This window comes from Erithacus rubecula, assembly GCF_903797595.1.
Source record: "Erithacus rubecula genome assembly, chromosome: 13".
Lineage (NCBI taxonomy): Eukaryota > Metazoa > Chordata > Aves > Passeriformes > Muscicapidae > Erithacus > Erithacus rubecula.
In genome coordinates, this window is record NC_136665.1 from 14,206,530 (window position 1) to 14,345,476 (window position 138,947).

At 43.6% G+C, this 138,947-nt stretch overlaps 1 protein-coding gene and 2 long non-coding RNA genes across 3 annotated transcripts; 2 read left to right on the forward strand and 1 right to left on the reverse strand.

Annotated features, from left to right (window-relative positions):
- Positions 1-277: 277 nt before the first annotated feature.
- Positions 278-78,133, reverse strand: ADAMTS9 (ADAM metallopeptidase with thrombospondin type 1 motif 9). Its single transcript, XM_079316642.1, is given in 41 exon segments — positions 278-2,842; positions 3,139-3,233; positions 5,180-5,284; positions 6,741-6,832; positions 8,331-8,464; positions 8,559-8,653; positions 8,794-8,888; positions 9,134-9,266; positions 11,061-11,255; positions 12,723-12,893; positions 17,836-18,000; positions 21,957-22,124; positions 34,471-34,647; positions 35,229-35,390; positions 36,026-36,310; positions 36,487-36,654; positions 36,798-36,902; positions 38,444-38,563; positions 39,431-39,595; positions 40,704-40,868; positions 41,595-41,805; positions 43,441-43,567; positions 44,144-44,273; positions 44,383-44,549; positions 46,898-46,993; positions 47,238-47,355; positions 48,400-48,536; positions 48,635-48,816; positions 53,502-53,647; positions 58,009-58,113; positions 58,329-58,470; positions 59,329-59,475; positions 61,333-61,438; positions 61,556-61,596; positions 61,936-62,057; positions 62,156-62,239; positions 63,201-63,487; positions 75,817-75,979; positions 77,179-77,634; positions 77,637-77,665; positions 77,668-78,133. Coding segments are annotated over 40 exon segments (5,886 nt in total). The 5' UTR covers positions 77,768-78,133; the 3' UTR covers positions 278-2,842; positions 3,139-3,143.
- On the forward strand, positions 17,935-23,822 carry LOC306807270. The gene is made up of 3 exons (XR_013775681.1): positions 17,935-18,019; positions 22,641-22,748; positions 23,101-23,822. It is a non-coding gene; the product is annotated as an uncharacterized lncRNA (long non-coding RNA).
- Positions 78,134-78,216: 83 nt separating the features above from the next.
- Positions 78,217-78,719, forward strand: LOC306807688. Its single transcript, XR_013775785.1, has 2 exons — positions 78,217-78,351; positions 78,447-78,719. It is a non-coding gene; the product is annotated as an uncharacterized lncRNA (long non-coding RNA).
- The last annotated feature ends 60,228 nt before the right edge of the window (positions 78,720-138,947 follow it).

Sequence of the window (138,947 nt, forward strand, 5' to 3'; positions counted from 1 at the left end):
TCTGAACAATGCATGGGACACCTCTGATTTGTGCTTGTGTTTATTATGCACCTTGGAGCAGTCCTGTCTGGACAGAAATTTGGGAGCATCAGTCTCTCCAACCACGAGGACATGAGTGGGTGGTCATGGCCATTCTCCAAGGTGGTCTCTGGTCCACAGACTCCAACACAGCTTTGGGGCAGGGCTCCCTATCAACAGCATTCTTCCCATGCCTCATTCCTTTTGCATGGGACAATCAAACCCAAACCTTGGAAATAAACACCAGCACGGAAAGGAATGTTTACCATTCAATGTATTATTCCCTTGTGTACAAAGTATTTTGCCTCTATAGTAGCACACAGGTATTGAGATACGATGGCAAATGCAGCAAGACCATACAGACATGTCATACAGGTATTCTCACTTCCTTTTGAGTATAAGCAGAAAGAAAAGAAACATTGTACAGGAAAGTGCTTGCAAAAAAAAATACCCCAGTTTGTAGAAAAATAATGGCATCGATACACAAAACCCAGAGTTCTTTCCTGAACAAGAAATTATCTCTGATCCTCAAAATCTGCTCTATCTAATGATGACTGTTAAGGAATGTCAGGATCAGTGCTCTGTAATTTTTTCCCTTATAGTTTATTTCATATTTATTTAGGTTCTGCTAGCTCTGTTAATAGCTGCTCTGAAACTATATGGTAGAAATGAATGTGTACAGGTCAAAATAATATTTCTTTTTATAAATAGCCATTCACTTCATTTACAGTGGTAAAGCATCACTATTTCTTTCTAAAGTCCATAGTGCAATTTTCCCTTTTCCCCTACAGAATTGATCCATAAGCAATTATCATTAGAAAATCACTATTCCATTATTACTCCTTTCCCCTTTCCCTTTTTTCTCTTTCTCTTTCCCTTTTTCTTCTTTCCTTCACCAGTTCTACAGCCCTGCTAGCCTGTGAGATGTCTCCCAGCTGACAGGAATGTGTCAATCCCTGATTGTCAGGCTGACAAGTTTCACTCCAAAGGCTGAAACAGCCCAGCACACACAGGTTATGAAACCAGGGATCAGATCGTTTATCACCATTGATCCAACTGTTTTGTAACACACTGATTACACATCCTTTGGGGAGCTCTGTAAAAGACTCACACAAGATCCCAAGGTTGTGTTTGGTAACTGCTTGCATCCAAAATGGAAAGAGTTATCTGGAGTAGCAGATAAGCCTCTTTGGTTTTCCAAACTGCTGGTAATTTTGTGCTGAAAAGCTTCCTTTCCTTGTACTTTGTGCTCCTGGCTGCCTTGACACATAAGGTGAAAGGGCAGCATCTTCCTATCACTAAGTAAAGTTGTGGAGAAGGAGATAAGGGACATAGTCATAGACTACAACAATAGCCTGGTCACATCACCCCTGTTCCATGTGCTACAAAGCTCTGTGAAAGCGTGGCATGCCACAGGCACAGGGCTATGTACAGGCAGGAGCCACCACACCTAAGGGACATGGCTCCTCAGCTTGATTAAAAAAAAGCCAACAGCAAATGTCTGGCTGTACATGGGAATGAGGAGAGGCAAGGAGCACAGATGCCTTAGCAGGAAGATCCAAGCAACACAGGAGTAGGCGTAAAGCAGCTTGCTTTTGAAGGGGGGGCAGAATCATCTGTAGGTACAGAGTGATCTTGTTGAAAGGAGGCAGTGAAGCCTCCCTTTGCAGATGGTCTGGGAGTGAGTAGGAAGCTGGGGAAATGCTGCAAGTGCCTGCAGGGGAGTACCCTGGCCAAGAGAAGGGGTGGCTTGGCTGGGTGTGCTGTCCCCATCCCGGGGTGTGCTGTCCCCATCCCAGGGTGTGCTGTCCCCACAGCCTCACCAGCCCCATGGGGAGGGAACATCACAGGGATGCTTTCAGCTTCACGCTAGGATTTTGTAACAAAGTCTGTAAGAAACTACATCTCTTCTGAGCACACAGCCCAGGGAAACATATGGCCTGATCAGCCTGTCTGGGATGAGTTAATACCCTGCTTCCAGATGGAGCCAGGAAGCACAGTGGCACATGCAATTAGGAGACAAAGATATGTTTTTTTTAAAAAGTGAGTTCACTTCAGAACCCTAAAAAAAGGGGGCTTGAGTTGAAGATCCATCTGCAGGAATTTTCCTAAACCCGGGGTAGATCTTGATTGATTTGAATTGCCTGACAATTTTTCTGCTTTATCCCCTCCTTCAATGATAAAGGCACTGGATTAACTAAAACTACAGAGCATTAATAAATATCATGTTAGCACCAAACCAGTGCTTTCAGCACTGGCCACAGAGGTCATGTGAAATTCAAAACACACCTAAAAGATAAAGATTGCTGATGCAACTAGCACAGTATTCAATGTCATGTTTTCCTTGAGTGCTGTCAGCCTAATCCCTTAAAATAAAAATTTAAGCACATCTTGTCTAATTTCCTTGCATAAAGACAGATTGAAATGCCAAAAATACCCCTATGCAGATTGTGTAGCACCGTGGAGGGCCAAAGCAGCCCATAACTGAAGGAAAATTACTGACTGAAAGTAAACAACTGAACACAGTGACAATAAAGTATCACTTGTCATAATGCTACATATAATGTAGAGTATGCAAAATGCAGTGGTTTGACTGCAGGATTTAACAATAAAAAATAAAAATAGTAAAAGCAGCCTTAATAGAATGATTTTACGTACAAAAATATTAAATCAAAATAAATAAACCCAAACATAAATATTATACTGTACATTAGGAATATGCAATCTATATACACATATACACAGATAAAAAAAGTGGAAGGCAGAGGTATTGCATCACTATCCTTCATCCATCTCTCATCTCCCTTGGCTGCTCCCAGAGAACCTGGAAAACAGAGGAAAGATGCACATTTAAAGTTATCCTGCCTCTGAAACACATCACTGAGAAACTGGCACAAGAGCAGAGCAAAAGTGGGTGCCAGCAAGGTGGGGAGGCATTTCCAGGTGGCAGTGCTGTATCCACAGGGGTTACTGGGGGAGCAGGGGAACCCACAGGGATGCTGTGAGGGGTGGGTGGCTGTCACCAATGCACTCAATGTTTTTTTCCAACCATGTCCTGATCTGCTCTTTCAGGGCATTTTGGGAAGGTTTTCCTTCATGCAGAAGCAGCTGAGAACTCACCACTGCTATAACACCTGAACGTCCAGGCCTGTTCCAGATGATGGAGTGCACTTCCCACAGTAACCACCACATCTTCCTACTACTTTGGTACCATCCTGCAGGCAAAATCAGAAATAACAGCTCAGTAAGAGCTCGGGAATTCCATGCTGTAGAAAGGCTAGATCTGGGTTACTCAAGCCACATTTTTAGAGTGTATAAGAAAACAAATGATGCCAAAATAAATCTATGAAATGACCACTGTATTCAAACATACAAAAATGTAATTTTCTTTAGTGCTAGCAGGTCAGATGGTGGACACAAATAGGAGAGGGTAGTTTTGATTTATTAAATTGAAAGCTGCCCAGGGAGAAGGCCATTTGGAGGGTATCTCAAGGGTATCTGCTTTCTCCAGTTTGCCCCACAGTGAATAATAGTAATGAGTAGAAAACTTGGCTCATGCAAGAGCAAAGCCACACAAAAACTCAACTGCTCAGCTCTGCCTGAGCATGGGAAGGGCATGGAAAGGGTATTTGCAGTTAAATCAGGAAACATCCACTGGGAAGAGAAAGTCCTGGAGTGGCTCCAGAGACAAGAGAGGAGGGAAAGTGATGGGGTAAGGTGATGTCACTTGCTAAGGTGCCAACCCTCCTCTCCTTCCCACAGCCAGAAGGGGTAAGTGTAGAGTAGTCCTGAGGTTAACCTGGTCTCCAGGTGAGCCCAGCAAACAGGGTGCAACTCTGGGCTTGAGTCAGGAGATTAATACCTCCATCTGGCCTTCCTTATCTCACCTCTGCAGAGTCTTTCTCCTCTTGGTCATCACAATGGACAGACAGTCCTTGAGGGGAATTCAACCCTCAATTACCAGAAAATTGGACTTAAGCACACAACAAGCTTGCACAAAGCATTTATTTTTAAACAAGCTCCACCCTGCCCTTGACATTATTGATCTGTGACTGCAGCAGGCTGCTATCATCTCTTCTCACTACACCTTCTTTCTTTTGCTCCTGCAGGCAATTACACCCTTGGAACAGCATTTGACAGATGCCACCAGGTGATGGAGGATTTTTCAGCACCCCTGTTCCTTAAAGTTTGTTTTAATTCTGTCAGCCATGATGTTTTCTGCAAACTCAAAGTTGACTTCTCTCCTTTTGGAAGAGGAGAAAAGCTCCTGCTGGAACTGATATGAAGGGCCTGTAGTGGTCCTCTTCCACCTGTGGTGTGTTCAGACTTGTAGCATTAATTCTCCCTAAGAGAACCAGCACAGAGGAGACTCATGATCCCCAGAGCCAGGGGAGAGACTGAAAGCAGTACAGGAAAGGATATTTTGCAAATTGCTGTTTATTACATGATGGTGACCTCCTTTGGAGAGTTTGAACGGGGGCAATTCGGATGATTCACATGAAGTAACAGCCAAAAAAGCAATCCTGGATTTCTACCATTTTAGAGTATGACACAGAAGCAACAGAGTGAAGGCACACAGTGACTGCAGGAGGTGTTAACAGTCAGGCAAATTAAGCAGTACAAGTACAAATTTGGCTGTGAGTGATTGTGAAGGGCTGCCTGAGGCTCCAGCCAGCAAAGCCACAGGCAGTGACAGGAGATGGTGCCTCTGCAACACTCTGTGACTCGAGACTTTGCCAAGGAGATAAACCAAGACCAGACAGGAGGAAGGTCCACATCCTCCATGCTTCATCAGAGATTTGTTGGGAACAATTCCTACTCAGGGCATATGCCTGGCAGCAGACCCAACTCTGCTCTGCAGCCCTGACCCTGTCCTGCTGCCCTGCCCTGTGATGCACACTCCATGCTGGACATCTCAGACAACTGATGAAGGATATGTTTGCCCACAGCTTCACAGTTAATCAGGCTCACTAATTAATTGCAATAACTCTGATCAAGTTAAACCCACAAGGGCCTCGCCCCACTACAGTTACATGCAGCACTTTAATGTCAGACATTCTTTTTTTGTTAGCCTCTATTGGAAGAAGTTGCCATGAATGAAAATGTGGTGATTAAAAACTTCTGATGAGCAGGTATAGCCATAATTCAAGTTACAACTTACTGGGGATTTCTGAATTTCTGACACGGCGTAATTCCCCTGTGAGAGCCACTTGGCTGTTCCCACCAGGGACAGCCCTGTCCCGTACAGGTCTATGCTGAAGCGACCCTAAAAAAAAACAAGAGCATGGTTAACTTAAAATGTTGTGATCCAGACTCCTGCCATGCCATGGTGTTGCTTTTCTAACAGGATCTTGACAGCAATGTTTTCCCTGTTCTCTATTGCTCTGACCGTGACCACTGTACAAATCACAGCATGGCTCACATTAGGAATTTCTTCTCCTTGGTGGCTGCAGAGAAGGAAGGGTTTCAGATTGCTTTTGAACTGCCTTTTCCCCCCAGGTTTTCACTGCTTTACCCCGGTTTTGCACTGTTTTTTCCTGGTTTTGCACTGCTTCTTCTCTGCCGGCTGAGGGCATTGTTGGCTTTCCCATGGCAAACTGCAGAGCCCGACGTGCTCCAGCAGCTGAACCTCAGGGATGTGCTGCAGCCTGTCACTGCTCCCTGCTCAACTGGAGAGGGCACACTTGCCCTTGTTTTCCAGGTTTTTTTTGTTTTTTTTTTTCCCCAGACTAGTGAAATAGAAACTCTTCCATTTGCTTATTTCTTTAAAACACTTAATTCCAACTTTTTCAAAATGAAAAATATGGATGGAAAATGAAGGGCTATGCCAACAGCCAATGCTGAGCCCCCCAGCCCTCCCCTCACCCCCATGGCAGACTCCAGTCCTGCTGATTTCTGGACCCCTGGAGGGATCCTTTGGACACATCCCCGGGCTGACCCACAGCCCAGCACAGCCGGGCAGTACCAGATGGCTGTTAGCTTTGCTCCTTGCACTTGCTGCCTTGGGAATGCTGATTTTCTGTGAGGAGCAAACTGTCTGGTCAGGTGGATGGATATTAACATTTATGAGCATTCCAAGGAGTCAATCCCAGAGCTGCTGAGCTGTGCAGGAAAGTGTCAGCTCTGAAAGCAGGGAGGGAAGGAGATGGAGAGGTTTGCCCTCTGCTGCTGCAACTGCCCGTTAATGCCCTTTGCCAATAATGCTCACCCAATACCTTGGACTATCCAAAGAGATCACTTATCATCCCCAGCCCCATAAAAAGTAGGTGTGCTGGGAACATGCAGCAAGCCATCCCTAAGACAGTGTTATTTGTCTCCTAAAGTCTTTTGAAAAGCATATACTCCCTGCTGCTCTCTCTGCCCAGCATTTCCACCAAGTCCTGTCATGGACTGATCCCCCTGTCTTCAACTATGCAGGTAAAATCCAGTTCTCCCCCATAGCCTCTTTCTTCTTCCTTTTCTCCTTTACTGGGAATGCCCTAGGGAATGTCTCTCAACCAGCCATCGGCCTGATAACATGGAAAATAGAAACTACTTTCTTCACATTCACAAAGGAAACTTTCCTCATCACTTTCTCCATTTCCACAAAGGGAAAAGTTTCAGACCCTTGAGATAAGAATGTGCCACTCACTGAAGTTGAGCTGCTGCGATCAGCAGTAATTAATAGAGGGCCTGAACATAACAAATGGCACCAATTCCTGTTAAATGCTCTTGTCAAATACCTGCGGGCATTTGGCAGCACTGTAGCAGTCCCCAGCAGTGGCATAAGGAACAGGTCGTCCATCATGTGTCTGTGCAAACTGTAAATCAGTTGCTGTGGAGAAGAGTTGGTGAATAACATGGAAAGAAAGATGAAAGGAGAGAGACAAAATAAATGCAAACATGCTCTTCACTAATGTTTAAATTCATCAAAGCTGGCTTCCCACATTAGTGTATGAAGTCAAGACTACTATATTTCTATGAAATCAAGATCACTATATATTTTAATATTAGATCTCCTGATTCATCCCACATGTGATTCCAAATACATGAGCATTGAATTTAACAGGACACTTACACTCAGTATTTACAGCTCAGTTTAAATCTATTGGTGATTTAGGAACAAGATATAAATAACAACAAAACTCAAACCCTTAACTTGGGGTTTATTTCACTATAAAAACTTCCCCACTTTCAAGAAGGCCACAGCACCTTCTAAATCTCTCTTTTAAACAAAAGCAAACAACATCCCTGCTCTCCTGGCTGCCCCAGCCCAGGGGTCGGGTTTTCAAAGGGAATTGGAGTATTTTGCTCTAGAGGGATCTGAAGTAACTGAGACTCATTTAGATGGGGATGTGAGATAGCTCCTGCCTGACAGAGGTAGGTGCCCAGCTCCTTTTGAAATTCAAAGGGAGCTGGTATCAAATTCCCAGAGGGTGGTTCCTTTGAGATCTTTACCTAGGAGCTTTTACAGATTATTAGTTGCTTTTTACAGATTGATAGACTGGGAGGTCTTGAAAATTAAGTGATAAAACCCACTTATCAGATAAAGAGTCGTTTTACAGGGACGGAGTTTGATTTGCTAAAAAACCACTTAGCTATTTACTGAATGAACTCCCAACAATATGCTGTATTTTTAAAACATTTGCTGCAAACTGATAGCAGTGGAGTCAGGGGGACTGAAACCATAACCCCATGGAATGCTACAGGGTCTCTGGTGGTGGGATGGGCTCCCAACTCACAGGAATGACAAAAGAGACAATGTGTTACTCATATTGCACAGCCATACTCTCTTTCTCCACTGCAAATCCATGTCCCCAGTCCTCAACACAAGTTATTTCACCATGGTCTAGCTCTGCAAAGAGACTTTTCTGCCCTGGCACCTGGGATCCCCATTCTGGTGGAAACCCCTGCACTGGGATCTCCTGACACTCTCTGAGTTAAAGGGAGGGGGGTGAGGGGCTGGGGCAGCTCCTTCCTGGTTAGGCTTTGTGTCTGAGTCCAGTCTGAAAAGAGGGGACCAAATGAAATAAATTAAAATCCTTCACAAAATACACTGAGCTGCTGGGAGCATACAAATACTCATTCTCCAGAGCAGACACAGCAGCAATTTCCTTAGTATTTTCCTGCTTTGCAGAGAAATAACACCGATGTACTCAAGTTGCAGTCTCCAAGTGTAAAGCAGCATAGAGGTGACCAAACTAAAAGCAGCTTTTAACAGGAATTCTCAAGAATATCACTCAGTAGAGTGCTACTGCTTGCTTGTAGTTACAGCTATATTTGTGTAAAATAAACATTTTTTTTTTTAATGGCAAGGCCCTGTTTTTACTCACTTATTATTTGCATAGTGTTCAGGTCCAGCCTTACTTTGCTGAAGGTGGAAAACCCAGCTGCTGTGTAATCTTTCCTACACTGGCAGTCTTCTCGTCTGCTCCCGTTATACGGACACTCGGTCGGGTTATGCAATCTAAATCAAAAGAAAAACCCTTCTACTCATGACCAGGAAATATTGCCATGGAAAACAAAAACACTGTGAGCTTCATGATTACAGGATTTCTTACCTGTATCCATACACCTCTGAAAAATTCTCTGCATCCCCGTTTACAAGGGTCACATACTCCTTTGGGCTGTCAGTCTGCATCCCAGAGCAATACACCTGAGAGAGAAGCCAGAATTGTGTCATGTGCAAAGACACCAAAGGCAGAAAATCCAAGAGTGGAAGTGAAGACCACATGCAGGGTCCTCTTGAACCTTTAGAAAATCTATTAACTATCACATTCTGTTACTGAAATGCACCTTTAATGTCTTTCCTTTGACTTGCAGGAAATATTCACCATCTTCAGTGACACCTTCAAGATTTTTAACATCTTTGCAACTCCTTGGTAATTCACCTGAAACAAAACAGAAATACTTGTAGTCACTGAACAACTATGCATCAAAATTTATTTTGGAACACTCTGAGGCTTCCAAAGCATCAAAACATCTTTTTTATTTTTAACAGGTTTCCCTGAAGTGTCTTAGTGCTTACTTGGATGGCTCCCAATGCTTGGAAATACTGCAGATCTCTAGGAGTTTGATGGGAAAAGATGCTGAAGCCATGAGAAAGGCAAAAGAAGGTGTAAAGCTGCAGACTTACAGTCATGGACATTGTGGCATGTCCTCCTCTCTTCAGGTTTCAGGTCCACATGGCACAAGCTGCTGACCTGGTCGTCGTTGGTCAAACACTGCACTGAGCGGTGCATGACCCCAACTCCACAGGTGACAGAGCACTGTGGGACACAAGACAGAGATTCCTGCTTTATCTCAAGGGGTTATGGGCTCCAGAAGAAAGAACAGAGACAGATGGTTTCCCTTGTACCAAGAGACAGCAGCAAAGACTCCAGTCCTGTGAAGTGTTCAAGCACAGGCTTCATTTTAATCAAATGAGTAGTCCCTTTGGCAATAAATCCCTTCCTTATTATCATTGATTACTTCAAGACTACCATATTTTGCTCAGTGTCTGCACACTTTGCTGGATGAGGCAGTGGGTTAAAGCGAACCATGTGCTCAAGTGAAATTGCTTATTTTTCACATTAGGAAGATTTTTGTTTTCTATGCAAATTTCACAAAAAAACAAAAACAAAAAAAAATGAGCCTCGAAATCTTCTCTCCCCTCACCTGCTGGGAAAATAGCAACATCTGTGCAAACATTGGGTCATCCTCAAATCACCCAGACCAAGGGCAATCCTAAGGCTGAAATTGGACAAGTTACTGGAGCTACCAAGCAGCAGAGCATCCAGCTACTGAGTGTGGGCTATAGGAGTTGGGAGCATCGTACTCCACATCCACAACTTGTTCTTTCAAGTACTGAAAATAAGCTCTTTCTACAGTTACCAGAAAATGAACTTGCTCATCCATTTGGAAATGATTATTCTAAAGGAATACACCATGAAGAATATGGTCTTCAATGGCTCATGATATTCACAGCTTGGGCATTTACTCTTTATCAAGTTCAGTTCCATAAAACTTAGCTAAAGTGCTGAGTAGGACTCTGTCTACCAAAGGTGATGGCATTTTACACTAAATCCCTTTCAAAAACACAGCTGACAAGGGTCATGGCACTTGGTGGTCACTGGGACATTCAGCAGCCCAAAGTGAGGAGAAAGGTCTTGCTCTCTGAAATGAATGCTCTTTGCAGTGAAGTTGGATTAATGACTTGGGTATTTTGCACTTAAATTCTGAGGGAAGATACCAATTAATTGAGGCTGAGCTCTTTGCTGTGCTGACTCACAGGGAGGATCTGAAGCTTCCTATGGGGCAGGAGGAACTCAGGTTTAAATGGCTTTGCCAGTTACCTTGACAACTTCTACTACGTTTTACTTGGCTTGACACTCATCACCTTGTAAAGGTTTGACAAATTCCTACAAATGCCTGAGCTGGGTTAATAAATCAAGTTTATGGGTGAAACATCACATTTCAAAGAATGTCAGAAGCCCTAAGAAGTGAAATGTTATCACCTTAACTAAAATTTGATCTTGTAGTTCAGGTCCCAGAAGAAGCTCAACACAAATAACTTTAGCAGAAAGGCCAAGTTCTTTCCCCTGACCTGTCCCAGCATTTGTGAGAAGGAGGGGGAGAACAAAAGAAGAAAAAAAATCCTTTTAAGGCTCAAATGACCAGTGTTTCAGCTTAATGCTGTCTCCCAAGTTTTCTCATACACGTGGCCAAGAGGGCTCAACTGCAGCTGCCAGTGACCCACCAATCCTTCTAGCACAAAGCTTTCAAACCCTTGTTTTCTGCAATGACCCCACTCTCTGACTAAGCATTCAGTATGGCCATCAACATGGCCACAAATATTGGCTACATCCCAATTTTCATGGCTGACTCTACTCGTAGCTGCTGGGGCTCCCCCATATGAAGGGGATCAGTCTGAAGTATGGAGCCCTACACACACCTGCTGCTGCACCAGAGAATTCACTGCATTAATTTAAGCAGCTCTAAAACATTCTTCTGCCAAACCTTTGGTCTGAAAAACTCCAGGCTGTTCCAGTCTTTTTGGCCAAAAAAGAAGTTGCCCAACTTACACTTCCCCAGTTGCCGACGCGCCAGGAGGCCGAGATGGGGCACTCTCCGAGGTAGCAGGGCTGGATGTTGGGGGGCTGTGTGCCAGGACAGTTGACCATGTTCTGGTAGCCATATTCATAGTGGTCCTTCCCAGTGTAAATCTCACTGCAGGACACGAGGCGCTGCCTGTAGCCCTTGCCACATGTGACCGAGCACTGCGGGCAGAGGAAACACTGGTGAGCACCACTGCCACTTCAGGAAGGATGCCCAAAATGGGAGGGGAGGAAACCAGGCCTGTCCCTGTCAGCTTTTAACACAGGAACTGCTTCAAGGGATTACTGCTATCTATTTAAGCCAGTCATGAATATTGTAAGTGGCTACTACAAGTGAGCTGGTGCCTGACATTATCTTTAAGCACTCAGCTCCTCTCTGGCTGGATCTATAGGTGCTCCATGACTCCCCTGGCTGGCTCCCAGGCATGTGTTATTTCTTCCCAAGCACAAAGAAAGGAACAGAAGATCCTTGGAAATTTGGAAATTTCTCTATTAGTTGGTTTGGTGTTTTTTTTTTTTTTTGCCATGGGATACACAGAGATAGAAAATGGTTAAGGTTGACCCTGTACTGCAGGTAGCAACTAAAAGAATGAAAAATTTTTCATTGTAATTAGAGGATAAATAGCATTTCTGCCTTCCTCCTCCAAAGGGCTGAGTGGGACCTGGGGAGAGACAAACTGTCACTGTAAGACCTCTTCAGCTCTCTGTCTTCACAGGCCTGAGTGCTCCCAGGTGGCCTCCCAGCCACTGGGAGTGGGCAGAGGGTGCCTGGACAAGGAGCAGACAGAGCTCCAGCCTGACAGGCACCTCAGTATTTCCCTTAAGAAACCACTCAAGAGACCAAGCTGCTCTGAGATACTCTCACGTCTCCACAGTTCTCCTTCCTTGCGCTATCTCAGGTGGCTTGTCTCTCCTCCCCCTCCTTTCTGGCATGTTTTCTTTTTTCCCTTTTCTTGCTCCTTCTTTTTAATCAGTGCTGTGTCAGCAGCTGCCTTGTCATTTCCCTTTGCTGTTTCTCCAACTGGAAAGTAATCCTTCACGGGCAGCAGAAGGAAACAGGCTGAGATTAGCCTGGGCCCTCCCGCATGCGGCGCTCGCCGCAAGGAAAACTCATCTATTTTCCTCACCTCCCAGCTGTGAGGGTGAGTGTCCTGCCTTCCCTCACTCTGGGTCCTGGCCCCTGCAAAGACTGCACTGAGGAAGGATGTGCCCCATGGTCACCTCTAGGCTTGCCTCTCCCCCATGATGCACACCTGGACCCTTACACAGGGGGCCCAGAGCCCCCAAGGAGTGGATGGGAACAAAATCAATTAATTAAATAAATGAAATAAACAGAAAACCAAAGAGGGTGACTGCTGAATGCAATGTGCTTTGAAAGAAAATTGCCTCCAGATAATATTAGCTAGGACCCTGAGAATGCTGCTTTTAGTCTTTAATATCCTGGTTATCCCCCACAGCACTGCTCCTTTCTATCCAACAGCGAGACTGCACACCGAAATAAACCAAAAAATAGTAATTAAAGTGCACAGTGCTGCCTTGCCACTGTCGATTTGGGGTGCAATAGCTCAGCAAGGGCAGTGGTGAGAGGAGGAGAGCACAGGCTGGTGCAGGGCAGGGATGGGGACTCACCTCTGACCACTCTCCCGTGATCCAGATGTACTCGCAGGGGGGCAGCCCGCAGCTCTCCTGCTCGGGGGGGCGCCTGCCGGGGTCACAGTAGCTGCTGCTCTGCAGCTGCTCCTTCTCATCCACACAGAACACCTTGCGGAACCGGGACCCCTCCCCGCACGTCTTGGTGCACTGTGGGCAAGGAACAACAGCTCAGGCAAGCCCCGAGAGACTCCAGTGAATGAATCCACATCCAGAGACAGCCCTCCTCCCAGCAGCCCCTGAAAGCTGTCACTGGAATCACCCGGGGGAAAATCTTCCACCAGGACCCTGCTGAGCCACATGCTGCTGTGACAAACTGCTCCCGACCTCTGGAGCTACTGACCCAAACCCACAGGAGAGAGGAGAAACCATGGCTGCAGGTATTGGGATGGGGAAGATGTGGGGTCCAGCAGTGATAGAATCAAGAGATGCAGGATTGGGCATGCTGGGCCAGGAGATAGGGCAAGGGGAAGAGAAAGGGGCCAACCCCCAGTATTTCAGCCCCTTGTAAACACAGCTGTTTGGAGAATGACAACTCAACTATCCCCCTTGCAAAAATCACAGTGCTGCACCTTTGGCTGTGACTGCTATGGGGGAAGCCCCTTGCCCAGCCTTGGCATGGGAGGACATAGAATCATCATAGAATAGTTTGGGTGAAAAAGACCTTAGAGATCATCTCATTCCAATCCCTTGCCATGGGAAGACACTTTTCCACTAGACCAGGCTGCTCAGAGCTTCACCCAGCCTAGCCTTGAACACAACTCTGCAAGCACTGCAGTGGGGACAGCCCTGCAGGTTTTTTCTTTTTTAAACACTGCCCTGCCTGATATTAAGAGCAACCAAGGCTAGCCAAGTACAAGTGCTCTCCAGGTCCTTCTGGAGACTTCAAGGACTCAGTTCTTTCTCTGCTTGTCTTGGAAAAACGAGTCTGACTGTGAGGCTGTGTTCCTGGGAGTGAGGCTGTCCTTGGAGAGCATCTTAGAAAAACACATACAACAAAATAAATCAGTGTAAGAGCAGCTGTCTAGATAAAACCCTATTTTCCTTTAGTTATTGCCTGTAATGGACTTCTAACACTTTCAACTAACTGGATTAACAAGGAGAAAAATGCATGAAAATAATCATTTTATAGAACATATAGGAAATGTCTTCCCCTTAAGGAAAAGGATAAAACATCCAATCAGACCATCCCAATCTGCACAGAAACACTGTTTGAAGTCACCTAGGCTTGGAACACTGTGCCAGTTTAACCTAGTTAGAGTCTTACCCTCCAAACATCATTTCCAGCCTCCCTGAAGCAGCTCCTGCCCTCCTGGACAGCCAGCAATTAGGAAGATCTTAATGGGTTCAGCTAATTGCAAAATGCAGGCATTGTCATGGCCCTGTTTCTGTAATTAGCTGTCAGAACCAGGATTGTAAATTAAGTGAGAATATTGAAAAATCAGATCAGTCTGTGGCAGCAGCAGCAAACCAGGAGAGCAACAGGGAGCACAACATCATGTTTGGTGTAAATATTTAAAACTGGGGCAAAGTGGAAAGGGATGGGGAAGGAGAGGCAGCTCCACAAAGCAACATTTATTCCAAAGGAATAACTTAGGAGCTCTTAGGCAACAGTCAACATTGCAAAATCTGCAGTCTGCCAGAAGACCCCAAGGGCTTTGTGTGCTTTCAACCTTATTTACTCTCTTGCTTTGAGTCCTTGGAGTGGAAGCTCCTTCTAGGTCTGTGCTGAAACATGGCAATCCTGCAGGGGCTGGAGGAATTTGCTGGAGTGTGATTTCCCCAGAAAGCAAACAAAGTGGCTATATTTACCCATCTCTGATTATCTCCCTATTACATAAGTAAAAACTGAAAGGGGTCATTGTGTATGAATATGGCACCACTCTCCAGCCACCTTTTGGGGCAGCCTGAACCCTGACCTTGCTGCTTCTCTCTAAGGAGGGGCTTCCCAGCACAGTGGGAGTGGGGTCACAGGATGCTCATAGCTTCCCTCCTCTCTGGTTTGGCATTTTCTGGCCCAACAAGAGGTCAGCAATACAGGGTGGATTGTTTCATGGTCCCTCACAGCCAAAAACACACCTTGAAAGGAGTGGGAAGAACCAAGCCTGATTTTGTCTCATCTCCTTAATGTATATTTCAGACTAAATTTGCAAAGTACATTGGATCATGCTTCACTTTAAGATGGTGAACCATCTATATGCCATCAAGGCATCTTCTAACATTGGCAGTGAAGAGCTGTCACATCAAAAGCCCATCCTTGTTTAAAATCATTACTTGCTGAGAGACTGACACACCCAAGCACAGGCCAGCCTGATTTGGGTTTGTCTGCAAATAACAGTTGTGTGGCCAAATAAACCTGAGCCAGCTCTGTGCATTTTATCATCATCAGAAATTCAAAGTTTGTATTTCTAAGGGTAAGATGCAATTAAAATAATCCCACTGAAATATTAATTGAGGCTCAAAGACAGTGAGACCATCATAAACTAAAGAGAAACACTGCGAGGTTCCAATCATCTACCCCAAAGTTATAAAACATCATTCATGTAGAAAGCAGACAACTCAGCTAGCATGGAAAGTGAGAGATTTTGCATGAAATCTCACATTCAAGACTGATTTAAATCTCACACAAAACAGTGGGGCCAGGCTATAACTACTATTGATAGCAAAGTCTGAAAAACAAGTCAGGCATTTGACAATATTTGTCTCTTTTGCCTCATTTCCCAAGTTCTGAACTGTTTTCCTGGCAGCTCAAATTAAGGATCATTTCAAGCACTTCTGAAACTGTTCTAGAAGAGCAATAACAATAATTAAAATAACCCCAAAGGCATTGCTTTGCAAAAGCATTGATTGTTTTCTTCTTTTTAAAAAATAACAATCTGACACAGATGAAATGTACCCCCTATGCCATGAATGCTGAAACATTCCTTGGGTAACTCTGCAATTCAAATCAGGCAAGGATGGCACAATTTCCCCCCAAAAGGCAAATGTCAAAGATTCAGGAGTTACATGGCAACTTCCAGAGCTGTATATTGTCCTTCCACAGAGGCTCATATTAAAGAAAAACCCCTTCTTTCTCCCAATTTTCCCTTTTTCTCTGTGACTCCAGTCTGAGTTTTATTTTGACATTAGCAAGGCTCTTTCTATTGACTTTCTTCTCCCTGGTGAGGGCACTGAGAACAGGTGATTAATGGTGACACACCAACAGAGCAGTGAATGGTTTCCAGTAAGTTCCATATTCCTTCTCATTGTCAAGACCAACACTTTTTTCCTAAACAACAACAAAGAGGAACAATTAAAAAAGCCCAAACCCTCTTGACAGATTCCCTTTAAAGATAACAATTCAAGAACAAGACAGCACTGAGATTTTACTTATATCCTGCCTTCCATGTCAATTAGGGTTCATTGCTGCTCCCTGCCCAGAGAATACCAATGCAATCTGTGCCTCCTCATGGACAGTGCCTATGGCTGGATGGGAGCTGCTATTCCTTTTGTTTTTTCACTGTTTATACTAGAACAAAATAGGAAGTGGATGGAAAAAATGCTTGGAAATAGCCAAAGGGGAAAGCTCACATTGGGCAGCTCCCGCATTTTCCTGTTCATGGTTACTTATGAGTACTTATGAGGGTGAGGGAACTTCCAGTCCATCCTGCTAGTAAAACTCCCCTGGAGAAAAAAAAATCTCCATAATACATTCAAAAATTCCCCAGAGCAATGGGGAGTCCTGGAAAACTTCAGAAAATACCAGTATTTGTATCCCATCAAGGGCTCAGAAGGGTGGAGGCAGGCACCTCTCAAAACTGTTTTGAGAAGTTGCAAAAATAAGGGAGAGACAGCAAAATTTGGTTGAAAGTTGGACTTCATGATTTTGGAGGCCTTTTCCAACTTAATGATTCTGAGATTCTACAAAAGGATAGGGCAGGAGCTGTTTCTTTTCAGGGCTGATTACACCACTAGTTAAGGACTGGCACTACATGCTGTTTGGTGACCTCTTTGCTGCCTTTAAATTTATTAGCTGAAGAAATTAATGGGCTCTGTAAAACTAAAAGTTTGTTGCAAGGAAGTGGCTGGAGCCCCCTCAGCCATTCCTACATTTCCTTTTCTGGCTGGGATGTTTCCACTGGGTACCACTGTGTGACCAGCCTGGCTTTACCTCCTGCTGCTTCCCATCACACTTCCCTGTGTACTGGGAAGGAGCTGAGAAAGGGCACAGCCCCTCTGGCCTCCTGCAGTCCTGGCCGGGTTACACAGGATTATAAACCAAATTTCCCAGCACTGCTGAGATTGGGGAAATAAAGATTAACTTGTGTGTCCTGTTCCAGTCAGGCTGAGGTACCACATGCAGGGGCTAAAAATGGAAAAAAGCAGAATGAAAAGAAACATTTTGGTATCTGGTCTGAACTGCCTCTGCCAAAACCTGCCGTGTATTTGAGGTTGACACAGCATCCTCTTGGCAGTGCATGGAGGGCTCCTCCAGATCAGAATCTCTTCATCCTCTACCACCCACCAGCCTTGAGACCACTCACTGCCCACACTTCAGGAGAGTTGGAGTCACTCCCTAAACCACTGGAGCAGCAACTTTATCCCCAGTTCCAGTCCCAGGAGCAGTTTTTGATGGGAACTGATCCTGGTCACACAGAAAAGCATCATCTCCCAGAGAAGACTTGCTCTCAGCACTTGATAAAAGAGCAAAGACTGGGAGTTCAGTGAAAGGATAGTGGGGTAATGGGGCAGGAAAGAGGGAATTACCACTGCTCCCTAATTCCTCCAGGCACAAGGCTCAGGCTGGAGCAGCGCAGCAGGGCTCTGTCTTCTGGAAGAGACCCAAATCCCTACCCAAAACCTGCTCAGTATTTGCATAGGTCCCAGCCAAACACAGGGCAGCACGAAGCAATAAATTAACCCTACAGAGGCATTTCTCCGCTCTCTCTTTCCGCCAGCATCACGCACGAGCCTCCCCTCTGCCTCTTTTTTCTTTTTTTTTTGGCAACCCCAGGTCGCAAGCCGCGCTCCCCAGGCTCGGCATGCAGCATCCCCCAGGGCTGAGAGCACATGAGCGCGACCCCGGGGCGGGGGCAGGGGGGTCCCCGCTTACCGGCTGCCATTCGGCGGCTGCCCAGCGGCCGGCGGGGCACGGGGGGAGGTGGCAGTGTCGCTGCGGGGCCGGCCGGCTGGCCGGGTCACACTGGGGCTCCTGGGCGCTGCCGCTGTGGCACTGCACGGAGCGGCGCTGCACGCCGCGGCCGCAGGACACGGAGCACTGCGGGAAGGGACACCAGGTGAGTGCGGCTCCCCGGCACACCCACCGCGCTGGGGGCTTCGGGCTCTGCTCTGGGCTCCACACAGCGATGCTTTAGCCAACTCCCAAGTGAGGCTTTTCAAAACTGGCAGTCTGAAGCCAGTGGGAATATCTGCCCTTGGCTTCAGTGGGGTCAGGGCTTCCTGGACAGGATTTTTATTGAAAATTCTGTTTTTATTGCAAGATAGCGGCGCTGCTAAACCGCCCAGACCTGCCAGAGGCGGCCAGGCTCTGAGTATTGCTCTGAGTATTGCTTCCCAGGCGCTGGTTCAAAAAAGTAATAGTTCAAAATACATCAGGTGCCACAAACAGAGTGGGCTTTAATGAAAAGCAAACTTGGATTTATAGAAGAAAGTGTGTAGCTGCAGAGAGGGAAAGGTATGATACAGCTGGGATTTCTTTCAGCATGCATCTGCACACGCACATGCACCAAGCCAGGGAACATAGTTTTTGAAAACAAATTAACATTTCCTTCATTACACTGTGGGCACATTTCTTCCAGCTTCAAGGCACAGCAACAAATGCCTGAATTTTTCTGTTTCTCAGACATCTTTAAATTATTATCTATACTGCAATAATATTAACAGCTTATTTTTTCTTTCACGCAACATTTCTTAGTGTTGTGACTGCACACTAATATGTTTGGCAATACTTAATATTCCTCTGGAACACATTCTTCCTGGCTAGACCTTAATGTGCACTATAGAGATTTGGAGTAAAGAGAATTTGCATTTAAAGAAGAAAGTGCATAAAAATTAAAAGGTATGTATTAAAAACACAGCTGAATTAACAACCAACATTACTTATTAATAACAACTAATATTACTTGTTAATGTATCAGGAACTAAGAAAGTAAGTTCACAGCCTGTTACTGCAATGCCCACTAAAAGGAGCCTTCTTAAGGCAGGGAATTAAGCGGTGCCTAAAGGGGAAGCAATTCCCTCTTCTGTATTCCTCCATAATGCTCTTTGCTTTACTATCCAAATGCCCCATAAAGCCAAGAGAACCAGAGAAAAGCTGACTAAGACTATTTGACTGGCTTCAGATATTTGTTAAAAGGTTGGGAGTACTTTTGTGTAGCTTTTGAAAACAGCTGTGAGATTTCTGTCACTAGTGATGCAAATGCTTCCCATATGCTGCTGCTTCCCTGGGATTAACAATGCTCTTTGTCCTACACATTCCACAGGGGACTTTCAAACAGATTAAAGGCACAAACTTGGAGAAACATGCACACCAGGATGCCTACCATGCTCTAAGATATCTTTTGGGCTGCATTTATCACCAATATAAAAAGCCCAGGTGTGGATAAAAGCATAAATGACACTGTGGCTTTTTCATGGGGGGCTTTTTCATGGTGTGTGACACCTGGGTTTGGGGACAGGATGCTCCCTGGGCTGTGCCAGAAGCTCTACCTGATGCTCTGCCTGTGGTTTTAGATAGGGCTGGATTTCAGCTTGTAGCTGAAATATGCAAACACTAGACAGCAGAATAAATATTGGTATTTTTGTTAAATGAAAGGTAAATGGCCATAATTGACACCAATTAGGAGAAACAAACACATTAAATCTGACATTTCAGTGCAGACATAAACATACTTAAAACTTGGAGAAAACGCCTTTTTAGAGATATATCAAAAATTATTTGATCCAGGGAAGTGGGTTCTTAACAATGTAGGAAAAAAACTAACCACTCTCTGAATACAAAACATTCAAAGCAATAAAACTCTAGGATTGGAGCACAGCACAGCCTGTGTCTGACTGAGACTGATTTTTAACCATCCCTGTATTTTTTGATCTTTGTTTTCCCAGTAATTCCTCTTCCAGAAGGTAAAAATCCCCAACACCTAAAGATACATGCAATGGGTCCTGTGCATATATAGTGACACAAGGATGCAATTTTATGGAAAAACCTAGCCTTATTTCTCATGCAGACTTTTGCTGGCTTATTCAGGAGAAAATGCACAGCAGCTCAGCTTTGGGATTAACCTTTTGAGACACTTAGACCTTCAGAAAGTTAGTTTTTTGTGGATAATATCTAAGTGGAAATTGATCATGGTTCCTATTTGCAACAGTGGCACTGGTCATTGGGTAAGTCACATGGAGTTTTCATGCCAAATTTATACCCTGATCTGCTGTGTATTCAGAGCACCAAACTTTTTCATGCTCTCAATGAGAAGTTCAGGACCTAAATCCATCTTGGCTCCAAGGCATTAAATCTCTGGCAAAGCCCTGAACACCCCTTACAGAGGATACAGGGCCAGCACTCCCAACCTGGGACAGCCCCAACTCTTCATCTGTCACAGGCAAAAAAAATACTGCCAGCACCAGTGAGGCTCAGAGATCCATGTCACAGCATTTCACAGGGCTTTAAAAAACCCAATTTGACATTCTAATATAAGTGTTTCTACCCCTTTATTTTTTCCCTAAGCAAAATGCTGGCTGGCTGAGCACATCCTGCATCAGGAACCTGGGCTGAGGAGCTACTCCTGGAAAAGCCTGTTCTTAGCATTATCATTAGCATATAAATATTCCTTAATTGCCTGGTCATAAGGGATTACCTCAGACCATAAATCACCTCATCCTCCTACTAACATGGGCTCCTTTCTCCAGTTGCATAAAATTAACATCCACGATGCAGAGGAAAGCTGGAAATTTTAAACCACTTACTTTTATCAATTAATATTACTGTATTTTAATGCAATTGACAAACCATTACATTATTATGTTTACAATTATTAGCTGTAAAAAACTGCTTTCAGGAGCAGTCACTTTAAATAAGGTGCAAATTGGATACCACAAGACTGTCTAATGGCCTCACATTTCCTTTCAGTCTGGCTCCTGTATAAAATTGAGGTTTCAGTCCTGAAGGTAATAAAGATAATAATATTGACTTCATTTTCAATATGGGAGCAGTACAGTGGATTTCAAAGGCTGGATGCTCCTACCCTCAGGTAAAGAAACCAGACCTGGGTAACTGAAACTCCATGGTGAATGAGCACTTAGTCCTTTACCCACATAAAGGCAAAGAATCCTATCTTGTGAATCCAAAGGTGAGGATTTATAAAATCCTAATACAAGTCTGAAAACAATCATAGATCATTAATAGGTTTATTGTCCTTTTTATTAGTGGACATTAATCAACAGCATGCTGTCCTAACATTTGCATGTGTGCCTGTAGCAATGTTAATGGTTTGTCTTTCAGGGAACTTTAATACAGCAAGAATGGGTGTTTTGTACCTAAATTTGGAAGACAGAAGGCAAGGGAACACGATGTTTTACAAGTTAACAGTTCATTTAGTCTGGGATTTTCAATAATTCCTCTGATTAGCACGCTAATGAGGTAGAGGGAAAAGCAAGATTCAGAGTTAAAAATGTGATGCAGCAGATTCAAGGTGATGACAAAGACATTATTTTCAGAAAAAATAAGGATTTAAGGTATGCTTTCAGCAAGCAAAATGTTTAATAACTAAAAATGCTTTTTCATTTCCAGCAGCCTCTGCTCTATGCATCACTGTCTGACTTTTTAATGAGGGAAAATCAAGCAATGAGTTTATTTCCCAAAACTGAGGAAGATGTAACTTGAGATATGATATTTAAATGATACTAAAAATATTAATAAATAGTAGATACTCCTTAATATGATACACTAATGATCTTTCTAGCAAAACCCTAAAATATACAACAAGGTATTTGCTTTCTGATAGACACTAAAAGCAAGCTGCCTAGTTCTCAGCTGGTACAAATCTGTGCTGCTCCACTGCTGTCTATGAAGCTACACACTGTTTTACACCAGGATCTGGCCCCAAACCTTTATCCTGAATAATTAATGAGGACAGAAGTGATTGGAAAACCAGGCTCTAACCAATTTGATGGAGGAAGAATACCAAAAGGTGCAAAAAGGTACACAACATGGCTCACCTGGCCCCAATCTCCTGCTTTCCACTTCGGACATCTGCCCCCTCTGCATTTCTTTTGCACGTTGGGCTTAGCAAGGTGTTTACAATTCTCTTCTTCTACATGCCTCCCTTCTTTTGACAAACAGTACACACTGCGGTGCTTTTGGCCCCTTCCACAGGAGACAGAACACTGTAAATATAAAGTAACAACAGATCAGCTTGCACACTCATACAGGGGCCATGGCTACCCAGGGCATTTTCTTTTAGCTGGACCAAAAAGCACCTCCCCAGGACCCCAGCAGGCTACACAAAGCTTGAGGCAAGTGCAGACACTTAATATCGTGTGATATTCTTGGTCAAAGCCCCCAAAAATGCCAGTATCAAAATAGAGAAAACAGCTGACATTCAGCAGGGATAACAGGCTGAATTCCTGGCATTGCTCCAGTTGTTTCAAAGGAGCAGAGTCCTCTTACAGGGATCAAGGCAGGAGCCCTCAGTATCTACTTAGAACTTGAAAGGAACCATTTCCATTTACCTTGGTACAAAGGGATGTCAAATATTGGTAAATCAGGAGGGTAAAGTGTGCTCTGCACCTTCACAGAGGGAAATAACTGCACAAAGGACAGGGCAGAAAAGTGCAGCATTTCCTTATCCTCAGTAAAAAAGCTCGTGTTTGTTTCATCTTATTTTTTATTTCACTAAACAGACTGAAACCAGGACATGTTCATCCTTAAGATTTATGCATTTTGAAAACAACTCAGAAGGTGGCAAGAAGGCAGAGCCTGGAGAATCAAAGCAAAAAGCAAACCAGCAGGTATGTTAGCTGCAAGCTTTGTAGTGAAGCAACTAATTTCAACCTCCCTCTGCAGGTTCACTGAACTTTTTCAAATGTGACCACTTCTGGCATGCAAACCCCAAGCAACTTCACTTTGATTTCAGATTAGTCTCCTCCAAAGATTTAGGAATCAAAGGGGTCTGGAATCACGACACGAATTTAATATGACAGTTTCATGTAGAACAAGCCTCTTACTCAGCATGATGCACCCAGAGACTCAGCTTCCATTTCTTCATTACATGCTATGTCATAAGCAGACTGGTTTAATCCTTGAGGGCAAGCACTCTGTTTTAACCATCTCTCCATATAAAATGTTCTGCTTTCTTTTCAGAATGGAGAAAACACGCAAAAATGAAGCTTCAGCCTTCATTTTGGAGTCACTCCATCAATATATATCCCAAGAAATATATTACAGCTCAAGCTTTTCCCAGCCTTTAAATACATTTGAAACCTAAAAAATTCATATATATAGCAGCTCTGGAAGATCCACTAGAATAGAAATTGGCATATACATTGACACCTGTGAATATTTGATATTACAGCCCTACTTACAGCTCATTCAGCCCACAAAGAACCAGTGAGAGAGCAGTTTCTAAACGGAAAAGTTCAGACCAATCTGGAGAGAAATGGATGTAGCTCCTAAAACCAGACATCGATGCTTAAGAGCTTGTATAAAAGACACCCTGAAAAAGGTGCTTCAAGAGTGTTACAAATTGATGAAAGATCACTGAGGTCCCATTGATCAGCAGTTCTAAGAGCTGTTAATGATGCTCCTCTGAGAGGCTGAGCAGGGACAGCTGCCTCTGAGTTTTCCTGAGCCCAAATCCAATTCTAAGCCAGGCCAAAAGAGCCCAATAAGCAACATCCAACCTTGCACTGAAAAACAGAAGAAATGCTGTACCTTATAATAAAACAAAACTTCCACGAGTTACCCAGATCCATAAACCTCACTTGTTTTCTTTAGCAACAACAGAAGAAAAATGAAGCTAACATTACCCTGTTTTTATAAGCCTTCAAATTTCATCAGAAGTTAATATTTTCATTCTCTCTACTTCTCTCCCCAGGTAATGAAAGTCAGCAGTAAGACAGAAATGTCACATCCTGCAAATCCCAGTTCTATACTTCTAATATTTTAATCTATTTAATGTCTTTGGACTAAACACCAACACTGATGCTTAAACAAAAATTCAAGTCCTCCTTGGTAAACAGTCTTCATGCAGGTTATGCCACTTTACTGTGACAGCCAAAGTTAAAGAGTAAATTCAGAGCATTGATCAGGACTCTCTCATGTCCTACATCCTGGTACAGCCAAGAGCATCCTTAATTTAAAAAATACATGGGATCCCACTACTTATCCTAAAGGAAGACTAACCACACTGTGCAACAATGCAAGCACCTTTCTGGGGACCTGAGGCAGGCTGAGAAATACTTGATCTCACAAACAATTTGGTACTAGTTATTTCCAAAATTCTTACTCCCCTTCTACAGGATGCTTCACTTTGGCGTGGAGCCTGATTCTGACATTTATCTCACAATCCCATGATCAAACAAGTCTGCGTGCAAACCTCGGTGCACTCAGAGGTTGAGGCATAATTTGCTTAATTTTGTTAATACTTAAATGTAATTCCCAAGATGCTGGTATTAATCATTTCTATGTCTGCCTTTAATATAAATCAAATCTAGGCAGCTGTGCATTTTCAGATCTAAACCACCCGTTTGCTTTCATGCACATTTGAGTTATGATCTCATTTGCACTGACAGAAAAGAAAGGTTGAATAATCTAATTTAACCAAGTATCAGAGACTGAAAATTCCTTTGCAAAGAGTCTACTTAATAACTGCCATCTAATTCATCTCAGGTATTCAACTTTTATCTGGTACAGAGATTTTAAGCATATGTGAGCCACATGCAAAGCATAATTTAATAGGTTGCATCTCAACACCATGTGAGTCAGGGAAGTGCTACATCCAACTACCACCATCAGCCTCATCATTTATTTTGGACCCTGGAGAAACTTTGCATTTCATTAACAGGATTCTTCATGGCTGCAAATGCTGCCTGACTATAGTACCTACCAATAACAGCAATACAACAAGGTAAGCTTTGACCCTGCCTTCCTCAAAACATTTGGCAAAATCACTGTCTTTCACATGCCTCTTTTTCTTGACTTCTTTCCCTCAACCCCCATAGCAAATGCTTCCAAGTACTGAGGGCAGACTGGTTCTCTGGAATAACAGCCTCACCTTATCCAAGGCTCTCTGAGTCACCAGAAAAGCCTCTACCAGTTTTAAGCACCTCTGAGACAGCCCTGAAGGTGTAGCCAGGTGCTGTATGGAAGTTTTTTCACTGACCAGCTTCCTAGAGCCAAGGATCACATGCACCTGAGCATGCCTGTGGTCAGCTTTCCTCTGCCTCCACTTAACTGTGGGAAAACATTGCTCTGAAAGGCTGTTTACAGCCTGTGATTGAGGCACAACAGCAAATACCACCCCTGGATAAACCTGGGAGGACAGTCAGGCATGGAGGAGGCTGTGAAAAGAACAAATTGTGATGTTTCTGTAAAAAAAAAAAAACCACCAAAAAGTTTGTGGCACATAAAATAACAGAGAAACAGTATTTAAAAAAATCAGCTATAGACATCACTCTAAAACTCTAGCAAACCTTCCCCTTGTTATTATCTTTATTATCTCCTAAAGCCACCACAGTTGCACTGGGCAGTTTACATGGAGAACAAAACCAAGAGGTCTTTCCTAAGAGCATTAAGATCAAAGCACTTAGCACAAATTTAAGGGCTTTATGTTTATTGCATGATTAGTGTTGTTAACATGCCAAGAACTGGAGATCGGCATGCTGCTGATACTTTCAAATAAATATACTGCCTAGTTTAAATAAATGCAAAGAAAAAAGTTTAAATAAATATGGCAGAAATATTTCCATATCAACTGTTTCCATATAGGTGCTAAACACGAGGCTGAACATCTCCTGCAATGCTTTGCTCTGCTCTGCTTGTGTTTTTGTTTCCATAAAAAATTTCTTTTCTGTTTCAGAGTTTAGGAGATAATCATTCTGCTTTACCAAGTGTGTGCAAATTGCTTTAAGATAACCCTTTCTGCATTTTCTGATCTCATCGTTTGGAAGATGAGGGTACATCTTGATCATTAAGATCTCCTTAAAATAGAAAGGCTGCTACTTGATGCACAGGGCTGGCAGCAGGAAAAAAAAAAAAAAGAACAAACAACCCAAAATCTCTTAAAAATTTGTAGAAAACTTCTGGTGAATTTCTGGGAGCAGGGTCAGTCCTGCACCAAGAGGACTCAAGAACCCTGGGCACAAATGAACAAACACCACAGAGCAGTCAAGAAGAAACTGAATGACTGCTCCTTGAGAACTTTGTGCATTGAAGGGGCAGTTCCACAAGGGCAGAAGGGCATATCCCAAGCAAGAACCTGGGAACACTCTCCCCCAGAAGTGAAAAGTTGCAGAAAATGCTGTCAGACCACTTTTCAGACCCACCGTGCATCAGTTAACGATTTGGGAGGTATTTAAGACAATGAATGCAAGCTGTGGTGATCACCAAATGAATTCCCTAAAATAGCTATGCTCTGATAGCTCAGCAAGGGCAGGGCTGGGAAGGATTAGACTAAAAATGCCTTTATCAGATTCTGCCAGGAGCAACTTTTTTGAGGAAATTAAAATCAATCCTTGTAGATTTAGACTTCCCCACATTAAGGATTTTATGGAAAGTCAGCAGCTGTAAGTAAGCCCTGGTTCATCCCTTCCAACAATCTGAGACAAAATGTGTTGCATGAAATAAAGCAGGAAAGCAACAGAGCCCTCCAATGCTTTACACCCATTTTCCAAGAGGGTTGTTTTACTGGATTCCAGCAAACTTCTCCAACTACAAGCAAACCCAACAATGTACCCCCACAGCTACCCTTCAGCAGCCTATTAGTCTGCATCACCTTTTAATACCATCAGCTCTGCTTCTGTCAAATACTGAAACCATATCCTGGTGACTTCTGTACCTCTGAAGTCTCTTAAGCACAAAGGACATCAACAGACACATCACCAAGGAATGTCTGGATCCTTCCTCACCACCTGAACCTTTACCAGGAGTCTTAAACTGCTGGAGCCTTTGTGTGCTGTCCAGCAACAGGGGCTCTGTGTCAGACAAACCACATTAGCTCCACAACAGCAAGGTATTTCAGCAGGTAATTCCCTTGGCTTCAGTGAGACAGGCTGAAAGTAAGGATGCAGTGCTTCAGGAGATATTTATTTAGGAAATATTTATTGCTGCTCTGAAGCCCTGTTTCTCTCACCAGTGTGTTTTAGCATGGTCTTGTGCCCATCTGCACTGGCACATTGAAAAATCCATAAAATTGGGTGGGGATATATGCAAGGCAAGAGTCACCCAGCTTGGCTTTCCTGTCCTGACAAATGAAAAAGCCATGACTTAAGGCACATGGGTACTGAATGTGTATGGTCATGGTGATTTTAGCTGGTGAATGGCCAGAAAATACATGTGATTCCTGTACATTTAAAAGGGATGAGGTGTTTCTACTTTCACGGCAGAGCAAATGGACCAGAGACCTGAACAAAGCACACCAAAGCACCACACTGCAATTTTGAAAGAGGCTTTAGAAATGTTTAATCCAAGCTGACTCCTCAGAGAAATGGAGTGATTGAATAAAAAAGGCAGGAACATTAGGGATTTTGGAATGTATAGTCTGAATGCATTTGTAAGCACTGTCCAGAGGCCCTGTGGAAGTGGGTTCTGAGGAGCTCTTAGAGCTGGAGGACAGCCCCCAGTCTGAACAAGAGCAGGCTTTGCCCCAGTATTCCTACAGAGCCCTCACTGCCCCAGGCATGGGAACTTCCATGCTGGCCTGCCCTGTCTCTGCTGTGCCCTCAGGGTCTCCATCCTCCACAGGCTCTGCTCTTGACTTGGAGCAGAGGCACAGAGCTCCCCAAATCATTACTGCAAAAGGGAGAAATGAAACAACCCACTAAATCTTCACCTTCCCACTACCAAACTCAGCTGCAGGAACTGGTGAGTGGCCTCAGATGAAGTCTTAAAACACATTTGAAAAAAAAAAAAAAAAAAAAACCACAGAAAAAAAAAAAACCAACCAAAAAAAAGAGAAAAGGGTCCAATTTGATGTGTTGCTGCACTGGAAGAAAGAGCTGGTGTGTCTGGAGCCCATTGCTCCACCATAAATTGCCCAGAGGAAAGGATGCTCTTGGGTTCTTTAACTCCTGCAAGATTTAAGGCCCTGAGTGCCAAAGTCAATACAATAATTTCCCCAAGCTGGGAAACCTCACAAGATATATGGGAAGAAAGAGGTAACTGCAGCAGGAGAAGCCATGCATCTCCTCTTCTGCAGCATTCACCCAGTAAGCAGCACCTTCTCCCCTTCTTTTCCCTGCCCTGGGAAGACTTCACCACAAAAGACTTCACCAGGCACAGAAATGAACAGGGCAGTGAGCACACAAAGTTCTCCTAAAAGCTGTGTCTCTGCCCTGCTCCACACTATTAACCTTGAACAACAAACAAATAAAAGCCCCATAGAACCCCATGCACTTCTCTCCAGGGAGGGAGGCACTGGATGGCATTTCCCCACATTAGGAGATGTGTGAGCTACCAAAGGATGTGATGTGGAAGGTACTGATGAAGCCAATTTTCCATGCTGTGGCACTTTTAGCAGAGTACCAATTGAAGCAGCAAGGTGCTTCAGCTAACTGACACTTCATATTTTTAGTGAACAGTGGTACTACAATGCCATTTAGATATTCTGTTCCAGAATAGGATTTCTCTGTGTTGGATGGAATAAAACACAAAGCAAAGAACTCTCCAAGAAATGTCGGCCTTGTTTCACAGGTGTGCATCACACTGGGGGGTTGTAGGAGCACTGGGCTGCTGCTTTCTCCCCCATTTTATAAAGAACAATGTTGGCTTAACGCACCAGAGATAAATACTGTCAACCTGCATACAGTTGGGAATCAGATTTTCATCATTCACCTCCCCTGTGAGCTAGTAAAATTAAAATATGAATAGAGCTTTAAATGCCCTTGGAACAGGACTGACTATACCGTTTTTCCTTAATAACTGCACAAATCAGACACTGGGAAAGTTAGAAGCACAGAAAATCTCTTTGTGCTTAGTGTCCCTCATTGTTATGCATCCTTGTTTCTAAATCCCTAGGATCTGAGCAACAGCAATGATTGCAGTGTGGAGTATACAGTGTGACTCTGAAAAATGGGCAAAGCCACAGGCAGACCTCCCAAAACCCAGCTCAGGGATCTGCCTGAAGATGCTGCATTTCACAGCTCATCCCTGAAGTGTGCCAGTGCTTCAATGCATCCCTTGAAGTCTCAAGCATTCCTGTACTCAGAGCCAGTGCTTTGGGAGACAAATATTCCCAGCATTGCCCTTTTATTTATTGCTTTATTTCTCCTGTGTGGGCATGTGCAGATGTGCAGGAGATCTGAAGCCAGGGATGGGCCACCTGTATCACAAGGACTGAGGCCAGTCATTGCTGAACAGCAGCCTCACCACTTGTTTCAGTTTAGGCCTGGAAAATTACTATTTCATTGAGAAAACATGTAAGGGAGGAGGTGTAAAAAGGCAACCACAGAGGCATGCCAAATGCAGCCAAACAGCCACTGCACTATGGGTGGGAAGAGACTGCTCTGAGTGGGAAAGTGCACTGAGGAAGTTGGGGAGATGCTCTGTCTGGGAGCAAAGGGATGAGAAGATTTTAAAGACACCTGAAAATAACCTTTGTGAGTCTAACCCCTGGACAGCTCTTGTCTGTCCTGGCAGTAGCAACAGGAGAGGCTGTTGAAAGACAGCAGATGAGATTCTCTGCAGCTCCTTTCCCTGGTACTTCCCCTGCATTTGGTCACTGTATTAGGGAGGTCAGAAGGACACTGCTGACCAGTCCTTTTACTTCTCTGTCAGACTAAAAGGTCATGAGGGGTGTAAAGACCAATTGGGGCCTGCAAGGGGGAGAGTAGACTGCAACAGCTGAGCTTTAAGCTGCAGGAAATCAGTCCTGTGAGGAGTTAATCTAGGAATCACTAAGGTGCTGGCTCAGTGTTAAGCACACAGTGGCCCAGGGTGGTCCCTCACCTGCAGGTTGTAGCTGACAGGCTTCCATGGCTGTTTTCCTGTTAATGGGGCATCAGCACCAGCAAAGAGACAGAGAACTGATAATAAAAGTATATCCATATACCTAAAAGTATACCTATATTAGTTCTCCTTATTTAAGTAGAAACAGAAAATGAAAGATGGTGATAATAAGCAAAAAATAAAAATGGAAAGGAAAACAAAACCTGGATATTTTAGGGTAAAAAGAGAGGAAAAAAATGATGTTTCTCTACTGGGCAGCTGGGTACCACTGCCTTTGCCCACCTGTGATTGCCTTGAAGCCACCAGCTGTGGGCCCTGAGGTGAGGAGAGAGATGCATGAGCATCCATCACCACTGCCTCAGAGGAGCAACAGGCTGAAACTCCTCAAAGGAAACCCCAACAGCAGTTCAGCAATGCTGCTGTCACAGCAAATTCATTTTCTGCAGAGGAGAAGGGAACAGCAGAGTTATATACACTCTCAACCAAATCTGTCCCTGGTTATCAGTTCTGCCTTAGCAAGACCTGACATCCTGCCTGCTATGAACATTATCAGAACAATGACACAGAGAATATTGCTGTTGAGCAGCCTATTTTCAGCCAGCTGCATGGAGAAGGCATTTTGCAAACAACATGTTGAGGCTTTGGCAGAATTAAATACAAATAACCCAAAGTTTCCACTGACACCAACTTTAAGATTAAAATTCCAGAGTGCCAGCTGCCTGTCACAGATGTTGGCCAGGCAGTTCTTCCACATCCCACCCAGTTCAAAGCCCCCTTGCTGCTCCATCCCTGTGTGCAGCCAGAGAGCCCTGCAAAGACACTAATGCCACCAGCTTCATGCCAAGGGAAACCAGTGCTGTCCTAGCCCAAACCTGAACTCACATCCACAATATTAGAGCTTGGAACTGAGCTGGTTAATGTTCTAATTACTTGACAGTAAGCTTCTGATTCTTTATTAGTGCAAAAGGCCCTCAAAGACTGATACCAGCACCTCTGCCTACAGGATACAGAGCTCAGAAGCACAGAGCTACACAACCACTGCACCAGTAGCCTGAACTTCAGATACCCAAGATTGACAAGTACTTGACAAGGCAGACTACTTTGAAAATTATAACACTTTTTTGGGAAAAAATCCAAACAAACCCCAAATAAATCTAAACCTCACCCACCCTTTTCCAGAGTTCAAAGTCACATGATCACTGCCCTGTGCAGTGAAGCCCAAAGGACTCACCCAATTGAACCAGGGTGCTGTGAGATGTAATTGTTTTACCTTATCTATGACCATGTCATAACTTGGAAAGAATGAGAAGCCCACAACAAGTTAATTTAGCATTTTTCATAAATTGTATCAGGATACAGTTGGATATTAAGGCAAACTCAAAATATCAGAGATTATTCCATGGAGAGCAAATCTGCACCAAGACAGGTGCTTTAAGAGAGGCTATGCATATATTTTATATATGTGGTATATATATGAGTATATTTATTAAAACCAAACCTCAGGTTTTAAGTGAAGCAATGGGTAACTCTTGTTGTGAACATCTCCCTCATTCTGGAGAATATTGCAAGATTTCCTCTCAGGATTTGAGAGCGTGTATGGAGATCTATATTCATACCATAAAGCATTCAGAGGAGAAAAAACACTCTCTGCATTCTGGTGACAGTCAGTGCACGTTTTCTAAAGCATGGTTTTAATAAGAAGGTCAGGTCTATCACATGGTGTACAATTCTGCAATGGGTAAATACATGTTCTTAAATAAGCAAGGGAATAAAAGTGTCACCTCCTCTTAGTCCCCTTTGAACATACATTATAATGACAAGACATCTCACCAGTCTCCTATTGTAAAATTATCATTTACACATACAATCTGTTTATCCATTTAATTATCTCTTCCAAACCTGGATTTAACCAGTCAGATAAAGATCACTTGTTTACTGTATAAAATCCCAGCGGAATTTTGCCCGAGGACTGCGGGTTGGATGCTTCAGACTTTCTCTGCTTTAATTTGTATTTTATAGTACTAATTTCACTGAAACTTGAGTAAGACTAAGGCAGTCAGATGATTGCAAGAAATTAGTTATCCAAACTTTGTAATTAATGCACTTTTAACTGTGTTTTTTTAATCATTGAGAATGACAATTTCTGTTAGAGAACAAATCAAGTAAAAGAAAAGCCAGATAAAAGATAGAACATTGCAGAATCGTTTCAGAAAATTTAGCAAAAGTTACCAAAACTAAATATATGATCTGAATTTAGCAAAAGACTCAAGAAATCATTATACAAATTCATTTATGATTACATTCTACGTGTTTTTAATTTTCACTGTTCAACATTAACATTAAACATTGTAAATGTATGCAATATTTATATAAAATTAAATAACAATATTGGAAAAATAAATACATTTTTACATAAATACATAAATCCATACTGCTGAAAAGTTTCAGCTAACTATACTCTTGTTTCAAAAGTGACCAAAAAAATATGGTAGTGACACTCCATCCCAACAGATGAAGTATGTACAGCTACAGAATGATGTTTGCAATTGATGACAGAGCTAAAGCAAGTCCAGGTGATACCATACTAAAGGAGAAAAATTTGGCCATTACTACCTACAGTAGTAGCACGAGGTAGACATACACATGGAGTGTTCTGCTGGAGGGAACAAAGCCCTGGGGACCCTACAGATACTTCTCAGTCTTCAAACAGCTCAGGGTCCCCTATGTCAGAGCCCAAGGACACCTTGGTGAATGAGACTGAAAAATCCAATCAGTTCATGGCAATGATGGGGGCTCAGCCCTGCAGCCCCTTCCCCAGGGCTGTGACCCTGTGCCAGCTGGGAGGACACTGAGGGCAGGACAGGGTGTTCCTGCCCTCCACCTGTCTGCCAGATGTCCCACCTGCTCCCAGGGGAGCAAGGACAACCCACTGAGACTAATACAACAGACTGGAGCCAAGGGAACTTTTCCTGGGTGAAAAGAAAACCATCAGACTGGGAACTGCACCCTGTGCTTCCAACACTGAGAAGCAAGTGCAGCCCTGGAGCCTGCTCCTGAACAGCCATGAAGAGGCTGAGTGACACCAGAACAAAACACAATTCTGTCCACACCTTTGGCTCTTGCAAATGAAAAAAAACCAAAAAACCCCCAAGGTTGGCAGCACCTCCCAGCTGGCAAATCCTGGGGGGCAGCCAGCACACATTACTACCTCTGCTCACCTCACCTTGCTCATCCTTAGCACCAGGTGGACAAGGGGTACATTAGCACCTCAAATGAAATATTTCATAGCACTCTTGTACTGGTGAGGCACCGGATGCACACCAGTTCAGAAGTTTTATGGCTATTGCAGAACTCACTGAGGTATGATAAAAATATTGAAGAGTGTTACTGAAGGCATCCATGTTTCTGAAAGCACCCACAGAAGGAGAGCAGGTTTTGACAAGATGACTTTCCAAACTATGACAATTAAGGAAGTCAAATACATTAAAAAACAGGCCTCTTTTTTTTCTTTTCCTATAAAGTGCTTCTGAATCAGATTTTTTTTAAAAAGTCTTCAAATGCTTTTATAACAAAATACACAAAGGTTGACATCTGTTTGAAGGCCACTCCAAAATGGACAGGTCCGTGGTTTTCCAGGGCTCCAGAAGCACCTCAGGTGGCACTTGCTTTGGTGCAGGATCAGAGCAGAGGTTGCTGCTCTGGGCAGGGAGAATCACCAAGGTGTGGCACTCAAAATAGCACCCCTGGTTCAGGGCTGCTCTGTCCTCACAAGATCATCTCTGTAGCAGACTCCTCCAGCAGCAAAGGAGCAGTGTAAGACATCTTTGCTCCAAATACTATTTTGTTATGGGTAAACTCCCAGGGTTTTAAGCCTTCCAGCACCTTGCTGATCATTTGCTGGTTTAGTGATAGAGCAGCAGCTGGAGATCAAGCTAGACAATCACTCTCCAGAACCAGAGAGATGCATGAGAATAGCTTACAGGTGCTTTTGCACTGTACACCACAGTCTTATTATATACACAGGAACAGAAAGAGAGCACAAGTGTGAATGCACACATGTTTCTAAGTAGGTCTGTGTGTGTGCAGGTAGGACAACACACACAACCATACACACTTATTTATACATGCCTGGGAATTTATGCCATTTAGCACATTCTCCCCACTTATACTGCTTTTGGCAGAGAACACAGTAGGTGCCCAGTGCAGTATTGCCATTAAAGAGCAGAACAATTTAACTTCAATGGAAATGTACTGCTTAATTTTCAGGTTTAAATCCATATGCAAAAACTTAGTCAGAACCAAGATTCATAATGCACAGCACTTGCACAGTGTAATAAAATGGACAAAGGTGGCTACTTAGCAGAAAGTGCCTTTTAAATTAAAGGACTCGAGATCCCCTAATGTAAGCCCTTTTTGAAAAGGTGTTATTCTGAATATATTGTAAATAATCCTCTGTAAGTGCAGTTTTAAGACATGAATCAGCATTAGCACCTTGGTTTGAAGCAAATGAAATGTTGTTAGGGGATATCTACAAAACAGTTCACAAAGAGAAAGAGTTTATGGTCGTACCGAGCTCCAAGGACCAGCACTCCAGGCAGCATCTCTAGGACAGTCCTGCACATTGCACTGCTCTCTGTCTGGTGGCTTGTCAAGGATTTCACAGCTCAGATCCGTAAACCTTTCTCCATTAGGGCGCTGGCACACCACCAGCCGAGTCCTTGTCCCTGCTCCACATGGCTTTGTGCACTGCAAGTCAGCACAGGACACAGCAGTCACCGTTGGGACAGCAAAAATTCTGCTCACTTGCTGCCCAAAGCACTAGCACCTCAAAAAACCAATGGTAGTTTCTGTTCCCAACTAACCCACTCCAGCCAAATCCCTTTGTGAGCCTCAGATGGACCTTCAGCTGCTCCAGCTTCTCTCCCCCTCAAGCTGTTCATGCTGCTCCACCATGATATTGCTTGACTCAATGTGATAGTGGAGGATTACATCTCCAATTGCTCATCTCAGATTAATTTTCAAAAGGGAGCAGTACTTTTACTAAGAAAAAAAAAAGCCTTCAGTTAAACTAGGCTTCTCTTAGAAAAAAAAAATCTTAATTTTTGTAAAACTTTCTTTTGCCTGGGAAGAAAGTTTTCCCATGACAAATGGAAACGAAACCACCACTCAGCAATTGCTCGGCTTCACTCATTTATCAGAGGCTGCCCTTCAAGTTCCAATCTTTCTAATAAATGTCACCACAATACCCCTCTCTTCTCCTATTTTTCAGCCACCTGCTAATGAATGTCTTGCCCTGGGCAGGGAGCCCAGATGGATGGTGCACTCACCTCTCCCCAGTTGCCATAGACCCACTGGGGGCAGGGCCCAGACTCGCAGGATCTCTGCTCCATGGGTTTGCTTTTCTCGTCGCAGTTATTTGCGGTGTATCCGTTCTCATCCTGGCACACCACGACCCGTCGCTGGAACCCCCCTGCACATGTGCTAGAGCACTGGAAGACACAATTGCCCATGGCTTCATTGAGTCCAGGAACAAGTTTGCATTCCAAGCTCCTTCCCAGTGCCTTGAATCGTGGGAATGCACCACTAGAAGTTTAAAACAGCTAACAGGCATTATTAAACTTCAAAACCCAGCTATTGCTAATAGCAGTGCAGTGACTTAGATGCTGACTAAGCAAAGAAAGTAAATGCCAGCCTAGTTTTAAGCAGGTGAGTAATCCCTGCTGCAGAGTTTGACATCCCATTTGTGGTTAATTCCCTTTAGAGACTTCCATGATAAAGCATTGCATACTGTTTACAGTGAGAGGAGCTGGCATCAAGGCTGTGCTGTGCTTTGGCAACAGCTCTATACAGCTGTAAATGTCCCAGGAGACAGACAAGAAACAGAGGCTGGCCTTTGCCTCATGGAAAATGATGCTGTCAGCTTTCTACCTAGACTGCCTTGGAGATAGGAGGTATGATGCCTGAGCCCTTCCACAACTCTTGCTTGTGTGAGCAGGGAGCAGACATTGGGGTGAAAGGTCCCTCTTTCTTTTCCCTTTGTGGTGACTTTAAGGAAAGACTGGATTAGCTCGGGAAAGAAACAAAACCCAACAAAACCCAAGAGCAGGAGAATCAGGGCACTTACAGCACCCCAGGGGCCAATCCTCCACTGATTGCCTCCTGGCATATGGGCGCGGTTTCGGTTCGGGCCGCCCCCAGGGTGCGGTTTGAGGCGATGATCCGGATAGAGGAAAGGGGGGATGGGCCTGCCGTAGTCATGGCTGTTTGGGTGACAAGGAGACATGGAGCAGTCTTGCTCGGTGGCAGGGAGGTCGTCTGGGTCACACTCACTCCTGTCCACCAGCTGGTCACTGTAATTGATGCAGATCACTTGTCGCGTTGCCTTACCTTGACCACAAGTCACCGAGCACTGCGTTACAGTGAGAAAAGGAGACACAATCACATTTCCAGTTTGAAAACCAGCTCTTGCTAATAATGAACAGCAGAAAACCCAAGTAACCTCACTTATAAAAGGGCAAGTGCAACAGATTAATGAAGCACATTTCCAGCAATGAGGTCTCTTGCAAGAGACAGCGTGATGCTTACAGAGCTCCACTCCAAGGCTTTCCACTGCCCGCAGGGTGTCACGGTGCACATTTCCGTGGCTGATGGCTTTGGGAGGTGGAAACAAGCTGACTCATCGGCCACAGAGCCCTGGTCATCCCGGCAGCTGACGTATCTCATCCGCGTTCCCTTCCCACAGGTTGCGGAGCACTAGGGAAGAGCAAAGAGCACTCCACTAAGAAGCTGCCTGACATACACTGCAGGGACTTTGTAATGAAAAGTCCAGCATATGCACTTTACAATATCACACTGTCTACTGCAAAATAATCCTGAGAGTTACGATGTGTGCTTACCGGTGTCCAGGATCCAAATCTCCACTGTGTCCTGTGAATGCCTGATACGGCTCTCTTGGCTTCAGGACTATTTGGATGGGAAGGACATACAGCTACTTCACAGTCCTGTACAGGAAATACATGGGGGAAAAGCAGGAAATAAAGAATTTGCAGATGTTTTCATTAAACCACCTCCTCTTCAATGTAATTATGAAGAACACACAACATCTTGAAACTGTGTGAGCTGCACACGTTGTGCAGGCAGGCTTCCTCCCTGCATTCTCTTGGTGAATCAGCAAAACTTGGTATCAATATCCTGAGGCCTTCATATGCAGTACCCTATGTGGACTTTTGACTTACTAGGAACTCTACAATAGGGATCCCCATAACTATATGCCATCTCCATGCATTAAAACCAGATGTTTTTGAGGCAAAAGATGAAAGTTCATTAAGGGTTCTGGCATGAACACACATCTGCAAAACAGCAACTTTATCTCTCTTCAAAGCTCTCTTCCTTCAGTGTGAGACCTGCAGCCCACACAATAAAGGTTTTGCTGCTGATTGCAGCCCTTTGATTCCCTGCAGTCCACCAGACCACCTGTATCCATGTGCTGATCTCCACCACACACCAAGCAAGGAGGTTTTGGGGACAGACATGTCATTCTGCTCAGTCTTTGCACAATGCCTCACAGGAGGGATCAGGTCCTGTCTGGACCTCCTGGGAGGTCTGGTGCCAGAAACTATGAACATCCACAACTTTACTACATTGAGTTGTCCTTGCCAGAAAGGAAATTAATAGTGATTGTCCCTATGAGGGGGAGAGCAGCTTCTGACAAATGGCAAGTTGGATTTCCATTCTGCTGTGATTTCACTTATGCTGGAGGCATGCATGCCAAATGATGGCTGATGACAGGTGGGTTTGTTACCCCTTGACTGTAGTGCAACCGGTCTCCATGCATGGGAAAAACAGCTCCTTCCCAAATGTTGTGGCCTTATTTAAACTCTGAGTTCATGCAGGACTGAAGCTGGGCTGGGCATGAGCACTACAACTCTCCTAGATGACAGATACCATTTGTGGTGAGGGGCAACAGCAACACAAGCCCAGACTGCAGCCATGCATCCTCGACTCCATCATTCAACTTCAAGGAGGTGTCTGCTGTGTCAAGAACTGAACCTCTGAGGCCAGGAAATACTGTCTCAACTTTGTGGTCTCTTGTTATCCCATATTCATCCACTGCAGCTTCTTTAGCTCGTGAGCTCCTAAGAGTCCAACTTTAGTGCTGCATCTGAACACACCCTCACATCCCCATTGTGTGACTACAGCTCCATGGATATAAACCACAAGCAAAGGTAATTAATCTTCACCCACAAAGTCCTGATACTCTCATAGGTTGTCTGTTGCCTTTCTGGTAATTTGGTGTGCTTCAGAGTGTAAGGTGAACCACATGGAGAAGACCTGCATGGGAACTCCCTGAACACAGTTTATCTGTCCCATTTCTACCAAAGTAGGGTGCTGTGCTGCATCTTTCCAATAACCATGAGCAGCCCAAGCTACTGCTCTGCAGGGCTGGCATTCAGGGCAAAGCTTTGCTGCAGCAAAAAACCTGCAGCCTGGATGCCTCTATACACACACTGGGAAAAGATGGAGACAAGACAGCAGGACTTACCTGGGTATCTGTAGGCCTGGTTGCAGCGTTACACTCATTATCATCCACCACTGACATGTAGGTGCCCACAACACACTTCACTGCTCTCATCTGGTAGCCTTGGCCACAAGTCACAGTGCACTGGGAAAAGAGAGATGGGAGAAAAGAGCACTGGGTCTGAGAAGGTGCTTTGGTTAGAAAGTATTAATCAGCCTAGCCACTGTTTAGGCACATAGCAAGAGCAGCAAAAATTAAACACCGTTTCCCTTCTGGTTTCTCTCCACTTCGTGCATTTCAGCTTTAAATTAGGTCAAAGTTTTAACTCACTGCAGCCATCAGTGCCTTGCACGCTTCACTTGCTTCTTTGGGAAGGAAGGTGCAAACACTGAAATGATTTACTTTGCTGCACACATTAGAATCAGAGTCTGGTAGAACCTGCATGATATCCTTCTTTAAAACTGGTTGTTCAGCCCCATGGTAGCACGAGCAGCTAATGAATAATTTTACTGATGGGAAATCTGTCTGACTGGGACAACTGGTCTGGGTTTGTTGCTGTTTTTTAAGTCAAGAGCTAACAGCTTTGTGAAAATGCAGATGCCAGAACACTCTAGGAGGAATGAGTAACTTGTATTTTAACAGAAAAAAAACCCTCACTAACCCAGAAACTGGAAAACATTAAAAGCAACAAAAGTTATTCAACGTGAGCAGCTTTTCTGTGAAAATCAGGCCATGTATTTATGTGCCTAAATATGGATTTAGGAGCGTAACCTTGGAAACCCCTTTTTTGGAAAATCACGGCCAATTTAGTATGACAGAGATTAAATTTAGCACAAAGGGCAGGTACTGTTATTGCTGCCTATCCACTGAACCCAAGCAAACAGAGGGCTGCTTTGGTGTGCAAATCAATTAACACAGTTATGCTGCGGAATTCGGATGAAAGCGCAGCGCCCAGCCCCAGCTACCCTCATCCATCCCCCCAGGCAGGAGCCCCGTGGGGCTGTGTGGTACCTGGCCCCACGGCCCCACTTGCCACGAGGCACACTCCTGCTGCTGGCACATCTGCACCGACTCTGGCTTCGTCTTGGGGTCACAAAACCTGTCGTTCAATCGATCTTCTCCAAACTGGCACCACGTCTGGCGGTGCTTGTGCCCTTTTCCACAGGTGACCAAGCACTGTAAGGAGAAAAGTGAAAGTTCAGGTGGTGCCAGGGATGCACTGCTAGCTCAGCACCTGCCCTGGCACTGGAAAATAAACCTGGAGATCTACTGCAAGCACTACTTAAAAAAGCCTGGTGCTGAAGTGCAGCTTTTTAACTAACATATCATGTCTTGGAAGACAGGGCAGTGTCTTGTCAACAAGACTGCTCTCAGGAGCTGGTCTAGAGCTGGGCCTGGAGCATGGAGAGCACAGCTGGGCCAGAATCCTTCAGCAGGGGCAAAATGAGACCATAAAGGCTCTTGACTTCCAGCAGTTGTGAGACATGGGGCAAAGGCACAGCACTGCCCTGTGTGGTTTTAGCTGTGCACAACAGGGTGCTTCTAAAAACTTGTTCTTTCTGAGTGTGCATTTTAAGGGTCTTGGCTTCTGCAGGCTGTGAGCGCCTCTTCCACTGCCCTGATGTGACTTGGACTGCCACCAGCTCAAGTCAGAAGACACGTTTGGTGGAGAACAGACCTTGTTCCCATTTAATTGCTTTCATTATGCCCTAAAAGAACACGACTCACAGAAACAAGAGAAATTTGGCCACAATAATGATGAACACCCTTTGAAGACTTCTCTCCAGCACCCCCAGTCCTGCTGCAGAGACAAACCTATCAAGATTTGTTGCATTGCAAAAAACACCAGCAGCAGTGGAAGAGGTAATAAACAGCAGAGAGAGGCTGACCAAAACATCAGCAGGGTGCAATCCTGCCCTCCAGTGACAGCCAGAGCTGCCAGGGCTCTTGAGGACAATCTCAAGGGAAAATGAGGGCAGAAGGTATTTTTCTTCCCAAATATACAGCAGAACTACAAAAAGCAGGGGAGAAATTATTGCAGGATTGGAGAGACATTAACCCCCTGTGGCTTTGCAGGGAGGAAAGCGGCCACTTGACCAGTGGTAACAAGGCCAATGACATTGCTGCCTGTCTGAAGCCTCCCTATGCACAGGGTTGCCACCTTCTGCAGGCGGCACAAACAAATCATGACAGATGAGCAGGGATGGAGACAGCTCTTTGCAGACACCAGCCTCTCAGGGTGGAGGAGCAGCAGGGTGAGCCCACCCTGGTGGGCAGCACCTACCTCGGACCAGTCGCCAGTTTTCCACTGTGGGCACGAGAAGTCACTGCAGCGCTGCACCGTCAGCTTCTCCTGCTGGCTGCACTTGCTGTCGTCCAGGACGTCGTTGTAGGTGTTGACACACATGGCTCGGCGCCGCCGCGTGCCCCCGCCGCAGCTCTTGGAGCACTGCGAGGGACACAGCCTGTCAGCATTGCCTGCCACTCTACTGCTAGTGCCTCCTCCCTCTCTGAGTCACTGGGGAGTGACTGCAGGAAACCTCCAGAGCAAAATTCGTACTTTGCGAACAGGCTTTTACTTTATGTATTCCTTTAAAAGGCTAATCTTGCTAAGCTTAATAAAATGTCGTAGCAATGTGTTCCACAAATTCTTTACAGGTTATAACCCCATTATTACTTTTACAAGTGTTGCCTTCCAGTTCTCCTAAATGGCTGCTGCTCGTTCTCATTTTAAGAGAGATTAACTCTCTCTGACCAGCCAGCCTCCCCTTCACTGTGCCCTCCTTGGAAGTCCCCAGGCACATCAATCTCTTGGTGCCTGCATTCAGGAATTTCCCGGTTTGTGCAAAAGCTAAGATATGTAAAGGAAACAAATTTCAGGAGTCCTCTGATGATGGCAACATGTCCTCCCCAGCTCCTGGCAATGGTGACAGCTTTGATGGTGGAAGACAGTTAGCAGAGCTTCATGTAATGAAGACAGATACTTAAAGTATAGATTAATTGCAGTGGGAGGTGAGGAGTACCAGGCTGATTCAGACTAGAGTGTCCTCCAGAGGAAACAATGAAAGCAGAACCACCATGGCCATATTTCACATATATTTTGATAGCAACCTAAACAGCCCAATGTACTCCTGTGCAGGAAGCAGCACCCACCGTGCCACAGAGCATCCCTTACCTCAGTCCAGGCTGAGTACCGCCATCCTCCCACGTTACAGTCTCCAGTGCACTTCTCCCTGGTGCTGGGCTTGGCCTGGCTGCTGCAGAAGCGATCATCCACCTTCTCAATCTTGCCCTCCAGCCGGCTGTACTTGGAGCAGTAGATCTCCAGGGTGCGGTAGCCCAGCCCGCACTGCGCCGTGCACTCGCTCTTCCTCGCCACGTGCCACCTGCGCAGGACAGCACACATCAGCCTGCCTCTGCAGGGAGTGTGCTCAAGGGTGTTTGACAGAAATAAGGAATATATGCTCTTGAACAGGAAGTTTTGGCTCTAGGTCATGCTTTTCAGCGCTCTGGGACTTACAATTACCCTGGCATTGTTGCTTGAAGGGAAGGAACTGTCAGCAAGGCTCTCTTAAGCAATATAAAGACAGCAGAGCCACATGTAACCCTGTGGGACTAGCCAAGGTGGCAAGGGGTCTTCATGGCCAATCAAGGAACAGTGCTCTGAAAGCTTCCAAAGCTTTCCACTCCATGTTCCCCTGACCTGCCACATCAGCCACTAAAAACTAAAAGCTGGAAAATACAGCATCAGAAAATTATCTGCACAGGTTTGAGAGGTGTTCCACAGTGCAGGACACCCACAAAGCAGTTTCAGCTCTCCAAAGGACAAGCACATAACTTTCTACGTGACACTCAAGCCCTAGCTGTGCCAGCAGAGTTTAGAAGTGTTCTCTCTTGATAGACACATTCCCACCCTGCTGCCTCCTCTGTGAGATAGACAACAAGGATGGTGCTGGAGGCCCCAAAGGACCCACCTGGGGACACACCCCTGCTTCAAGCCAGTCCAGCTCTGGAAAGAGATGCTGGATATGAGGCCTGATCCAGGGAGGATCCTGGAGACCCTGAAGCCAGCAGGAACTCATTGCTCCTCACATCTGGCAGGGATGGCTTCTGGGGGAGGAGGCACTGACATCCTCTGGGGGTCCTGGAGACCCTTGGGATGCTGCCTGTGCCTGTACAGAGAGCACAGAGCCCCACTCCCGAGTCAAAGAGAGTAAACTCTATCACAGCCCAGAGAAGAATAAGATCAAGGGGATTTGGAATCAATAGCTCCTGACTAGTGGGAGCCTCACATCTCTGCGTGCTTTTCAGACTCCTGCTTTGCCCTTCTCAAGTTTCCAACCTGTTGCAATGGCAACAGCTGTTACCGCGACAACCCGGCCCCGCAGAGCCCCAGCAGAGCCGCTGCAGAGCCCGGCTCTAACAGGGCTGGGGAAACCCCTCGGGGAAACTCGGCCACCTCAACTGCTTCACCAGCGGCGCTTAATGCCACCATGTTTAAGCCCCAGAAAGGAAAACAGATTGCTTTTTAAAGGAAAATGGGTTGTGATGATTTAGGCTGTGCTCCATCAATTTCAGCTTGCCAGGAATTGTCTGGGGACAGCTCCGAACCCATTCTATGCTTAAGCCTATTCTTTGCTTTAAATAAACAATGATAAATCCAAGTCTTAGCTAAGTTTTTGCTTTAAGTATATGTTTTCCTCTCTGCAGGCTGTATGTAGAATGGCACTGAGCATTTCTGATCCAGGCAGATGCAGATTTCAGGTCCTGTATTGCACAGGGAGATTTTTCAACATTAGAAAATTTTTGTTATAGTTAGCCCTAATTGAATCCAGCAAGAGAAATATAAAAACATTGAAAAGTGCCTTTCAAAACACCACTGGTGGATGACAATCCCTCTTGGTTGACAAAAGGCAGCTACCAATCCTTTTCCTTTCCAAAATCCAATACAGCCCGGTGAGAAAGAAGAGTAAATAATAAGTACATGATGTTATTGATATACAGGGCTGAGCACAGTGCACCTTAATTCACACTCTGTGTTACAAGGCTCGGTGGTGGGGTCAGGCTGCGGAATCCGATCGCATCGCTGGTCCGACACCGTGAGCTGATCTGACTCTCTCTTACACACAGGCTTCCTTTTTCGTTCTCCTGCACAGAGAAAACCAGCACTTGGGTTGAGTCATGCAGTCATGCAGTCATGCAGCAAAGTGATCGATGCAGTTATTTCTCTTACACCTTTCACAGTAGTATTTAAGAGATGTTTAAGGGTGCTTTTTTACCTCTGTCAGAAAAAGGAGGTTTAAGACTGAGCAGAGCAGAGGGGGTTTATCACAGATGGGATGGACACAGGCAGAGAACTGCAGTAGCCCCACAGGGATGGGCTCTGAGTGAGTATTTAGAAGGGTGGGCACTGGCAATGACTGGATGTCAGACCCAAAACCAGACACTGGTGTATTTTGCAGCCTTAGGAAATGCCTCATGACCTTTTCTGTGCTTCAGCTTCCTCACCTGCAAACCAGGTTGCAAAGCTCACCTGGCTGGAAGGGGCTCTAAGGTGCCCTGCTCTGAAACCCAGAAGCACCTTTTAGGATGTTACCCTCCACTGCAGACCAGGGAAGCAATTGTACCCACAGGGTGAGAATCTTGCAGAAATCAGAGAGGGATCTGACACCAATGCGACCCCAAAGGAATCCAGGACAAAATGAAGCCTTCCCAAGCACCCACCTTGGCATAGCTTACTGCAGGGCTGCCATGGGCCATGCTCATTCCAGTAAAACTGCTGAGGCTTGTCCTCAATAGGGATATTGAATGTGTAACGAACGTCAGGATTGTACAAATTGCCCACTGATAAAACCTGAGAGGAAGAAAAAAGGAAGCAGAGTAAACCAACAGGTAACACTGCCCACTGTTTTCAGTCCAACAATGCTGAGCAGACTTGTCCATACACACAACATATACTTCACCTGAAGTGTTATTTCTTGCTCAATCCGATCTGTGGAATTAATCCTTTCAATAGTATTATCGGAGCCGCTGTATTCGATCACAGCATTCCCAACTTTGATTTCCCTTTTAAACATACTGACGACAAAGTCTCCATTTAATATAAAGTCTCCTTGACTGTTAGATAAGGCTGCATAGGTGCAAAAAACAAGAACTAAAGAGGCAGAATTAACTCATACGTACACAACAATGTGGGTCATGTGCTCTCAGTGCTCCTTTCCCTTGGGGCTGGGGGGAAAAGCCCACTGGGCTTTTCAGAATCAGAAAGGATGTAAAGTGAGCAGCAGAGCTCTTGCAGACATTGTGCCTTCTCCTTTTCCCACTGGAAAGCCTCCTAAAATGAAGGCTGAATTCCTGAAGTTGTTGCTAAACAATTAATCCATAATTCAATGCAGAGGTATCAAAAAAGGCATTCTGGGTTGGCTGCTGCAAGGAGCACACATAGGCTGTATCCTGACATACACCACAGAAATAATCCTGCCCAAACCTTTTCATGAGCTGTGTGGATAGGGTAGCTTCCCCGGTGTTTTCCAGGTGTGTTCTTAGGGTAAATGTATGCACCCTAATTACCTAAACATAATTTTCTAGTATATAGTTACAGGGAGTTTGGCCAGTATCCCCTCCCTTTGTCTCTCTCTTCCTCCTCCCCCCATACTTTTTATTATTCCAAATCTTAAGGTATGTGAGAGCACTGGAGGCTTAAAGCCTAAATGCTTTATAAAAGGAACAGTTTCCTGAAAACAGCAGTCTGCTGCACAACTTCACACTAATGCGATTATGTAGCTAATTTCCTAAGTTAGTTTCCCCACCATTTCACCCATCACAGCTACATTACTAAAAGGCCCCTGTATTGAAAAATCTTAGCAGAAAAATACCAAAGGGAAGTTTTTTTTTCCATCGAATGAGGAGAGATAATGAAGCAAAACACTACTCAGTAGCAAACAGACATAGATGGAGAAAACTTCACAAAGCAGAGGCTACACTCAACCAAGTTTCACACTTTGGAGGTTTTAATGTTATTAGGCAGTAGTAAAACTCATTAAAGGATTCCTTCTCTTTTACTGTATCTCCTACAACAGTAGGTACATCTTGGACTTGATGACAACATCAAATTCCTCCTAAATTGTTAAGCAACTACAAGGTTCACAGTAACCAAGGGCCGAAGATTTCACACTCAGTGAGCTGCAAAGTAAGTGGACACATGCACACTTCTCATTTGCTTCCAGTCAGGCCTAATGTGAAGAGATGCTTTCCCAGCAATATTAAAGCAACATTAAAGAAGATTTGACTTCATTGTTTCCCAAGAAGATTAAAGGCCCTCCAAGAAGAGCTGAGAAGTTTGGGGCTCGTTCTGGGGTGAACCAGTTTGAATAGGCACAACACAGGGAGGATTCCTTTTTCTAGGAAAGAGGAAAAATAAAGTTTGGCTCCCTCCTCCATAACAGAAAAACTCTGAGTCCTCAGCAACATTTTTTTGGTGCTGATGCATATTCATACTGCACGACCTCAATTTTTTGCCTCAATAAAGGGTCCAGGGTTCAAAGATATAAGTCCAGGACCCAGTGCTACTGGAACATAGCTGGTGGGGCAAGGCACAGGGTGTGCAAAAGAAGAAGACCAGAGACTCTGAGAGACCCTAGAAAGAACTTAATGGCAAAATCAGCCTTCAACTGGCAAGTGTAATATCAGTCGTGATGTTCATGTGTATTATCTCTGCTATTGAACCCAAAGAGAACTATCTATGGGGTGAGTTAGTGATCATGGTGGAAAAGACACTCATGGTCATGCTAACAGCATATATGTGCATGTAGCAGAGTGGTCTAATACAGCACCACAAGTATTTTCTTCTGCCTCTAAAGACACAGACACAGGTTAGAGAAAACACAGACTATGAAAGTCCAACAGCCAAAGGCCAAGTTACTGTTAGGTTTAAATCAAACCAACATCTTTGGTGCAGGGTGTTTCTTTACAGTTACATGTCACTATCAGACAAGGACAAGAAGGCTTCACTCTAAGTGAAATCAGAATTATTATTCTCAGAAGAATAGAAAATAATTTCTTTTTGTATGTCTTTGCACAAACATCTTTCAGGACATGGCACCAGCTAAAGCTTGGTGACAGCAGAGACAAAGTTGCAATGAGGAGACTCCAGCAGAGCTCAGAATTCTGTTTGGTTCCCAGCTTTGTCCCCTTGTTCCCACCCAGGCTTAACAGTTCTTCACAGCCTGAGACACACCCTAAGGGAATATTTATTATAGTTGGTGAACCTCCCAAACTTTGCATCTAAAATGGCATGAACAAAAATAAAAATTAAGAAGATAAGGCTGTATGTTTGGCAGACATAGAAAAATTCTCACCAAGAAAACATCTCCCTTAAATGAATTGTTCAACCTCCCCAGTGGAGAGCTGCCAGTAGATATATCAGCACAACCAGACAACCAAGCAGATTTCTGGAGAGAAATAAGGAGTACAACTCACCCAGGTAGTTGTCATCCTCTGGTTTCCCTGAGTAACTGTGCTGACGCACATCAATATTAGTGGCACCAGCTGGGATGCGAACCACAATGTTATAACCTAGGAAAGATTTAACACAGGCATTTGATTTGTTTTCTACAGGGGAAGGGAAATAAGCTAAGTTACCTCACATTACACAAGCTGATACTTTTCATTTAGGGATAGCATAAATAGTTGTAAAATGGAATATACTATAGCTAGAAGGATTTTGTGTTTTACATCAGTGTTTTTGTAGATTAAGTGTCATAATGGCTTTTATAGACCCACATTTTTCACTATAAAGTTTTTAGCAACAGATTCTTACCATAATGCACCGTGTTAAATGTGCCTGCAACAGTTTTGCATGAAGAATTATCCCCACCACAAACACCACATTTATCTCTTCTTGCTTTTGAATTCAGCACATGATCACATCCAGCTTGCTTTAAGAGAAAAATTGAAAAAAATAGATTGAGCAAATACAGACTAGAACAGCACTGACAAATCTCCTAATTAAGGAACATAAAAGCTGTGTATGCAAAAGGCTGCTGTGAGATAAACTGGTTTGCTTCCCCACATTTTTCCACTGATTTACAGTGTGGTCACCCCACAAGATTTTACAACAAAAGGCTTTTTTACAAAGCAAGAATCAGAGCAACTGTTTGTACCGGGTAACGCACTCACTAGAAAAAAAATTCTTGCATAGATTATTCCCATAGAGAAAAGTGTGAAGAACAATCGTGAATGGAAATGTAGGGCTCTGGGGTCTGATCAGGAAGAACTGGGGCAAAGCACAGAAGGAAGCAACACTGGGATTCAGGCTGAAGCTCCACAGCCCTCAGTAACTTAGGGCAGATGTGCAAACATCTTGCACTTGGGTATGTCCCAAGAAGAGCTGGTGGATGTAAGATGAAGAGTGGCTGAGGGGGCTGGGAGTTCAGTCTGGAGAAAAAGAGGCACAGGAGACACTTTTGCATTCTCTACAACTACCTGAAAGGAAGTTGTAGCCAGGTGGGGGTCATGCTCTTTTCACAGGTAACAAGCAACAGGACAAGAGGAAACAGTCTCATGTTCAACAGGTTAGGTTTAGATTTGATATTAGGAAATAATTCTTCATCAAAAAGGTCGTCAAACACCAGAACAGGTTGCTTAGGGCTGTGGTGGGAGTCACCCTCCCCGGTGGTATTAGAAGACATGCAGATATGGCACTTGGGGACAAGGTTTAGTGGTGGACCTGGCAGCGCTGGGTTAATGGCTGGACTTGATCTCAAAGGTCTTTTCCAACCTAAATGATCCTATGATTCTATGTGTGGCTCTGGTAAATCTACAGGCTGGCACTAGTTTCAGACCATTTGGGGCTTACAGAGTCTGCAGATGCTGCTGGCATCCTCTGAGAGAAGAGAACATGCCAAGAGCCGCCAGGAGCACGGTGCAGAAGCAGCAGGCTGCCCTACCAAGTCCCCAGGTGGAGAGGAGGCCGTGCTCACCCGGCAGAGGCCCTGCACGCAGATGTCGTCGGTGTCGGGGCCGCAGGGCGTGCCGTCGATGACGCGGTCCCGCAGCTGGTAGTAGGCTGTGCTCCCCGCCACCCGGCAGAACAGCTTGCACCGGTCCTTCATCAGGACTGCGGGGAGGGAGGGACACCAGGAGCAGTTATCTGAGCACCCTCAGCCCCAGGCAGCAATCCAGGAGGCAGGAGCTGCCTTCCCCCCAGCCACTTACTGCCGCTGTATTTGGGAACCCAGCGCACGTTGGTGGGCAGCCCGTTGATGTTGAAGTGCTTCCCATCGAACTCGGCACACTGCTCATCCCGGAAATCCTTCTTCAGCTTTGAGCACGGCTCCGTGTTGCAGGATTTAAACTTCATGCGACGCCCCACGCAGTATTTCCCACCGTTTTTGGGTCTGCAGAGACAACACCAGGCTGGAAGTGAGGTGGAATTGCAATTCTGCAACCTGTTCAGTACAGGAAGGATTTGCAACAGCATTTTGTGTGCTCTGTCTTTCTGCATATCTTTAATTAATATCCCAGGCCGACAAGCAGGAAATGCTGTGTTGGTGTCTAACAAAAAAAAAAGCCCACATGCAATAAAAAGGGATGAAAAAGAGAATATTTGCTTTCTGATGGATGCCATGGTAGTGAGAGAAACCAGAAAGGAAGAGCAACATCTTCTTCCCCACCTGAGGATTTATTTTCACACTGAGAGATCTCACTCAGGCCCATGTCTACTTACAACCCCATCAGTCCCATGGATTTTGTGGCTGGCAATTTGCCTGTGATCTAGTGGGTTGCAAATAACTAAACATTACAGGAGAAAAGGCTTCCTTCCCTGCAGAGCTGAAAGGTCAGGCAGCACTTAGTCCTTCAGGATATCTAGCCCCAAATGTTAGAAATGTATTCTTCTCTCTTACACTGAAAAATTCATTGTGACTCAAGCAGCGGAGTTCCTGTGAAACAAATGAGAGAGAAGCACAGAACAGCTTGCCCTTGCCAAAAGATTGCCTGCAAAACTGGGAAAGGCAGGCAGACTTCCCACCACCCCATCAGTACCCCACTAGGAATGCTCACAAGTTTGGCAGAAGGAGTTGCTTCCCTGAGCAGCTGCAGGTGAGATGCTGAGCACCACCAGTTACACCCATGGGATTTTTCCTGCCAGCATCCTCCAGTCACTGAGATCCTCACTGTAGTGGTGCACACCCCTCTAGTCCTACCCTAAATGCCACTGGGTATGATTTGTCCTCAGGCACAGCCCTGAGCAATAGCTACAAACACCAGCTCTACCTGCTCTCAGGGCAGTTCTCACATGCCATGTGGAAGTGAAATGCCTGTCACTTAACAAAGGTTTCTGGTGTTTGCAATTAAGCAAGTACCAGTGACAAAAAGCCCAAGTAACTGCACAGTGTCCATTGCAGATTTCTGTTACAGACTGATTTTACTCCTTTGCAGTTCCTAGTGGAGGAATAAGTCTAAACCTGGTTTTTACTGATTTAGTCTGTTGTCCACCTTGTTGTCACAAACAACTTCAAAGAACTTACTTGATTACACTTGCAGGCACGATGGTCATTGCTGGGGGTTTCCCAATACCAGAGCCCATCCCATGGACTATTCCCATGCAGGCACGTGAGCTACCTCTAGCTACAAAGGGGCATCTCAACCACCTTACTACACAGCACACCAGGAAACTTGATAATCATGGCAGCAGCACACTCCAGATCTGGGTGAGTCAGAGTCATTCATGGGGGAATTAACAGGATTCATCATTTTCACTTCAAAAGCATTTATACTTCTGCAGTTTGGCAAAGCCTCTGAGTTATACAAACCTTTAAGTGGGCATTTCTTTTTAAAACAATTGCAATTACAACCTTTTTATGGCAACCACATTGCTTCCAATATAAATCAATTTAACTAAAATTAAACTCTTAACTATTTAGTTAAGGAGAATATGAAGAAACATGTAGGAGTATTTTTTGGTTTTTTCAAAGGTATGTCTGATAAAATCCAAAAATCCCAAGCTACTATTTAGTTTTTCCTTCTTTAGACATGACCCCTGAGATTGAGATAACATTGACACATGGACACACCACAAACTGAAGGATGTTAAAGTTTGCCACCCTGTTGCAAACTGTCAGCTTTGTAACCCTGGCAGTAAATCTCTTGCAGACAGTGCTGGGGCTGAAGCATACTCATACTTCTGACACTCAAAAAGAGCTCCAAACTCCCCTGACAGTTTCAGAGTGTTTTTAACCAGCATTGCTTCTCACAGAATCTGAAGGACAGAAAGAGCTGACCCTGAAAAACAAGTCACTCTCATATAACATCAATTTTCAATGTAATGAAGAAATACAGCATACTTCATTCTGTGCAATATTTTTATGGATCATCAACAATGTACCACAGAGACAGAAGAGAAAGCAGTACATGCATAGAAACCTCCTTGTTTTGCTTCCATTTCCCTGCTCTCTGAATCATCTATTAGACCAATTAGCAGCCAATGTGGACCCACCTTCAATCCAGTATCATTCCCCTGACAAGTTCCTACACACACCCCAGACCCACTGCACTCCTGCCAGCAGCCCAGAAACTCTCAGACCCAGGAAATGACAGGGTCTCATCCCCATTCCCACCCCAACAGGTCTGAAATAATGATGATTAATCCATCACCTTGAGCACTTTCACTTGCAGATTTTGACGCAGCTCCCAGCAGTCCAGGAGCACCAGGTACAGATACCTTGCCAAGAAGTGCTGTTTTGGGGGTGCTTTGCACCTGCCCCATGGGCAGCAGCTCTGCCTGGGAGCATTGAGGTTGTCACAAGGAGAATTAACTGCAGGGCACATTTGCCCATGTACCTGTGCATCTGTGACTGCAGAAAAATCTGTGAAGCTCCAGTGTGCACAGATCAGTTTGAGATATCCTTCTCTGCATTCCAGGAAGTCCTAGGACTGGGCATTGGTTGGTGGCTAGCACAGTTATTGATACATGTGTTTACATGTCAGCCACAAGCTTTGTCCACCAGCCAGGCTGAAATTCCCATGTGGGCAATCTCAGTGGGAAGGGTCTGCTCTGGTTAGCAAACACATTCCATCAGGGTATGTCACAACAGTCTGCTGCCATTCCAGAGGCTTACAGCTCTTCCTGCATCCTGCAGGATACTCATCCATGTAGGTGCCAGAGCACTCTACAGAGAGAGGCAGGAGCTGCAGCTGACTTTCTGTACCAGAGAGGGAATGGATGTAATTTTCAATGCCAGATTTAACACAATCTTTTACTGGAAACAAGATCCCACCCCAGATCCTCCTTCAGAGAAAAATCTAAACCATCTTTCAATAGAAAAGACTTATTGAGAATTATTTCAGACCTTACTCGAGATATCTGGATTGGGTTTGCTGCCTTCTACAACAGAGGAGAAACTGTCTGGTTTTGAAGTACTTTGAGAAGGGGAAAAGGCAAGAGAGCATCTAGTGGGGTCTCATCCATTTGTGTCATTTTAGCAGCCCCGTGATAATGGAACACATAGTGGGAGCTCTCACACTATGGTGTCAAATTACAGGCACAAACCAACCATCAGTGAAAAGCTCTGTGGATGGTGCCAGGCCAGACTTCTCCCTCCTTGTGAGGAGCTGGAGAAGAGAGGCCAGTGTCAGCACAAGGCTTAGGAAAAGGGGCCTGGAAAAGAAACACTATAAATCATAAGGATTTCTCATGCAGCTTGGTGCTGAGTGTGTTTAGGTGCTTTCTGCAAATCCCATCCACAGCAATACACCTACTGAAGCACCAGGACACAAACCACAAGCTATCAGGGAAGAAGGAATTTCAAATCCCCTGACTAGCCTTTAGGATAAAAGAGATTTTCTATCACAAAAAGCTACCAGTCTGAATAGATACCTCTCAGAATACTGGAATACATCTTGCTGATAGCATCTACAGTTTCAGCAGCAGAGCTGGCAAGATGCTTTGTTTTTGTCTTTCCACAGCTACCAAAGACCATATGGAGTGTGCTGACTCAGCACAGCCAGATGAGAGCTCTTTGCACTTGTGTTTTTCTTAGCATTGTTTTAATTAACGTGCTGGTGTCCTACTCTCTTAGCCTCAACTTTTGACACTTGCCCAGCTGTGCTGAGCAGCCTCTTCTGTTATTACCACTACTGTCACAGGTATAAGCTCTCCCTTCTCCCATTAGCAGTGATGAAACTATCACTGGCACATCCCTAGTGGCAATTTCCTTGGCAATAAACCATCCAACACCAGTGATGAGAAACAGGAATCTTTTTAAGACCCCTCAGTGCAACCAGCTCCACAGACCCCTCTCCTCTCTGTATCTCAGTCCCAAATAAAAGCCCAGAAATCCTCCTGCCCACCCCTTCTGCAAGAAGGCAGTTAAACAGAAACCAGCACAATTCACAATTTACGTAAACAGGCTGTTTTCATACCAGTTGCTCAAGCTATTACTATTGCACCAACTACATATTTGTCTCCTTGAAGCCCACAGCAAAATTCCCCGCTGTTTCAAAGGGTGCAGGATTTTGCATTCCAGGCTGATAGCAAACATTTTTGAGTGCCACTTTTTAATGGGGCACAGATTTCTGCTGAGGTTTGGCTAGTCTGCACCAGCTGAAGTGTAACTGTATAAAGGATCAGCCAAAAAGCTGCAAAACCAGACAAAGCAGGAATAAAACAGTAGAAAACTTTATTATAAAGGCCTGTAGGAACAGCTGCAAAAGCAACTGAAGCAGGGGTAAAATGGTGAAAAGGGAAGGCTCCTTCCTTTGAGAATCACAGCACTGGAGAAAGAAAAACACCTCTGGAAGTGGGACCCCAGCTGTGCCTCTACAGGAAAACAGAAGGTAATAAACCCATGGAGGTATCAGCTTTTTATCCCTCATTGTTGAATGGATCCCTTTTTACAGCAATTCACTCACACACCAATGACCAGATCCTGCCTCACCCATGCCAGGCAAAGCCACCCATCCCCAGGGCAGAGCCACCTGCCCTTGTCACCCACAAGGACTGGGGACAGCCAAAGCTGCTTTCAGCCCATTGGGTAACCCACACTGCTTTCCCCAGTGGCCCTGTGGCTCTCCTGTGACTCACTCGGGCCGGTTGCACTCTCGAATCGCCGTCTTGATGCCGCCGCCGCAGCTCCGCGAGCAGCTCCCGAAGGGGCTCCAGGTGCCCCAGGCTCCGTCTGTCACCGGCGCCTCTCGCTCCTTGGGCACACACATGCCAAACCTGCAGTGCTGCAGAGAACAGAGACATGGCACAGGTGGGACAGTGCTGTGCATTCCAGGTGACCAACCTGGGCAATGAGACTCGGCCTCACTTATTTCTCAATGATTTTGTAATCAAATAAAACTGAAGTACTTTATATTTTTGTCTGTCATCCCCCCTTTTTATTTTTTCTCTGTATACCCTTAAATGGCAAAGTGAAGGCAAGGTGCTGAGTCTGTGGAATGATTTATGGGATGAAAACTGAGGACAACAGCAACCACTGAATATTCCCTGTTTCCTGGTGCTAAGCAGCACAGCAAGCTCACAGCACTGGCTTTTCAAAAAGCTGCTTTATCTGATTTCCTGGAGAGCTGCAGAAACTGTGCTGTGTCAGGGGAGGAGGCAGGCAATGAGGAGAAATACCAGGGAAAAACTCAAACCTCCCCAAAGCAGAAAACTTCCAAATCCAAAAGGCAAATAAAATAGAAAAATTAATTCCTCAACCCCAAGTGGTTTTTTTTTTTTTTTTTTACACTCAGACATAACATGGGACTTGCCAAGACCTGGTATACACTTCTGTTTTCCAGCTATGACTCGTTTTCTTTTGTTTGGAAAACTGGATTAAGTTGGTTTGGCAAGCCCCCATCCCTGTTTCCATGATATAAATTGTCTTCTTTGGGGCATGTTCACTAGATGGACTACACAGACTTCTGCAGAAGTGAGGTCTAAGGAAGAATCACATTGTGGCCTTATCAGAGTAGGTGGAAAATGTCCCCTCTCAGTGAATAGTGCTTGCTACAGTTGATTTAAACCCAGAGATATGCAGATGCCTAAATCTTTGTAATTATGGGAAGCTGATTGCTCACAGATTAGAAGAGGCTACAGAACACAGGTAGAGAGCATCACTAAAATACTCCCTATGCACCAGGAGCTGCTCAGATCTGATGATCTTTATGGGAACAAAGTCAAATTTGCCAATGCACTGTGTTTTTCCAGCCCTTCCACTAATATCACAGCAAGGTTTTGTCAAGACACACCACAAGCTCATCCTGCTTTTTTAGCCTTATGAACCATCTTGGACAAAAATATCTAGAAAAACAGAGCAGAATCAAGCTGTCCTGTCCCACAGGACACCAGCTCTGCTGCACATGGGACACCTTTTGCCCATGAAGGCTGACTTGTAACATAGCTCTGCTGATGAAGAAAGCTTATCTCAGGTGCATTTGCCCATGGACATAGTTTGCAAGACAGCTGAAGAACTCATAATTCAAGTCCTGCATGTGGTGTTTGCTCAGAGACAAGCATGGTCCCTAGGCTGCAAAATGCCCTAGATTTGCTTTCATCTGAAGATCTGATTCCCCAGATAAAACTGAGTAAAACCCATCTGCTATAGTAAAGGACAGCAATAAAATCAGCTGAAATGCCTGTTTCCTTGCTGCAGGACAAACTCTCACAATGCACAACTCCTCCTGGTATTTAGAGGTTGAAAACCTGAAGGTTGGGGTCCCTATACAGGTCCAAACAGGTCTGACAGCTATCATTAAACAACAGAAACACATAACACCAATCCAACAGTGCTGTCCCAGTGGAGAACTTCTTGCAGCAATGTTGATGCTCACAGCAAATATCTAACCAAAGTCATGCCTGGCACCACTGACCCAGGGAAGATGACTGAATAGCTAACTAGTGAATGAACACAGCTAACAGACCGTGACACAACCTATATATCTCCCATCCTATGGTTGAGTATTAACCAGGAAGTCATCTACATCCATTGATTTTATTAAAAATTTGGGGTTTGGAGTTGATGGCAAAGCCAAGCAGGGGAAAAGAGCAGCTGTTTTAAATAAATGGCAAGATTATCTTATGAAAACGCAATGGTGCTTCTTGGAACCACACTGTGAACAGTCTGGCTGTGCAACCTTTGTGCCTTTTGCATTTTAAAAATAATTTCTATGTTGAGATACAGCAGAAAGACTAAAAAGCCTGCCAGGGTTCTCTTTACTATAAGCTTACAGCTCACAGGATGAAGAGAATAAAAGGCAGATTGTCTGGAGCAAATTCAAAACATCTTAGACACACAGTGGAGCTGCAGAGCACTGGCAGGGATGGAAGACATTACAGCAGACTTTCCTTTCCTTTGTCTTGCCACTGGAGCTCCAGATAATTCCCCAAATCCAGCTCCCAGCCTTGGGCTGGCTGGCTGAAAGGAGTAGCAGGGGGCAGAAGGGGTTGTGGAGCTCCATGCATGCATAACAGACACACTGCCTGCTGCCACAGGGCAAACCATTGCTGCTCATCTGCCCTTCTGCTACCATGCTTTAAACAGCCCTGAAAACCACAACTGAGAGTGGCTCAGATTTACAGCCCACTTTATCTTCTTTCAGAGATTTATCTCCACCCAACAATGAGCAGGTTCTGTGGAACATGGTAAAACCATCACCCAGCAAAGCCAGACTCTGGGCTGGGCTTATGGCTTGATTTAGCAGTATCAGATTCAGTGTCCTCACATGCAAAATATGAGTAAGTTAATACTTCAATGTTTTTTAATGCCCTTGATTTAAGAGCAAATTTAGAGCCCAGTTAAATCTACATCCCAGTAGTTTTAGCTAGATTTTTTTTTTTTTAGCTATTCAGGCTCTCTTATTTCCAAAGATATCTCCATAAAAATGGTATGGTATTTTCTCCATCTGCCAACACATACAGCACGGGCTTTAAACATGCAGACTTGAGGCATTAGTCAGCAAGTAGCAGTTTGACAGGGCTCTTGGCCACAGCAGAGTACCAAAATAGCAATTTACTCCAAGGAAAAGCACTTCAGACTTGCACCCCAGCACTTTACAGGCCTAAGTAAATACCAAGCAGGACAGAGTTTATGATGATCCAAACTTTAAGCTTGAATTAGATGAACACACAGACAGAGAAATTACTCCATAAAGCCCTTTGTGAGAGCACATTTAAATGCCCAAACACGAGTGGGCTGCATTATCTTTCTTTAAGAGCCCATCTGCTCTCAGCTGAGACGTTCACACTTGTCTAGTTTGTCTAAACTTGTCAGAATGTCTAAATTTGTGGCCTGAAATGTTTTTGCTCACATGGTCTTTATTAGGAGCCATGCAGCTGGACACTGCATGACAAGGGGCAGCTCTGAAGGAGTGCTGATCTGCTCAGCAGCTGCTGTTTGCACATCACTCTGGTCATATCCAAGGGTAAGTGCAGGTTTGCTGCAGTCCAGATTTTTGGAATTTCAATAAGATTTCAAAGTTATTGCTGATCTTTCAGCAGCAAGCAGATCCCAAGCATACCAACAGAGAAGTTGAGAGCACAAGGTCTCAAGTCACAGGGATTCTGCAGGCACCTACTCTCAAAATGAGGATTTTACACAAAAGCTTAGGCATTCCAATTATATCTCTAATGTAATCTAACATTCTCAACATAAAAACAAACCTGCAATTGCACTTTTCCCTAAGAAAGGAAGGAAAATTAATACATGATGCTCATTGGCCTGAAGGAAATCATCGAACAATTGAGTTTTCAGACACATGCATCAAAAGATAAATTTCCAAAGAGTTCCACAGCCTGCGTGGAAAACTATAGTTAAAACAGCACCCAGAATTTTTATTAAAGTACATTTGACAGACTATGATTTAAAACTTTGACTCTTTCTAAATAAAACATTATTATTAATGTTGATCTTAGGAGCAAGAAAAGCAAAATTCTAAGCTATACCATGTAGAATAACATCACACTATTTTTACTAGACACAGATGGAGAATGGTAAGAACCACTTAGCATTTTTATTCAAAAGCTTCAGTATCTCAATAAAAGAAAAATCCTCTCAACTATTTTTCTACAGATACGAACAACTAAAAATTAAACACTTATCCTAGAGACCACAATGCTAGCTGGAAATTAACATTGCACATGGAAATGGAAAGTTTCTATGAATTACTGCTAAAAATGTTCCATACAGAAAATGTCAACTAATTCTATATTTTACTCTGAAGTTGTCAAGATGAAAAGCCAGCTGACAAGTTTATGTTACACAGAATTACTAATTGCTCACATCACATAGGCAATTTCTAACAAAAGCTTGGGGGAGCTTTGCAAAAGTTTTGGGCAGAAGTTCACTCAAGGGCAGTAATTTAAAAAGGTAAGCACCCCAGAGGGCATACCTGCTTTAAACAATGTTATGTCAAGCAGTTGACTTAAATCATGTTATCCAGGCACCACCAGGCTTAAAACACATCAAGCTGCTTTGGGCTTCACCACTGCAGTCAGAGCAGTGCCCCACACAGCTGGCACTGGGGTAGGATGATTTTGACTGACATGCTCAGCCTGATCCCAAGGAAATAAAACCACAAGATACAAACCACAAGGTATTACAAACCTTTCCAGGCTCACATTCTGTCCCATCAGCCCAAGGTGTGTGCTGGGTTCGACATCCCTTGTGAGCACCATCAACGTTGATACACCAAAGTCGCCGACACTGCATCTGCTTAAGTGATTGCAGAGATCAAAACATTAAATATCTGCCACATGCCTTACCAGACAGATGATCTTTTATGAAATTACCCCCCTAGGATTTATCATTAACTCACAAGCTTGACAGTAAGTTGATGGATTGTGAGTCTGCCATTCATCCAACCCCAGGAGACATTATTTTGCTCTGGCAAAACCAGGAAAAATAAAGTGTGAAATTTCACTTACCATATAGGGGCACACTTGGGATCCGGGTCCAAAAATTAACTCACATTGTTTGTTGACGTCATAAATCAGCCCTGGGAGCTGCTGAGGCAATGTGTAAGTTCTTGATGAAGGTTCATCAAGCAAACACTCCCCATAACCAGTGCTACAACACAAACCAGAATAATGATGTTAAACAGGAGGTGGTGAGATCAGAACCCACTTATGTTTGCCTGAATTAGCCTTAGGGCAGTTGCACACCATGTTTGCCATATTTGACAAGCACTACAAGAGCTATTTCAAACTCAAGCAGAGGAGGGTGTGTTACCCATACACCATCACCCCTGTGCTGTGACAGCAACCATCCACCACAGCACAATCAGCTACCATGGCAAAAGCATTTCTGAGTGTGCATTTAGTTGCTGAGCAAGCACTGTCACATTTTTATAGAGAATTCACGAAGAAAAAAAAATCACTGATTAGCAGAACTGCCCGAGGGATTGAGCTCCTGGATTTGCCAGAACACCATCATTCTGTTCCACACCACAACACACGGGAAGGCATCACAGCAAAATGGGCAAATCACTATGCATCAAACTGACCCGTGGGCTCCTGGAACGGTGTTCCCACCACGGATTAGTGCCAGGGCTTTATCTTGACCTGTGGAGCAGAAAGGCAGATTCAATCTGCCTTCTAAAACACAGCTCCGTATCTGGGCCACAAGGCTTGGAAAAGTCATTCTTCAGGTTTGAGGAGAACACACATTCCTTAAAAGCAATATCCATGGGAGAAGACTTATTCTTCCCCATTGAGAGGCTGGTCCTTGCCAGCTTATCATGAGGCTGAACTGGCAGGGACTGGATGCCAGGGGTGCATTCCTGCTCTATGTAAAGGATGCGTGCACACACAAATCCCTCTGATTTCCTCCAAACGCTGCACACTAGGACTCCAAATTAACTGAAGAACTCCTTGGGACACAGGGACATGTGAAAACAGCCCAACACATGCATATGCAAGGCCTTACTCCAGAAATTCAGTGATGTATTTCCTACTGCATTTTGACCACATCCAGGGATTGGTATAGAAGTTCAGTGTTGGTGCCATGACATGCTGTTGATTTTTACCTCCATCTTCCTTGCACTTGTGATTGTCATCATGTGGCATGTTAAATCTAAGAGGAAAAGAGCAGAGAAAAGCAGAGTCAGTTAAGATACAAACTTCAAGTATTTAGCAGAGCAAGGGCAACAGTGTGAACTAAATGCAAGCAAATCCAAAAATTTTTCCTAAATATGCTGCTGATAGATGTAATTATACAGAACAAAAGTATTTTTATTCCATATAAAAAAGTAATTTTATACAGAATAAAAGTATGAATACACACATACTCATAATAAATTCAGGTGTTAATGAACAGGGTTCCTAGCACTCATCTGGAAAAAGCTGTGCAGCACCCTGCTAAGCTCTCCACTCCATGACTGCATATATTTAGCCAGAGAAGTGTCCAGGGAGCCTGGAGCAAGATGCAAATCCAGTTGCAGTTTCCTTTTCAGCTGAAAGTTTCTATCCTGCAGATGGGCTGGAGTTTGGCCCCTCCTTCATAAAAATGGTAAATACTCTGGAACTGCCCAAAACTCCAAGAGTTGATCTGAGGGATTTCTGAAGGAGATGATTGATTTGAGTCCACTGACTGCAGACTCTCATGTACACAGGCAATACCATGTTGGATGCAAAATATTTTCTAATGTAGTTAAATACCCTGGGCCACACTGGTGCCTAAGCAGGGTTGCACCAGGGATAGACTTGGCTCCTACACTTTATGTGGCAGGTTTACAAAATGCCAGCAAGCATTGGTATCAGCAGAAACCAACGTGAAGTTTGCAGCACATGACACCTTGAAGAATGTGGTAAATTCACTAATGGAGACAGAGCGGCTTAAAGCGCTGTGCTGTTTGAAGTGGGGAAGGGGAAGTGACCTGGTGTGATCCTGTGTTCCAAGGCTGGGGAGTTTGTATTCCATTAAGATTACCTCCAACAAACCATCTTTTCACTCTGCTCTCTGAAAAAAAGAGCAGAGAGGTGTTTCCTGCTCGGGAGCACTGCTAACCCCTGCCCCCCAGCAGCTCTGGGGTAGCATTAGTGAATGAATTAGCCACAGGTTAGGTGTGGGGAACACCAAAACTTTGGGGACTTTCTGTCAGGAAGTCTCATTTAAACAAACACTACTGTGGTTAAAAATAGACTGTCTCAGCCAGCTCTCCATGAAGAAAAACAGTTTAGAACAATGAGAGATCTGTTCCCAAGTACTCATCCATCCCACACCTACAGACCTCCAGTGCAAAGCAAGCGTGTGGTGGTTTAGGACTGAATCAGCTGCCTAAGGCTGTAGCCAGGGATAAAGGACTATGTGATCTAAGATGATGTTTCTCATGACTGCTTAGTAGTAAGAAAAAGATAAAAAAGTTTGAAAGAAATTTCCGCTGGAGAAGGTGAATGGCAGCATTTCTTCTGGGGATGTCCAGCAGCACAAGATTTTCTATGGTGAAACAGTTCAAGAGCTGATTCAAGATCACTTATACACCTCTCAGATGTCCTAAGTTACTCCCTCACATACAGCTGCTGAACTGCCTTCACTAGCACCACACAGTGCTGTAGGACAGCAGGCTGAGGACCTGCTCTCAGAGAAGACTTCAGTCCCAAAACATAGTTCAGATGTGCCAGCATTCCTTGCCTCCCCCAAGGCACCCCGTACCTCCCATCTCTGCCCAAAAACCTGGCTAGTTGAAATGGCTTGGTCAAGACATCATTGCTGAGGTGCTGTTTATGGTACTCTGTCATTCATCCTCCTCAAAACATGGGCCTGCTGGCTTTGTTGCTCTCATCTACCTCCGTGGCACATCTTCTAGCCAAGTATATTGATCTGCCCTAAAATAATTAGGCTTAGCAGCACCAGGTCCCAATATAGCTGGTAAGCCCTAGTTAGCATAAATATTGGGCTATTTCAATGTAAATGTATTTACATAAAACATACACATGGCCGAGTTCATGTGCTATTGTGAAAGCAGTGCTCAGTCCGTTATCTTCACTAATGGAACAGCTCCTGTATGGGTCACAGACTGTGCCCAGCTCTGCCAGACCTAGGAGAGAACACAGAGATTTATGATAGAAGAAGAAATGTCACTCAGTTAAGCACAGGCAACTAACACTGTCACTACAAAAAAAGTTATTAAAGACATAGAAAAGTTTTTCCTTACCCAGAGTATCACATTTGTCGTGCGCTCTACAAATATCCTGTCTGAAAGCAGAACAGACCTGACACATTAATTCTCAATGCAACAGTGAGTTAAGGTACAAGAACAGTAACAACAGCAGAAACAACTCTTGGTCCTCCAATGGACCTTCTCATGCTGGCTTGCCACATCATCCTGAGTCCAAACTAACTCCCCACCATAGTCAGAGCTTTTCATCTTATGCTAAACCCATGGGCCTCCCAAAATGATTTCTTTTTATGGTGGACACATGCTCCCACAACTATAAGTATCATTACATCTACATCAAAACCTGAACATTTCCCATACATTACATGCTCACAACCCCTGACACACAACCTGCTACATGAGAATATTCACCACACCTGGTAACAAGCACAGCTGTATCATGCCGAAGGTGACTTCCCTCTGGGTGGTTTTGGGACTGCTGCCATTGGCAGAAGTTTTTTAATGTTGTCTGGGCATTGTAAGATATTGCAGGGCCATCCTGATAAGCAACAAACAGAAAGCAGTATTTTAATTATGCATGACAGTGCTCACTACAAATGCCATTTTCAAGCAGAAGGTGAAGAAAATTTTCATTACCTGCTCATTATGTATCACGACCAATTTTACAATAACAATATTAATTAAATTTCCAATGCTTGGGTCTTTGTAGATAGAAGCCACCTGTTTAAAAAAAGCAATATTTGGAATTACTGTTAACATTCAAGGAAACAAGCAATTAAGACAACATTTTGCAGTTTTTTTCTCCTGAGCTGCTGTTCTGCCTTGTTCAGTGCTCTGATGCTACTTGGAGAGACCTCTTGGCAGAAGCACAATTTTAGAATGAAAAAAAACCTGCTGGTATCACAGAAACCCAACATTTCCTTTTGCTTTAGCACACATTTCACCAAATTAAAGGATCATTCTGCTCTGAGACACAAAGACCACCAACCAAGACTGTCAAAAGCAACTTATTCTTCCAAGTGCCTGCTTCTGACATGGCATTTTCAGACTACATATTCACTGCACTTCTACCCAAACAGGATGAACATCCCTCCAGAGACACAGATATGTTGGATACCCCTTACCAGTCACTCTGCATCAACAGAACTGCCTATCTGGAAATTGCACTACTGCATCCTTGTACCTGCAGCTGCTAAGGTGCTTGTTCTCAGACTGGAAAGCAAACTTGAGAACTATGCTAAGGATCAAGGTGACCACAGGCTCCTTCTCCTTGTGACAGTAAGGAAAGTCAGGCAACTGCATAATCTACCAGCATCAGTCCCCTGGAAGGCACAGTGCCCAAAGTACCTTTTCAACTCAGCTGTTATTTCACCTGGGCTTAAATAAAAAGAAGAGTGCAGCATGTGGACTAAGCAACCAGTGATATTGCTCATGGTGTCTGATGTTCAGTAAGCTGGAAGAGAGAGGTGTGAGAAGGATCAGGAAGCATGATGGATCTGGGAAAGAAGACTCCAACCAGTGTTTTCCAGCCACATTTTACCATTTTTATCGTAACCCCAGTGTTATCTCCATGCCTAGGAAAGGCAAAGTGATGGCATTGCATATGCACACAGCAGAGAGGGGCTGTGACCACTAGAGAATGATTTGTGGATGAATCTACTCGCCCTGGATGAACACTCACTATTGACATCAGGGTTAAGACATAGTGCTGTAGGTTGGCTCCGTGGTAGGCGACCATCCTGCTGTCAGCCACCACCATCACCTCCACAAAACGTGGGTAGGACAAGAACCGCTTCGTTCGCTTGTGGCTCTTCTTTTCACCAATGGTCCCTGTTTTGTTGCTGTCCCCAGAAAAAGAATTCACTTCCAGGCTGTGTTTCAACATCTCCACGTCAGATAATATGCTGCTCTCTGCCCACTGCCTTCTCCAGTGTTTCCGCTTGTTCTTTTTGTGACTGTGGTCATGATCTATGGTTAAAAGGCAGAGAAAACATACAGTACATTCTGGAGTGAATAAAATTAATATCACATGTGTGTTAAGTCTAAACACCTATTACCTCCACAAAGTTGTGTGGGCTTGCTCCAAACAAGAAAGGAACTGAAACAGAAGCTCTCTGTGGAAGCCCACCATGTAATCCAACATCTAAGGCTTCATTTTTAAAGCCACCTTGGGGAAGGCAGTAGCACTTGGAGGTGGACATTCCCTGCAGCAGAGCCAGCTCCTGGCCCGTACAGGAGGGATGGAGCCCTGCAATGGTAATTAGCCACTGCAGCAGCAGCCTGAGGATTCTGGGCACGTCCAAGGTGGCCAGGAAACCACAGGAAACAAAGGTCCAAATCCTGTATTTCTAACTCAGGCATGAAGGACGGCAGGATTTGGCCTTCACAGCAAAGCAATTATATATGATTTATTTCTGTCTCTAACAATAACACGGCTGGGCTTCAGTTCCCCCCCTCCCTTTATTATTCTGTGCTACAGGAATGGTAAAGGTCATCTAATAGCACAGCTGCCACTGGTGAAAGAATAGAATTCAGGAAGTTTCACATATACTGCTTTTGATATTCAATTAGACCAAACATAAAAGCAGCCTGAAAATATACTCCATGCTGATACAAAGACGACAAAGTGAAGTGGGAGAACAGGCATATATAACATATGGAACATGTACAATTAAGATTTACCATCTGATTAGTATGTAATTATAGCATTATTTAAATGTAAGAGTAAAATCAGGCTTATTTGATGCCACTTAATTTTTAATCAGTGCATCATAGGAAGTAGCTAATTGAATGTGATTCATCCACGAAAGACTGTTCACTTCTGCATTTAATATAAAGCCAGATCTGAACCACTCATCTACGACTCCAGGCTACAACCCTCATGCTCTTTGTAGCTTTAATTTCACTTCGTCATGGTGGTGAAAAATATCACATTTCCTTATCTGACCCATTGAGTAGGTTAGAGGAAGCATAATATTAGGGAACAAAGGAATATTCAATGCTCAAACAAGATTAAATGATAGGAAACTTCTTAGTTATTTTTCCTGTGTAGTTTCCTTTCAGGAATATTTGTAATAATTTCCAAAAAAATGAATACAGTTCTGCAGTGTCACAGCAGGCAGAGAGGATCAGCCAGCTTCTACTTGTCTAAAAGATACTATCCTTTTACCCTACATGTAAAAATGCAATAGAGTAGTTAAGAATTAAATCCTGTCTACTCTGCACTACCTAAGTCCTCTAAATTCTCATTTCTTGGTATAGTTCAGACCACCTTAATACAGCAGAGAGTCTGCAGTTATTTGAGTAAGAATTTGAGAAAGCCAATGGCATTTGTGGTTATAATTGGATTGCCCTAGTTCCTCTGCTCTAATCAATGCCCTTGTGTTGGCAAGGTTGTGCTCTCATGCTGGCACTGCTTCGTGGGCAACCATGACATTATCCTGACTCATTCAGTGCCAATCAGCTTGGGGAGCCAACTATGCATACAAATAACTTAAAGGTGAGGAGAGGACCAGACTGAGGAGAAAGTGCTAACCCCAGCCCTTCAGCCAGCTCCTCTACTCTCTGCACCCTCAGTTCACCACTCAAATTTCCCTTTTAAATAACTGACTTCCAAAAGGAGCAGGTGCCCAAGGAAAAATGTGTTAAGGATGGGGAGAAGCTCAACAGGGCTCGAGTGAGGCTGAACAAAAGGGTGTGGAGCAAAAGCAGAGCTCTGCAGGGTCCCAAGTAGGACCATGAAGCTCAGGTGCCTTCTCCTCCAAAAATCCAGGCAGAGGGATGTTAGCAAAAAAAGAGGGAATTGCAAAGACACCTATCACACAGAAGGTGTATGAAAGAAATTAATTGATATTCACTGGGCTTGTACTGAAATCCTGCAGCTGCTGTCGCATATTAAAAAAATCCCACAAATCCACCCAAAACCCAGAAAGTATCACATGAAATTTCACAGCTTGTTCTGAGAGCCCTGACTTGCCCCAGATCATGCAGGGGAATCAGAGCCCAGCACAGCCAGGAAAAATGACTTTCCTTTTTGTGTAGAGATCTGGCACAGAGTCACAGAATCATTTAGGTTGGAAATGATACTTAAGATCATCAAGTCCAATCATTAATCTAATGCTGCTCTTGATACAGTATCAGTGTTCCCTCCCCATCCAGCACAAAAATGAAGTTCAGACACATCATCACCTCCAAAACAACTGAATTATTTCCACTCACAAAGTCACTCCAACAGTGTGGTACTTGGACAGGTCACATGTTGGGTGTTTGTCAGCCTGGTTACTGGAAAACCAGGCACCAGTGATGGGGATGTAATGTATGGAAAGCCACTCCTGGACTTTGGTAGTACTGAACTGTTATCTTCACCCATCTTTCTTGCACGTAGATAGTGTGCACTCACCTGTAAAAAATTAAATGCCAATGGCTGTGCACTGTTCTCAACTCATCTGTGAAACCCTGACCACGTTAATGGGAGCTGCACACAGGCACTGCCAGGAACTCTGTGTGCCTGATTCTGTTGATATCCTGTTCCATTACAATGGCCACAACAGCAGTGCTCTCACTGAATGCTGCATCAGGCAGAAGGGAAAACCTCTCATGTTACACAAAACTGTGATTTTGCAGCAGCAGCTTCCTACTGCCACACATAACACCAGAAAAGGGTGTGATATTTCCCCACCTTATTTTCTTTTTTTTTTTTCTATTGTGTTAACATAGTAACAGAAATCAGGGAGAAAAATGGTTTGCTTGGCAAGCCCTCAATCTTTGCAATGACCTGAAACATACCGACTTACACATGTAACTGGATGGGTTTAAGAAGCAAAACTTTTTACTTTGTAGAAAAACCAAATTCCAGTGAGTAGACAAACCCTTTAAAACCATCCAAACAACAGTTCAATAATTCAAATATCAGGTGAACCCATGCACCGATTCAACAGCTCATATTCATTGGAGAGGCAGGTAAAGGCTAGAATAATATGAATTTTACTGCATACTTTACTGAGACAATCTATGCTGTTTTCACTGTCTTTATACAGACCTGGTGGTTTATCTTAATTTTTTTTTCTGTTTGGTTTCTTCTTTGTAATGTGGGACTTACAAAGGAGACCCAATCCTGTGAAAGAATATCACTTCCTGATGGCATCTTTCCACTAATGCCATTATTTTTGCTTGGGCAAGAAGCCTCAGCCCAGAATCCATTCATCTGATTTATGGATGTTTCCTGCTGGTTAATGTACTTTGGATCCATCACAAGAAATCGAGCAGGGAAGACTCAGGCCCTATGTGAGTACTTTGCCTGCATGAAAGGGTGACAGGGCAGAGTTGGGATCTGCTTTTGACATAGTAGCTATTGTTATACTAAGCCCAAATACTGAAAGATGGAATGACCACTTATTCCAACAGTCCTAATCCTTTCCATTTCTACATTAACTAGGCCTTGGAATAGAAAGCAATTTGCACAATTAAGTAAGACATGTAACAATTCAAGCAATTCCAGTCCAGCTCTGAGCTCTAAAGAGCTGCACATAGCAGTGAAAAAAAAAAAAAAGTAAAACACAGAGAGAGAGAGAGCAAGAGAAGGGGGAAAAGAAAAACTCTCTTTCTTGAGCTAACAACATCTCCCTGCTACAAAAAAAGTGTGATCCTTTTGAATTGACTTACTATCACAACTTTTCTGAATGTGACCTAGGATTTTTAACAGTTTGCAACTCAGCAGATAGCCCACATCACTTCCAGCCCTACTCTGATCCCGTTGCACAGATAATAAAACCATCCTTTGGAAGTTAATTATTTATTGCACACCTCCATAAAACAGATCTAAATTCAGCTGAACTCCCCTCAGTCAGTCAGTCAGTGTGTGACCCGACAACTCCACAGGAGCAAACCCTGGCCAAAAGCTTCAGTGCAAGCACCAGCTCCAGCTGCCTGGCTGGATTTGCTGCCTGTAGCTGGTACAACAGCAGCTGCCCAAGGGACTGCCATCACCTGGGAAACAGAGGACAGAGGCAGAATGGATTTGCCTTCATGCAGAGATCAGACTGGCTGAAACCAAACCACATTTTTAGGCTCTTCTTGCCAAAAAATGGAATGGAAACTGGCTCCTCTTTAGGACACAAATAAGTCCTACTAAGCTGGACCAAAAATTTTTTCTAGCCCTGGGTCTGTCTTAATTCTGTATCAAGACGTTTTGAATCTCTATCTATCTTTCTATACATCTGCAAATATATCTCAGATGGATTTGCATGAGGCCAAATTCTCCCCTCTGTTACTGTGGGGTGCTGCTGTGGTCAGCATATCCCAGAGCTGAACAGACCTTCTCTGCCAGCAGCTTCATGACCTGCTCAGATAACACCCAGGGATGGAAACATAATGGGGGACCAGCCACTGCCTTGCCCTGCACCACACTGAGATGATCAGTCCTATGAGCAGGACTAATCCTGCCTTCCCTCTGCACAACCAGAGCTGCTGTGTTAGCTAGGAAGGGAGAAGAAGTTTTATTAATAGAGGTGAGATCAGTTAGCTACATTGGAAGGGAAATGATGGATTTGGGCCAGCAGGGATCCAAAAAGAAAGACATTCTGCACTAAGAGTGGAAATGAAAATTTGCTTGATCTTGATTTTTCAAAGCTGCAAATGAGAAAGTGTTCAACTTCAAGTCAATCTGAGCCCACTCAACTGATATTAATGGAGTTTCAACCTTCAGTAGCAAGAGCTGGACAAAATTGCACAGATGAAACTTTCATGGTTGTAACTATTGAAAATGCAGTAAAATATCAGCACTTTCACAAATGCCACTCTTAGAGCAATGCAAAGGAAGGAAGCTTTGATTTGCTCATGTTGTTCATACTTCCCTTTGAATTAAGAAACAGTCTGGGCTCGGGATAGTTCCCTCCCAAACTGTTACGGGAGAACCAAAATCTTGGGCTTCTACAAAGAACTGTTCTTTGTTACTAAGAAAAATACTTGCATGGGTGGATCATAAGCCCTCGGGACCAAGGCACACCTGCTTGTTTTCTCATCTTCCTCCACTCTGAACTTGGCACATACACCTTACTGAAGAGGTTTTCTATATGTCCAGTTAGAGCAATGTTCAGATCCACAGACATGCCCAGGAGCTCCTGCTGCTGAAGTCAGTCCCACATATCAAGCCCAGAGCCTGGAATTTGTGTTTGCAATATGTGAAAATATTAAGGCCAGAAAGCAAAGCTATAAAGCCATGAGCAGTTCAGAATGGCATGAAGCATCCCTGATGCAAAAACCAAGAGTTCCACCCCAATTCACTCACTGATCCTGTGTCTGTGACTATAGAGACTTGGAGGTGCCAAAGCTCAAGGTGATGCTGAGCCCTGATGTCTGTCAGGGTGAGCCTGCCTTTCTTCTCACTGCTTACACCGGAATGCTGAGAACCATGGACTTGCAGTGAGCAACAATCTACTTCCCTCAGTAATAAAACATTCTCTGGTTCACAACTGCTAACACTAAAGACCACACATACTCTAGATGTTTTCTTTCCTGGTGATGAGTATCAGAATGCATTCCAGCCTAAAAGATTATTTTTCTGCCTAAGGTAAAAAGCTGTATGTGAAAGCTATCAATTTTGCATGGTAGACAGAAAGTAGATTAATGAACAAAATAATAAATTGCCTCTTTAAGAAAGGAGATACTAACACATGAGCTGAACATGTGGGAGAAAATGGTACAAGATCACCTTACAGAACTCCCACACATGCTCTTCAGGCAACTTCCAATGCACAAATCACAACTACAACAACCTGTGTCCCACACTTGTGTCTAGTGACACCTATGAGGTACCATGCCAACAAGAACAACACTTAGGCCACCACAACTTTGTAGTGAGTCAGTAAAAGACAAGACAAAATATCCCATTAGGAAAAAAAAGAATTTTTCCAGCAATTGGCCACAGGGTTGTTGATAATGACATTACAGGCATATGGGGGAAAAAGTCACAGAATAGTCAGCCTGTTTATTTTCAGTAATATATGCCATACTGAATAGACAGAAAGCACCAAAGTGATCTCCCTCTGCTTCCTCCACCTCTCCTCCTTCAGTGGATGTCCACAGAGATCAGGTAAAAGTATGTCCATTCCAAGAGAATAATTTAACTTTGCCCACTTACCATGTTTAAATTGCAGAACAATAAGCAGTCAACAATAATTTGTTCAGTCACAATATTAAGTCATATACCCCTAGGGTGTCAGATGGATGCTTGATATATTTTCAATACTAAGAGTAACAACAAAATGCATGCACCTTACTTATAACTCACACTGAGGAATCTTAAACCAAAACTAATTGTGGGATCTGTATCACTGACTGTGATCAATGTTTTTTAACTGAAATCAGTCTATTATTACCTTATTCCACTTGCCAACATCACAAGATACCTCAAACATTACAGACTGATCCCATGGCAAAAGCTTGTGCTTGACCTCCCAGGCCCATCTGACCAAATACCAGTTGGCTCTTACTGTGGTGTTACTTCAACAGGGAGGCAGAAATAGAATTAATTACATTAGCATATGGGAGTTATGATGCAATTCTCTTCTTTAGTTTGGGAGGGAAGGAAACCTGAATTAATTACTATCTGACTAAAAATTACAATCCACTTCTTTAAGATAAGAAACTTTTCTGAGGAAAAGAACAAAGTCAGTGTTTTACCCTGAGGCCAAAAGCAAAGCTGACAGCTTAAACAGACTCTTGAAAGAGCTCAAGGATTGCTCAACCTGGAAGTAAAGGCTTAAGAAAACCTCCCTGCAGATCTCCTGCAACCCTGAGTTTACGTGACACTCGGCAGTACAGAATTTGCCTGAAGACCTGCCTGGAAACCAGACACCTAGAATGCAAAATTCTGCTGGATGAATGAGTTAAAAAAAAAAAAAAAAAAAAAAAAAAAAAAAAGGGACACTGTTGGAAGCAAGACAGAGTCCAAAAGAAACAGCAAAAATACTAAAGGGCTCTAGACCAACAATCCAAGTGCAAAGGATCTGGGATTTTACCACAGACACTCACACAGCACAAACATTAAGTCCTGTGGAAAAGGAATTCAAAGTTTCTGCCTCAAAACCACTATAAAGTAAGAACATAACACATACAAAGGGTCTGTAGAAGGAGCAGGAAATTTTTCATCACTGGCCCCATTCCACTCCATTGCCAATTGTAACACTGTGGACACACCTTGAACCACAGTTCAAGTGGGAACAAAAGCTCATCCCCACCCTGCACCAATGAAAGACCACACTGCAAAGTCAGGCTTTAGCCACAGTACCAGAACCCTAACACATCCTCCCCCAGGTCTCCTCTCTGGTCATGGCACTGATAACACACTAACATTCTGGCAACCTCAGTGGGACTATCCCTTCCAAGCACATGGGAACATGGTGACAGGACCATCTCCTGCTTGTGCCATGGGTTCACTGGTGACTTCCCATGCAGCTGGCTGGCATTAGGAGAGCAGGCTGGTGCTAATTATCATGCAGAAACAAAATCACCATCATTGAGGTGGCAGCACCAGGCATCTGCTTGCTCAAAACACAAGGCAGCACTCCTCTGCTCTGGTGGTTCCCCAGTGTCATGTTCAGTGGGAAAGGTTGTTACAGTTACTATGAAAGGGTAATCCATTACAAATTACTCATTAATGCAACTGAAAAATCAGTGACATATTATTGAGTATACCTGTATCATGCCAGCTCAGTGGCAAGACTTGTTTCATGCTGCTGGTTTCTCCTGTTCTTTTTATAAGACCCTTTTCAGCACAACTTACACAGAGAGCTTCCCTCCTCCTCACCTGGACCACATGGGGCTCTCCTTTGTGAACCTGCTGAGCCTGTCCACACATGTACTGTCCAGTAGTCAAACTTCTGTAACACCCAAAGAAATACCAGCAAATTTGACACCCTTCTGCATCTGTTTCTGGCAGGTACTGGGATGTACTAAGCCTGCAGGTTGTGTCCTGTAGCCATCTGTGCCGGTAATACTTGGTGGATTTTGGAAAGCAGCCTCAGCAGGTGAGTCACTGGGCTTTCCCACCTCTGCCAGCAGTGGGTGGGGGCACAGTCAGCACGGTGCAGGTAAGACCTGCTCTGTCCTGCACTCATCTGAGCCTTCTTCCAAAATCTCACCACCTCAGCACAAACTGCTGGAAGGCCTCTTTGCTGGCTACAGCCCCATGGCTCCCTTCCAGAAACAGGAACAGCTCTAATTGTCTTCCTACTAGTTTGGCACCATCAGAGTGTTACTGCTGCTTCTGCATGAGGAGTTTTGCCCGTGGTGGATATTCCTGCTTTAAATGCTCTCATTATGGAGTGAGGACTTTGTGCAAGATCCTCACATGCAGCCTCAGAGTCCAGGTCCAATGCCAGCCTCAGGATGGGACAGCTGACCAGCAGCAAGAGAGGGAGAAGCTCACACTCACACTCACTCAGTCGTTGGTTTATCATCTCAGCCCCAGACAGCTCCTGAATGTAAAAGAAGTATGAGAAATGAGGCAAGAACAGAGAGGTATTTAACTAATGAAGCTGGAATGGAAACTGGATGTGCAGATCAGCCAAATGAAGGCAGTGGGTACAAAGAAGGAGATGCCCCAAAAAGTTCAGTCAGGAGTCCTGCATCAGGGTCACAGTAAAGGCTGCACAGAATTTGCTAATTTGGAGCAAGAGCTGGGCAGGAAACAGAAGTAGGGCAACAAAAGGGCACAATACCTGCAATTATACTCATGGACACAGGGTAATTGTGGCTCTGCAACCAGGTAGGTAGAGACCACATCTGTCTCAGAACAAGGAGTGGCCAACAAGCAGAATGATTGAGAAGATTCAATAAAAGGCTAAAGCTGTCACAGACCCCAACATAACCAGAAGAGAAGAGCTTCAGAGAACTCAGCAACCAAAATATACATACAAATTATATACAGACATACATCAGTGACAAAAGCCATGGGAAATATGATATAAAGGAGAAGCAGCAGAAATGGATATAAAACCCAGAGCAAGAGGCAGCCTGAAGTGGATTTAAGTGATGACCAAAGGCAGTGTCCTGTTGGCATCTGGAGCTGGACATCTCTCTGCAAGACCAAACCTTGAGGGTTTCACGTGGAAAAGGCTCCCAGGTCTGCTCCTGGCAGAAGGTCCCACTGGATGGGGGCTTGTGGAGGTGCTGCTGGCCTCATGAAGGTGGCTGGCACACAGACACAGGATGCAGCTCCACGCCTTTATCACTGGAGTCAGATTGTTCCTGCGTGGGGCGCAGGAAAGCTGCGCTCTCCAGCCTTGCAATGAGCCGCTTCCTTTTTCCTTTTTTTAGGATCACAATTTCTTTTCTCTTCCTCCTCCACCTCAAAAAAGCGGATATTTAATAAATGGGTCGGAAGAGCTTGCTATCCCGAAGCGATGGGTGGTAGTGGGGCTGCACCTACAGTGACATCATGTGTCACAGCCTGGCCAAGTCCTCATCCCGTCAGGGCTATTCAGTAAAACACAACTAATTATTCTGCCAGATCCCCGGCCAGATGACAAACTGATTCACAGCACTAACTAAAAGAAAAGAAGGAGAGGAAAAAGCACTATTTCCTATGACTGAAACTACATTAACCTGTTACCCCAAGGAAAACTCTGTCCAAGGCTTTTCTTGTGGCGCCTGAGCTGTATGCCAGACACCTGAAATGCATTGCCAGAGACCCCAGTGCTGTGCTATGAAAGTTCATCAGCAGAGCACAGCTTCCATTTGATATCCATCAGCAGTCAGAGGAAAAAGATCTTTTTCCAGAACACCTGCAGAGCATCTTTTATGTCAGAAGACCTAAAACTGTTATCAGAAACTGCTAATTAAAATACCTGGTTTTCTAAGCTGACCTCAGGACACTGAAAACTAAAAGTAAGGCCAGGGAGACTGCTGCAAATGAAAGCTTTTACTCAATCTATTAGTCAATTCACAAGGGAAACTTTCCTGAATACCCCAAGAAGTCTAAAATTACATCATTATGGCAAGGGCACACCAGTATGTTTCTTATTAATCACTTCCAGGAAGATGACTATCAGAAAGTCATTCTTAATAGCACCACTGCCTGGCAACATAGGGCCCTTGTTCACCTCAGGGTGGGGGTACCTTAGGTTTCTCTCACATCAATTTCCTCTTCGAGCTAATTTCCACCCCTGCCAAAAGCCTGCAAAGCAAACACATTGTTTCACAAGTTCTTCTGACAAATGACTGGATTCTCATAACACCCTACAACTACGACTAACTCCCAAACTCTCATGAAACCATTCTCCTCTGGCAGAAGTGAGAGATACACCATGTCTAAAACAATGAGTGCTGCTAGATTTTGCATGTTCATCTCTGCTGCAAAGACATGCGAGATACCTTCTCTCACCAGATGTAACCTCAGGTAGGATGTCAAAGTTCAGCATTACCCAAACTGCTCTGAACTTGCTCCTTAAATGAAATAACCAAGACTTGTTCACCATACACGCATGGCCATAGCAATATTCCCTTTAAAAGCTTGGACAATGACAAAAAGAAACAAAAAGAAGAGATGGAGGGAAAGAGGACAGGAAGACTCTCATGCCTATCTGGAACACTTATGTTTGTGTTTGAGAGGTGAGAACTCCTCCCTTCACTACATGAAGCAACTGATAAGAGCAAGAAAACAAAGACAAGCCAGAAGAAAAACATATTGGAACAGAGGAAGAAGAGATATACACCACAATGGTAAAATCACAGATGGAGTATTATTCTTGTGAATAACAACACAGAAGAATAATATCCTAAATGGGAACTAAAATACAATAGGGTGAAACACAGCAGTCTGTCACAGCAGCACAGTCAAGTCCACAAACAAAATTCAGAGCCCTCCCAGCTACCTTTGATTCAATGAGTCCTGTGATCTGCTGCTCCGTTCCTCCAAGGGTTACTGATGCAATGTGCCAGATTCCGTGTTTCTTTCCAACTGTTCTGAGTCTCCTGCATCTGATCTCAAAGAAGGGAGCAGAAACAGCTGGAAGAGAGAAACCAGAATGGCATATTCCAGCAGCAACCCTTGGAAGAACAAACAATGACAGCCTTGTGAGAGGTACGCTGTACCCCTGGCACATAGGTTTGCATGTGGAGCTGGGTTCACATGTCTTCTAGCAGAAACACATGTTGCTCTGGCTGGTCACAGAGTATCAGAGCATCTTTAGACTTAGCAAGATCAGTGCAAGCTGGCTGAACAGACTGACAGCTCAACAGCACAGCCATGATCCACAGTCATGGGTGGCAAACAAGTAATGCATGCTAACTGCTCCCTAATTTGGGCACCATACATCTCCTCTACTTCCTGAGCAACTCCACCTACTTTGGAGCATATGAGCAGCTTGCAGTCCACAGGGGAACCCAGTCAAGGTCTACTCTCTTTAGGCTTTAAAGTTCCTGTAGATCTAGCTGCAGGCCAAAGGGGTTGGCAGGTGAAACAGGAGACTGAAGGAATAAGCTTCTGCAGATAAAATTTAGGTATTTTCTGCCAAAGGGGAGGATTAGTTGTGAACATCAGGAAGTCAAGGAAGCAGAGAGCAGCAGGAGGCCACTGCAGATAATAGGGACAGTAAGAGCAAGGCTATTGCTCATCAAAGCACATGAAGGGGGAGAGAAAAAGACTTGTGCTCTTTCATATGTGCAAGGAACTAGAAAGAGGGAGTGAGGAGGTCAGGGAGATGGTGCTGGTGGAGGAAGGGCCATGAGGGGAAAAAAAAAAAGCCTTTGAAAATGAACCATGGAAAAGCAATTACTAACTGTCAGGATTGGTGTTAGGACCTTCTCATTTCCACTAGAAAGATGTAAGACATGGCAACTCACAGCCAGATTTGGGGAGGGAAGACCAGGAGCATAGCAAGACCAAGACAGAAGGATGCAATTTAAAGGACAGAGTATCAGACAGACAGTATATCAGATTAGGATGGTTGGGAATTACACGTAGGAGAGAAGAGAAAACAAGTTTAAGGGCTCACAGGATACTTAAGGCAAGACAGACCAAAAGCTCTCTTGCTTGCTTTATATCAGGAAATCAAAAAGAAACTGCAACACATTTTCTGACCACAACTTCCTTATAGCTAATTCCTAGAAAGCACAAGTGCACCTCGTCTCTCCAGGACAGTGTTACCACCACATGCCCCGTCCTAGCAATCACAGCACCATTTCTAGAGGGGTCCCTCAACTCCACATCCCTTCTTTCCCACACAAACCCACTGCCTTTTACCTGCAAATAGCACTTCCAAGTATCAAGTCATCCAAGGCAGTAACAAAATGAGTACCTGGAGTATTGCAAGTCTGCCTGTCTCCTGAAGAGTTGGTTGGAGGTGTCCGGTGTCGGTAGACAAGATGTGGTTTATTGTGCTCTTCTTCATACTCCTGTTCCTCAAGCGATAGGAGTGGCTCTACAAAATAGTCCCCATCATCAGACTTGAATGTGCCTAGCTGAGAGGGACCAGAGAGAGGAACAGGAGGTCAGCTTTGCACAATGACAAGCCAGCTGGCAGCACCACCCCGCAAAGCAATTAATGAGGGAGGTGTGCCTACTTCTGTGGTAACCCCTGTGAAAGCACCAGCTGGAACTCCAGCTTTGGTCACACTGCTTGCACCCACCCTGGGCTGCACAGCCATCCCACTGGTGCTCACAGAGGGAAAATTACTAACCCACAGGCAGGGAGCATGAGAAGGGCACACCTGCCAGACTCTGTCCTCATGCCAGTGACATTAACAAGCCAGTCCTGCCCAAATGGAGTTACTGTGTGCTGGAGGTCCCAGTGCAAACCTATCACATGCCAGTTTCACACAGCACGTCTCCCTGAGACAGGCTTTTAACCCACACCTAAGGACCAGAGGAAGGTGTCCAACTGGTGAAATCCCTGCCTATGAGAAGACATCAACACTCCTAGTTTCATACAACTATGAATGCAGATATTTGGCAAGTAAATAAAAAACTATCCAAGACAAAAGATTCCGCAGCTATCCCATACTGGGATGCATGGCCAGTACCTGGGAGGGAAGCCACATACACGTGCCCAGGCCCAGGTGAACACATGCACTCAGAGGAATTCCTGGACTGAATGAAGCCAGCAGAAACCTACAGAGAGCCCTTGAGATCGGCACCCCGTGGGACTGAAAGGCACCAGGGCACACAGAAGAGTCAGCCCTTTTAGGAGCTCCCGTTCATCCCGGTGCCAACATCCCTGCACCGAAAGGCACCCAGCTGTGGCACCAGGGCCCGGGATGCCCCTGCTCCGGGCTGCTGGGTGGCTCCGGGGCCAGCGCTGGTGGTCAACCCGCAGCCAGCCCTCACGGCCACCCCCGGGGGTCCGTGCGCGGGTCTGGCCCGCGGACCGCCCGCCCGGGTGGCAGCGGACCGCATTTTTTCCCTCAAAATCCGCAGAGCAGGAGCGGGAAACCGCAGAAACCGACCGGCTTTGAGCGGCATGGGAGAAAACCCTAGTAGGGGCGGGCGGGAGCCGCCCCCGCGGTGAGGGGAAGGGGCGGGCGCCATCCCTCAGCCGGCCCCATCCCTCAGCCAGCCAGCCAGCCCACCCTCATCCCGCTCCTCCCGCTCCTCCTCGGCGCTTCCGCCCCCGGTCCTCAGCGGGGCGGGGCCGGGCCGGCGGCCGGGGCGCGGGTCTCACCATCCCGGAGCAGAGGCTGATAACGGCGGTGAGCCGAGGCCGGGCATTGACGTGGCCCCGGTAGAAGCAGTGCTTCACGTCGGCGTCGGCCGCCTCGGCGTAGAGGCGCCGCTGATCCGCGGCGGGCTCTCCCAGGAGGCTGACGGTGAAGAGCGGGGCGATGAAGGCCGAGCTGGCCGTCAGGTTGAAGAGGAACTGCTGCCCGAAGGCGGACAGCCTGTAGTGTGCCTTCGGGGAGGCGGCGGCGGCCGCCGTCCAGGCGTCGGGGGCGGCACTGGTGCTCCGCCGGCGCCGCCTGAAGTGGACATCGGTGGGGAAGGGCTCACCGAACTCATTCACTCGGGTAGGAGTCACGATCTCGTACTCGCTGAGCTTCTCCAGCAGCTGGGCTGCGAGGGGACAGACGCGTATGCCGCTGAGTGAGGTGGCCGAGCCCCGCGGCCCCGGGGGGCGGCAGCGCAGCGCTCCCCGCGCCCCTCCCCGAGCACCCCTTACCTTGCCTGGGGTGCAGCTTCTGCCTCCTCGCTCCCGTCCTCAAGCCGTCGATGAAGAGCGTGGTGAGTGCCAGCGCCAGCGGCGCCAGCTGCATGGTGCTGCGCGCTGTCCTCGGAGGAGCAGCCTTCCCCGCCTCCGCTCCTTCTCCTCCTTTTTCCTCCCTTTGCCTCTTTTAATTTTTTTTCTGCTCTTCTCCTTTCTCCCCTCCCGGCCCCCGGAGCGCAGCCCCGGGCGGCGTTAGGGGCGCGCGGGCGGGCGGCGCGCGGGGCGCGGGGGGCCGCGCATGGTGCGCGGGGCGGACGGGCCGGGACCGGGACCGGGACCGACGGGCCGGGACGGGGGAGCCGCCCGCCCGCCTGCCTGCCTGCTCTCCCTCGCTTTCCGCCTCTCCCCCCGTCGGGCTGCTGGACGAGAGCTGCCGGGACTCAGTTTAAAAAGGGGCGTGCTCCATAGATCAAGTAGGACAAGAGCCCGCCCTCCTCCGCTCACCCCCATGTCACTGTCTTTTCTTATTGAAGTCGCAGGTTTTGGGCTTCTGCTGGAGCTGGACGGACCGGGGGAGTCACGGCTCCACACGCCCCGGCTCCGGCGCCCGCTCCCCGCCGGCTCCTTCCAAAAGGTTTTCAAATCCCAAAGTAGCCCGGGCTGAGCGGCACCGGCAGCTGCCTGATCTGCCAGGTCCTGGTGGGATGAGTCGCTTTTGTCACTCACTGGGAGGAGAGTTGAGTTTTCTTACATAATTAACATATTCATTTTTATTTTTTTTTCCCAAGGCTGTTGAAGAAATGGACCAGCAATTGAAGAATCCCCTGTGTGGCACTTCTTATAGCAGTTGTTTTCTTCTGCATTCTGAGATGAGAGGCAATTCAAACTACTTTTGTTCAGGATTAGGTTTGTGTTGTGCACTTTTCAGGCACCCTGAGGGAAAAAGAAAGATTATATCCTTGTCTGAGTTTATTTTATTTTATTTTGTTTTATAGTTTGAAAGGTCTCTGTAAAAAAATTTTTAGAGCTAAATGTAATTAAACGTTGTCTTCTACCCCTTCCTCAAATAAAAATCCCCATCCTTGGTTTAAAAGGATTTTAAACCTTTAAAGCCTGTGAGCAAGGCAAAAGAGAAGTTTGAGAAGTTCAGTTTGAACTTCCACAGAAAATGTCAAAGTTCTTTACGCTCTTTGCTCAACTTTGGGACAAAGCATAGAAATGCTGGTATTTCCTTGCAGAAGGGGAAAGTTTTAAAATAAAAATTAATTCAGAATCCATTTCTGGGCAAAATGGCACCTCGTGATTCTTCAAAACAACTGGTGAAGTCCTACAGACCTCAACTATTAGGAGTCAATTATTAATTTTTTATTATGAGTATAAAAGAGTAAGTAAAGCATCACCTGAAGAGCTGTGCATCTTCAGCCCTGTGACTGGCTGGCCAGGCTTGAAGGGCTGGGAGACAGAGCCTCAGCAGAGCAGGCATCTCCATGATTGTGGAGACTCAAGTCAGCTCACCCTCAGGGCAAGGTGTAATGGCACATAACCTCCCTGCATGGCATTGTGCCCACCCTTATAAACCAGATTTAATTAAAATCTTGGATACTTACAGTGAGATAACCATATCTCTCAGGGTGCTTGTGGAGCACCCTGAGCCCTGACCACCTCCCTACAACATCCACATGTACCCCAAAACTTTCAGTCCTTACAGAGAGAGATACACAGAGGGTGCTTAGCTTGGGATAATGCTCCAGAAATCATGGCAGGAGAAGGAAGGGTAGGCTGTATCCCTAACTCAGGTGGGTGTGGACACATTTCCCAGGAGTGCCAAGGGGAGCCTGGGCTGCCAGTTGGGTGTGTGGAGCAATATTGAGCAGTCGATCAGCAAAGGGGAGTGAGGAAAAGTGAACCGAGTTGCCTGAAGTAGGAGAGGTGAAAAGCTGAGCATAGCATTAGGGCTGAGTCAGAGGGGAGGGGAGGAGGCTTACCTGGAGCTAGTCCTGCCTGGTGTCCTGGGTGCAGCCTTCAGTCCTCAAATCAACATAGTGTTGGGAAACACATCTGGTTTATCTGGGCCATAGGGTGCCCCAGGGCATCCCTATCACACAAACATCCCACCACTGTCAGCCTCAGCATCCCCTGTGCCACAGCAGGTGCTGGTGAGAGCTGCCTTGCTTCTGTTCAACTCGCTGTCGCAGGGAAACCTACCAAAGCTTGGGGGGTTTCTTTTCCTCTTTACTTTTCTACAAGGTGGCCAGTTAATTTGGCTCTGGGGTGAGGTTTGATGGAGCTCAGGAGCTGGTACAGGGTGAGAAGTGACAGCACATACCTGTGACTTGGTTGGGTAGGACCCTTTCCTTTTTGGTGCAGAGCTGAATGGAGCAAGGTTGTTTTTGCGGAGCATCCTCACAGCTTCACCCACTGATCTGAAACCTGATGGAAGGCAAGGAATACAACTCCATCATTCAGAAGAGGGGATCCATCTCCTGGGACTTCATTATGGGGCAGAGTTGGGAGTAGTCTGAACCCTCTCAGGACAAAATCCTGACTTTGCAATGTCACTAAATATACATACATACATGCATACATACCATACAGTATGGCATGACTTCCAGAGCCATTTCCATCAATATGCACAAGTTTTATGTTGTGTGGCACTTTGAATCGTTACAGCTGGAGATTAGAAGTGCAGAATGAAAGCTGTACTGTAAGTAAATAGATTATGTGGAGTTTAGAGAAACTAATCTACAATCTTAAATTCAAATAACTTTCCTATTAGGAAGGATCTATTAATACTTACGGTATGGTAATTGTGCACACTCCAAGTCCTCACCCAGTGAAAAGTAAGCTAAGAGTCCATACCTACCCGTGGAAAAATCCCCTTAAAACACTGGGAATTTTGCCTGTGTAAATACTGCAGAACTTGAGCTGCAAATGCCTATTCTATAAACCACAAAATCAGAACTTGATCACAACAGCAAAACTTAAGTAAGAAATTTAAGACAGTGCACACTGCTGCAAGAATACACTTGAACCCAGATTTCCTGAGGTTTTTGCACTGCTTTTCTCCCTTGTTACCATTTCCTTTTCCTTATAGGTAAGGTCACCTCAGAACTAATATTTGTTCTTTGCAGCTCATCTTTAACTGTTGTAGCCTCTTGCTTGCTCAATGATTATTCCACAAGGCAATTCTCTTTTGGTGGTTGCTCCTCAATGCTACAAGATATCTGAAATCAGCCAACTTTTCTCCTGTCTAATCTGTGTGGTCAGAAAGGCTTCATTCCCTTCAAACAACTGACTGCCCTTTTCTGCATCTCTCATTCATCTGCTGATGCTGGTAACATGGATACTGCTCTGGGCTGCCTTTCTCTTTGTTTTGGAAGCTCTCATAAAGGCTTCTCTTTAAAAGATATTTTCAGCAGTTGTGTCAAAACTGGATTTTTAAGTTGTTATAAGCCTTTCATGTTTGTTTAGAAGACTGAAACTTGCAAGTTCTTGGTGTATACTTAATTTTCAAACGTGTTATCTATGTCAAGTCAACTTTTTAGTCCTCGTTAAAAGGATGTAAATATCCTCATCTTCTGTAGTCCTTTAAGCTCCTACTTCCTCCCTGGGGTTCTCTTCTTACCCCATGTAGTGTGCTGCTGCCATCAAGATCTGAATCACTGGGTTGTTTGGGAGTTTGTTCCTCTGACTTGTAGGAGGCTGGGAGGTGTTCCCTGCCATTCCCAGCAATACCAGCACAGCACTGCTGTCACTGCTGTCACAGCTTGCCCTCTGTGGGCCCATATCCTGGTTCCCATTGTAGGGCCAGTGCCTGAGGGAGGTGTGAAATGGTGTGCCAGGATGCTGCAGAGCCATTGGTGCCATCCCACTGCCCTGAGTTCTGAGATGTGCCCTCTGAAGGTAATTCAAGGTTACCCAGGGAAATAATACCCAACATCCTTCATCTCAGTCTTGGGTCAAGCTGTGCAACTCAAACATCTTCCCAGCCAGTGCATTGCAGCAGGATCTGCATCCTGTGGGAGCCATCCATTGCTCTGCACAGAGGTGCAAGTGGGGCACAGTGGAAATAGAGTGTAACCTTGTCCTTGCAGTTATCATCCCTGCTCTTTGCCTGGGTAGGGAACCATCATTTGGGACCAGAAAGTGAAGGAGTGAAAGCAAACAAGTCTGTTCCACTGCTCCACTCACATGCAAGGAAACTGGCACTCAGTTTGCTTCAGAAACAGCTTTGACCCTGGAAAACAGATACACGAGTAGGAACCAGGGACTGGGTGGGAAGAACAGCAAAGCCCACGTAGACACTGCAGATGTGTGGGATTTTCATCTTCAGGTCAGCATGGATGGACATAATGATCCCTTGAGGCTCTCCACTTGAAACTGCTGGTTCCAGCTCGCCCCTCCCCTGCTCCCAGCATTGCTGCTGACTGTTTGCACACTGCTCTTTTCCTTACACCTCTTATCTGCCACGTGGAAAGTGCTCAGGCTAGCCCAGCTCCTGGGTCTTGCTGCAGCCTGGCAGTTCCTTTGGCCTCATAAGCAGTTATCCCATTTCCCTTTTTACTGCAGGTAAACCTGAGACAGGTCCTAAACTAGCTAAGAAACATTTAATTCTGAATCTTCCCATTTTTTTGCAAATTAGGCCACATCAAGCTAAACATTATATTGGTTTATCTTTTGTGTTTGACATGCTATAAATCAAACAACCTAAATACACTCCTCATGACTTTTAATATTATGTATGTGTGCATCTATGCTGTGTTCCAGGTTCCTTTGCCAAAACATTAACAGCAATACTAGGAGGACTAAATAGAGCAGATGTTCTGTAATCCCACACCAAAAGGCAACCTGGGAATGTTGGAAATTATGCAGGTACAAAAAGCTTTATCCCTCGAGCCATGTACTTTTATTATATAAACAAATTATCATAACAGCTCTGTGAGGTGTCACCATCACCTTATGAAGAGGAGACTGAGATGATTGATTTGGCAAAGAAAATGGGGTCATTGAACTCTGACCTCATGGTAGTTCCACCCTCCCTCTCCATCTTGTATGCAGCCTAAGTGTATAATGTAATATTTCAGTGCAGGGATCATTAAACTCTAAAACTCTATTTTAGGAGGGTTGTTTTCATTTTTCCAAATAGTAGATTGTCTCCAGAGAGAACAAAATACAAATATCCAGTAAAGCAGGGAAAAAGCTAAGCAACTTTACAGATACTGAGTTCTTTTTCCCTACACTGTTTGATTTCCCTTGGGGTATAACAAGGTGCCCAGCTAAAAGCAAAGACGTTTCCCTGGGGGAAGTCTTTACAATGTTGTCGTATTGTGGTAGGAAGTCTCTACAGGTTATAAAACTGTCAAAAAAATTGTCAATGGCCAAAAAGTTGGGAATGTTTTAGGCCTAATCCAGTGCCTGTCAAAACTCATCATCAGAACTTCCACTGACTTGGAGACGTGCAGAATCTCTGTCATTTCTGGGAGCTATTTTACAGCATCACATCTTGCTCATTAATATCTACCTGACAAGCATATATTACATCCAGTCTTTCTTTACCAAGATGCAACAGCTTGAAAAAAAACCCATTTCTTTTTAGCTTAGAAAAATGTCTGCGCTCACTAAGTTGCAGTACCCAAACTAGGGTGTTTTAAAATTCTTCTCAGGTAGCTGAGGGTTCCCAGAACAGATGGGCACAGGGAGGGAGAAGATAATCTAATGGCAGCCCATCACTTTGTAGCACTGCTGGTACCACATCATTACCACAGCTAGAATGTGCAACAGATCAGAGCCATTGCCCCACCATGCTAAATGATTAAGAGGTGCTGTTTAAATGTGCTGCTTCAGATTTGTCAGCAGTCCCCAACTTGCAGGATATGTTGAGGAAACAACTCTCTTCTTACAGGTGCTCCTACACTCTTGCACCCAGGTTCCTTCTTTCCTCTGAAAGCAGCATTGATAAGGAATAGACTAGAAATGCTTAGGCAGCATATAAACACAGGACAAAAATCTAGAAAGGGATTTGGTCTCTCCCCAACTATGCTGTGTTTGCCCTGGATGAGGGAGTGGTGAGCAAGTTCTATTTTCGGCCGCACACCCTGCGCTGCTTCTCGCGATGGCTGTTGCTGCCTGAGTGGCCGGGCACACCTAACACAGGATCCCTCACTCTGGTTTGTGCTGAACTTCTGCTTTGCTATCCAGTGCCTGCAGCCTTGGCTTTGCTATTTGAATTCACTGTCAGGCTCTACTTTCAACCAAAATAGGAAACTTAGCAATAAGAATTCAGTTTCTTAGAAGATAAGAGTTTAGGTGAGATGTTAAAAAGCAGGAACAAAAGTAGCAGGATGCAACCAAGGGAGAGCAAACTCTGGATGATCTGCAAAGCTGAAACAGAATTGTCTTTTTCTTCCCAGCTGTTTCCAACAGTCATCTCTGCTCTATGCCTTCATGCCTTCTCACTCACTAAATACCTTTTTTTTTGATGCAAAGGCTGTCTGGGAGCAAACCTGGAATCCATACGTTCCCCTCGCAGGTGCGGGGAGAGCTACAAGAATGATGTGAATTGGCTGCAGCCTTCCTAACCACATTCATGTCATGCCACTCTGGCTGGGATGCCGGAGAGAGAATTAATGGAGTGTAAATCCCTGTTTGGAAATCTCCAGCTTCTCCCTGTAACTCCTTCATTCCCTTTGCAAACCACAGGAAGAGGGGATCTCCCCAGAGAATCACAGCTGCACATTTTGGGTCTTGATTAAAAGTAGTGGAGAATTCACACAGCCAGAGCTGCCTGTCTAACGGGTTGAGAGTGAACTGGGATACTTCCAAGGGAATCTGTCATCCTGAGACTAAACCCTGCGAGCAATCCTCTTTTAAAGTTATTGTATGGCTTGGCTACAAAGATAAGGCACCAGATGGCTTGGTAAGAAGTTTTTAGGAGACAGTCTGCTGGTATGCCTGGAAGGATCTTGAGAGTTTACGTTTACAATAGACCATTTCTTTGGAGGGGAATGTTTGTCAGGAACATCAGTTTTAATTACTTAAAATGTAGGCTGTTTCCAAATGCAGACAGTGTTAAGAATAGTTATTTTTTTTCCTGAAGAGGGGACAGCCAGCAGAAATCCTTTCTTTATAGGTAGCAAATTGACTTGTGAGACTACTGTTATGCAGTTTTCATCCCAAATACTATCCTGCAGCACTTTCTTTCACTGATGAATTATTCATAGGTAGGTATGAATAGGTAGGTATTTCTTTTCATCTGTTTTCAGCCAATGAAGTAAGCAGCTAATTTTGTCAACTCAAAGCACACAAGAACATGGGTCAGCTCTCAAAATGCCCAAGACTTTTTAACTGAGCCTTACTTTGTCTTTTGCATGCAAGGAGGGATGAGCTGGGACAGGAGCCATAAGGATGCCAGTAGGAATAAGCAGCCTGTCAGTAATCTCAGTATTGCTTCCATACACATAACTTACTTCTAAATCCAGGTGTGATCAGTTTGCAGTAAGGGCTATAGCACTATTACCCCCAATATCAGGCTGAGTTCAATGACACCAGGAACTGAGCTTCCATATACTCAGTGTGAGGGCATGGCATTTCTTTCTCAGCCAGAAATGCTACCCAAAATTATCTAAAGGATTTGGACTTTCCTGGGAACCATGGCCCTGCTGGAGCTCCTCATCACCTGCAGGTGCATGGCAGACTTGAGGAAATGTGCATGTGGGCAGCACACCTTGTATGTCTGGAGGTGTGGCAGCTCTGCTAAGGGGGTAATTTCCTGCCTCTCAATGTGGATGTTGAGATATACATGTCATGTTTTTCAGAGCTTTCAACTTTCTCTTATGCATTACAACATAAATAAGATTAACAAATGCTGGTGATGGGAATCAGGCTTATGTTTGTAAGCCAGCTGTTTCCATATCTCCCCATATTTTATCATCTTAATTCTTAAATATCCCTAACCTTTCCATTCGGAATTTTTAAAGGGATGAAGCACGATTTGGAAATGAGGAACACAAGGATATTTGTTGACTTAACTGACATTGTTTTGACATGTCAGGGCCTCCTAGGGGACCAAGACCCCATTGTCTAATGGCAGAGCAAACACAGGGCTGAAAATGGGGCCAGTATCAGCCTTCCCCTGCCTTATCACACTCAGTTAATGCGTTACTCCACACCAGCCTGCCAGCTAAGAATAGCATTTGTTTCAGGGAGGAGAAATCTCATACACACCAGCAGCATTCTTTTTCTCTCCTGTTTTAATAGGAGGTTCCAGCACATGGTTCTTTGTAACACAAAGCCCATAGTCAAAGCAGAGAATTGTCCAAATCTGAGCCATTTCATCTACCAACAAAGTGTTTTGTTCCTACAACAGCAGGACAGGGAGAGGGTTGCCCATGGCTGAGACTCCTAGACCTGTCATAGCTTGTGAAACACATGGAGAGCCAAAAGAGCAACTTCCCCCAAACACGAGTAGGGCAGGGGACATGAAAACAACCACACTTTATCTTGCTTGATTCTGTGCATCAATTAACTCCTCTGAACAGTGAGAATGGAACTTTGTAGCCCTGGTTATACATATATAAAACCATGTGGTTTAGGGCAGCAGTAACTAATTACATGAAATTTTTTTATGTATAGAAAATAGGCCTCTGGGCCAGGAGCTGGAACTTTTCAGATGCTGACATGCTTCTGCTGAAAGCATTGTGAGGGATTCAGTGTCACCACCTCTACAGCATCATTAACAGCAGCGACCAAGAACCATCCCTGGGGCCCTTCTCTCTTGCAAATATCCCTGAGTCACTCTCCTGCAACCCACTGCACAACACAAGGAAGAAAAGAGGAGTTTCTGCATTGCTTAAACACACAAGAATTACTGACCTGGCCCTCTTAGAGCCATTTCACACTCCAGGGCACACCAATGGTGAGTGACAAGGCAGGAACAAGGAAAGCTTACAGGGGCATACCTGAGCACCAGTTCCTCTTCCAGGCATCTGCAGTTGGGTGATCTGTGCCAGAGCTGATGTCCTTGTGCCCTTCTGCTGAGCTGCTCCAGGAGGAGAGGGACACAAATCCTGCCCGGGGACACACAGACATCACTGAAACTTTCACCCTTATGCACGTGCTGGTGTTGAAAAGCTCAACCTTGTGCTGCCCCATGGTCTGATGTTGGTACCAAACATGATGGTTTAGTTTCCTCTTCCAGCACCCAGAACAGACATGGCTGTGGAAATCCCAGATTGACAATTCCAATTAGGAATACCCACCATAGTCTCAATGGGTGTGTGTGACTGCCAGTGGTTGTGAGATCTCTCAAGGCATGGAGATATAGTTACAGCTGTCAAGTTCAGAAGTTCCCTTTTACTTTTCTGCCCCACTCCCACGCCCTCTTCTTGTGTTGTTCCCTCAGGCCACGTGTCATCTGTCCTGGCCACCAAGGAATTTGGTTCCCATCCCTAGAACAACTTTTGTGTTATTGGCAGCTCTTCTTTCTGCACCCAATGAAATCTGTAAAAATAAGACAATGCGTGAGTAGCTTTTAAATCTAATTATTTTTTTGTTTACTTGGCATAATCTTGGATATTTTGCAACCAATTTATTTGACTCAGCATAGAGCTTCCAGTAGAAGACTTGAGCGTGAGATACAGTGACATGGATGTTTCCTGTCAGTGTAAAATGTGGTACAAGCGTGCCCTTCTCTATCCAAGACCTTAGCAAAACTGCATGCAGCTTGCTTCTTGACTTCAGGAAATGGGTGCAAATGCATCCAGGCTCACCCTGCAGCTGGAGGTGTCTGGGGCACCCTGCAAGTGTAGGTCCAGCTGCATCTGTCCCTCGCATCACAGACATGAGCCCCTGGCCCTGAGCGGTGTGTGACTAGCACAGCAGTCAGAAAAATTCACACACAAGATTTTGTAAGCACATTTGCTGGTTTAAACTTTGCCCTAGAGACTGGAGACTCCTGCAACTGTGAGAAAGAAGGGTCCTTGTCATTTATAGCTGAGGTCAGCGGAGGGCCAGAGCAAGGAAGTTTGTATTGCAGCAATTTGTACCTTATCTTGTTTATAAATGTAAACAGAAGGTTTACACTTCCGTTAGTGAACTCTCCTACACCAAAAATGTTGAGTGCAAAGAGGAGAAGAGGGATAGACAATGTGTGTGCACTCGTTTCTTGAACTTATTTCAAAAAGTACAGTTAAAGAGTCTGCTGTTTCTGAAGGGCTTGGAAATTCGGACTCCCTTGCAGGGTTTAGAAAACCATCTCCACAGACTGCAAGGGTCATTCCAGGACCTCCATAAGGTCTGGATGCAAGTCTGATGGACCTGAGTCAACTTCATTGAAGCCAAGAATCCTTTATGAGTTTTAGGTCACTCCCAATTGCTTCTGAAGTCATTGCCCAGGCTTTTCTCATTTTAGTCACAGTACCAGGGTTTTGTATCATCTGAAAAGCTCCAAGGCAAGGGACATATGTAGCTTACAAAAGCATAGTTATTGTGCTAGCTAGCTCCAGTCCCATGCCAAGCAAATTATTCATGCACATTCTGTGGATAGGAGGCACAATTTTCATGTGGTTATATGGATAAAGGGAGAAGAATTTGGGCCACTGACTCAGCCTGTCAGCAATGCTTCCCCCTAAATTCAGCTATGGAGCTGTGAAGCAGATTTCTCACAGCACTGATGGTGGGGCACTGCTCTCTTTGGAAAATGTGACCCCGTATTTACATGCCACTTGGAAACTAATATCATACAAGGGAGCCAAATTATTCCTGAAGTCTGGCTTTTGATTATAACCTTTCTGGAAAGCAAGCAATTGAACAAAAGCAGCTTAGAGATAGCATTTCAAATGAGAATCAATCAGCTTGGCTGGAACAGGAGCAGTAGCAAACTGCCCAGCCTGTTGGAGACATGGCCATGCCATGCGATGCTGCTGTCCTGCATCTGACAGGAAACCTGACAGCCCACAGGTGTTCTAATTTTTGAGTAGTCTCATGGAAGGAGACAGAGTTAGAGGAGACACACTACAAAAGGTTCCTTTTACCAGCTGCTGCTGTTCCATTTCAGCTCTGTGACCAAAGTGCTTTTTGTTTTTTCTTTTTTGTCTCAGCAGATTTTGTTCATTACCATTGCAGGGGGCACTGCAGAGTGCAGGGTACATTCCTGCTTCAGTTGTTTTTCTGTGCATTTGGCAGCAACTCTGGGCACCCAGAAATGCAGACCATTGCTTTTTTCCTCATTTCCACTTTCCCTTTAGAAATATTTCTTAAATGGCCTTCCCACACTGGGAAAAAAAAAAAGAATTAAAAAATAATTAAATAAATAATGAAAGTAATTAAATTTGCTCTATTATTCCAGTTAGTGGAAATAGAAAATTTAATCAGCTGACTGTTATTGTACAATAAAGTCAAGAGTAGTTCATTTCAATCCTTGTTCCATAATACTTATATAATTCAGACCTGGAGACAAAAGCACTAAGGTCATGGATTAGCAGTGGCTTAAAGTTGAAAATAGCCTGAGGAAGTAAGAATGACAAAATAAGTATGAGTGGGCAAATCATATATTAATGGGTATGGGAATTATTCAGTGTATGATATTTTATCAATGTACATGGAAGAAATACAAAAGCAAATTCAATTTTTAAGGTCTCAGTGAAGAAATAGAAATAGAGCCAGTCTCTATGCTTGAAACAAAGCTAAAAAAATTAAATTTGAAATTACAATATAGTAAAACAAAGAATTCGATAATAATTAAAACAGTTGTTGAAACTGAGCTAGTTCTCATTATCAGTGTTTTATAAGTTTGCTTTTTTTCAGTGATGTACAAAATTAAAACCTGTGTCATTTAACTGAGTTGCCAAACAGTTCAGAGAACACTCTGAGCAGTTCATCCCAAAACACCAGCCAGAAACCACACTTTTCTACATTAAAAATCATGGTTCATAGGTAAATAATGATGGCAATTCATTTGGATATAGCATGTGAGGTAGATGACATCAAAGCCTTCACATGCATACCCAAATGAATTAGCAAAATCTAGAATAAAAGCTCTGGTGGGGTCTGTACTCACCAGTGCTGGAATTTCACAAGACTGCCTACCAAGCTTTCATTATGATCACCTTTTGCAAGCATTGCAGCTGGTACAATAATAATTGCTGTGCCAAAGAAAATTGTGAAAGCGCAAAACACAGGAAAACTAGAGAAGGAATTTTGTGACAAGAATGCCATGCAATTTTTCACATACCAGCAGAGAAAATTTGATTTCTAAACAGTGGGTGAACGCTTGCCAGGGTAACAGCCACTGCCTGCACAGAAACCACCCCCCAGAGCCCATGGGATGTTCACAACAAGCAGCAGCTGAACACACCCAAGGAGAATGGAGGCAATTCATTAATTATTTACTGCTTCTGTGCTAAAAGAAATGATACCTTGCATGTGTTACTGTGGGTAAAAGCTCACACATATGTAAAAATGAATACAGAGTAGCTCTGTTATTGATCAGAACACTTCTAGCCATTTTTACCAGGACACCTCCTTAAAAGGAACATCTTTACTCAGTGACTGGGACTTACTGGGAGAAATTCATTGTGTTGGTTTGGCACAGCCTGGTTTTTGGTGGCAGGGCAGGACCACAGGGGTGGCTTCTGTGGAAGCTGCTGGGAGCTTCCACCATGTCTGACAGAGCCAGTCTCTGATGGCTCTGAAGATGGACATGCTGCTGGCCCAATTAGAGAGGCTGGGTAACTCCTCTTTAATGACATTTATGAAGAAAATCACAGCATCACAGTTTTTTCCTAGAGTGGCAAAGCACCACTGCCATCCCTGGCACATCACATGGCAATGTGGTTTTTTTTCCAGTCCTTATCTCCACTCATGAACCCTTCAATAATTTTTTTCTTTTTTTCTCCTCTCCTCTGCCCAACTCCTGCAGAAGAAACTAAGCAAACAACTCCGGTGAGTGTCTGGCGTTTGGCCAGTGTCAAACTACAACATTCATCTTGGCCTCAATTCACAGCTCTGTCAGAGAGTTTACAGAGACCTGTTGGGTGTTTGTAACACTGTGTTAAGTAATAGCACAAATAAAACCACTGTCTTGGGATAATGCACCTTCTTTTATACAAACATTTCATTTCAAAGTCTTAAATAGGCAATAAAACAGTATTTAGTCTTGTAAGTCTTTTTTGGTTAGGTTCATAATGTATCTGCCTATCAATTACATTTCCTGCATTCAGAACACCTAGAAAGATCTATTTATTAGCAATCCATCCCAAAATAAATGTACCACTTGAGTCAAAGATAATCTATTCTGAAGGAGACTGCTAAGACAGCTCCTGGGGATAAAGGAGGGTAAGATGCTCTTGAATTTTAACATTAAAAAAAAAAGAAGGTGTTTTCTATTTCAGAAGTGAATTTTTTTCTTCATTCAGACATAGCCTGTGACCTCCACTGAGGTAAATATCCCCTGACACCCTGCTTACTGCAGCCTTTGGACAGCAACATCTGGAAGATGACAACACCTCTCATCCATTGCCCATACACAGAACACAGCATCTCAGGCTGTTTCAGTATTTTACCTGCCCTTCAAGGGCCCCATACAGAAGCAAAATGGTTGCTACATGTATGTAGTACAACTTAAAGGCTGCTTAACTGGCTGGTTCTCCTTCTCCTGCCTTATGAGCCACATAATCCTATTTAGTGTTTTAGCTGTGTCACACATGATTTGGTGGCTCTGTGCAGTGCCTTGCCCAGTGATGGCAGATAATGGCCTTTGGTGTACAAGACTCAGCTGAGGCAAGCTTGGAAAGTGTTAACTCTCAAGCAGGATAATATCTTATTTGGTTGAAGTAAAAAGTAAACCAGTACAGGATTTACAACAATTTAAGACTTAAGATCAGATGCCTGTCATCTCCAAACACCTTTCAATCAGCAAAAAATAATCCTTCATGAAGTGGATTGTTTGATTTTGGTGCAAGCTTTTTTTGGGGGAAATGGACCCATATATTAGTGCTCTAAAGAGTGGAGGGAGGTGAAACATAAACTCAGCTGTAAACTTATCCAGGGCTTCTGGCAAGTGCAGGCCAGAAGAGTGTGATTTGTGCTGCTTACCAGATCTCTGCATTTCATGAATCCCAGATGATGATTTGCAGGGGGATCTCTTTAAAAGGATGCAGGAAGTTAGAACTATCATCGGCTAATGAAGAGGGCAGAGAAGGAAAATGGAGCTAAAGGGAGAGTAAGATGTACTCGTTTTTCTGAGAATTACTGCATTAGAACCACCTGCTTACAGGGTTAACTTTCTTCCTCTCTATTTCAAATGATGGGAGTCAACCTGACCTTTTTACTCTCAGATCTGAGAGAAGCCTTGAAAATGGGAACAGCGAGGCTTTCCAAATGCAAATCTGGCTACAGCAGACCTATTTATAAATAGTTTAGAAGAACACCATGAACTACAGAAGGAGGGGAATTTCCCCCTGCAAGTTTGCTGCCTCACTGAACACAGTGACAAGCTTGAATTTGCTTTCTTACATACCAGGAGGCCTGTAGCAGAAAATGAAGTTAAATCCACAAACACAGGACCCAAAGCAGTTAAGTGGCTCCAGCTCCAGTTTTGCTGTGGTACATGAAAGGGCCATTCTGCAGAGAATGACCCTGGTCCAGCACCCTCAGGCTTTAGTTAATGGTCCTGCTTCATGGGAACAGACCCTGGACAGAGCTGCTAAGGGGAAAAAATCCCAAACCAGCTCAAAGTGTTTCAGAGGACATCTACCTCTGAGAAGGGAGGAGTTGGGTACAGCCTCCCAGGCTGCATTCATCATTCTCTTCCACCTATCTCCAACCTAAAAAATGTTGTTTTTTTTGTTTTTTTTTAATAAAAAATAAACTACAAACCATTCAACGGCAATAATAAGTAATAAAAATTCACAAAGTGAGAAACTAATCCAAAATAGCAGCACCCCAGCCCTCATATATTCTTATAAGAATTCAGATTTATCATAGCCCCCAACTTGCTACATAATTCCCAGTCACATCTACTGCTACACATTTGTGCTGGGCTGCTACTTTCAGTTTTGAACCCTAGCCCTGCAAGGAATTATCTGAACAGAAGGTTAACCTTTGTTTTAAAGGATGTCATAAGTAAAAACAAACTCTGGCCTTGCAAAATTTCCCTGTTTGTATGTTTTGTCCCAGTTACTCAGAAAAAGTAATCCCATAGATTAAATTTCCCTTTCTGAGAAGTGTTATCTAACTGCAAACCAGTGGTAATGTCACTGGGCAGATGATATAGTCACTGAAGTGGTTACTTGGTCAGCAGAGATGGCTTAGATGCTTGAAAAGACATTACAAAAAGAGTCTCTCATCCCTTTTCTGTCTGCCCTCCCACACAAACACTGAGGATCAAGGCAGCCTGACAGAGTAGATGACAGAGTGTGCTGGTCAGATTCTGTGTGATTTCAGAATATTACCTACCTACATGTAATTACTGCCATGTTTTGGTTTCTTCTATCTGCAAACATCATAGGGTCTCTCTGCCCTCTGTGAATCCCATCAGGTGCCATTGGAGCACACCAGGACTGGCAGCAGAAGTCAATTAAGGGTGAGATGCAGAGAGAAGAGGGATGCACACCTTTGACACATCTCTGTAAACAAAAGTTAACCCACTGTCCCCTCTTTTGCAGGTTACTCCAGAAGTGGGGTGAATTTTACCAACCCAGACATTTACAGCTACTTTTATCTTTCCCATCTCATTTCTCCTGAAGCCTCTCTTGAGACTTCAAACTTCATGAATGATTTCTGGGGTCAGGGTGATATCTTTCTATTTGTATTTCATAGCTCTCAGTAGAATTGCTTTCCATGGACTCATCTGGTTGCTCCTGAGCTCAGGAGGTTTACAGAGTCAGCTGTAGAAAAGACTGAAAATGAGAATTTTTTTTGCTATGAACAGTAGTCACAGACATGCTTCTCTCTCCAACCAGCTGTCTGAAACATCCTCCTCCATTTCATAGAAAATGATCTTGTATGTGGGTTAGCTTGAAGGGTCGTTGAGCAAGTTGCTGTCTACATCAATGGCAGACTTGCTCTTCCAGGACACCTGTGGCCAAGTTACTTTAATTTCTCACAGGTCCACTGTTGAATTCAAGGAAAATAAGAAAAAAATTAAGACAAGGGGTGAGCTCACTCTGTTGGTCAGGCATGTAAGTCCACATCTTAGACAATCTGCTGATGAGAGTCAGAGTTCCCAGAAGCTCAAGGATGTCTCAGGGCCTCTGGAAATCAGCTCCAACAGGGCCCAGTAACACCTGGAGTGGTGTTAAAGCAACCCTGACACTCCTTGTGCCTGCACCAAAGTGCCTGACAGAACTGGCAAAGCACTGAATTTATTTGATTTAGATTGAGCTGATTAGAGCAACAGCTGGAAAGGTGAGTGTCTTTAATTAAGTGGACAATAATTTATGACTTACATTGGATGCCTCACAGTAAAAAATAAACTGTTTATTAATAATGGTTTTAAATCTCAGTTCCTGTTTTAAGCAAAATAAATTTAAGTAAGCAGTCCCAGCTGAACTTCTGGGAGAGAGTTTACTGGGAAAATTAAGTTAAAAAAGAAAGAAGCTACTCAGAATTTCCTAGTGTTCATTTACCATTCTTAAGTTTTGTGAGGAATGTAGTACAATGCAGAACTCACACTTCAAAGGTTTTCATAAGCCACTGGCAACAGGCATAATTCTCCCCTGGATGAGAATCTGGAATCTCAGAACCTCTCTCTCATTTCTTATTTTCTTAGTACTGTAAATGTATTTTGTACACAAACATATGCACACATACATTATATATTTATATATATACACTTCTATACACTTTTATACACTATACAGGTATATGTATAAATTTTTCTGATGCAAAGCAGTTTGAGTTTCCCTCCATAAATAAAGTGTCCAATTCAAGCTGGCAGGCTCTCCAGAATGCAGCCTGTGAGATGGAAAAGACAGCAACTAAACACTGGTTTTGTTATTGGAAGAAGATCAGTTTCCTATGATATGTCAAATTCCTTCTGTAACCATGGGTAGATGAGTTAGTACCAGACATTCAGAAGGATTTAGGTTTTCAAAGATGTAAATAGAAAATTTATAGGAATTTCTTTAATACCTGATGCTCAGGGGAGCTGGACATCTTGGAGGAATTCTGGGAATTTCCATGTGTGCCTCTTTCTCTCCTAATTTGCTTTAACAGATGACATTTTCTCTGCCTTGGCTCTTCCTATTTAGAAAATGTCAAAACCAGTGATTTCTTTCCTTACCAGGAAGGATCAGGAGAGTGAAGCACTCTAACAAACAAATAATTGAAAAAAGGAGATAGATGAAGGAATATGAAAAGTCAAATCTATTGCTGCTCATCTTTATCAGACATGAATGACCTATGAAATATTTATCATCAGAACCACTGTCCTCACATGGGTGATGCTACCCAGAGCCTAGACAGCATCCCTGCTTTTCTTCTGTCCCACTGCTGCAGATTTGGAGAGGAAGGCTTCACACCTGAAAGCAGGGCTCAGCTGCAACACCTTTCCTCAGCACTGACAGGGTGTGCAGTTGGTCATGAGAGTCTACTCAACACACAGAGCTGAAAACCAGCACACAGCAGCCCTGAGACCTGTCAGGGTCTTCCTGCTCTATCAGCATTTGGAGACTGTGGTCCAAATGTAATTGTTCCAGGCAGAGTTCTGGGATCATGAACTCATTGCACCACGTTATATGAATCTGGTACATTTCTACTTTGATTTGCTACAAGCTGTGGTCCCACATAGAGATGTTCTCAGGCTGCCATCCTCTCTAATGCAATAAAGCTTTCTGTGCTCTCTGGCCTCAGGTTCAGTTTCCCATCCATGCTCAAGAATTATTACTAAAGTAAGTACTGGAAATGCACCTCCCAGCACAGTTGCATAATATTTAATGGAAAAAACACCTTTGTGTATTTAAAACAAGAGCCCAAAAGTTGACAAGCATTTCTGACAGTGAAATTAGGAAGGAGTTTAACGAGAAGCCAATGTGTGAGCAACAGAAGCTGCAAAGCCTTGTTTCCTTTGGCTCCCTGCTTCAGGGCTGGGCCAGTCTCTGGGTAGTAACACACAAACCCCAAGTGAGAACATCTATAGCAGGAATGCTTTTCCTATGAGTAGTCTGAGGGATTTGGAGATTTACTTGAGATTACAGGTCAACTTTTGTTCCTGATTGAGTGGCATGGATTTAATCTCTCCTCAGTGGCTTATCTTGCTATTGCTGACATACCTAGCTGTCTGTCAAATTTGGATGGAGCTTAACAACGTATTCAGGTGTAGAGACTTACAGTGTGATGGTGGAAATCTCTTTAGGAAACCAGGCTTCAAAATCCCCCAACAAAACTAAGTAATTGTAGTTTGACTTGTCTGCTTCAGCTGTGTTAACTCACGGGAAGTTCCTGCAGCAAGTTCACGAACCGTCACTGATGCACAGCATGGGAACCCTGTGCTTGTAATTGCTGGGAGGATTGGCTGGAGCATTAAGTGACAGCCATTTATTGGACATACAAACACAGAGCTCAGTGCTCCTACAGGAAACACCAGCAGCTTTTGAATCAAGGCAAGTGAAGATGGAAGAGCTTTCCTTACGGATGTGTCTGCAAGGGAGCAGCTGAATTTGTTTCACTGGAGTCATAACATCTTTCTGAGCAACATCTCCAAATGAAGGACTACTGAGAAATCCAGACATTATCCATTTTCTCCTTAGGATATATTCTGCTGGGGCTTTGTACAGGTCATTAATACATTATCTGCTGAGCCATAAGACAACAAGCAAAGCCAGAGAAATGCAGTCTAGTGAAATTTGACAAGAGTAGAGGATGCATGGGTTTGCTACTTAAATAAATAAATGTTTAAATATTTAAACAAAAATTTTGGTTTGAAAGGAAAAGCTCCATGCTAGGGAGAGGTCAGATGAAAGTTGATGTTTTCTGGACCAATAACAAATATAACTACTGATCCAAAAAAACTTGAATACAGGAAGCTCTGCCAGGTTCCATCTGGAATGGGTAATGAATGGCTGGAGTAGTTAAGTAAAAAGAGATGTTATGTGATGCTAATATATAAAGCTCTAAAAGGAGGTAATTGAATTGCTTTGATCAAGTAAAGAAAGAGATTCCCCACCTTGGCTCTTCCCAGCAGAGATGGTTATCTTGCCAAAGCTGAGGAGAAGTGGCCAGGCTTGCTCTGAGTCAGTGTCAGCAGTCTCCTGATAGCTCCCTATGACACCTTGCTGAACGGGAAGGCCACCAGAGAGAGGAGAGCAGTAGCTTGAGTAGGACTAATTCCATGCTGCTGCCCAGTGTTATTCACACATGGCAATTGCAATGGGAGCTCCTATTCCCCACATCCAGCATGGAGTGTTCCACAGCAGCCCCAGGGATCCCCCCTGAACATGACTGTCAAACACAACCATTCTGTTTCCTAGGCTTCAGTAGAGAAGCTTCATCTGCTAAAAAAACACTTGAAATTAGGATGTAATTCTGCTCTGAGCATTAGCAACCAAATGGCCAAAATATGCCTTGTTTCCCAATCCTCTCACAGGGAGGGTGATGCCTGGAGCTCCGGGAACTCCATGTTTTTCCTTCCTTCATATTCTCACCAGTAGAACCTCTCACCTACCTCAGTTATTTTTTTACCTCCCACTCCCCTTTGACTCCAGCTGTTTACCCAACTCCAGCCACTTTATTGGGTAGAAATGGAAGAATAAATGATTGTGAGAATATCTTGAGGGAGTGCAATTGGTGACTGAATCCAAATTCAGCTATTGTTCATTCAGCACCATGCTCAAGAGAAAATGAAATTCTGACCTTTGGCTATTTTGTAATATAAAAACTGCTGATAATATAAAGACAAACTTTTTTTTCATACTTGTGGGAGGCATCTGTTGAAATCAAAGGAAAGTTTCCCACTATTTGAGAGCTTAGTGTGCCAGAGCAACTGAACTTTTCAGAACTCCTTGCAGGTGTCCAGCATACCACTATTAAAAGGTGTGCTCCCATTTCATTGAGTTGCATGCACAGTGCTTGTCAAAAGATCAGGCATCTTTGGCTACACAAATTCTGAAAGCTGCTTAAACCTGGCAATGTTCCTGAACCTAACATGTCTCAGGTCTTTGTTCCTTTGCAACAATATGTGCTCTATTAAATAGCATAGGGCTCAAAATGGCAGTATATTTTAAAAAATTATACAAAATGTTTCACATGTCAAATTAGAAGTTGCACAGAAAACTTCATGTGGACCATCTGTGTTTGACTGCTGAGATAATATTAATTTCTGGAGTTCTGGGTCACAAAATTCTATTCCTTTCAAAAGCTGGCTAAAATATCACTTGGATTTTATCCTGTTGGCTTGAATCTTGTGTATCTTGTACAACTTCCTGGCTGTGTAGATGACATGTTGCAGCAGTAAGCACAGAATACTTAAAGGAATAAAACTGAGCAGTATTTGAACACTGGGACAGTTTTCAAAGGGCATTGCAAATACACTCAATCCATCATTTGTTTTGCTTTGCTCAAACCACATATATTTCCTGGTAAATATAAGTAAATTTTGATGGGGAGAGGAATGGAAGAGGGCAAGGGAGGGAAAGCAAAAAAATGTAAATACTTGAAGTGGAAATTAATATTGAAGAAATAGTTATTTGTGCTAAATAACTATTCCCACGCTGAATATTAAACATTTTCTGTTCAAATATAAACCAATCTATCTGTGTAACATAAGCATAGTTGAGAAACAGGAGTTTATTTCCAGCAAATATATATTTTTCAATTAAAATAATCACTTGGCCAATTTTACAATTTAATCAAGGCTCTGCATGACTGCTGGGATTTTGTGTATATACCAAGCCTTTGGGTACACACTGGAGCATAGGGACTGTCCCAGTGCCCAGGGCTGTTCCTAGAAATTCTCGAGTTCCCTTCTCAAGTCCTGTACATGCTTTCTCTGTCACATATTGATGGTGACTCAATCTCACTGATGTTGGGCCAGGAAATTGGAGCATTCAGTCCACCTGTCTTGGTCTGGGAGAACTCCCTGCCTTCTTTTTGCTTCCCATTCCCAATTCACACACACTGTTATTTTGTGCAACTGCCTTCTTCTTTCTCCTGCCTTTTAAGGTTTTGTCTGGCCCTAAAATTAAATTAATAGAAGAAGTAGGAAGTATCCAACTTTGGGAAATAACCTGGACAAGAGGACAAGCATGGCTGTTCTTCCTGTTGTCTCCCTATTGCTAGAAATCTTGGTGTCCATGTTGTGTCTTTGACATCATTCAAAAGCCATTCATGAGCTGCCAGCCATGGGCTTGTCTAGTTCCTTTTGATCCCATTCATGCTCTGGCTTCCTCGGCTTCCAGCACCAAGAAGCTCCATGAACAAATCATGCTTTTTCTGGGCAAGAGCACAACCAACCAAACAATGCCCACACAGATGGTGTTTTGGCTTTCCTCCCTGCTCTCCTCAGCCCAGCCCCAGCTGCACACAGTCATGGAAGGGATGCAAAATAACCTGTACAGGCACAGACACCTCTGAGCATGGGCACAGAAGAGCTTGATCCAACCAGCCACTCTGCACTGCAAACATAAATCAGAGAATGGACAAGGGAGGTTTCCAGTTCAGTTCATGCTGTGCAGTGGAACAACTCTGCTCACAAATGCCAGTTCTGAGCCTCCCTCAACCCTAACCTGCAGTGTTTTATGTAACAATTTCAATTTTCCTTCCCTTCTTCTGAGACAGAGAAGGGTAAAAAGAGAACATACAGCATTCTTGGGCTGGGATGAAACTCTCCCTGGTGAGCTGTCAGAGCAGGCTGGCTGTCTTTGGAACTATGGCTGTGTTCAATCCTCACTGTCTCTCTCCATATTCACAAACTCCTCACATCTGTGTTAACCCATCAAGGTGGATGGGGAGCAGAGATAAGCTCATTCAGTGCTTTTAAGGTGGTGATCAGGGGCAGGAGGGTATTTCACACAGCTGTTATTAGTGAAGGTCCAAGGTTTCATTCCTTAGTCCTTCACCAACACAACACATTCAGCTCACTTGTCCTGCAAAGCATCCCATGGACCTAATGATGTTATAAAACGTGATGTAGCATCAAATTTTTGCAAGACAAAACAGCAACAGGGGATGAAAATCAAGTGCTGGCAAGAAAAACCTTGCTAGAACAAAATAATTTCCAGACTGCAGAGCTGAGGGAACATTATCTTCAGAGAAGTGTGTTTCTGAGTTGCTTTGATCAAATGAGCTTCAAAGGTGATTGCAGCCCCATAAGTGTTTTCCTAAGCAGTATCCTGTGGGATGGGGAAGGACAGAATTCAAGCAGAAGCTTTCTCCTGTACAAAAGCCTTGCCACTGACATTGTCAAGGGATCTGTTGCACTCCATTGTGTCCATAATCTTCAAATTAAAGCTCCCTAAATCCACAATAGTCTAATAAACCACAAGCCTGTAACAGCCCCTTCAATTTTCCACGTTAATAATCCATGGATTAAGAGTCCCTCTGCTGCTACAATAGCCAGAACTGATCTTCTCTACTGTGTCAATGACCCATGAATTATAGGGCTGTGTCTCAGATGGTTAGATAATACTTCACTCAAGTCTCAGTGATAGATTTTTCTAACAGGGCAGATTCAGGACTCTGTTTTGAAGTAAAAGCACATCGTGGCAATCTCATTTTTGGGAGTGCTCTTCCTATTCCTCTTGACAGTATCCCCACACAAAAGCACAGCCCCCCTTTTTAACATATCAATCCATTTGTTTTGCAATAAATTGCCTAGTCGCCTTTCATTTACAACTGTACATTTAATATGTCCTATGAAAGTTTAATGAGAGGCACAGTTTCATAACTGGTTAATCAACTGATGCAAAATCCTTCCATTTTCTTGTAATAGGGCCTTATAATAGCCTGGAATATTTTATACTGATTTGTGGATTGCACTTCTTAACACACTTGTGTTACTTAATTATCCTTTATTACCCATTTACTATGAAGTACACACAGCATCTCCAGCAGTCAAATCAGAGGGCAAAGGGAAGCAGAGCAGAGTGAGTTCAGAGCTGCTGCCCAAACCCATCATCTGTAAATGTTTATCGACTTTTGCAATCAGGAACGGGCAGGCTTCAGGAGCAGTTGTGTGATTTCACCTTTGCAAATACCACTGCAGGCAGCAGCTGGATTTTGTGTATGGATTGAAGTCAGCCAGTGGCATGGAAAGCAATGTGATGGGTAGGAGCAGACACATTGTCTCCATGGCATTTTCACCGGGGGCACGGTCCCTGTGCCACATTGTCTGCTGGAACAGAATGCCAACCCAATTACTGCTTGTACCCTTCACTTTTTAAAGCAGAAACCTTCATATTGAACTCAAAGCCACACAACCCATTGCACTTTGTTGCAGGGTTGTTAAGCCAAGGATTGCCTGTTAGGTTAGCCAGCCACATCTCCATCAAAGCCTGGCTGTTCCATACCATATCTTTTACAACATTTGGTTCAGACTCCTATAACTTGGACCATTTAAAACAACACTGTCAGTTCTGCTAGACATGGGAAGAAGCTCTGCACTGCAAGTGATCAGCTACTTTTGCCTCTGCTGCAACATCTTAATGTTTAAACAAGAAGTTTAGGTTCATTCTGCCCTTTGCAGGGCAATAAATCATCTACTCAAGAGTTAGAGCAGAAATGCTTTGGAGCAGGTAAAGCTGTGGCCATGGCTCAGGTGCCATGGTGATTCCCAATAAGGAAGCATCCATTACTTTCTGAAGAAATGTATTTACCAATTTTCTGCTTTTACAGTCAGTGAAGGTCAGTTTTGTAAATCACTCCTAGAGGCTATGAGGGTTTATTAAATAAGGGTCCCAAGTAAAGACTTGTTAACATCGATCCTGGAGCTTAACTCCACTCTTAAATCTTTCAGTGTCAGAAAGATCAGTGCAGGATCTATAGACAATTAAAATTATAGTCAAAGTCACAGTGAGGCAATCACTGTGGTGGCCGATAGAGAGTGAAGACAAATCTCTTCTGATGCAACAAAGAGAGAGATAGGAACATGGAACAGTAGCAGATGATGAATTTTTACTGTTTGTGTAGCAACTGTGACAAGCATCAAGCCAAAGTGAAGCAAGCTTTGTGCTGCTGGCTACCACTTGTGATGTGATCCTGCAGCAAAACTCTGCAATGTCACAAATAATTGGATTCCCCTTAGCTGGCTGCCTAGTTTACAACTATCAGAATCTCACCTCTTATTTCACTCCAATGGAGATTTTAATGACTTACTTTATTGTCTTTTAGAAGATGATAAAACAAAGGTCTGAATTGCCTGTATATATCTTGGGTTGCAGCTTGGATTTGAGAGACTAGATGTACTGCACTAAATGGTGAAAATAAAGAAACCTGACCCATTTGTCTCATGGAGAGGCACTAAAACTCTGTCATCAATTCATTTCCCTTTACAAACAGGTGTAAGAACAGTAACTGTATTGTCATTAGCCAGCATATAGAATTGATGCTAGGAACAAGCCCATACTAGCTGACCCACAAGCAATAGAAAGTGCTGTTTTATCTTCTACAACTGCCAGGACCTGAGCAATGACTCTCCCCCTGATGCTGACACAAAGTCAGCATTGTCTTCTGAACCCATCTCAGCCTTTGAGGTATCCTTGCAGTATTTTTCTTGGTTGTCATATTGAGCACAATGTTTACCTTGTCACACTGTTTATACAGAGCAATCTATTTTTCCATAAGGAAAATATCAAGAGTCAAGTATCTGAAAGTCCAGAGGATCATGTACAGGGATGCTCCAGGGATGGGGCAGCCAGTGGGAACACTGTAATAGGGTGAGCTCCCAGTGCCCAGCATGATGGTCTTCAGACCATCCCATGACACAAAAGCAGCAGCATCATATTCATTCACTCATTCAGCTCTCCTTAGAAGAATATTGCTACTCTGAGACTTTTCAGGTTTGGCAATGCTGTGATTCCCATTTAATGATACAACACTAAGCCTTGAGAAGTCACACAAACAGGACAGCCTAGTTCCCGAGGTGAATGGGGTCAGGAGAAGCCCCAGTAGTGGGCTCCCCAGCCAACCCTGAGGAGATGAGAGCAGAGGACAGCTCAGGGTATCCCCAAGCCCTCTGCACTGGAAGTGCAGGCTCCGAATTTCTGAGCCTGCCCAGCCCTCTGTGTGCCCTGCCTCCAGCAGCTCCCTACGTGCTCTCAATATACACACAGCTTGTTAGCAGCTCTGCAGGGTTCCCAGGAGCAGTGAATGGACAGAAACTGGGATTGTATGATCATAACAACCAGCTCAGTTTCTTCTGTCTCCTAAGCCCTCCTCCCCAAGCACTGGAGGAGTGGCTCCAGAGGAAAGGCCATGAATTTTTTATTTCCCTGACCAGAGGGTGATTTTGCCTGGTTGAAGCTATATACATTGTTCCTCGTTACTAGGGCAACAGGTACCTTACAAATGCTGATAATACATAAACTAATACAAGTCTGCAGTTTGCTCTTTCTTTCCAGTGCAGCTTAATAACCCGTGTGGATGCTGCGAGCCGCCTCCCTCCCGCTGGGATAAATGAGCACTTCAGGAAGTATTATCTCCCTCCAGCCTGGACTCCATGGTGCCTGCACAAAGAGGAGGCACTGAACTGGGGAGCTGGGCCACTATCAAAAGGCAGAGAGATTTCAGAAAGCTCCAGGGAGGAGTGGGAACGGCTGTGGAAGCACCGCACAAATCTGTTGTGGCAATGCTGCTTTCCTGAAACACCAAAAGCTCCTTAAGTGTCCAGAGGGAGGAAATGCTGGAGCAAACACTGCTCAGCTCTATGCTGTGAGGAAATGGTGGAGCAGACACTGCTCAGCTCTATGCTGTGGCCCCATCAGCAGCATCAGGAGCTAACTGGATTAGGGGCTCTTTGTCAAACCCCACCTCGCTCCCCCTCTCATGTCATGATGCACATGCCTGGTTGTTAGAAGAACACTCCAGTTCCCCAGTGCTCTTGCAGTGAGAGCAGGGTTAAAATGCTTCACTGCTCCCCTTAATCCCTCTCACATGATTTAGTCAACACCAGTAGGGGAGAAGGACTGGCAGGTTTCAGGATTGGGGAGGGCTGAGCGCAGCAGCAGGGCTGGATGCGCTGGGAGCTGCAGCACTGAGCACACCCAGGGTCTGGGGCTGCAGCACCCATGGGCTCCAGAGCTGCTGTCCTGCCCCTAAGGCTCGATTTTACCCACTACCCAGCACCATTTAAAGCTGGAAACAGAAGAGGCAAAGAGAAATTTAAAATACACCTTTCTGCTCCTGTCCAGAGCTGCTGTAGCATCTGTTCTGTGATAGGGAGTTGGTCACTGTGCAGTGACAGAGGAAAAAAACACCAAGAAACAGGGTAAGTGCACAGTACTGTGCTGGATGCTTTTCTCCTCAGTGGGCCAATACACCACTTGCTGTAGAATTTAATTTTCAAAGGCAACTCTTCTGTTAGGGAAACTGAATAAGTGACCTTATATCTGGGACCAGACATAGTTTGAGATGCAGTAGGCCAATAGCAGCTCAAAAGGAAAAAAATACAATGCATAAACCAAAGCAACTCAAAACATAACAACTGATCCTCCCTTCCCCCTCTCTTCTTTTCCTGTTTTGGGAGTTTGTTTTGTTTAGTTTTTTAGAAAAAGAATCATAGGGGCATATATTTCAACTATTTTATGCTTGTTACCAGTCAGCCCCTTTGTCCCCATGATCTAACAAAAACACAAATAACTTAAATAATGTATGTTTAACTTCCTTCCAAAAGCAAAACACAGGATGGGTAGTGTACTCTCTCTCAAAGAGCTTTACACCACAAAACGTGGACAGTTTTACAGACCCCATTCTTGTCCTGGATGACTTGCTGCTGCTGCTGTAGGACAAGGGGCTTTTATTGAAATCCTAGCAGAAAAGTAAACATTTGAAATAAAGCTAAACAAGAGTTTAGTTGTTGAGGGAAAGACAGTCATCTGTCAGCATATGGCAAGGAAGCTCTTATGAGTGGGGTGCTGAACTGGGGCTCAGCATTTGGGTTGAACCTCTGCAGTCTGAATCCCTTCTACCTAATGAGAGGGCTCCCTGCTGGATCACATTTGAAGTGCTGTTGGCTGCTGGAGGAGCTATTCATTTGCCAAATAGATCTGAGGTAAACAAACCTGGGTTCCAAGTCTCAGAAACACCAAAAAATGCTCCTGGAGAATTCCCCCTGGGAAAACACCGTGAGCTCACCACCTCCCCCTGGCAGCTGCCAGCCAAAGGTGCCTGTCTGAGCTGTGAATTTACTGCATTCCCATTTCATCCCCCCAGACCTTGCCTGCACTTCTCTCTAACCCAATCCAATTTTCAGGCTGCACATGGAGACACCAGGTAAGGGGAACAGATTGCCCTGTGCAAGGAAGTAGCTCAGTCATGAAAATGCTGAAACCAAGTCAGGCAAGGACTGGAGCACAGGACAGACCTAGAAAGGCATTTTTTCAGCCTGGAAGGGAATGAGCTGAGGATAAGTGCATCTACTTGCTTTCTCCAGTTACCTCATGGGTGGCTATGATAAAGACAAAGGCAGATGGTCTTGCTTTGTGTTGGGATTGGTCTAAATGACCTTTAAATTTTTTTTCCAACCTCAGTTTCTGTAAGTCTATGAAATCATTCCAGTAAGAATTGTTTGCAGAACACATTTGAAGTAATTGACTTCTGGAGAATGTGTAAAGCTCAGTTTCACCAACTCAAAGGAAAAAAAAAAAATATCTATGAAGTCCTTCCTTTGCCCTTGGATGACTTGCCAACCAAAACACCTGTTTCATATGGGTAGAATGCAACAAAGAACTGACCCATATCTGTAATTAATCTTGAGGGCGTTTTGATTTTTCAGGGGATTAATGCACCCAACATCTTTAATAAAAAACAAAAAGCGAAAACAATCCAACCCTTCTTGAAATCAAGCAAAACCTAAAGCAGATGGCTAGACAACAGTTGCAAAGCAAACAAATATTCCATGGTTCAGCTCAACTTCAAAAAAGTTCAGCACTGAGAACCTGAGTAAGCACAGAGAATGTGTTACCTTTGGCAATCAGCAGGGCTTCAGGTTTGCAATATAATTTCTGATCTATGCAGACTGCTAATCAAAAATGACTATTCAGATTCTAATCAAAATAAACCTTCAAATTACTTCAGATGTAAACCATGGTTGAAACTAAAATGTCAAGTGTTCAAAATTCTTTGACTGAAATAAGGATATGTAGACAATCTCGTGCCAACAGATTATGCTTCAGTTTTTGGTTACATAGAGCATGTGGAAACTAATAGAAGTGCCCTACCAGCCCCATTTCCCTCTGCTTTATCAGTGACACCATCTGACCTTGGCAAAAGCAAGGCACAATCCAACAAGCCTGGAAATAGCAAGACAGGACATTTTCTTAACCAAAGTTTTTCTTCTTGACAAGGTTGAACCAGATGATCTTTCTAGATCCCTTCCAATCTGGGCTGTGCTATGATTCTATGCAGCATTTCTTAAAAACAACAGCTGAAATTTCTGATATACAGTGCCTTACTGAACCTCCCTCCTCCTCAAGACACACTTCTGACTTGCTTATTCTAAAATTCTTCATTTAGATATCACTTGTAATGAAATACTTCTTTCCTTCTTCTTCAGATTTTCAGGTGATTACCAGTTTCTCTGGCAGACAAACAAGTGACACCATTTCTTATTTATGGGATAGAAATGCTCTGGGAAATCCATTGCTGGGATAGATGGAAGGGGAGGAGGTGAGAGGAAGAGAGCACAATCACTTTATACCCAGATGAGGCTGGAATCACTGCACAGACCCCTTTGCACCACAGCTCCTGCAAGTGCTGACAGGCACAGATGATTCTGCCTAGAATGGAGGATGTGGGAGGGAAGGATTATTTATGTGACCTGCTTCAGACTGAAAAACCTGCTCTGGGGCTGCCATTGAGGTGGCTTTGGTGGAAATCCCTGTCACCAGATATTCCATTTGTCCTTTCTCACATGCTTCTCAATGTCTACCAACAAAATAGTATCTGGCCTGTGCAGAAGTACAAGAATGCAAAATTTCTCCTCCCTGTGCCTCAGACAACACCTATCTTGTTAGAATTTTTATTTTGTTCTTGGTTTTTGTGGTTTTTTTTTTTTGGTTTTTTTTTGGTATTTTAGTACCAGCCTCTGGCAGACACAGCTTAAGTTTCAGCATATTAATCAAACTCCTCCACACCCCATCAGCACTGATCTTGGCACATGGCTACTTTAGTCTCAGGGGCTCCTTGAGCTGTGTGCCCTGAGTCCACAAAAATTCCCCCCATCCCTCAAACCTCAGGAGAGAGACAAGGTTATCCTGGAGGGGAATGCTGAGAGACTGTCCAAGGATGAGGAAAGAGCACTGAGGGCTCTCAGTTTTTAATATTACTACTCTAGAAAGTATTTTAGGACTAGAACAAAGCCTAAACCATGCACCATGAATTCGTAACACTGGAAAATGTTAGGATGAGACATGTCATAGTTAAGTGTGATTTTTTTTCCCCCCCTAATTCTTGGACATGTCTGATATGGAAAAGGAGAAGCGGGGGAGAAAGCACAGCTTTCCTTTCTCTCTAAAAGTCAGGATATCTTTCCATGACAAAATACATCTGACAGTTTCACTGCTCCTCCCAGGGCTCTCCAGTTGACTGAAAACTCAGCTTGTAAGAGAAACTGGAAGCATGTGGCAGCACTGATGAGTCTTTTGCTCCTAACACTGGGTCAGAGTGCCCAAGATCAGAGAAGAGTCCTGAAGCCCTGTGTCTCCATGAATTCATCCCAACCCTCCTGTTTGTGTCACTGATTGCTGCTCCAAGGCACTGTAGACCATTGCTTGTAATCAGATAAACATAACAACAGTTCTTTTGATCTTCAAAAGGGTTTCACTTCTTTGATTATGAGTTTATCAGCAGCACATGCTCAGGCTGTAGACACACACAGTTTAGTCTTAACCCATTTTGAATGCAGGTACACAGCCAGCAAGTGTCCTTTATGCTGTGTCCAAGTATCTATTGAGATAAACTGCCTTGGCTGTTCCAGGAGACAGCCTTTCTTGGCAGGTGCAACAGGGTGAGCTTCTCAAGATACCAAGAAGCATCATGGCTAACAAACTGCTTGTACTGTGACTTTTCCCTCAAGATGAACTCTCAAATACACCATATTCCATATCAATCCCAATCACAGTGCATTAGACCTACAGCATCTTTACATAAGGTTTGACTCTCCAGCATTGTCTAAACAAAAGGGTGTCAAGAAAAAAAAAAACCCCACAACACAATAATAACATTTAGAATTAGGAATAGCAAAAGATGTTCTTTCCACTACACCAAGTTGCAGAGTCAGACACTGTTGGAAACTGCCACACAGGCAGGTACAGCTCAAAAAAGAAAATAAATGCAATATCAGCAAAAAAGAGAGAAGTAATGCAGGAGTAATTAATTACTCTGCATCCATATTTGGTAGCTGATTTAGTTTCTGGCCCTATGGAAACGCTGACAGGGCAGCCCAGAACACCTGCTGCTGTTTAGGCAAAGAAGCATTGAAACAAGGGTAAAAAAGAAATAGCAGTTGGCTATTTCATGTTTGCCACCCTACAGTTAATTCTATGAAATCTGGTTGATTTTAATAGCAATCTGCTCAGCTCCTCACTCTTCACAAGGAGATCAAATTCTATTTGAGGTGCATGGGATGAAATTGGGTTCCCAGCCGCGTGGGGAAGAGGGACTTGCCATGGAAGCTCCTCTGGCCATGCCCTGCAGTCTGCTCCTGTTCTCTCTGTTTCATCACTGCTTTCTCCAGCCTTCTGCTGCTGGTCCAGGCTCATGAGCTCTTTGCAGCTCTTTCCTGTGGGCATCATCAAGCCAAATACAAAGATCCTGTCAGAAAATTAGAATGTTTCTATAGAAATCTAGAATATTTCTAAAAATATTCAGAATTGGAAAAAACAGGTCAGATTTTTTTTAAAGGGTCAAAATCCCTTCCAAAAGGAGACCAGTTGTTTTTTTTTTTTTTGTTGTTGTTTTTTTTCAGGAAAGTTCAACATGCTGTTTAACTTATTCAAATATCTCAGAAAACCCTGGCCCCCATTACAGCATTGAACACCTGGAACTGGACATGCTTGGGTTTGGATGTCTGCTCCTAAAAGCAACAATAGCTTGTGCTGTTGTGGGTAATTCAGTTTTGGAAGCAGAAGCCTTGATTTATATGAACTCCATGCTAATGGAGAATTACTTCCAGTTTGTTACAGATTTCAGCACTGAAATTAGGTGGTTTTCTTGCCAAATTTGGGTCCAATGTGATTCCAATCGAATGAGTTTTGAAGAGCTCCAGTCCTTTTTATAATACTGCAGCATGGCTTACAAACCAGCTTTTACATGTTTGGGGTTACCCAGCACTACAAAGTGTGCTTTTATCAGATGCAGCTGACTGAAAAATGAAGAAAACACTCCCTCTCCTCCCACTCTAAAAGCATTTAAAATGCAGCATTTCCGGCAACCTGGCTGGGTGGAGGCTGTTGGCAAAATGGTTTGTAATGTATAAAATACAGAGGGACAGATGTTCAGCTGATGGCTTTAACAGATACAACAGCAGCATGAGGATGACAGCTCTATTAGATTTCAGGAGGTGATGTGTCATTTGTGCAGTAGGCTACTCCACATCTTCATAAAACCCACTTTTTATGGGGTGAGACGAGAGAGATCCAGATAAAAGTGACATAAGGAGGCTGGTCATGAGCTCGATTGAAGATTTGCTGGGAATCACATTAAATAGGAGCTCACATCTGCAGATGAGCTCTGAGGCATTCCCAGTTGGTAGCAGAGCCTCTCCTTGCAGCTCACTGCTGCCTGGAACATCTTTCACCTCCCTTACACCCAGGTGTAGCTGATACTCTTCTCAGAGGAAGAGAACTACCCATTGCCCATGTCCACATGATGGAAATTAGAGAAGATCCACTCTCAAACTAGTAATATCACAACAGCATGGTGTTGCCAGTGACAAAACCAAGGCTGGAAATCCATATGATCCATGAAGCAGGAATAGTCTCATTCCCAGCAATGTCCATACCATTATTTTTACTCCAGTCTTTGCTCTTTGCCTGTGACCTTCTTCCACTTCATCTTGTATTTCCTTTTAAAATGTCTTTTTCAGCTCTTGAATCCCAGGTGTTTCTCTTTCTTCAGCTGACACTCAGGCTATGCATCAGGCAGCCATCATGACTTGGCAAAGGTTTGCTGGGTCAGTGAAAAGTCCCTCAGATCCAGATTTTTGCTATTAGAGTTGTCAGTCATGTATGCCCTTAGAGATTGCAAGAGCACGAAAATTAAATCTATAGATTGACTTATTCCATGCTTTTATTTTTTTCTGCCTTAAGTGCACACGTGGTCTTGTCATCTTGTCATTTTCATCACTGTTAGTGATAGTCCTCAAAAATAGTGGGCTAAACCATCCAATTTCTTATTCTTGCTGCAAGATGAATACCAAATATGAACTCTGGAAAGTGCAGTTACTTATTCTACTTCATCTATCACATTCTTACATTCTATCATACATAATATGTAAGTAGCATTTGCAATCATGCACATGAGTAAAATTTGCCTCAGGCAAGAAACTACAAACTGATGTCCTGATATCAACAAGTAGGAGAACCTGAAAACAACAGTGTCCTGCCTGGCAATCAGTCAGAGGAGGAGGTAAAACTACTCTGGTGATTCTGACCTGTCCATCTCAGTCCTTGGCCAGTCACACTCAGTGACTGCAATCAAAACACAAGAGCCCCTGGAGATCCAGGGCAAAGACAATACTCACAACAGCTGCAGAAAAAGTGATGCTGTTTATTTTAAAGTTCGCCTCTACCAACTCCAGATCACTCTAGCCAACTAAGATAAAACCCAAACCCATGAAAACTTTTGCTTCATGTTAATGTCCTGCAGCAACCTCCTTTCTGCTAACACTAACACAAAACAGGCAGAGATACCTGTACAGTTTTTATTCAGAAAAGAGAGAGCAGGTGACAACCAAGAACTGTGCAAACCCCACAGTGTGAGGACCCAGCAGAATGGAAATATCAGCAGTTTCTGTCCCTCTGCTGTAGTCATGCACAGCTTGAACAGAAATGAGAATCTGGTGAGAATTCATGAAAGTAAACAACAGCCCAGAGTTTCAGGTGTGATGTGTGCTTACATGATTTTTGGTTGTCAAGGTTAAAGCTTCTTAAAAGACCCAAACAACTGGAGCCCTTCACCCTTGCTGGAAAAATCTGCTTCAAGCTGGGCAATCTTAAATAGTGTAAATAATAAAACTGGGTCTGTTGCAAAGCTGCATTTTCTGGGAAACTTAGTAGGGAAGGACAAGATTTTGGAGGATGAAGTCAGAAAAATCAGGGGGCTGAGGACTATTCTTCCTGGGTCACCCATCTTCTGCTGAAAGTTGAAACTTGTTGAGCTTGTCTGGTTAAAAAAAATATAAAAACAAACTTGAAGCAGGTCCACAGCTCAAAACAAGAGATTTGAGCACCCTGCTATCAGTTTTGACCCTGTGTGATTAGAATTTGTTTTCAAGTTCCTAAAGCACAGACTAGCACATGGTGTCAATGCTAACAAAGCAGGAAAGATTTCTGCATATCAGTTAAGTTGCTAATCTGTTCTGTCTTCTGGCACTTGTCCAATATTTACACTTATATGTTTAAATCATGATTTTTATCCATGAGTGGTATAACTATAAACTTGCATTTTATTTGCAGTTTTGTACACTGTCTTTTCCTGAAAAACCCAAGAGGAGGAGTACATGAAGGATAGGAAGTCGTGCAAAGTGTCAAGGCTGTTTCAGTGATAAGTTTCTTTTCCAGGCTGGATTGCAGGAGAAAGGTAGTCTCAAGGGGGGAAACAGAATGAACATATGTACTCAGTAAATTCTTGATGCTTCATGAAAAATCTTGGCCCAGATACAGCTATGGCTAATAGTCCAGAGTAAAGCTAGTGGGAAAAAATTTCTCATACACAAACGAAACAGTTTAAAAGTTGAACTTAAAACCTTCTACTGAATAGATATCCAAACCACACGAATTATATCATGCACAAAGTAGCCAGGCAAAGAACTGAGAATCCACAGCTGAAAATCCTTAAGAAAACCCCCAAACCTCTGAAATAAAAATTCTAATATTATAAAAGTTTCTCATGTTGAGATCCACAGAGCATGGGACATCAGCAATGGGGTACATAAAGAGATGTGCACTTACTCTGCCTGCATGCCCCTGTTTCATAAAAACCTTCTTCAACATGCAATAAATGGCACTGGAGAAACTTTGGGGAGATGTTTTGGGAGACCTCTCTCAAGGGCAAAATGATTACTGAGCAAAAAAACCTTCTATGGAATTTGTTTAAAAAACACATCAAAGCTAGAGATGTTAAAAATAAAATATTTTCTTACTAAAAAAAACAACCAACCAATAAACCCACAAACCCAGCAACATGAAACTTCAAAACACCCTCTAAAGATCTCCCAAGCCCCAAATCTGTCATTGGAAACCAGCCAGAGGAAGAGTTTATGTTCCTCCCCATAATGGATGTCAGTTCAGCCAGGGAACCTGGCCCACAGTGAAGGATGAAAGAATGAATGTTCATACTCCCAGCTGGGAGAAGTGGCACCATTTTGAATGAAAATATTTAGGATTTTAATGATATATTATTGTACTCATAGGAAATAAAAACTTAAACAAAACAAAATCTTAACTTTTACTAGAATAGTCAAATGTTTTATTTCTTTTTAATCAAGGAAACTATTTAAATTAGGCTTTTTACTGGACACAGGAGAACATTTCTGCAAGTATTCTACTTGTAGTTTTACCCTGTCTCCACAAGGAAAAAAGACCCAAAGCCCACCAAAAAATGAACCTATCCAAAGTCATCTCCTCACAAAAAACCAAAACAACTTTCCCACAGCTCAATATCTCAAGCAGCATTTTCCATAACAAAAGTAGGGAGAACAGCTTTACCCATTTAGAGCAACTGAGATTTGGCCCCCAGACATTCAGAAATCAAAAACACACAGCAGATGCAATTATGTCTCACAGCAGAAATAAATAATTCAACTTACTGTCGGAATGTCCCAACGGACAACTTTTCTAGAAATAAATTTCAACTAGAATTCATTTAGTTTTGCAACAGATGCTTTGAATTGCAGTCTGCTGGTTCTCAAAAACCATGAGACAACAGCTGACTTTGAGGGTGATAGGGAGATATGGCTTATTCTCATATCAACTTATAAACTGCTGGATGAAGTTAAGAGCAGAATCCATCTTCAATTTAGGATTTACAAACCATTAGGCAGAGCTCAGCTCACTCTGACTTTATTTTGTTCTCATCACTAAAGCACATTCATTAACTACTGGTAAAGAATCCCTGAGCAGTTTCTAGGGATTGTAACACAGCTATTAAATCCCTTTGGGATCCAAACAGTAGTTATCCAGCACCAATCTGTCTTTCCAGCTCTTGACAAGTATCCTATAGGCAGACATCAAAAAGAGCTGAGCATCTGATGAAAATATTACCAGATGATCTGGGAGCAGCAGAAAGTTACAGACTTTGGTGCCTGCACAGGGTTCAGCTTGTGGGGCACAAGCTGGAAGTGCCTCTGATGTACCAGCACAAGATTAATGCTCAGTATCTTTAATCATTCCCTACAGTATTTAAAATAGGAATAAATCTAGGGCCTCTCAAATGAACATTGTTTATAATCTTGGACAGAAAACAATGTGGGAGTTAATGTGCATGTAGAATACAATATTAAAACTCCCTTCCTATTTTCCTGTTTCTTTGAAAGGGTCCAAGTGAAAATAGCACTGTTCCCTGTTCTCTGAGTTATCTGTCAAAAGGAAATGTTTCTGTGAATGCCACCAGCTGTTCTATATCATAATTAAAGGATTGGTTTGTTATTAAGTACTTACAGAAAAATATATTTTACTGATAACTACAGCATAAATATTTATGCCAATTAGTTACAGCAAACCAGAAATAGTTAAGAAACAGCTTTTATCAGTTATTACCCTACCTTCTGGCAGTGAAACTACTGAAAGTATCATGAATGGTAAATACAAAAATAAATGTTGAGGGAATAAATGTAAGGGAATGTCCATACTTGCTCTTTTCTTGAGGACAGGGAGAGACCCTAGCCCAGCTCTTACTGTGCCCCTGTGATAGGTGTTTTAAATCACAAATGTGTTGAAATTCAAATGCTGTCACTAAAAACTGAGTGGCTGCTGTCTGTAGTACCTTGTGTACTTTCATTTTTCTATCCTGCAAATGAGTTTGCTGCAGTTCTCCATCTTTAATTTGTTAGCAAATCTCTCTGCTAGGAAATTCACACAAACAACATTGTAAGCAAATATTGGAGCACACTAATGAGAGACAATATTTATATTTACAGAATATATTCCTGAAACTTAAATCCAGATGCCACTTATTCAAGGTTAACTTTCCAAGCACTAGGGACTTTACAGAATCACTGCAGTGCTTGAATAAAGTGACTCAGACAAGACCCTCCAGAAAAAACAGCAGCATGAACCTTCCAGTTGTTTACATCTGAGAAAAAGGTTTGCTTACACCCTTAGTTTTAAGCACCTATTTAGGTCTTATTAAACTGCTTTTACATTCTTAACTGCACAGAGGTGAAACCTAATTCAGAGATGCCATTAGATAAGAAAAACATAATAAGAAATAATTTATTGTTGGAAAGTTCTTTAAAACTAGTGATAAACAAAATTGCTGAGTGCAAACATACCCGGTTGATTTTACTCTATTTCTTATCTAAGAACAAAAAGAAAAATTAAAACAAAATTTAGTTAAATGTATGGATTATTCAAAGCGTGAATGAAAATATACTTGGAGGATTTCTGAAAGTAGAAATCCTGTATGTGGAGAAATAAGATCTTTAAAGTAAATGAAGATTTTTTTTTTTTTTTTGTATGTTGCCACCCCCCTGAGATTTTTGTACACTGAGGAAATTTGTGTTCCCCGGTTTTTGATTGACTAAAAATGCAGAGAAATAAAGAAAATGAATAAGATTGAGTTATTTTTAAGGGTGTTAACATGCTTTTAGTGCTTCCCATCAATCAAAGTGCAGGTGAGTCTGATGAGTCTGCAAACCAGATTGATCAGAGAAGACAAGACCACTTTTCCCAAGTTCTGGTGAAGCTTCTGCAGTTGTATTATTCATTATGCATTGGTGCCCATGGAATGCACATGTTTAAGTACCCTAAGAGATCAATACTGCTGGAAAACCAGCTTATGCACCTCAGATATGCATATTTGAACACAAAAGGTTAATGTAAGGATTCTGTGCTGAAGATTTTTGATGATTAGATTTTTATAGATTTTTGAAAATATCCCTTCACCTTCTCCCCAAAACATGTATGCTGCCTTGAGAGCTGTAGACTTTGCTCTGATTTTGACAAACACGTGGAGAAAGATTTCCCATTTATAACAACACTGGCAGTGAAAATTGGATTTGAGTAGGAAATAGAAAAACTGAGTAGGAAGCTGATCTCAAAATTCCTATCCAGGAAAAACACCTTGGTAGCAAATTAACTTGGAATTGCACCACATGCTTGAAGCAGGGAGGTCAGACCAGAGACACTGAGCATGGGTAACTAACAAGAACAGATGTGGTGTCCACAGCTGTAACCACAGCCCTGACTCAGACAACAAATAGAAGACCTGCTTGGAAGTTCCAAAGCTTCAAAAACAAATATTTTTAGCTAAAACAATTACATTGTCATTGAGAGCTTCCTTGTAGGGAGTCTGGTGGTTGTGGTAACCTCACCTGGGACAAGGCTGAGTGGTTCCTTGTCCCCTGAGCCCTCTAAGCTGATCCAGCTGTTTCACTCCAGTGCTGTTGTACCCACACCAACTCTGTGGGATAGGAATATCTGCACTCAGGCAGCCCAAAGCAGTGGATCAGGTTTTAATTTTCTTCCAGGTATTGTAACTACATGAAATCCTATAATTTTTTGTCCATCTCAAATTCTTCATGTCTCTAAAGAGCATGACCCTGCTGACTAAAGAAGCAATTTCCCTGTGCTGCTAGAAAAAAACAAGTTCTGAAGAGAAAAAAAAACCCAAACAACAAACCAACCAAAAAACCTGAAGGTGGGATAAAAAAAGAGGTGCAGCCTCTTGACTGATACTGAACAATAATCCCCACCCAAAAGTTTTTTCCAAGCATATTTCCATTCCCACAAGACAAAATCAGGGCTTTCAAATGATACCTCAGGACAAGCCTTTATTTTTCTTGGAAGACTCCATTCAGAAATCTAGACTAATAGATTTGGGCTGTGAAACAGTCCAAGCTTTTGGATTCTGAGAGGAAAGGATTTCCAACAAACTCTCAGTGAGCTGATATCTACTACCTGTCATCACTTCCCTGCTCTGTGCACCTATTGGATAGGGTTCCCTGTTTTATTCTCCCTGAGAACTTGGTTGTGTCTGGTATAAGAAAATACCCAACAAGGCTGTGCCAGGTATCTCCAGCCCCATGTGTTCAGGCTCTCAGCCCTTCCTCACAGATAAGGAAAACGTGCTCTGTGTGAGGCCAGGCACAGTCACATTAACTCCCTCTCCTCCAGGCTCCTCTCCACACCTTCCCACTGCTGTTGCTGCATTTCCTTCCCCAGCACACCAAAGTGGCAATGCTGAATCCTGACCCCCAGCCTATCCAGGGCTTCTGCAGAACCAAACCTCCAAATCAGGGCTTCACATTTGCTTCCACAGAGTGCTTTGGGGATGCTGAACACAATCAGTGAGAGGTGTATGCTCACATAATCCTGGTATTCTGTGCTGCCAGTGAGCTGGATTTCACAAAAATAATGATCTGTTTATCTGTTCTATCCATAAGAAACACCCGACCAAGATTTTCTATTCTAGTTCATGTCAGTTTTCATTAAGCCTTTTGTTTCTACTATCTGAAGCAGCAAGCTTTGAATGGGGTATTATAAATGAAGATCATTTACCCCTCACAGAATAGACTCCTGACTTAATTAAAAAAAATTGAAAGAATGAAATCAGACAATGATGCTATTAGAGAGTTCCATATCATTGTAAATTGATGTAATTTTCTAAATGGATCAAGAAATCATAACAGACAAGTGACTGAATAATGCCACAAATGACTGTCTTAACAAGAAGTATTTTTCCTATTTTCTTCTGTGATGCATACAGAGACAATAATAACAATAGCATGGAAATAATTTCTTTAATTACTGTGTGATAGACTTTAATGGCATAAAATGGCTATTGTTGGCTGGGATTAGGATCAGATGGATGCCTCTGAAGGAAATCCCCAAGATGTGGCTGGACAAACACCAGGCACAAACACGTGCACAAATTCCATGAAGTGCTTTATTAGCCAGGGCACTCACTGAATGACAGCTGATAAGGTTTTCAATAACACAGGGACTGCTAGTTGTATAAAGCTCTGTAGTCTAAACGTAATTCAAAGTGTTAACAATTTTGTAGCCTTTATCTGAACACATTTTTCCCACATGCTTTAGGTGACCAGGTCATAATCCAAAGACAAGCAGCTCTCTTGTTTTACACTGTTGGTCTAGCAAGTGGCAATTTTTTTTCCTGCACACAAAGGTCATTGTACCCCAGAAAACATCTCATTTCGGTGTCTTCCACAAATCCAGGATGCACCAAAACAAACACAGATGGATTACATGTTGCCTGTTAGCTCAGCATTCCTCTCTTTCCTCAGATGCCAAAAAATAATTAAAGGGCATTTGTGTGTGAGTGGTGGCAATGTATTCCTATAATTTGGCAATTATCTTGTCAGCTACCTTTATTAGATTCTCAGTACTGTAAATTGCTTTAAAGTATGTGCCATGTGGCTCTACAATGCTTACAACATCAAATTCTGCAATTGCAAGCTTAGAGATAAGTTTTAATGATAAACAAGTTTGAGTGAAGTGCAGGGTGTATTTATATAAAACTTTTCTTTTTTCTACTTAAAGTCAAGGAGCTAAGTCTTTCCTAGGAGGTTAAGTGGGATTTTGTTTTGCTCTGCTTTTTTGAGAGGAACTTGGTTCCCTTCCAGTTACACATGCAAATAAACCAATTTTGAAAGATGCAGTGTGTCCCAAAAGCTCTTTTAGGCATCATGAGGTACACGAGTGAATTTTCTAACCCAGCCACAAGAACATCACCCCAAGCCAGGGAAGCAAAAATGAAAAAATGTGGATGTTTTTAGGGTGTGTATTCCCCTGCTGTCTTCCTGACATCTAGAAACATGCACAGTTTTTCTGCACTATAGCAATTTGGGTTTTTGTTTGTGTATTTTTTTTTTGTTTGTTTCTTGTTTTGTTTGGGGTTTTTTTTGTGTTTTTGAGATATAGGTAAGGCTGAATGTACTACCTCTCCCCCATGGAAATGTTCCCTTCCGGAATAATGCACAACTGAAAAAAAAATCAACCAGAAAACCAGATGTGTAAAGATTAAAAAATATCTAAAAATGACCAATACAGTTGGTATTGCAATTGTCCTGGATCCTTTCAAAGTGTCTCACTGGGACCACAGCAGATTTAGATAGATAAACATCTACTTAGATACATAAATGTACCAAAGTACTTGGTTATCTTGATATCACAATAGGATCTAACCTACAGCCTAAATTGCATATTTATTCTGTATTTAAACAATGCCATGTAATTTCTACTGGCCTGGATCCCACTATCACCACTTCTAGGTGAATATACTAACCAATACAGTCCAGGATTCCTTTCATCCTTTTAAAAATTATTCAGTGAAATTCAGAACAATTTTAGCCACAGAGACCTTATAGCCAAATAGGTTGGAACATGGGATGGGAACATGAGCCTAATGGGCAGAGGTGGGAACTACCCAGTGGGAACCCAGACCCAGAGGAAGACTTCCCAGTCTTGGAGCTGGTGAGTTTAACAAGACCTGGCTCAAGGTTGCTTTTTCTGCAAATTTCACAGTCAGCCATAAATTATTTTCCCAGCCAAAAATGTAGGTAGCATTGTTGTTGCTCCAAGTTTTTTAATTCTAAAGCCACTGCTTCCTCTGTTTGTAAAGGGAAGAAGTATTGCAAACAAAACAGTTCAGCTTTTCCCTTTGTGTAAGCAACCATCATTTAGCATTGCAGAGCCAACCCCTTCTATGGTACTCTAACAGCTGCAGATATTTCACAACCAAACTCTGCCAGCTTGCTCCCAGATCTCGAGTTCAAACCTGAGTGATATTGTGTCTAATTCTTAAGATGCCATTAGTAATTATGGGTCTATTAATACAGCTCTTAAGCCACTGTATTTTGGCTACAACCTTGTGACTCCCTTCACAATCACTGTCACTTAAACCAACTGAAATGTCCTTCCCCAGGACAAATTTCACTCCAGCACACTGTCCTCTGTCCTGCTGAGGTAGTTCAGGTGGCAAGCTTTGCCTTAACAGTACCACAGTTTGGGAATGATATTAAGGAGTAAGAAACAATTGCAGGGCTCTGCTAGAGGTCAGCTCACACATGCTTCCCTGGATGTGTCTGGCAGCCTCAGAGGCAAAACCAGGATCAGAGCAGTATGAAATCCAAATGGTAAGGTCAGACCAGATACAACCACATCCTCAGGAAGCAAATAACCATCAGTCATATGCAAAAAGCTGCATTAGGAGGGGACAGTCCTCTACCTCCCCAATGATTTATAAGCTATGATTGTAATTATCCCTTTGAAACAACTATGAGAATGGCCTCCCCCCCAAAATGTGCATACAACACCCTCTTCTTGGAAGAGAGAAGAAATCCAGACAAAGTTGATTATTTCATTCCAGCAACAAAGATCTTGCAAAGAGGGAAAATGATTCACTTTAAATGGTTTCCAAGTGGTGAGTGGCTCTGGAGGTAACACCCCTGCCTTTGAACCCAAGAGTGAAAACCAAGAATCCTGGCCACTAGACAAAAATGTGTGCCTTGGTGTGAAAAGCATCTCAAGGTAAGCATGACTAGCAGCTCCTTGTCCAGACAGCTGAAGCCTTTGAAGATGAAGTGAAGGCATTAACTGAGCTCTGACCTGGAGTGGTACCACTTTTCCACTGTTTATTTCTGTTTGTACATGAGGAATAGATGAACAGTAGCCAGGAGACTGAAGAAAAGAAGGCAGCAGAATCAATTAAAATGTACTTGGGAAAATGTCAAAGAGAATAAAACGAGCTCATGAAGTAAAGCTGGGGCAGAGGTGAAGGTCAGGGTGATGCAAAGCTCAGGCAGAGGAAGCAAAGGTGACTCTTCACCACCTCTGCAGAACACAGGGCAGCAGGAGCACAGGATCTGCTCACTGCCAGCTGATCCTGCCACACACATGGCATCCCCCCAAAAATCCTTCTCCCTTGAAGGGGAACAGGGGCTGGGGCAGAGCCAGCTGCAGGGAGGCCAGCCCAGCACCTTCTGCTCATTGTGCCCCAGGCAGCAGCTCACCCTAAGGATGGTGACTGCAATTCTATTCACCAGCTTATTCCAGGTGATCCATGGACAACACTTTGTTGTATAATTCCCAAGAGAAGCAATGAAATACCAACAGCTTCCAAGTATTGGATTCAATGGTTAAAAGCATGTTGCAGGATATTCCTTGGTTGTATGACCCATTTTTGTTGAATTTGTGTTATTCACCAACACTTAAAAGAGTAGCAAGGATAGCAATTATACCTAGGATCTCAAATATTTACTATTACTACTTCCCCACATCTCTGTGTGACCTGGGACAGGACAGGCATTGCTTTCTGAAACCACCCACACTGAACTTTGCAAGAGTATAACAGAAGCTTTTCAAGCAAAAAAACAAAGTGGGAGCTGGAATCAATAAACAAAAACTGGGGAAAGAAAAGACTCAGCTACAAGTAATTTCACATCCTCATCCTGAGGGCTCACTAGACTTCTGCATGTTTAAAGTCAGACCCACCTTCAATAAATAGAGATAAGAAAGGATATCTCTCCTGCCTGAGGGACCAGCTTTCCTCTTCTGCCATGCCACTTCCCAGCTCAAATCCTACATAATCCTACATGCTACAAAATCAACTGCATCATGAAATCTACAAAGATGTCCCCAGATTTCATGTATTCTCAATTCATGAAAAAACATGATGTGAGGATTTTAGTGTAGAATTAGGACATAGTATATCAATCATATTCCAAACAATGCATGGTGAAAAACGTTTCTTTTTCCTCCAAAAGACTTTTGGAAATGATTTTCTTTCAAACAAGAAAAATATATTTTTGATATAAAACAAGTCTTGCAAACCAAAATTTCAGCCTGGGCAGAGATAATTCAAGCCATGAATTCAGAGTGGGAGAGAGAAAAGTGTTTGGTGTAAAATAGCAAGCTCAGTTTAGGCTTCTCAGATAACTAACAAGTGAGTCACAGAGGCAACACAAGTAAGCTGGTCATTCATCAAAACCAATCTAGCCACAGACACCACAAGTCCTGTTATCTTGCTGCCAGACACTACATTTTCCCATATCAGTCTGCCTTGCAGCCTGGTCTCCTCATGGTCTCACAGTCTCCATCATTTTGGTCTTGTGCATTTCTTTCCTTCTTGCAAGCATTTTCACTTGATGCACCAGGTAACAGGGAGAGGAGAATGTTCAGATAGACCAAGCCCACATTTTTTAAAATTAACTTGCTGACTCTTGGAAAAACAGTTTTCCCCCATCTCTCTTCAAGGGGATAAAGAAAAAAATAATCTGCATAAAAACACTGACAAATGCATTTTACTGACTTTCCTACTTATTCATTGAAAATAAGTTCTCTTAGGGAAAATTAAGGCATTTTTAACCAGATCTCTTTGCTGTAAAAGACAGAGGAACAAATTTCAGAGGGAAAAAACCCCTCTCCAAAATCAAAACAGTAGAGATTTGCCCTTGGATAAGCACACAGGGTCTGTATTAGCCACGTCACTTAGTGCATGATTAGTGAGCTGTTAAGTATTACAGTACAAGACAACTGCAGCAGCATATGCAGAGCAAACGAGAAGCAAGGATTTTCCTAATGCAGAGCTAAATTATATGAGTGGCTCTAGAAACAGAGCTCTCAGCACCATCACGGGTGGCTCAACCTGCACATCTCAGATGAGTCCATTGATGATCAAGCTTTTCTTTGCAGGAGGCTCTGTATAAACAGCAGACAGTGTGCTCGAGTCTCTTGTGGTTCCCACCCAGAACAGCTCCCAAACATTGATTTTGCTGACTGAAAGGCAAGTAAAGTAACTCCTAAAACATTTGCACCAGTGCTCCTGTTTGTCCTGAGCACTAACACACCACTGTCAGCTGGGGAAAATGGATATGGCTCCAGTGACCTGCCCTGTGCTTAAACCCTCTTACACCCACTGAGCCTGGTCCTACGTATTTTCCATTATGCTACAGCAACTGATAGAACTTCCATTCTGCTTTATAGAGCCTGTGCATATCTGATTAATTCTTCTTTCCTGCAGGAAGTCCAGCAGCCATAGACTACGTTTTATTAGGTAGAGTATAGCCAGATGATTTCAATAAATCACTTTAAAAAAAAAAAAAAAAAAAAAAAAGAGAGAGAGACTAGTTTCCTGGTATTACAATAAAAAACTACTTGAAGAGAATAATTTCAGATGATAAATCTGCTGCCATTCACCAACACTTGCATAGCTGATTAGAAACAGTGCATTGTCCCAAGCACGTCCCTTCCAACTCCCCACTGGGAACACTCCCAGCAGTACAGATATAAAACATATTCTCTCACACAGGGATACTAATATTGGTGATAAACTGGTAACATTTAACAGCTATTGTGCTACATTTCATGACAGATTGCACAGATTTTTTATACACATTCTTGTAATATTTAGGTCCAAATACATTCTCCTCCAGGGGCATCCTCCTACCATCTTTAAATAAAAAAATCCAGAGAAATCAGAACAATCCACTGTCAACAGCAAACCCATCAAAAGCTAAAGGAGCAGAATCAGGACAATGACAAGAGTGTTATGGATGCTCTCAATAGAACCCTGCTGCATACATCATACAGAACAACTTCTCCTTGCATGGATCCAACACTGGATTTTCTTTATGCATCTCATCACAGCAGTACACAGGGAAGCAAAGAGGCAATGGAGAAAAGAGGAGAAATATAAAAATCACCTGTGAGCATTACTATTGCATTTGAAATTAATTTGCTCCAGCCAGGCTTTTCCACTGGTGTTTGCTGCATCAGTGAGTGCAATAAAGAATTTTAAGCTGGGAAGCTCAAGCATTGCCCCCAGAAACCACTCAGAGGATGGATCACTGCTGGTGACATAGTACAAGCTGCTGCTCCCAAAGCCACTCAGGATTCAAAAGGGGAATTAAATGAACAACATGAAAGTGAAACATATTTTCATGTGATGACTGTGCAAGCACATGTAGTCATTTTGCAGGAAGAGAAAATCCAAGCTCTACTAGCCCATAAAAGAATGGTGTTAGGTATTGTTTTTTAGGGTTTGTTAGCTCTTTTTGGTGCGTTTTACACAATACAGACACTCACAGGCTTTTTTTAATTCCTCATGTAACACTGCCCTTTAAATTCCTATGTAGTTTCCTACTTTGACCCCTGTACCATGCAGTTGATTCTATAACATTGCACATTCAAATCCCAGACCTGAAATACAAATGCAACTGATGAGAACTAACTAAACTGATTAAAACTCTGTGTTGAGACTGAGCAAAAAATATGAGGAGTCAGAAATCTGTGACTAAGTTTAAATATTCTTTAAAATAATTTTTGCAAGAGTTTATTTGTGGGACAAGAGGAAGACAACCCCCCTGCTCACTGATACTCCATGAATAGAAGTATAATAATTTATGAAATAGGAGTATCTGTCTAGCTGATAAAATATGGTTTAATCCATAGGCAAACAGCTGTCATATGTTAACTCTTTGATTATCCAAAAATCTGTAACTCTTTAACAAGCATCCAGATATCACAACTTACTGCATGCAGACAGACTGCAATAAATGCACCTCTCTTTTGGCAGGTGCCTACACACTGACTTCTGTTCCCAAATCCTTATTCAGTGCCAATAACCACAGCTGAAAAATCAGAACCCAAGTACAGCACCAACTTTCTGTTGTACCTTGGGAAGCACTGCTTTAATTAACAATGAAGTTGGACTGTTGTGTTTGTGTAGGTTGCTGCTCCAGGCCATCCCTGTAGTGTTGGATGTTTGTGGTCTCCTCAGCTTCCTGCCCTTCCCTCACTTCTTGCTTGGTGCCTGCCATGAGATATGTCAGCTACAACATCTGTGCATGTAACATCAAAGATTCACTGTAGTTTACATTCTGGTGAGATGATGTAAAAGCAAGTTGTTTGGGTCTTTATAAAATTTATTTTTCCTCCTCCTCTTTCTTTAGAAAAGGACATGCCACTGACAAGTCTCAGTTCAGTGCTGGATTAGCTCAGTAAAGTGTGATGGTTGTCTACGAAGGTTGTTGCACGTTCTCTCCACGGGGGGAATGGAAAAAATATTCTAAAAATTTCCCATCCTCAAGTGTAGAGGGTCTTCCCAGGAGGAGTTTTGTCTATTCAAACTCAGAAATTAAAATTAGCCCAGCAATTCCACTTTTTTCTTCCTTCCGCTTTCATGACTTCAGATGACACAAGTTTACCAGGGGAAAATAAATTCATTTAGAAAGGTTTCTGCAGTGAAGAAGAACCTCACTGCAACACTCATATGGTGAAACAATCACTTATGAAGTGGTTTAGAGAAAGAGATCTGGTCTGGCAGTTAGGATGCTATCCTCATCACTAATCTGCAGTATTCACTGTTATGCAGGTTTCCCTGTAGACAATGACAGCCTGTCACACAGTTGCCCAGAAGCTGTGGATCCCATCCCTGGAAGTGCCAAGGCCAAGCACAGGACTGTGAGAGTCCTGGTCCAGTGGAAGATGTCCCTGTCCACTGCAAGGGAGTTGAAACTTGGTAATCTTAAAGAACCCTTCCAGCCCAAAACATATTATTTTTCTGCCCTTAATTAGGCTTTGAAATATGTGGATGAATGTGACTTCCATGCTTGAATGCTACACTCTTAGAATGAGGGCAGGGACATTTCTCTACCTTCTGTATTGAGAAAATAACTATTGAACCACAGCTGCTTGTGTATTATGGTGACAGGAGACCCAGTGGCATCAGACAGCTTTGTGTGGCACAGTCCCTGTGCTTGCAGCCCTTAAGAGAAGCTCATACTAAAGCTGCCTGCTTTCAGTCTTTCTCCAGAAGTTATTACCAGCACAAGGCTCTTCAGGACATTAATTACCAGCAAGAAGAAAGATGAACAGAGCTGAGCCACTGAGGCTTTAACACACAACCTCCACACAGTGGTCTGGGGGGCAGGAAAGCTCCTGCTGCACACAGGCATCCTGCAGAGCAAGCAGTGTGAATTCTGCCAGCAGCATTTCACAGGTACAGATGCTCCCAAACGCTCCATTAATGTCTATCCTCTGGAAAAAGAGCCTGGATTAAGAGAGTTCTGCATTTCTCCCTTCATCCATAGACACATGCACACAGCAAAAATGCTGGTGTCAGGTCAGGGGGCATGAGGGCAACTTCTGGCTATTTTCATCTTACCAGGTACTGTAAATAAGAATTGCAATTGCTCAGCTGTGCAGGGCCCATATCCTTCTGGGCAAAGCCCTTGAGACATTTCTGGTTGTGCTTTGGGTGTGTTTCTTTTTTTTTTTAAATGAAGCAGTAACTCTAATATGTCTAGTTTTCCTCTTCAAGGAAAATTTTCCAGTGTAAATAGTGTATTTTTTCCCTTGTTTATGTATATATATACACACACACATACACCATGAATTTATTTATGTGGCCAATTGTAACCAATTTGTCTCTGAAATGCTCTTTTGAAACATAGCAGGAAAAAGCCACTGATTCGACAGAGAATATTGACTTTTTCCCTACTGCCCTGGATATCTGCCTGAACAAAGAGCTGGTTAGACAAAATACAAAGAACCCTTTTGTGCAGGGCTAAGTTCACCTGGGAGAAGTATTAATGAAGTCCCAAAGGGGTGGGGACTCAAACTCCCCTGCTTTCAATGATAAAAGAAGACAGGCTCAGAACACCAAATACCCTGCCTTCCTCACCCCTTTCTCTTTAAACCACAAGGAGTGCCAATGTAATTGAGAATTAAGGATCTTTCTGCTATTAATCTATAGGGTCTGTGAAGAAAGCAGGTAGAATTTCAGATGGCACACCAGCTGCTGCATGGCAGCTGAGAATCTAAACCCAGGATTTTAAGTAGGTCAGTACTAGAGGACTGTTAACTCTCACTAAAAGACCTTCAAAAAAGTCAATACCATAAGCAATAATTACATGTGATAACTGCACAAATGTCTGAACTTGAAATATGGGGTTTGGTGTGTATTAAGCCATTAGTTCAATTTCATACGTAGTTCACAGCTTAAAGTTGGAGTAGTCAAATATCTTTATTTGATTCTGTTCATCTTAACTTTCCTTTAACTCCTGCCAAGTCCATTGCCTTAACTGTTACACCAAGACAAACTCCCAGCTTGAGTTATGCATTACAGAACCTATACCTGATTCCAGCACTTCTCACACATTGAGAAATCAGACAGTAGATTGCACTGACTCAAAAGAGCTTAGAAGGATGGAAGTGCATGAACAAGGGAAGCTGACATGATCCAAGTGGCACTTCAGGCTTTCTGCTGGGCAGAGCAGACAGAAGCAGGAGGACAGCACAGGGAAGAGCATCACCCAAGGGATGGGACCTGCCTTTCCACAGGTGAGTGAGGTGTTCAGCTGCTTCCCTCCCCACAGCATGAAACAATCCCCTCAAAAGAGAAGGAAAGAGCTGCCCCTCCACACACACCCTTGGCACCCCAGTCATTGCAGGAGAGGAGAGCTCAAGCAGGCAGGGTAACAACTTTTTCCTTACAACTGAGAAATTGTGCAATTCTTGAAATGTCTTCACACATTTTTAGGACAACTGTGCTGCCTGTTGTGGTACAAACATAGCCCTGCTGTCCTGTTCCTGAGGGCCTTTTGTAGCACAAAATTCTGCTGCTTCTCTAGTGGAACCATCAAAACATCTCCCGGCAAAGCACAAAAACATCTACACAAGTTATTGGGATTCAATTGCTTTTGCAACAGTCACAGTTGTAATGAGAAGGGAATACTTCCAGCTAATCTAATTTATTTTGAAGACCACCTCTGGAAGCTATCCCATAAACCTCTATCTCCAGTGCACACTCAATTTCCAGTGGCACAGTGCAGAGCACAGCTCAAGTGGGCTGTCAAACAGTGGGTTTGTTAATTGTGGCCACCACCAAGGTAAGACCTGTGGCCATCTCTGCTGGGCACAGGCTGCTGACACAAGTGCACACCTCTCTCTTTTGAGGGCTGAAAATCACAACTGAATGTTATTAAGAGCACTTACTTTGAATCAACAGCTCAGAGCTAGGAACAATTAAGACAGGCTGCCAAAGCAGAAAGATTTATGGCTTTCAGGAAACCACTATTTTGAAGGAGTCATTCTTCAGACTTGTAATGTAAAATGGTTTGATGAGCCCATTTCCTTTTTCCCTTTCATACATCCCCAATATACACATACAACCTAGGTTTTCTATTACTCTATTTCCCAAAAAAATTAGAAATGCTGAGAGCACACCAGCACTTGACATAGATCCACTGTAATTTCAAATAATGCTCATCATTCAAGTGAAATACTACAACAAGCACTCTGTAATATGCTTTAAAGCAGGGGTCTCACAGAACAAATGCTTTAAAGGCACTTTTGGCTGGACTTTAAAAAGCAAAATCTCATAGGTGGTCAAATGCTTTTGCTCTGGGTAGATAAGTTCTTTCTGATAGTACAACTAAAGCAAAATAAATCTGGTTAGTGTTCTTAGGTAAATTATTCTGTCATCTGAAAAACAAGTCTCTGTAGACATAATTGAAGGTTACTACTTTAGTAGAGGGTGTAATGACTCCATTCTAGCTGCACTTAACAGGCAGTCTGGTAGGGTAAGTCAATATAACATTAAACAGGATCTATTATACTCCCTTTGTTATAAAAAGCCAAGAGCAAAAGGACAGAAACACAATTCTTCAGAAAGTATAGCCCAAGACTTTCTGCAAAGACTCCTTAGAAAATCAAAATAAGGCTGAGCATTCCAATTCCACCAACATTTTAGGTTAAAAGATACACAAAAACTCATTACCTAGGGTGAACACACACATGCAGAATCTTCTGTCTTCATGGAAAACAGGATGAGGTAGCCTAGGCTGAACTTTCTCCTGGGAATATAGGAGTACCTCTTCCACCCCCACCTAGTGTGCCACAGGGCACCTTCCAACCAAAAAGAGCCATCACACCCATTAGCTAGTTACCTAAATTGCTCCTCTCAGATGAAATAATTGGACTCATGTTAATCAGAGTGGAAGCACCTTTATCTGCCCTTCAGTCTTGCTTGTTAGAGTTGGTTAGCAAAGGGCACTGAGGGGCTGCAGGTGGGTGGCATTGTGTGCTGGCCCTGATGCTCCTCCCCAGAACTTCTCTAGAGCAGGGGAATCCCAGTATGAGTTGTAGTTTTACCAAGTCAGTATATAAATATAAATGTGTTAAAGGTCTGAATCTGCAGTGACTGTAAGCAACAGTTTCAGCCTGTACAAGGTACAAAAGCACAGCAGTGAACTCACGCACTGCATGGTGCCACTTTGGCTGAAATGTTTCAGTGAATAATCATCACCTTACCTGCCAGACATAATGCTACTTTAAAATCCTTAGGAATCACACCTGTGTGTGTGTATACATAGATAAAACAGGTAAACTCATCTTCTTTTTGGCCAGATTGGAGATATGCTCTGTACATCCCAAGTTAAATAGGAATTTTGCTTATATCATCTAACATCATTTGTCTCTTGACCACTTTATTAAAATTTCAGTGCCTATTAAAATGATGAAGCATCAGCACAAGCCTAGCTTTTTTGTTTTAACCTGAAGACTGATGGATATTCTCCCAACACTTGCTGAAAGATTTTATTTTATTAGGTCACATTATAGAACTGTCTTCCTGAAGACTGAAATCATCTCCTTGGTGATAGCATGCTTGACTGACATGATTGCACTCACCAACATCTTGTAGACAGCTGTGAACATTTGCAGTGGTGCCAATTAATCTATGATAGCATCAATGGAGACAGAGAAACAAAGAAGCCGACACAAAAAGCTCTATTGAATAACATAATAAATGAGTGATGCAGGTGTTCTGTGACTGGGTTTAATTTTGTCAGCCTTGCAGCAAGTTAACACTTGAGTCACCTTGGCCAAGGTGTCTCCCAGTCATTGTCCCTTGGCTGCCTCCTCTCCAATGACAACACACAGGCCAGGCTCTGAGTTCCAACCTCAAGTATTAAGCTTGGACATACAAACACTATAAATAAATTTTCATGGTACAGCTGGAGGGACTTTGGTTCTAAAATTGCCTTCAACACTCAGATGATATAGAAAGGATTTTTTGTGGCATCAGAAAAGGTTTCAGAAAACCACTAGGAACAGTTGCAATGTCCAAGGAACAGAATGGCAAAAGTGAAAATGATGAGCCTAAAACTCGCTGAATTTAATGGCATGTGAGCACATGGTAGCTGTTTTGTTGAATGGGAGCCTTGCAATTTTAGCTTAATGAGTTGCTTTGTAAGCTCTGAGCTAAATGGAGCTTGGAATCTTTAATGACCAATCTGTGTAAACAGCAGCTACTAAGTAACACTTTAATGCCTTGATGATCTTTTAATTTAATAGACAAATGATGAAGCAATTTTAACCAGCATCATAGCATTAATGCAGCAGGGAATGCATGCTGGAAAGAGCAAACAGAATAAGTAAGCAAGGATACAAAGGATGAACAGTATCTGGTTCAACTCAGATGCTCAGATGTGCTTTCCAGAAGTGAGACCTCCAACATTTGTCCCAGTTTAGAATGAACCTATTTTAAAAGAATAGTGGTAAGGTGGTCCTTTAATCCTGAGTGTACTGGGCCAGGGTTTTAAAGCCATGGCTCCACTCATGCTAAAGGACGTAACCTGATTAAAGCACAGTATTGAAAAACCATCTTGGCATGCTCGGAGTGAAAATTGAGATTGTGGAGTCCCAGCCTGGTAATATCACAGCTGTGACAGCAAGGGCTGTGCAAATGAGGGGTAATGGAGCAAGGGCATTATGGTCAGTACAGTCATTTACAACCTGCACGCCTTCTGTCACAAGGATTGTGTTAGATGTCAGTCCAGTAATGAAATAAACCCTTTATGAAAAAGATGTGGTTGAAGGCATGATGAAAGCAAGGCTGTGTACTTACAACACATTGCAATGTCTTTAAAGAAGTGCTGAGCATTTTCCTGGAGGTGCACGAGCCAAGAGTACACCTAAGGCCTGCATTTAATCTGCTGGTGTGCTTGCAGTGTGTAATACAGCAGGCTGCAGGTGCAGGCACTCTGTGAGCCCACGCCTCTGAAACTTGGCCACTGCTCCTTTCTTTTCTAACAACATTACCATTGGATCCTACCAAAGATGCCAGCTGCCTTATAGGGTCACTCACTCTGTGACAATGCTTCCAATATGTGCTGAGCTCTGCTCAAAGCTCTCCTGTTACCCACTACACACTGAAGCCTCTCAGTTCAATCTGCTCCTTTCCTTCCTACCAGACCTGTATATTCATTACTTGCCTGCTTTTCCCCCTTGCCAAATCCTTTTTTCCCTGTCAGACACCCTGGTGCCTGGCAGTGCTGTTCCATGGGGTTATGCCACACTTGGCTGTCTCCAAAGGTCTGGTCCTTTTCCTGCTGTGTTGTTTCCAAGGCTCACAATCTCTAGGGCTTCTCTGAATAAATAGTGTCTCAAATATATCACTCTTTCCCTGGGCTGAGAGAAACTGAGAGATTCAAAGACAATATGCATGTTCTGATTAAAATGGATTTCAGGAGAAAGGTGAAGTCTCTGCTGGTTTGCATATGCAATTTTGGGTATGGTTCTGTGGAACCTGGAAGTCACTTTCCTTTTCCTTTCTGATCAGGTTCTCCCTTTGCCAGGGAACATACACACAGTTTTCTTTAAAAATGTATGTCATATCTCTAACATTTCTTCCCTTGAGCTGAAACTTGTGCAGGTTTTTGTAGATCTCCACCATAAAGACATCAGCTTTTGGTCTGGCTAATATTTGAGATGTATCATTACACTGTGGATAAAAATTTTTCCTTCTCTTCCTTGGAGGGCAGAAGAAGGATTTTTTTTTCTTCAGTTACAGTTGGAGGCAGCATAAGAGAAAAATGGGCTTGTCCAAAGTGTAAATGTCATGTGTCATTCTTGAGGAGGCAGGAACAGAGAGGCCTGAAGAGACACATTTCATAATCCTCAGAGGGGCTTCTTGAGTGGCTTTTGAAGCCACTTGCTCAAGAAGAATATGTGGGATGTGTCTGGACCTTCAAAGGACTTGCAGGAAAGACCTGGATGTTAGAGGGAAGCCAAGAGACACAAGGACAAGGCAAGTGCAGGGCTGAATCAGAGCAGGATTAATCTTTGAATTGGCACTGCAGCAGTCTGTGTTACACCCAGAAGTTCCCTGCTTTGATCTGTTTTGATTTGTTACAGTCTTAATACTCTAAGATATTTTATGTATCTTTTAACTTCTCTTCACCTGAAGCTGGTTCATGCATCCATTCCAAAAAAACTAAAGCAGGAATCTGAGGAGGGCTCAGAATATGTGGAAAATTTGTCTTCAGGTTTTTGGGCACAGCTTTTCCCTTCTCACCCTTCAGAAAGCCCTGAAATGATGGGTGATGTTGCTCCTGCCTGGCTGAGAGTGCCAGCAGCTGCTCTTGGTCTCCCAGCTGCAGAATGCTTTGCTTGGGGGAGATGAGCTGGCCTGTCCTGAAGCACTGATAGTGGTGAAAAGCTTTGGCTAAGTGGTTCCTCCACTTAGATAAGCTGCTCTTTACTTTTCCTCGAGCGTTTTCTGTCCTTTATAAGGCTGCTATGTTGGCTTTTATGGGTGCTTTAATGAGTCTGCTGTGAAAGTTTGCCAGTTTGTTATTTAATGGCTCCATCAAGACTAAACAGAATTCTCTCTGAATCCATCTATCTCTGCAGAATAAGGCCTGGCAAAGCCTCATGCCCCAAATAAGCTGCACAGGGGTATTTTCCTGTGCTTTAAGCTGGGGGTATCACAGCCACATCCACGCCTCCTCCTGCACTGCTGGACATGGCACTGCTCTGTGCCAGCAGCTCTCCTGCACCCAGAAGGTAACATCCCTGCTCTGGGCGGTTTCTTATCACTAGTCTGCATTTCCCCTCTGTGCTCAGAATGGTTTTATTATATTTCTCCAGCCTAATTTTTTCTGCTTATCAGGTGACAGTCCAGTTGGCAGAGAAGAGTTCGAGGATTCAATAATGTACATGGAGCCAAGTGGTTGGCAGCCCTCTCCAGTCCCATGGATTTATTGAGTCTGGACCTGAAAACTTCACACTGCAAGTCTCTTCCTTTTCACTTCTTTTTCTTCTTTTAGTTCTTGCAGTCACCGAAGCTTTGGAATGAGGCAAAGCCCCTCTCTCAACCTTTGCCTCATAGCTCAGAGATAGACCAGCACATCTGAGACCCAGGATGCTCATGACATCAGACAGCTTCTGTTTGTCTTTTGGTTCCTCTGTTTAACTCATGTTCTTCCTTTCTTGGGATCTCTCCCTGCTTATCTCCCAGGCTGCTGGCTCTCAGGAGGCATTTCTCTAGGATTAGAGCTGCGTGTCCCACCACTGGCTCCTGCAAGATGCAGTCCCACACTCCATAAATAATCTGATCTGTAATTAGCAAGATTTTCTGTCTCCAGACTTGCAGTTCTAGCCCTGCACACTCCAGTGAATCCCTCCTCATTTCATCTTTACTGAAGCTGAAAACATCATTCAGCTCCTCTCTGAGATTGATGTGCTTGTGTGACCCCTGAGAGGCAGATCCAGAGAATGGGGCTCTCCTTCTGAAAATAGCAGCTTGCTCACCTTCTCCTTATCTCCTCACTATGAGATAGGAAGAAATGATGTTTCATCTTTATCTCCCCCAACCCTGTTGCCAGTTCTGAACCCAGACTTGTCTCTTACTACAAAGTTTGTGTAAGGTTTTTTATCCAATTGTCCTGGGAGGCTGAATCTCTGCAGGCTGCTCCTCTTTCCCTCCTGCTTTTTCCTCTTTCCAGGCACCCAGATGCTGCTCTGTGTTTTCCACCATAGCCCATGTACTGGGAGGAGGATTATCAGGTCTTCTAACCCAAATCAGCCCTTGACCCAGGAAACCATCCACAGATTTGCTAGAGCCACCCTCCAGCACTCAGCTGGGCCACCCATGGGCTGAATCCTGCAGCCACAGTCTCCTCAACACCTTCACTACAGCTCTCTTCACCCCTGACATTTTGGGAGCATGTCTGAATGATGCCATAGCTGTGCAAATACCTTGGAGAGATGTGCTGTCTGAAGCAGAGGGCAGAGTTGCATGGAAAGAGCATCAATTCACCCAAAGTCTCCAATTCTGATGACCAACATCAACAACTTCCTCTCAATTTTGTTTTTTTTAGTCTCTCCCATATTATTCCACATGTGTATGAATGTGTTATTACTTACATGCATGCCTATGGAAAGATTTGTTTCCTAAAGTTATTCAGTCTGCCAAAACTCCTTCCCAAATTTAAGTGCTGCAGCTTAAATTGTTTTATTATTCTTCAAAGGCTATTTATGAAATTGTATGATAGAAGAAATTTGTGCTCTGTGTTCAAAATTCTTTTATAAAACCCTCAGTAAAACATCATTTGGATGCTTTCTAAATTGCTGACAGATATCAAAGGAGCAGCTGTTTATAGACAAATTCCCCACCAGAAAAGCAATGACTGGGGTGTACCACATCATATTTCCTTTGTGAGCCCTGGTACTGTCAGGAAAGGTGACTTCAAACCTGAAATTTCAGATGAAAACAGCATAGGAAGATTAGAAATGTTCAAAATCCAAACTGAACTTGGATGAGAATTTTTCAGGTGATTCTTTCAGCCTCCAGAGATGAATGAGACATCTGTGGATTTAGACAAATATTTCCACATGACCTCTCCATTCTGAGAAGTCAACACAGGAATACCACCCCTGTAAGAGCCTCTGGGTCCATGACTTGTGTCTGTACAGAATCCAGCATAGCAGAAGGAGAACTTTACCAGCCCATGGCAGAGTTATAAATACACTTATAAATACATACTAAAAAAAAAATAAAAAAAGAGAAAGCCATGCAAAGAGGATTTAAATTACTTTTACCTGGCCACAAGTACATATAACCAGTATGCACAGGCAGAACTAACTCATGGCAGTGGTGATAGGCCAATGCCACAGTTTAATTTTGTCAGAGGCTGTCTAGCCTGTTGATTGCAAGACAGAGAACTGGGTGCTTTCCAGGATTTTTCATGGAGCAGAATTCTCAAAAAGCAGACAAACACTGCAAGTGAAATTCTTGAGGAGACTGGCCAAACCAAAGGCAAAATTAGCAGCCATCTCTTTCACTGCCATCAGTAGCTGAACAGAAGATTTAATTAGAGAGTCTTTTAAATACTTTCAAACAAATTAGCAATACTTCATATATTTTCATTTCACAGATGTATTTAAGATTTGCAAAGTAAAGCAGTATTTTTATGGCTTGGTAAATCATCTTTAGTCAGAAACCTTAGGGTATAACCAGAAATGAACATATAAGGTCAAAGTGCAGTCAAAGGGTGGCAGAGAAGGTCAGGTTTTTATAAAGAACTTAGATTTTCCATGCAAACCCCAGAGATCTTTCAATTCCTACTGAAACCTGTGGCAGGTAGGGATGCAGGACCTGGTCCCACATGAATACCATGGTGATAGTGAGCACCAAGTGTCTGCTGCTCCACTGCAGTGTCTCCTGAGGTCCAAATGTCTCCTGAGACCAGAAGCAGCAGTTTCTCCCCCTCCTCACTCTACCCAGGTGGGTTCATCTCTGATGCTACAGTAGCTAGTTATGGAGAAAGAACACTTTTATTTTTAATGGTGGTACATGGCCAGGGATTTTTTAGTTTGGAACTTGGTTTTCATTTTCCAGAAGGCCATATGGGATTTTTTTGCACTCTAAGCAGCTTTATTTAATATGGAAAGTAGAATATCTTTTAAAACAGAAACCAGCTGCGTAGTTTATGGGTATCATCATATGGCTCTGCTTTTTGTTTCCTTACTTAACTAGAGTTTGGGGTTTCCAAGTTGCCAAGCTGCTAACACTAGTAAATGGAGTTTATTAGAGACAGTGTTTGTTGAACAATAACATTTTATGTAGTCTGTCACTGTCTAGTACCTTAGATGAGTTACACATTTCTGTTCTCTATTTTTGCCCTGATTTTTTTTTTTTTTTTTTGGCACTTAAAATCCCATTTTCAGCTGTGGACACCAGAGACCAAAATCGAATATGTGATCTTCTGCTTGCTTAGGCCTAAAATCTGCAAAGCCATCCCTGACCAAAGTCACAGAATCAGAGTACAAAGGTTAATCCCATGGTGCCTTCTGACTGAGTTCAGCCAGTGGAAGGGATTGGGTGGCAGATGAAACACCTCCCCAGCAGACCCAGGAGAGATCCCTGTGCTGAGTTTAATAGATAATGTCCATTCAAAGGCTGTCCCACAGCAGGAGAACAGACTGGGGTGGGTTTGAGGATGGGAGAGGCTCAGACCCTCGTGCATCCCCTCTCAAAGCCTCTTCCTGGAGCTCTGGGGAATCAGGAGCAAACAACACTTGCAGCCCAAGATGTCTCTGGATGTTGCTCTCAGAGGGGCTGCTTTCATCTGGCTCCTACAGGCACCAAATTCCATCCCAGCTGGATGCACAGAGGTGAGCACAGCTTCTGCTTGGCCCTTTGGTGGCTAAATTGCACATGTAAAGCAGGACATCACTCAGTAGAAATGTTAGTGGTAGATGAAATGAGGGTTTTTCACAGCAGCACCCTTCCCCATTTTTTTCTCTGTGCTCTGCAAATATCCTGAGCCAGCTCTGGTAGATATCTCTATCTTGTTATCTGCTGCTCTTCCTCTAATCAGAAAAGATTCAGGTACTGGATCTAGCAGTTAGAAACTTCTGGTATCTCTAGGAGCTCCCTTTCACCAGGATTCCCCTGGGTTTTGGAGGAACTGGGCTTTTAAACAAGCACTCTGTGGGTGCAGCACACAGAGCTGGTTTTACACCAAGCTCCTTCCCTGCTTGAGAATTATGGCTTTTTTGACTACTGCTAACTCAGCTCTGAAAAAGCTGATTTATCTTCATGGTTCACAAAAATACTTCTGGAGAAATTTCCCTTTTTCTGTCCCCCTTTGGAATAACTATGCTGCAACATGTCTTGGATTTAAAAACAAATACAGCCTGGAAAATAATATCTTTGGATTTCCCCACTCATACCTTCTGCTGTACACAATGGCTTCACTCCCAGCTTTAAATTAGATGAGTGCTATGCTAGCAATATACTTCCCATACAGACTGAGAGCAAGGCATGGAAAGTTCCAGCAAATGGGCTCAGTAGACTTTTGCTTGCCAAGTGTTAGCTGTTGCTAGAAGGTAATTTTGATTCCCAGAGTTAAGAGGTCGTTCCAATAGAAAAAGTTTTGGTGCTTGATTTTCTTTGAATTACTTTGAAAAATTAGAAAAATTGCTTGCACCTTGAAAAACTTGTAAAATTTATTAATGGTTATCAGATTTTCCAGTGTATTCACTTAGGTGTAAGTGATGCACAGCTCCTGCACAGTGAGAAATGTCACTTGCCTGAAAGAGGTCTTAGTCTGTATCTGTGTGCAGAGGGATAGAGTGTGTCCCTGGCTGCTCCATTGCCTTGGCATATAGCTCTTTTGTAGATGTTCCTTAAATATTTACAGAACACAGGTACAGGATTTGTGGCTGAGGAATCCACAGCTAGGAACCAGGGACATAGAACAACAGAATTGTATCTGTCTCAAAGTCAACATATTACTTGTTTTTTTAAAAAAGGTCAGAATAAGATTCTGTATGTCTAATCATGTATGTCTAATGCAATGTTGTGATTAGTCCAATGAAGTCAATAAAGACTGTAACCAAGCAAAAACTGGAACATATGAATGTACTTTTGCAAGTCAGAGGAATGAGGAAAAGCAAATGTATTCCCCTGGGTTTTAGCAATCAGAGAGCACATGTATTAATAACGTGCAATACCCAGTGCAGTGCATGGAAAGCCATAAAAACATGAGCCACTGGAGACAGGTTCCTATATACAGAATTCCATTGCTCTTAGAGGTATATCCATTGATATCTACACACAAATCAAATGCAACAATAAGAATTGGTTTGGCACAAGCTCCCAGACACTAATGGATAACACAGACCAAAAATGCTTCTCTTGCCTTTTGTTAGCAATTGAATGCTGTTCCTCACTGGAGACATCCACAGCAGAAACCTACCCTGGGGCTAAACTGGGAGGGTAGCTAGAGCTAACCCATCTTTGTCTACAGAAACCTTCTAGACACATAAATGTGTTTTACAGATGTCCAGTGGTAATTTACTCGGCCCAGAAGAATACACTTAATAGCACAAAGAGGGGTGCTGGGTTTAATGCACAGCCAGGGAGTTGCTTCTCAGCACCACCTGCAGCTAGAGCAGACACTGGAGAGCATTTTACAGCTGAGCAGCCTAATCCTCTCCTGCTGGCATGAAGTGGTGCAAGACTCATCTCTCCTCTGCAGTCAGGCACTGGCCAGCACAAAGGGCTGATGCTGTCTTTGGTCCTGGGGTGCAAGTGCTGCTGCCAGAGCTTCAGCCCTTGTGCTCCACTTTTGAGCAAATGGAGACTGGACTAGCATGCTCTAGGCAGAGAAAATTTCAGCTGGAACTCCACCAGGAAGCAGGCACACAGAAATGTCCTGTCCCAGATGTCTCTCTCACAGTGCAGCTCTAGATGACAGACAAGTTTGAGCCTTGCTCTCCTTCCAGAACAGGCATTTGTGTCCTGTCAGAATCTGGCACTAGGGTTGGAAAGGGAAATTACTACTCCTTTCCTGAAAGTCAATTACTGCTGTTTCAATCCCAGATAAACTGGAGAAAGGCTGCCAAGAAGTTCCAAATACATTCAAGGCCAAGTTTCTACAGGTGTCCACACAGTCACAGTCAACTCTGAGCTGCCACACCATGTATAGAGTGGAGGAACACATGCACCAGTGAGGGAGTGAAACAAAGTAGTATAAAGGAAGCTATTAAATCCATGTCCATTTCCTAAAAACATGGAATGCAATTAGTGAAAACATCCTTGATATTGGTTATGCAAAAGAAGTATTTCAGATACATGCTGAGTAGTTGGATGAGTGTCTTCACTTCCTTCCCCTCCACTTTCTGGAGTGATTTAAAACATCCTTCTAGTAAAGGACCCAGTGTTTGGAGCGGGAAGAAGTACTTATTGGAAGATTAAAGGAATTTAAGCTTGCCAAAGCTAACAAATGGACTCAAAGCTCAGCTACTCCTTGTGGAAGGAGAGATCAGGCTTTGGTTAGCAGAGCTGGTAACAGTTTGTGCAGGACTTTCTAACAGCAAAGAAGTCCCAGGCTCTGTTTAGTAAAGGAATTGATGTACAAAACCAGTCTTTGCCAGCTGAGCCAAAGTCCAGGGGCTCTGCAGGAAGGAGATTAACAACCAATAGTTCAGAAAGGAAAAAGGAAGAGTTCAATTGCCAAAACTTGTTCTGCCAGAGTATGACCCTGCTCTCGCCCACAGAGGCACCTTCCATTGTCCCTGGTGGGGCACAGCCCTTGCTCCCAGTCCCAGGGTGATGCAGCAGTGATGTGTCCCCCTAAGAATATCCCAGCATTGGAAATTTCTATTTCCTCCTCCCATGTCTATTCAAAGCATCAATGGGTGAGATTTTGTTCTCTTACATTGTCTCAGAAGAATATGCTAAAAACTAACAACTGCTTTCTAGCCTGAAGATTTTTTTTTTTTTGCATCCCATCTAATGCTCTGAATTTTCTTTTATCTCTGTATTGATCATTTTATTATCAATCTGTGCAGCAGTATGATAAGAGACTTTAAATGTTAGGGATTTCTCCTGGTATATTGTGTTTGCAATAATGCTTCCCTTTTTATTTTCCATGGTAAAAATAT